At 36.7% G+C, this 122,180-nt stretch overlaps 2 protein-coding genes across 7 annotated transcripts; one reads left to right on the top strand and one right to left on the bottom strand.

Annotated features, from left to right (window-relative positions):
• Window positions 1-5,300: 5,300 nt before the first annotated feature.
• On the bottom strand, window positions 5,301-34,982 carry AP5M1 (adaptor related protein complex 5 subunit mu 1). Of its 6 annotated transcripts, none has more exons than XM_040477249.1 (9): window positions 34,595-34,982; window positions 29,876-30,521; window positions 25,940-26,167; window positions 23,774-23,913; window positions 22,953-23,038; window positions 22,464-22,582; window positions 19,534-19,630; window positions 16,627-16,705; window positions 5,301-5,552 (listed from the first exon to the last, which is right to left on the bottom strand). In XM_040477249.1, the coding sequence occupies exons 1-9, from the start codon at window positions 34,666-34,668 to the stop codon at window positions 5,462-5,464; spliced, it is 1,560 nt and encodes a 519-aa protein (XP_040333183.1). In that variant the 5' UTR covers window positions 34,669-34,982; the 3' UTR covers window positions 5,301-5,461. The 6 variants fall into 6 exon arrangements, 4 of the variants coding, with proteins under 4 accessions (XP_040333183.1, XP_040333184.1, XP_040333185.1 ...); XM_040477250.1 differs by lacking the exon at window positions 5,301-5,552 and adding an exon at window positions 10,031-14,471; XR_005790910.1 differs by lacking the exon at window positions 19,534-19,630 and having other exon boundaries at window positions 5,450-5,552.
• A 159-nt stretch (window positions 34,983-35,141) lies between these two features.
• On the top strand, window positions 35,142-91,056 carry EXOC5 (exocyst complex component 5). The gene is made up of 18 exons (XM_040477248.1): window positions 35,142-35,365; window positions 55,609-55,703; window positions 56,295-56,442; window positions 58,421-58,615; window positions 60,121-60,185; window positions 62,698-62,726; window positions 63,886-63,995; window positions 65,439-65,483; window positions 65,586-65,726; window positions 67,267-67,349; window positions 68,374-68,583; window positions 70,206-70,353; window positions 78,071-78,179; window positions 82,786-82,906; window positions 84,124-84,210; window positions 87,637-87,745; window positions 87,943-88,158; window positions 88,820-91,056. The coding sequence occupies exons 1-18, from the start codon at window positions 35,339-35,341 to the stop codon at window positions 89,006-89,008; spliced, it is 2,127 nt and encodes a 708-aa protein (XP_040333182.1). The 5' UTR covers window positions 35,142-35,338; the 3' UTR covers window positions 89,009-91,056.
• The last annotated feature ends 31,124 nt before the right edge of the window (window positions 91,057-122,180 follow it).

Here is a 122,180-nt window from a genome sequence, read left to right as displayed (position 1 = left end):
AATAATAGAAAGTGATAGGAACCTTAGAGATTATGTAGTCAACGTGCCTTGTTCCTACATTTTTTGAATGAAAAAACTGACAATAAATGATATAGTCATGATTGCATAGCCACCAGCGCTGTCTGTTTTAGTTTTGGGATAGAAAAGTCTTGTGACTTTAGAAAAAGATTTGCAAACCTGTCCTCATCAGGATAGAAGCTCCCCTAAGCTCATGAGCCCTCATGCACCATTTGCAATCTTGAGGTGATGACATGGGCTAAGTCACTGTATCAGGCGGGCCATGGGAGTAAGATGAGCAGAGTGGTTGATGTGGTGTGATCTGATCTGAGAGGTGGTATGGAGGCCCTATAATGCAGGATACAGAACAGTCTCCACGTCAGAAGTTGCACCTTTGGTCTTTGTGCTAAGCTTTACTCACTCTGCAATCCTATTTGAAAAGTGAATCCTCTGAATGGTGGAACACACAAGGTTCCTGATACTTTAGTGGGGACACAAACTTTGAAGTGATCTTAGATTTCTGGGATTTCACAGGAGTACTGAGATTCTAGCATTGGGGAAAGAACAGAGTGGAAACTAGGTTGTGCTCAAAGATGAAACAAACATGCTGAGAGCTCAGAGAACTTAAGGAGTTCTGAGTTGCTTCTCCAGTTAAATGTTTTTTGTTTTTGTTTTTTTTTAAAAAGGCTTTATAGTGTCAATGGTGGGATATGATGCCGAACTAATCATGTTGTATAGTGGCTCTGGGAAGCAGTGACACACAGTTACTTAACAACTGTTAATTTTACTAATTAACCCTTGGTTCTCCTCACTGAGTATTGATGAACGTGTAAAGATCGGTGCAGAGCATCTCTGGATATTTTCTGCAGCTGGTGTACCTGTCACGAAACAAAGCATGTTTTGTGTGTAGAGATGAAATGAAAGTATGCAGTCATGCGTTGAGGGCCAGGTGGTGCCCTCCTGACATTGTCTGTAGAGAAGCTTAAACACAATAGTAAAACTGACCAACCATGGGTTTGCTTTTTATTGTCATATGCCAATAATTGTAAACAATGTTAGTGCCAAAATAGTTCTCTTCCAAACTACCTCTTGTGTGTTTAAATTCTAAACAATTAGTTATTGTAGAGTTGAAATAAAATATATGTAAATTTCAGATTAGCACATTTTGATAATTTATCCTTTAATAAACAATGCATCCTGCATGGAAGTTAATGTGGAGAATTCCCAGTTATACCATCAGCCTACACACACGGACTTGGTTGCATCCATTCCTTTACATAGTAATAGCAGTTGGGGATGTTTTTGGGTTTTGTTTTTAATTTTTTTTAATGTTTGTTTATTTTTGAGAGAGAGAGAGACAGAGTGCAAGCAGGGGAGGGGCAGAGAGAGAGAGGGAGACACAGAATCTGAGACAGGCTCCAGGCTCTGAGCTGTCAGCACAGAGCCTGACGTGGGGGTCCAACCCACGAACTGCGAGATCATGACCTGAGCTGAAGTCAGACACTTAACCTACAGAGTCACCCAGACACCCCAGTTATGGATTGTTAAAGCCTGCTTTGCAGGTAATTTCTATCTACAAACTTTATGGTCCTACATAATCCTATTGAAATTAATAATTTAGCACAGTGATTTTAAAGATAAACAGAACTTGAGTCATCTCAATCCAGTCATTCTGGGAAGTTTTATTACAATAACAAGACAGCATGCTAAACCTGAAGTGTGAACTTTTTGTTTGAGAAGTATAAATCTTATTTCAAACATCAAATCTTTTACTAAATTTGAATAATACTTCTTTTTATTGTTAATCATTTGTTTTCAACTAAACAGTAACTCAAGAAAATGGAAGGCTACATCATGGTGGTATGATTTAGTTGTCTAAACTGTACCTTTTGTAGACATTTTGATTTTATTAAAATTCACATCAGTTACTGTAATGCATTACTGTGACAAGCCAATGTGAAGGTATAAATTCACCTTTTAAAACACATTAATGCAATTTAGGGGCACCTGGGTGGCTCAGTTAGTTAAGTGTCTGACTTGATTTCGGCTCAGGTCATGATCTCATGGTTCATGAGTTAGAGCCCCACATCTGCACATCATCAGCACAGAGCCTGCTTGGGATTCTTGCTCTCTCCCTCTCTCTCTTCCCCTCCCCTGCTCATCTCCCCACCCCCTCTCAAATAAATACATACACATTAAACAAGTACATTAGTGTAATTTAAAAGTATTAGTATTTTTTCTTTACTTATTCTGCACTAAGTATTCCATTTTATTTTTTCCCCCACTGGCATGATTATTATGCCAGTAAAAAGCCCCCAAAATATCTATACATGAATGTTCAATAAAAGACAATTTTCATTTATCTGCACTCCTTTTCTGGCCATCATTCTTATTCCTTTCATGATTATCACTGAAAACCACATGGAGGTGATAGGTATTAAAAATAATCCACTCCAGGTGTCAAATAACCTAGTATGCCACTAATATCTACACTGAGTCTATACTGAGATCTTCAATTAGGATCTCCAGTAACCAGTTGCAGCTTTGCAAGTGGGCTTTGCATTTTGGTTGATTTGCTAGGGATTACTAAGCCAATGAGCTGTATAAGAACAATTTGAGTCCATTTTTAACTTCGTCGGAAGAAAGGAATTCTTATTATTGGAATTACTTTGTCTTTACTGGTTAAATTAACATTCAGCTATTGAGGTTGCTGTGCAACAGACGACATTACTTTACCTACTGTGTGTTCAAAGTAGTCTTGTCACAGAAACAGCATGCTAGCATGAAAAGCCATGGCAAATAGGTAAATACATGTCTCTTGTGAATTAAAAAGGGGTAATTATGTCAGCCTCGCTGCATTTGTGTGTGAACAGCTAAAAATAATAGAAGTAAAAGTGTCAGGTAATATTTAACACTAAATACAAATAATCACAAGATTGTTATAAGGAAAAGGAGGACCTATAAAACATAATTTTCAGTTTCTCTTGAGAGTATCCAAATTAGAATATGAAAACACATGCATGAATACTCGTTTATTTTCCCTTCTTTTTAGGCAGTTCCAGTCCTACACACTACAGATTTGATGGCTGCAATTTTCCTGTCAAAATAGATCTTTGCTCTAAAAGGGCCTCAAATTGTTATTTTTATTGAAAAAATTATCTTTATGCTTTATACAAACAAAACTCAAATAAATCCTGATATTGAAAATATTTTGGTTTCCTAGAAGAAACAAGCAGAATTATGCTGTATGGGGTGTGCTTATGAACGAGATGCATTTAAAAACAAACACACCTAAACTTGCAACAGAGCTCCAAAACTGTCTCTTTGGTTAACTACACACTTATTCCAGTGATTTCTGTCCTCATACCAAATCTTTCTGGAAATCCCTTTTTCTTTGTGATTGGCCTTCAAATCATGTGGCATACTCTTCCAAATATTTGACTTCTTAAAAATTGAATCCTATGAATATAAGATGGTTGATTAAGCTAGATAAAGTGGGTGTTATTTAAAGAGGCAATCATAAAGTTCATTTTTTCTTCTGCAGCGTCTAAATTAGCTTTGAAGGCTTTTGCAAAGAGAAGTCCCCTCATTATTTTTCTAGCTATGATGGATTCACTAGAATCATCTCCAGAGGAGACTAATTTGAAAGACAATATGTATGTGAATACATAAGCTGGTAGAGTTAGTGAAGTGAGTTTCATTTTTAAAAAATGGTCAAACAGATTCTAATGGCTTTTGATGTAAAGTCATGATTGGTGGCATAACTAAGTTCACTGTGTTTTAGCAAGAATGAACTGCTTAAAGTTAGAAGTCACCAGGGGACTGTCTGACATGATCAGTTTCAGGATCATATTAAATTCTCTCTAATCTTTTTCTTTTAAATTTTGCCCAGAACTTTATCAGTTGTAGATTAATAACACTATTTTGGATATAATTATTAAATATAAATAAATATATAATTAAATAATTATATAATTATTCTTAACCTTATTCCAAAAATGACTTGAGGAAACTAAAATAAAGGATATAATAGCAATAAAGATTCATTAATAAAGATCAATATAATAGGATAAGGTAGTATAGTAGAATAAAAATAGATGCATTGAAATAAAAAACAAAATAGTAAAAGGAATACAATACAAAAATAATAACCAAAAATATATTTTAAAAGCTCTGGAAAAGGTCAAATAAGGTCAACATGTCAATTCTTAGTCTTTTTAAATAAATTTTTAATGTTTGTTTATTTTTGAAAGAGAGAAAGACAGAGCATGAGAGGGGGAGGGGCAGAGAGAGAGGGAGACGCAGAATCTGAAGCAGGCTCCAGGCTCTGAGCCGTCAGCACAGAGCCCAATGCGGGGCTGGAACCCATGAACCATGAGATTATAACCTGAGCCGGTCAGAAGTTTAACTGACTGAACCACCCAGGCACCCTCAGCTCTTAACTTTTAGTTACCAAAGCAGAGAGGAAAATTGTGTGTGTTACAAGAATGAGTACGTGTGTAGGTTAACTTACTGTGTGTGTGTGTGAGGAGAAGCAGTGAGGCTGGTTAGCTTCACTAGATGAAAATCTATATCTGACTTTGCCAATAACACAAACTTTTAATTTTTCTGTGCTGCACTAAATGTGGGAATTCAATATATTGCTTTCCTCTATTTTACTAGGACATTCCAAAAAAAAAAAAAAAAAAAGGACTGGAAATAATTGTGACCTACTTCCAGTTCACAAGTCATTAATAAAATAGAAACAGCTCACATTATATGAGGGTGAGTCGAAAGGAACGAATGAGATCACCTATGCACTATCCTCTTTATATGTGTTATGTCATTTAATTCACATACCAATCTTACGAGGTAAGATTCCTATTTTACAAATGAGGACCCCAGGCCCAAGGTTTACTTACATGAAGATGGTATTTGAATTGTGTCTGCCTAACCCAAAAGGCAGAGTATATACTCCGTAGACTACACTGCTTATCAGCCCCTCTGAGGACTTTACTGAAAAACTTTCTCAAGTAGCATAATGAAGAGCTATTCCTATTTTAGATTCCCTAAGTGTCAAACTTTGGTTTTCCAAGAGCTCCTAAATAATTTTTGTGCACTCATCTGTGTCTCCACCTTTCTGTTCACCACTTACCACCTGAACTATTATTTACTCAATATTTTTCTTTATGTGTATTCATTTTTATTTTTTAAATTTAATTTTAATTCCAGTACACTTAATACTGTTATATATTCACTTTTCATTTAAATTTAAGGAGGAGACTTTATATCACTATTAAAAATGTAAAACCCGTGTATTTGCTAGAAATAGAAACAAAAAGAGAAATACCTATGAGAACTGTGGGTTCGAGCAGCCTCTGGGAAGCTCTCAGGCGCCACCAACCGGGCAACCATAGGGAACCCTCCAGCGCAGGACTGGGAATTTAGGAAGCCCCTCCCCTCCATGGGTGTAGGGGCGTGGTCTTCAGCGGGAGTTTCCTGAGGGTCGCATAGGCCTCGATGTTATCTTGTTCCTCACTTTTCCACTTTCAGACAGCAGGCAGAGAGACTCAGACCTTGGGAGGATGAAGGAATATACCCATTGCTATTAGCACTCTGCAGCCGCAGCTTCTTGTATTGTATTCAACAGAGCTAATTTGGGCAAAAGGTCCAGTAAAACAAAACAAAACAAAACAAAATGTTCCTAGTCTGTTGGGAAACAACAAACTATTTTCAACCCTTTTTAGCATTACTAAGATTTAACTGCCTGGTTCTGTAACTTCAGATCTCCAGCTAAATTTGACAACCCAAATGGTGCTTTAACTCAATAAATCAAGCAATTTGACATTAAAAAGAAAAAATTATGTTGTCAACTAAATCAATTTTTTTCTATTATTTATAGGAAAAAGTTTCAAGAAAATCCAAAAGATAACAACTTAGAGCCTTTCTATATCTTAGATTATAAATTCTGGGAAAGCAAGCACTTAATCTTTACATTTTTTCCTATAGCCTAGTACAGTAGGTTACATTAAATATGTGTTTCAGAATATTCTGAATGTATTCGTTTCCTTACCAGACATTAGACTCAGGCTTAATCAGTGGTTCACCTTATGAAGAAATGACTTTCACATGTACCTATTAGTTATGAATGGCACAGACTATATCTTGGATGAGATACAGAAAAGACTTCCAGAATTAAGCTCTATCAATAGTTTGTGCTATTGCTGCATTTGTTCAGTGTTCCTGTGGATAGATTTTATTTTCATTCAGTCTCACTTTTGGCAGATTGCTATTTTTTCAAACTTTATAATATGTAAATTTTGAGTGAATGTCCTTCCAGGAAGAATGACAAATTGTTAAACTTCAGTGAGCTTTATAATACTTACACCCACTCAATTCTACAGCCATTTTATTAATTCCAAGCACCGAGTCAAGCAACGGAATAGGCATTTCTGCAATATAACATAAAGCTGAACATTTAAAACCAAGGCCAAATAGGGGCACCTGGCTGGCATAGTCGATCGAGCAAGCAACTCTTCATCTCGAGGTTGTGAACTCAGGCCCCATGTTGGACATACAGGTTACTTAAAAAACAAAACAAAACAAAACAAAAAAAACAGCAAGGCCAAATGCTGTCCCAAATGGACAACTCATACAATTTGGAGAATCTGAAGGCTTAACTGTCAAACTATGGGCAGAAACAGTGGCATGAAAAGGCCATTCTGAACATTTGCTACAGAAGGGAAAAAGCATTGATTGAATACCCATGCAGAAGACTTGGTATCCTTTAATACTCAAAATAACCCTATGAGGCTAGGAGGAAAGTGAAGATCACAGAAGTTAAGTAATTTATCCAGGACCACCCAGCTTGTAAATAGCAGAGATGGTTTTTGGGATCAGCTGTGTATGACTTCAAAGATCACGTATTTCCTCTACAGCACTTAATTATATGGATATGTTCCATATATGTTAATGGATATGCTCAAGATAATCACTTGGGATTCTTGGATACTAGCAACTCTATTTCATCAGTATAGGGAATCACTGAAAGCTGTGGCTTTATGGGATGAGAGGAGTCATAGCAGATCAGGTCATACTCTATTGAATACAATCAGGATCAACTCTGAATAGTGGGGAACTCACAAAGCCATTGTAGAATGAGTTCCAGAAGGGATTTCTAAGATGGAAATGCCCAGTGCTTTAAGGTTCACTGAAGCAGAACTGCAAAGAATGTGTCCTATGATGGGCAACAACTGCAGGCCTCAGCTGTTGCTGGCCCAACAGGCTGAGCCAAAGCTCTGCACAGTGTGTCTGAAGAAGTGTCATAAATGGTGGCATTTCTTGCAGTAGTGCTACAGATGGCAGTCATGGGGCAGAAATCACCTATGCTGAATATGGACCGAACCACTGTTTGCACAATGAACTTTTTATATACACATGCAAAACCATAATCACTGAAACATCATTGATGTAAGTGGAAAGACAATCTGCTTTATTATATATTTGACATTTTGCTACTTCATTGAAGACTAAGCTTCTTTTGTGGCATGGGGAATACAAAGATGGGAAGATGTCACTGTCCTCAAGAAGTTCAAAATATTGGTGTGGGAAGCAGGGGAAAGGCTTGCAAACTAATACATGAGACCAGTGCTTGAGAACTTGTATTTTTCTTATTTTACTTATACACATATATATGTGTGCATGTATATTTATTCAAATGAAACAAGGCTAAGAATGTGTTCCAAAGGTACCAGTTCTACTACAGGTGAACTAGAGAAATTTTTAGCTTATTAATTGACTATAACATATATTACCATATCAAGTTATATAAATTCTTCACTTATAATTTTCTTTATAATCCTATTTATACATCACCCTATTTCCTTGATATTACAGAGGCAAATCTCAAACTATGGATTCAAAATTATCAAGGAAGGGGAGAAGGGGAAACAAAATAGGGTAATGTATACTTAGTACGTAGAAGTGCTTTCATATATTACGTATGTTAGGGTGGAAGTTAAATATTGCAACAACTGTTTTGCTTAGAAATTTGTATTTATCTCTCCCTCCAAATTTCAGACATTTGGAAGCAAAAAATATTCCTTTACGTGTATACACTTACCACATTAGATGTTCAGGTTTCTGGAATTCTGTTTGTCAGATAGACCTGCACAGATACGATGCTGCCCTTCTGATGCCCTTCTTTGTTTGCCTGGTGAACATCTACTATCACTTCTTTGAACAATTTCTGTATTAATAAACGTATAGAAAGTCTTCCATATTACAATGCTAATACATTGTGGGGGTTATAAGGTATCATTCAAAATCAAATATTATCTGTCTTTGTGTCTAGTTCTCGAGTGGCATCTAATAAGAGTACAATAAAAGTTTAACACTGAATTTTTATTGACCAAATTAAGGTCTCCGTTTCAACCAGATTACTCAGCAGTTTTTAGTTCCAAGTCATACCTTATGTTCAATTGTGTTTAGGCCTTTAATGTTAAATCAAATGACTTGTGCTTTTATGAAGGAAATACATATTATGGATATGAAGCCACTGATAGCCACATCAGTTAAAAAGTCCTCTTGCAGGGTGCCTGGGTGGCTCAGTTGGTTAAGTGTCCAACTTCACCTCAGGTCGTGATCTCAGTTTGTGAGTTCAAGTCCTGCATCAGGCTCTGTGAAACCTGCTTGGGATTCTCTCCCTCTCTCTCTCAAAATAAATAAACTTTAAAAAAAAAAAGTCCTCTTGCCAGTATTAACTAAGCTATACACATTACTAATCACTTTTCCTTGGTTACTTCCTTAGTAAAATCAGCGTTAGAGGCATTTGCTTTTTTTCAGATTAAAAAAAAAATTTTTTTTTAAATATGGACAAAGATAAGTTTTTTAGGAATGTTAAATAAAATTCATTTAAAATATAAACTTAAATATAGCAATTCATAACTTTTAAGTAATATTTATCAATTCTTTCTGGATTTTAAAGTATATGTTGTAGAAATGTAAGTAATAAAATATCTGGCTAAGAGGTTCTCAATAGCCTACAGCATGTGCTAATGATCTTTGCTAATTGTGATAGATATACTTTTTAGGCTGAAATGTAGAAGATTGACAACCTGTCCTATTGGTGAATCTAAGAAAAATGTCTTCAAAAATTAGTCAATCCATAAGAGACTGCGGAATACTGAATTACACTCAACACTTATTAAGAGACCAAGTAAAATATGGTATTTTAATCCCTGTTAAATACTATACTTTTCCTACTTCTAAAATAGAAGTGATTTCAATTGTTCATTTTAGATAGGTGAAAGGCTAAAATTATTTCTGAACTTTTAATTATTAATTTCCCATCTTACCAGTACATACAATACTCCTTAAAATTTTATTGTTTATTTATTTTTGAGAGAGAGACAGAGACACAGAATCTGAAGCAGGCTCCAGGCTCTGAGCTGTCAGCACAAAGCCTGACACAAGGCTTGAACCCAGGAACCATGAGATCATGACCTGAGCCAAACCAGGTGCCCCATTACTTCTTAAATGTTTAAATGTTAGACTGACATGTTATCATTTGCTGTCTTGTCTATTGTCAACTTAGTTTTTATGAAGTAGTTCAAGATAACTGCAACTCACAAAAGCTCTCACAATTATCATGCTCTTTCTCCAATGCACATATTACATATTGTTACACATTCACTTCAATAATTTCACAGCTGTTTTCTTTTTTTCTTTTTTTGGTTTATTTTTAGCTCATTATTTCTTATGCATTGTTGTTTTGGGGAAGAAAATTTTACCAAGCATTTAGAAGTAATTGGAAGGTATATTCAAGCAAATGAGTCTTTTCTTATGGGATACATTTCTTAGATGAAAATCTTCAAAAAAGAAAGTATTAAAGTCTGATACTTAAATATTTTGAAGATAGATCAGAAACAAATTAAGTTAAATGTCAGTTATTTTTCCAAAATGTACACACAGCTCATTTTTATTATGACTCACGCACTAGGCTAGAGAATAATAGCAGGTTGAAGATGCAACAAATATTCTTTGAACACTTCAATAAACACAATGTAAACATTCCCTTTAATAATGTTTCCTTTGTTAATACAAAACTGAGTGCATTTTTCCCTTGCCTCTGGCTAAGCCATGACTAGCTGAGTAGCAACAGCAGAGTGCTGAAAGAATTTTTCAACAGTAATTTGCTTGTTCTAATTTACTTTTCAAGGTTGATGATCAGGAGCATTATGTTGCTTGCAAAAAGATCTATTTCTATTAATTTGATCCAGTCATTCCTGTTCTCATCATATTTAGTTTCCCTGGTAGCATTAAGTGAATCAGAAAGCCACTGGCACTTCAGTTCTATAGTTTATATACAAAATGAACTCCTAGATCTTTAAGAACAGAACTGTTACACCTGTTGAGAAAGTATGGGTACACTGAAATGAGGGACTCAATGAAACCTCCGCAGTTTGCTCTTCCAATAGAAATGATCCTTCTATTTAGCAGACTTATACAATACTGCCACGAAGCATTATCTGTTCAATCCTTTCTTTAAAGAAATTCTAAGAAGCCTTGGTTTTTAACTTGAACACAATCATCACCCATCAATAAGATCAATACATAGAACTCGTATGTAATTTAAAATTTTTACATGGTACATACTGAAAAAGGCTTTACATCAAATGTATAATATTCTAAAATGTAATGGGAAATAATCAAGTTATTCTCCAAATCTCCAACAAATTTGAAAATCGCTAAATGTTTTCCTGATCTCCTTTCTTTGAGGGAATGTGTATGGTTAGTTCCAATGTGTATAGTTCCAACATTTAAAGAGTCCCAGCTAAGTGATTTGGAAAATTCAATGGTAGTATTTTTCACACTACTGGCAAAGAAAAGAAACTCTTTCTTCAATCAATGGCAAATGAAAGAGTTAACAATATAAATAAAATGGATCGCACTTAATCCAGGCTATGCTTCTAAAAGGGAAAAAAATCACAGGGTTTAAATATAGTCATTAATTATCTCTTTATAGCCTGCAGAGGGCACTCAAGTCCTTTGAAAGAAAAAGTAAAAATTTTAAGAGGGATAATAATTTTTTTATTTTTCATTTCTATTATTAGTATGTTAACTAAGCAATATTGTTTTTACAGAAACTGTCATTTAAAAAGAAGACACATAAAGGAAACATACAATTTGACCTCAAACGTTTAGTGGATTATTAAGACATATAAATTTCCACATGTCTTACTGCAAAAAACAATTTAGCAGGTGGTTTCCATCCCAGGGTACCGGACAATCCATAAATACTGTGCATCTTACATTAGCACCACACTGCCAACAATTACACAGATTAGTCAGGGCCTAGAGAAGTCAATCTGGACCTCAGAGTAAACTGATCATACAGAAAAGGCATTCACTTCTCCAGGCTACACATAGACAATATGATCATCTCCATAAAATAGCTGATGAAAAAAATTAGAAACTAGTTGAAAAGGCTTCAGTTCCTAAGAGCTGTAACCATCTTCTAGAGTAATTGCATGAGTTCTTTGGCAATTTTCATTTTAACGAACCTCTCCATCACTATTAATAAATATGTTTAGAGAGAAGATACTTGACTTCAATATTCTTCCTTTGACATGATACACAAATATTTCATAGGGAAAGCCACCAAGTCACACATACTAACATATACATTATACAAATACACACATACATATGTATACGCATGTTTGATATAGTCTTTCTCTGACAGCATATTTCAAAATACATTACATTTTATTAACTAAATATTGACTGCATAGAGTAGTAATTATTAAAAATACTAGTTTCTTAGCAACATAGCCAGGGGATCCTGCCCTTCCATCTTGTCTTTTTCTGCTTTTCAATTTTCCTCTGGTTAAGTAACTTGGTATCAAAAGATATTTCAAAACAGATTGGTTACTAAATTGAAACTAGAGAGACTGATTCGGCACCAACGTGAATTAGATATGCATAAGACATTGTTTCAATTTAGAAACTGGATCACAAAATGTTTGAGCCAAAAAATGTGTAAGAAAGTTATGTATATATGCAACTTACATTGCAAACTGCTACTAGAATAATGAACAATTATTAAGCATTTAAAAAATGCCTTGTCAGTAATAATAAAATTAATAATAATTTAATACTAAAAAACAATTTTGTTACACACCATTGTTTCTTTTTTTAAGAGTCAGTCTTGAAACCTACTTGAAATATACTTGAAAATAAATCTCCAAATTTGGTATCTCGGATGATAAATACTGACATTGAGGTTGATAATAGTTTTAAGTGAACTTCTTGAGAAACCTAGCATAAAACACATCTTAATATTTTATTCTTAAAATATTGTGCAAAATTACATAAAATATTTTAAAGCTTAAAGTTATGGAAGAAGAGGTACTCAATTAAATGAGAAAAAGGCAGAAAAAATAGTGAGCAATACAGTGGAAGGCAGTTATTTTAATAATTTAAAATAATCTGAATTGTTTTTATAATGGCATCATTTGCCTTTCTTCATAGAAAAAAACATCATTCTGAAAAAGAACATGATTATCTTATGATGGCAATGTAACAAGCCTTTTTTCCTCAAGAAAGAACAAAGTTAACAAATAAAGCTTTGAAACCCTAAGTCTTAAGATGAATAATTGTGTATTACATGTTTCCCCCATTGGATTTCTTTACCACATAGCATGACATTTTTTTTAATGGGGGGGAGGGCAAGGAGAAACCATGCAGTTTAATAAAAATAGAAGCATTTTCTCAGCCTAAGTTGTAGCCATTGCTTTGATTTTGGGTTTATCGCAGGGCCAATAAGTATACACTCTAGTACATGAACTAAAACTAGAAGATATACTTAGAATATAGTCTTTGTTTCTTCTTTCTTCAAAGCCTATGTTGCCTAAAATCATTGTTAGTCAAAGCAAAAAGAAATGTTTGTTCTATTACGTCAGAAATAAACTTCATTTGGTATTCAATTGACTTTCTAACTTAGCAGACAGGACTTTACATCTTCAAATACTGAAAATAAATTGCATTCTTGGCCCTTGCTTTAAAAGGTTAGAGAGAATAAACGCACACCCTGGTAGTGTTCTAGTGATCTCCCTAATCTCAGTTGCACTTTGTCAGAACGAGGTAACTGGTAGTTAAGTGAAATACCCTAGATCAAAGGGGGATTAATCACCAACTGAATCCTTGCTGAATAAACCTGTCATTCAAGAAAATTATTTCCACTGAACTTAGCAGAGGATTGAAGGTATTTGCATAACAGGGACCAACGTACTTCAGCCAGGTTAAAAGGTTCAGAATTCATCCCATGTTTAGCTTTTTGCCTCCTTTTCCTTTCAGCAGCTGGGTACAATGGTTTCTAATCTGATAATACAGCTAACTATCTAAATGATGTCAGAACAGGAAAGTATTGCAAAGTTTGGATGAGGGATGGATCAATTTCACTTTCAGTAACTCCTAAATCTGATTTGTTGGAATTTAAGATGTAATCCTAAAAAAGTCCCTTAAACCTGAGGACTGTTTATTAACATCCCTTTTCTGACCTTTGTCTTAGAAACGACCGTTCTGCTATGGCAGCAGTCCCCACAGAGGCTCTGGATGATAACTCGACCTACCTACCTCTCAGGGGTGGTACAGGGGTATATGAATATCTATAAAGCAGCCTGCAATACTATAATACAACATGAAAGAAAATATTAGTTGTTACTGTATATAAAATTGTGCTTTGAAAGATCTTAAATCACACAATGTATAAAAACGACAATAATTTTAACTGAAAAACACTGAGTTGGTGTGAAAAAATTAGTTTATGAGACAGACTATTCTTTAATCAAAAAAGCCTTTTTATATAAATAATTCTCTGAAGAATTCCTGAGAAGGCCATTTACTTCAAACCTGACGTTCACACTGATTATCTAAAAAAGAAAAGTAAAAAGTGCCCACCAGTGTAAAGGTATTAACTTATACTCTAAGAGTACTGCTGGCTTTACAAAGTTTTAAAAATATTGTTTAGTAAAAAAATGAAGAAGGGTTTTATGAAAATCATGAACTATTTTTTTGAGTCCGTTTTCAGAAATTTAACACTTTTTGTACCTTTGGGGTCTACTGAAGAATAATTACCCTTACGACAGACATCAGATTTCATAATCATATTTTGGCACTAAAAGGGAATTTAGCAATTTTGCGTCTAGAGTATGTCTGACACCATCCAAATCTTTAACTGGAAGTAGATGCTCATATTCACCACAAACGCAAAGCATCTTTCAAGTTAAAAAATGCAAAGAATAGTTATCAAAGAAAATGAATAAAATCCATAGTGAGATAATTTTTTAGAAAATGATTGAAGTTTTAACCCAAGAAAGGACTCTTAGAGTGTCTTATAGCTTAGAATAAGAACATGTCAATCACGATTAAGCTTCTGGAATCGGAATCCCTTTGAAATGCAGCTGTTTCTTCTTTAATTGTGGCAGCGGACTCTGAAGAAAAGAAAGGTCCAGCCTTAAAGATGAGTAAGGAATACAAAATAGCTCAGGATTAGTTGTGGAGTTCAAAGGTCGCTAATTACACTAAGGAGTTCCCAGACACAGGGAAAACATTAAACAGGTCACCTACCAAACGGGAAACAGACTTTGTCTTCAGAAATTATCCTGAAGTGACAGGTTTCTAGACAAAATCAAAAGCATCACAGTGTGCCCAGCTGATCTCAACAGGATGAAAACATGAGTTGGTTTTAGTTCTGTAGCATTATGTTAGAATGGAATGGCAACAGATGGCATCAGGTTCCCCTTCGCCCTATACTTTTCCAGGACTCCCTACATTTTCCTCAGGCTTCTAGAAATGTCAAACCAAAGATTCACTGGTTTTTCTCATAGCTTGTAAGGAAAGTTTTCCCTAGGGGATTATTATACTGAATATCTGTGTACTTACTAGATAAATGCCTCTTGCCTATCTTAGTGTACTCTACCCAACATTTATACAATAATCAAGATGTCCAAATGGCTCCATTAATATTAACATAAGTTAAATGTTAAGCTTCCCTTGAGTTTAAGAGAGATCAAATAACTTAAGGGAAATGGCTTTTTCCTTCTTTCAAAAGAAAAGTTTTTACTACTGATTACCTATGATTAAGCTAGAATAATAAGTTAAAGTCCTGGTCAGGCAGTTATTCTATTTTCTTTGTTACTTGGGATAATTTTGAACATGGAACATCCTGCCATGATAATGCCTTGAGAAAATGAGAATTTATAATGAGTGAGATTGACCCTAATTAAAAAATCATATTTTAAATCCTAAATTTATTTGCAATATCCCTTCAAACTATCATAGCTCTTTCAAGGAGTTAGAAGCTTTCTTTAAGCTCTTCCTTAGGAGACTCATTAAGAAATAGAAACCAAGAGATAATTTAATTGAATATTAATCTGTAATGCATATTTTTTATAATGCTTCTAATGCTATTCTGTAAAAAGAAACTTGACATGGATTAAGTTTTAAGGATCTTGAGATTTCATGTTTTCTTGAATGGTCACTTAAAGTCCAACTTGACAATGAACTGCTTTGAAAATAGAATGAGACATATAATTGTAAAGACAGGTAGAGAATAAAGAGTACAGGTTTCCTAAAGAAAATTTCCTAAAGAAATCAAGAGAATGCTAATAAGAAAGCAGGAGTGACAAAATATGCCACATGAGATTGAAATAAGATTAATACTCTCTACTCACAGAACAGCTTTTGAATTTTTACCTGAATTCATTAAGAACTTTCATATAATAAACATGAAAAACAGTATTATTCCTAAACTTATTGTTACAAATTTGCATGCATTAAGTGATCACAAAACACTATGCTCATTTTTTGAAGGTATCCCACTCCTCTTAGTATGCTTACTGACATCCTGAGCAAAATGTTGTTGTGGAAGATTAATAAGTTCACCTGAAAAGTAAAGTAACTCTAGAACAGATAAACAAACACCTTATATAGAATTATGCAGATTCTTTATTAGTCAATAAGATAGTTCTGATTAAGAACAGGTTACTAATTAAACAACATTACTTTGTTTTCATTGACTGTTTTTTTGTTTTTGTTTTTTTTCCAAGAGACTGACAGTGGTTTCTGATGTGGTATCTGGTATTCTGTAACAACACATTGTATTAGGAGCTTACTACTCAGGTTTGAAAGGTTAAAGAGTTTTTTATCTTGCACATCATCTATAATCCATTGGGAATGGCTGCCTGCACCTTTGCAATGAGGAGACTGAGCCCGCATCCAGGAAGGCTCAGTGGAGAAAGAAGCCTGTGACTGATTGGCCATGTCTGCCACAGGGACAGGAAAGAGCATGTATGGTAGAGTGACCAGGACTAGTCTAAAATAAGCCTAAAGTGAATCATGACTGTTTTATGCTCTGAATCTTATTTGAATAAAATCAAAGGGTAACAAAATAGGAGACATTAGCCTTTAAAATGTTCTTTCAAACACTGTCAATCTAAAAACATTAAACAATAACATTTTTATAATTAAATCACTCAATGATTTTTTTTCATTCAAAGTTTATATGCATACACATTAAAAATAAAAGACAAATGATTTGAACTATGTTACCATTATATAAATCCTATTTAAATATGAGATAATTACAGTAATAATGATCCATATGTTACTGGAGCAGGAGCCTTAGAATTCCAGATGTAATAGTCAGAAGAAATTAGTTTCCGGTCTATAGAAAAAGGAAATAAATGGTAAGACTGTATTATCTTAACAAAAATTCAATGAGACAGCAAAGTCATGATATTTTAGAATTGTGGGACACAATTATTTCAAGAAAGGCAACACTCTGAAATATTCATTTTAATTTCACTTTATCAAGGCATTATAATTTTTATAACTTTAAAAATATGGGCTTATTAAATATATAAATCCATCTTTGAGCTTATGCCAAATTTATGCCAATATCCCTTACTCATATTACTTCTATCAATTTTCTCATGGTTTCCCTAAATTGTTTCTTATGGACCATTATGTCAACTACAAAAAAACTAAAAAATTTTTATTGGTTTCCCTTCAGTAACCTCTTTACCATGGTCCTAACTCTGATCTTACTATTCTTTTCCCATTCAAAGTTTCAGAGATAGAAATAAATATCCAACTTTCTAGTAATAGTCTTAAAAAGTTGCTTCGATGGTTTCTTAAAGTTCTGATCAAATTTAAGCTTTTTGTTTTAATACCTTTATAGCTTTGAACAAATGACAACCTCTCTGAACTCTAGTTTTCTGATATGTAAGTTTGACATAATAATGCTCACTTGGAGCTAGATCCATGTAAATTCTAGTTATGACACATATCACTAAATATCTAATTCTGCCTTTTCTACCTTCCTTCTTCATAATGAAGAAGATAAAGGTAGGATGTATTACCTTGTTATTGATTTATCTTTTTCAGTCTGAGAACCTAGTAACATCGAAAGGCAACACAGCATATTGGTTAAGCGGGCTGGCTCCAAAGCCAGCCTGCTTGGTTTGAGTCCCAGTCCTGCCATCTACTACCTATGTGACCCTAACCCCCACGTTCCATTAGCATCCTCATCTGTAAAATGGAGATAATTCTTACATAGGATGCCGTGAGGATTAATGAGTTAACACACATAGAATACTTAGAACTGTGCCTGGCACAAGGTGAGCAATAACTGTTAGCTATTATTATTTAAATAAACATTATTATCGTCGTTAATAGTTTCAGAACTAAGTTATATATTACAAAAATAGATTTTACTGTGAAGATGCACAAAGTGGTAGACATGTTCTGAAACTAACAGAGGAAGGAAATAAAAGACTGGTCATAATTATGCATTTAAAATGATCTTTTATTCAACATAGTAACATTAATTTATATTAAAATATAAATTAATTACATTAAGAAGCAGGTATATTACTGAAATGTCCCATCCTATATTATGTTCCCTGAGAATTACTACAATAATGTTAACATTAATAAGATACTTAAAGTATTTTAGACATTATTAAAGAGACAACATAGACAACCTAAAATATTGTCCCACAGACAGTCTAAAATTTTATGTTTGCATTCAGTATCCCATAGATAGAATCCAAAATATTTGTATTTAGACAAAACCACTGGTTTGTCTAACCTGATATATCTCATATTTTGCCCTCATTAAAAAAAATGCATTATGAAGACTCTTTCATGTTTATGCATTTCTTTAAAATACAACCAAAAGAATGATGAATGAGAACAGAGAAATCCTAGGGAGATAAAGAATATGACTTATTCTGGTTACATTACATAGAATTTATTATTGCCATTCACAATTGCTTAGACTTCTATAGTTCTAAGTTCTGTAATTCTTTTGAAACTTTCAAGTACAAAGTCCTGTCTTATCCTACCTATTTTGGGGACTATAATCCTTAGTTTAAGAACTATATATCTCATTTTAATACCTTTATTCTTCTTAATACATGAGGTAAAGAGGTCTGCTTACATTTAACTAACTTAACCTCATTCTAGCTACTTTTCTGTTCTATGCTATTATAAATATTTGATATGAATCAAATAATTCTGATTCATTTATAAATGAATCATCTTTTTGTCTCCCTGTATTTTCAAATACAGTATATATATTTATTTACAACCAACAAACTCACTGAAGGCTGGAAACTTTCTATTGCACTCCCATTTGTAAAATGCAGAGGATGCTAAATACTGCTCATTGACTACAGCATTTGCTAAAAATATTTAAAAATTTAAGTAATAATCATATCTAACACTTATTGAATCCATACTACAGGCTATAAGCATCATGCTAAGTACTCGGTCAATATAATTTTAACAAAATCTCATAACAATCCTGAGGTAAACAGTACTATTATTTCCATTTTATGGATGAGGAAACTAAAGCTTTGAGAAGTTTACTAACTTGCCCAAAGTTACACTGGTAATAAATTGTCTGAACCAGACTCAAACCTTTGTCTGTCCAACACCAAAGCCCCTGGGAACAACTTCTGAATCAAAGAGAATAATCATAGCAAAACAAATCCAACTTTATACTAAAGCTTGCCTCTATGCCAGTCCTTGCTCATCCAGACCACTGTATAAACAAGAGAAGGCAGAGTGCAATGTAAAGTACACACACTGCTGGGGCGCCTGGGTGGCTCAGTCAGTTAAATGTCCGCCTTCGGCTCAGGTCCTGATCTCCTGGTTTGTGAGTTCTAGCCCCGCATCGGGCTCTGTGCTGACAGCTCAGAGCCTGGAGCCTGCTTTGGACTCTGTGTCTCCCTCTCTATCTGCTCCTCCCCTGTTCATGTTCTGTCTCTCTCTCTCTCTCTCTCTCTCTCAAAAATAAATAAACATTAAAAACAATTAAAAAAACAAAACAAAAAAGTACACACACTATTACACAGGATAGGATCAGGTCAAAATTTTTACAAATTGGCATTATTCTCTAATCTATTTCTGTTAGATTTTATCTTAGGTAGTAATTGCATAGCACCATTTTATTCCCTCAAGTTAATCTGAATCTCTACAACTTACGTGTACTTATTTTTGGTTTTCCTGATGCAAAAACTTGAACTGAATGCTGATCCGCATAACAACCAGTGAGTGTATAATCTAAGATCCTAAAATGAAGCTAGAAAAAGAAGAGAAATATACCAAATTGAGATGATTATTTGGTAAAAGTGATGGCTACCTTTTTTCCCTTGACACAATTTTAGGAATTTACTTCACACAGTTCTCAAAATAAAAATGTGTGTACACACATGCATGCATAAACATATACACTTTTTCCCCCTTTGCATTAAGACCATTTCTTTGTGAAGTTGTCATTAGGAAGTGCTAAATACACACCAGATGCTTCACTAATATGGACACTAATCTATACTGCAAAGCATCCTTATTTTATAAATGAGGCAATGAGGTTCAGAGATGAGAAAGATTAGCATCCCAGAATGTAAGGAGCAGAGCTGGCATTTGAACTCAGACCCAAATGACAACAAAAACTGGTGCTTCTTCCCCTAGGGTGTCTGGTGCCCTGTATGTCCTCTCTAGCTCTAAGGCTATCTTGCTGTGATATATTTCAGATCATAATCCTTTTACAGGCAGAAATGTATGTATACACTTTTCTAGCAAAACCCAACAATGCAATTACTAAAACTGAAACAGTTTATCTGGTGTTTGGAGGGAATGAGATGTTCTGCTTAATTTTCCAGAAAACTGAAATTTAATTTTTATAGAATTAAGCTTAGAAATCATCCTGTCACCTATAAAACCTTTCTAGAATGTAATCCATATTTCTGGAGTTAATTGATAATGTGGCATCATCGGTATAAATGCCAATTATTATATTGTAGAAAGGGCTGTTAGCACCTTCTCTGAAGGCATAGTGGTGGGGTGCCTGAGTCACAATGATATTCAGATGAACTATGAAAGGTATCTATGTCTTATGGAGGGAGCACCAGTCTCCTTTTGCTGTGGTTCTCATATTTGCTGCTCAAAGCTCCCAATTTTGTAATATCCTGATATCTTTTCTATGTTTTTTTTTTTTCTTCTAGCTCCCATCCCTGCAGTTTTCTCCCACTTCCTAAGTTTCTCCTTTTGATTGCCAAACTAACTGATCCACATACATAGAATGTAAATTTTCAAGTCTTCGAAGCAATTTTTTTCCTATTGCATCTCAAACTCTAACAGTAAAGGGCTTTTACTTGTTTGGTATAATTCTGGATGCTGGAAGTTATGCGAAGATTGATTTCCACATAACTAGATATTATAAAAATAAATCTGTTCAGTAAACACAAATATGTATTATGTTTATACATATAACTGAGTAGGGGATGAAAATAAATTACAAAAGTCAGAATCCCTACGTTTGCAAGACCTACAATGTAGTGACATCCCACATTTTTTTCTGAAAACTATCTGGAAATAGGAATTTTTATAATAATCTCTGAAATAAAGCTTGTGGGCATAGCTGAAGTCAAGATGGAAGAAACAAATATCACTAGTGTACTTCAGACTTCATTACCATTTCCTCTATCTTTATATATAGATTTCAATCTCTATTCTTTGATTTCTTTACCATTCTATTTAGATTTTCCTTACTTTTCTGATCACCCCTTCAATTCTTCTCACTGGTTCTTCTAAATCATTCTCTTATTTTCTCTTTTTCTGATCTTATTCATTTCCACTGCCTCAACTATTTTTTCTGCACAGATAACACCTAAGCCATTATAAACTGTTGAGCTCTCTCTTAAGACTCAAGCTTCAGGTTTTTAGCTGCCTACCGGACACTTATACTGAGATATGTTGCTATTACAAGCAACATACATGATATGAAACCCACTCTCTCCCAACTTTCTCCATATTAGTACTTTCTTCTAAATATATTCATCCTTCATCAAATATTTATGTGGTAGAGAATGAACTAGATGTTGGTGATAAAACAATGAATGTATGACACTCACATGGTCTCTGCCCTCTTGGAGTTTCAAGTGTGATTTAAGCCACATTTTTCTTTTTTTAATCTTGGGCTTAAAACCATTTCTTGTTTCTATATTTAATTAGTGACGAATACTTTACCTTTATCACAGCTTGTCCAGCAGTCTCTCTTTCTGTGACCTTCAGCATCATTAACTTACTACCTTTCATCAGGAATACTAATATAGCTAAAAAATAGTTCCTCTCTCTCAAGTTTCATTATTTTTTTCTACCTCCCTTTCACATCCATTCCAGATTGATCTTCTTAAAGTATTGTTTTCTGAAAGACCAACCACTCCCATATTCAAAAAAAGTATAACATTTTCTAACAAAGAATAAAAGTTAGAATGCAAACCCTCCAAAGCTATAATCTAGACCTAAATCACTTATCCAACCTTATGTGTTACTACTGTCTCTAGCACGGCCCCTAAGCATGCTGTTACCATTCATTCCTTTGATTAAGTCATTTATTTACCTATATAAATGTTCATCAATCTTCAAAGCTTCATTTTCATGTTTATCTGGGCCTCAGAGTTTTGCTTAAACTCCATCTCTACTGCAAAACTTTCCTTGACCACTTTGGTCAGAAGTGCTCACTGTTTCCTTCAAATACCAAAAGCAGTTAGCATTGATCAATTATTGACATGTATTGGTGGAAAATCCCAGAGGTCAAGGGCTACATCTTATATTTTTTGTATACAAATGTTGAATGTGATAACTAAGAGCTGGGTAGATAGAACTTGGTTTATTTGATGTGTTAAAGTTATAGTTAAGTGTTTCACCTTAAAATTTGTTACATATGAAGTGAAACAGAAAGTGACTAATACTAAATAGAAATTGCACAAAAAAATCTTAAAAAGGACTTAGCGCAGACAAGAAGTTTCTCCAACAAAAAATGGCTAGAAAATGTTAAAAATCAATTAGATGTATTTAAACTTTAAAAAGAAATGAAAGTTTTCTAATGTGGTGAGCCATATAAATGTATTTACCTTTAAATATGCTGTACCTCCAATGCAAATCTCATCAAATGACTGCTTCTCATGACTCTTGGCTCCAAAAGTTACAGTTCCAGAAAGATTAATTTCCATTGATTTGGGGAACTTCTGTCCTAAGAACACAAATGCACCAACTGACTATTTTATTTTATTATTTATTTATTTTTATTTAGAAAATTGGTTTAATGTTTATTTATTTTTGAAGGAGAGAGAGACAGAGTGTGAGCAGGGGAGGGGCTAAGAGCGAGGGAGACACAGAATTTGAAGCAGGCTCCATCCAGGTTCTCAACTGTCAGCACAGACCTCGATGTGGGGCTCGAACTCACAAACTGTGAGATCATGACCTGGGCTGAAGTCAGATACTTAACTAGTCACTGAGCCACCCAGGTGCCCCTACCAATCAACTATTTTAACTATTTAACAATTTTAACTATTTTATTCTACAACAAATGAATGAAAAAAAGTTAATAAATAGAAGCTTACCAATAATCCAGACCAATGAGCTTTTCTCTCGAAATACTTCAAGCTGGCCAAAACTCACTTTGTATTCCACATGTGTGATTGGACCCCTTTAAAAAAGAAAAGGACATAACTGAAAGAACAAGTGATCGTAAATAGAAAAGTTTTAAGAGATCTAAGTCAAATCTTGCTAGTGTTATTTATTATAACATACAAAGCAGATCTGTATTCAAGTTTGCAGAATAAAGTAGAACAAATAACGAATATTATACCTCAAAAAACACCAGAAACACAATAAACATTTTTGGTGAGGATATGCATTTCATTATTAATTCTAAAAACAACTATAAAATCATATAGCATGTATTAATACAGTTATATAGATTGACATAGCATTAAAACTATGATTTTGGCATCCTGTGAAAAGAACTATACTGTAGAACAAATAAAAACAGAACTGATGACAATGTAATCTTATGATATGATTGGCTTAATTCACCAGGTAGCTGATAGTTGGGTTGACTTGTACGTACAGCACAGAGAAATTGCTAGAAATAAAGCCAGGAGTGAAATAATCCCTAAAGAAGCTACACTGCTTTTAAATTTATATTTACTAGCAAGTTTAGAGATTAAACTAGGTTAATCTCTTAAACAATGTCTTAAACAAGTCTCTTAAAGAGATTATTTATATGACTAAGTTTCGATTCAGAATCAGGATTCATTTGAATAAAATAAAATTTTTAGATCTTAAAAATAAGGTAAAAAACAAAGACAAATAATTTATTGTAGGGCAGTGGGAATGTACTAAGAAAGGCAGAAATCATGGCATCACGTTTTATTCCTACCTATTATAAAAAGGTATATGAGCTTCACAGAACTCAAAATTATTTTTCACACTTTCATGAAGTTTTAAATTAACTGTTATTTTTACTTGTATTTCTTCCTCTTTCATTTGATAAAAACCCAAAATCGGTGGAACAGGGACCTGGAAACAAACATAAACAAATTTTTGTATAATTCCTAGGTTAATGGATCTAAAATACCAACGATTGAGAAAAAGGCCTTGCAGTAGTTATTATATACAGATTACTCCAAACTGTTTTGATAATAGATGATGGAGCTATATTTGTTCTAAAGGTAGGAATTTTTCCTATTTCCAGTGATGAGAAAGGTGCCTTACAAGGTATGCAATACATCGTTTTTCCTCTTACTCATCCAGCTTCCCCTCCTCCAGGTTCTCTATGACCTGCAACATAAGACATGCGCTAGACATATTGCTCACTGATGCCTCCTCACAGCTCCTGCTGTCCTATGACAGCAGGACTTCAACACCCTTTGGCTCAGCAGTAGCTTACTCAGTTGATTACCAACAACCAATTGGAGGAGAAACTATCTGTAGGCTGGATGAGCCAATCATTCTTCTAGTATATTTAAAGTAATAAGTAGACTCTATTTATGTAGTATAACTTAGAGCTATAGGTCATGTGGAAGCAGAGAAATCAGGTTGGAAGAGGAAACTGAGAAGCAGAGATGAGACAGATAGTGTAGACCTTGGTACAGAATGACTTTAATTTTCATTTTCTGGTTCTATTCCTAGTACAGGCTAGGTATGCTTTTTATCCTTGAATGACAAGACTGCTTCTTGCATTATCAAAATAAATTCCTTTTATGTAAGCTAGCTTGAGTAGGGTTTTTTTTTTTTTTTTTTTGGTTGCCTCTACTTTCTTTTTTTAAATTTATTTTATTTTTTATTTTTTTAAATTTATATCCAAATTAGTTAGCATATAGTGCAACAATGATTTCAGGAGTAGATTCCTTAGTGCCCCTTACCCGTTTAGCCCATCCCCCCTCCTACACCTCCTCCAGTAGCCCTCAGTTTGTTCCCCATATTTATAAGTCTCTTCTGTTTTGTCCCCCTCCCTGTTTTTATATTGTTTCCCTTCCCTTATGTTCATCTGTTTTGTCTCATAAAGTCCTCATATGAGTGAAGTCATATGATTTTTGTCTTTCTCTAATTTCACTTAGTGTAATACCCTCCAGTTCCATCCATGTAGTTGCAAATGGCAAGATTTCATTCTTTCTGATTGCCGAGTAATACTCCATTGTCTATATATACCATATCTTCTTGATCCATTCATCCATCGATGGACATTTGGGCTCTTTCCATACTTTGGCTATTATTGATAGTGCTGCTATAAACATTGGGGTGCATGTGTCCCTTCGAAACAGCACACCTGTTTCCTGTGGATAAATGCCTAGTAGTGCAATTGCTTGTTGTAGGTAGGGTAGTTGTAGGGTAGTTCTATTTTTAGTTTTTTGAGGAACCTCCATACTGTTTTCCAGAGTGGCTGCACCAGCTTGCATTCCCAGAGTAGGTTTTTTTAATCTACTGATTCACAATTAGGACAAGAGACAAATGGTATAGTAAAAAGAAGGTTAGGTTTTAGAGTGTGGAAAGTGTGGGTTCAAATCTAAGCTCTGTTATTTACCAGTTATATGACCCTGGGCATGTCATTTAACTTCTCTGAGACTCTCTTCATCTGTAAAATGGGGCTAATAATACCTACGTTAAAGGTTTTAAAAGTACTGGAGAAAACACATGTAACATGCCTAGGACAGTGTCTGGCACAGCAGTTATTCAATAAGCAACCTTTGAAAATAGTATTATGTATTTGTAACGACAGTTGCCTGAGATTACAGGTATTTTATGTTCATGATTCAAATCATGACTACATCATAGTAGGATCTATCTTATGTTCATGGAATCCTTATTAGGAAGCATTAAAAAAAAATAACTCCCATGACTTTGAAAACAATTCAGTGCTGTAACAGACACCAGAGAAAAGAGGCATCCTATTCAAAGAACTGAATCTTCATCTTCATTCATCAATTATTATCTGGTAAATAAATAATCAAAAGTTCTCACGTGGGCCAAAAGTATGAATGATTTGTTTACAATAATTCATAAACATGAAGATTGGCAAAGTCTCAACTTTGCCAAGATTGCTTACCTGGGAAGTATAGTAGCATAAGTTAAATGACTCTAAGGGAGGTGTGAGTGGAAATTTGTAAGGTCCGCTAAATGCAGAATCATCCATTGCATCAATGCTACTAGAAGTCAGAATGGCAGAGTCAAGAGAAGTCACACAAGGATGAACTAGAATATCCTGAAGTGGAGACCCATTGGTGGGGAGACTCAAGCTGATGGTAACATTAGGCATGATTCCTTCTAAGTCACACTGCAATGAAAACAGAAACAGATATTACCAAGATCTTAGAAGCATACGTCTTCTGGGTGAGGCTTTTCTGAGTTTATCTAAGTCATTTCTCACAGCTTAACTCACTTTTCAAGGTATTGCTCTTGCTTTCTGTGTTCTGGTTAGTCGTTCTATCATACTCAGATTCCAAGCCAGAGACTAGGAGAGACTTCCTAAAGGCCTGTAAACCCTTAAAAAGCTATTTTAAGTCCCTAGATTTGCTTTCCTCTAATCAATCCACCCTCCAGAGCTATCTTAACAAAACAGAACTTTAAATATATTGTATCCATGCTCAAGGTGTTTCAATAGTTCCCCCTCAGTTTTGCATTACTTTTAAGTCTTTCATTGTTTGGCTCCCAATCTACCTCTTTAATCATTTTCTACCCTGAAGCTGGGAAGCCAGTGTTTTGGGAAGGTTATGGAAGCCAGATATGACAGCTTCACAGACCTCTCCCTCAGCTCCTGCTTTAAGGCTGTGCTGGCCAGATGTAGCACTTTGCAGTCCTTTCCATGAATTTCTTCAAGGCTGTTAACATGGTGGCATCTCCTGCAAATTTTAACTTCTCCAGACCACAGTCATCAGTGACTATTTCTGGAAGGCTGCAGCCAGAAGATCAGAAACTTTTATTCTCTCAACTCCTCTTCCATCTGGTATGAGCTTCACAGAATTCAAAATCATTTTTCACACTTTCATGATGTTTTAAATTAACTATTATTTTCAGTAAGCCCTAAATCCTATATTAAATACCTTTACTCCCCTAAAACTTGTAATTTTTTTTTTTTTTTTTTTTTGAGAGAGAGAGCGTGTGAGTACATGTGAGGGAGTGCAAGCAGGGGAGGTACAGAAGGAGAGGGAGAGAATCTTAAGCAAGCTCCACGCTCAACGTGGAGCATGATGTAGGGCTTGATCTCAGGACTGTGAGATCACGACCTACGCTGAAATCAAGAGTTGGACGCTTAATTGAATGAGCCACCTAGGTACCCCTAATGGCTCTTTATCTGACCCAACCAGAATGATACACCTTACCTATATGTTCATGGTAATCAGGTTCTTCCTTTCTATCTCAACTCTAACTTGACATTTCCCTCTATTAAAGCCCCCAATTAAAACTAGCCAATTGGGCCATAAAGGCTTATTGATACGTTTTGTTTGGCTAGATATGAACAAGTATTTTAAGAGTCAGTAGAACCCAGCAGGTATAATGCTCAGCTTCAAATGCAAGCAGCTAGTTCTACTATCATATACATAGTCTGCATCATGCAATAACTGCCCACCCCCATAGGTATTTGTGTCCTGTTTGTTTCCCTCTTGAAGCTTTAAGTTCTTTGAAAGCAAAAATTGTTATATCTTTCTTTGTATTTCTAGTGCCTAGCACATTGCTATGTATAAGAGACACTCAAAAAATGCTTACTGATTAGGTATCTTTTTCTAGTTGTGGACCCCACCTTTGTTTTCCATTCTAATATGACATGCTTCACTTTTTTATGCTTTTATCTACTGCTTGACATATGTGTGAATTCAAGAATACATCTGCAATACAATGTAAGCACTTAGAGAGCAGGCAGGCATTATGAACAGTACCACATATAATTAGTACCTCATAAAGGTCTTTTGGTAACAGTTACAATAATGTCTATCACGTTTGGAAAAAAAAAATGCCTAATAATATTACCACAAAACTTAAATATTTTAGTGTTTTGACTTTTAAACCATCTGCTACTTCACTCTCTATATGTGAACTAGCAGGAACCAAAAAAAAAAAAAGTTTTTTTTTGATATTTATGGAGATAATAAAATGAGCAAATATTAATAGCAAATACTATTACAATGTTTAAATATTCAGTTTGTGCTTATTAGTCTAATATCCTAACAATCTAATATTCTTTTTTTTTTAATTTTTTTAAATGTTTATTTTTGAGAGAGAGAGAGCACACGCAGGGGAGTGGCAGAGAGAGATGGAGACAGAATCTGAAGCAGACTCCAGGCTCTGAGCTGTCAGCACAGAGTCTGTTGCAGGGCTTGAACTCACAGGTAGTGAGATCATGACCTGAGTTGAAGTCTGATGCTTAACTGACTGAGCCACCCAGGCACCCCCTAACAGTCTAATATTCTTAAAGGGATTGGAAAATTGCAACCACTACGAAAACCACCAATGGATTATCTGCCACCTAGTCATTTAAAATATCAGATCATCAGTCTTTTACTATTAAATGAGGAAATTCTAGATGAAACGTGAATACTATCTTTTAAACAAACCTGGCATATATAAATTTGAACTTTTATTTATTTATTTATTTTTAAAATTTTTTTTTCAACGTTTATTTATTTTTGGGACAGAGAGAGACAGAGCATGAACGGGGGAGGGGCAGAGAGAGAGGGAGACACAGAATCAGAAACAGGCTCCAGGCTCTGAGCCATCAGCCCAGAGCCCGACGCGGGGCTCAAACTCACAGACCGCGAGATCGTGACCTGGCTGAAGTCGGACGCTTAACCGACTGCGCCACCCAGGCGCCCCAATAAATTTGAACTTTTAATCAGGAATTATAAAACACAGAAGGGACCTAGAACTTACCTGATTTTTTTTTTTTTTTTTTTTTTTGAGACAGCGCACAAGCAAGCACAAGCAGCGGAGGGGCAGAGGGAGAGGGAGAGAGAGAACCTTAACCAGACTCCACGCCCAGTGGTACCCAATATGGGGCTTGATATCATAACTGTGAGATCATGACCTGAGCCAGAATCAACAATTGAGACACTTAACTGGACCGAGCCACCCAGGGATCCCAAAGTGATAATAGTATTATTTCTATTGTCATTTCCTATTTTCTAACCTTAAACCAGAGAACCCTACATTAACCTACCAACTTGTTTAAATAATACAAGAGCCCTTCAAAATGGTTTTAGATATTAAGTCAGAGATTTGTCAATTTCATCCTTTTTAGAGAAAATGGAAAATAGGTATGATGGTTTTAAAATATTTTCACAAATTCTTTGACATTGCTCTTCAAAAGATGGAGCTTAATTCTAGTTGCCTTGAATGTGGACTGGACTTAGTGACCTTTTCCTAATGAACAAAGTGGTGGAAGTAATGTCATCGACCTCAGCTTAGGTAATAAAAAGGATAGCTTCTACCTGCATCTTCTTTCTGTTTCTCTGTCTCCCTCATCTGATCTCTCATTTGATCTATAGGAAGCTAGTTACCAAGTTGTGAGAAGATTTTTAAATAGCCTACTGAGAAGTCCACATGGAAAGGAACAGAACCCTCCCACCAACAATTTGCTAGCCATGTGAGTTAGCCACCTTGCAAGTAGATTTTCCAGCCCCAATCAAACCTTCAGGTGACTATAGCTCTAGCTGCAATCTTGACTGTGATCTCATGATGGACTTCATGCTAGAAGTTCCCATCTAAGCTGTTCCTGAAGTCTTAACCCATAGAACACTATGAGGATAATAAATGTTTATTTGGGGGATAATGAGGCAAATCAATATGCAGCAATATATAACTAATACAATTCATAAGGAATGCAAAAAGGTAATGTTACAAAATTTCACACAAATCTAACATTTAATGACTGCTGTTTATGAGAAAAATCAAGAATGTCATATAACAATGTAAAATAAAGTCAGAAAATTTTACTTTTCTCCGTACGTGTTAAATGGTAAGATAAAACAAGTATGAGAGGAAATCTTACCTTGCAAGTGACAGTTCCAACGACCTGCCATGTATCTGCTATATCCTGTTTATCGTATTGCATGGATTTTACCTTTTCGGTGATAGAAATAGAAACTTGTGGTTTTCCTTTGTATGTTCCAACTTTCCAGGCTGGCTGTTTTTGTGAATGAGTCACAGAAGCAAAATTAATACTATCCAATGAATTCTGTAAATTGGCATCCAACAAAGTTCCAAATGGACAAGCTTGTAGAAGCAAATCAGGTAATTGGTTCAATTTTGTATTTAGCTCAGTGTCATTTTTTTGACTCAAGGAAAGAAAATCCTGTACTCCAAAAAGAAGTTCAAAGCCTTGTGAAATTCCACTAATGCTAATTAACGGTGGATGAGGGGATAAAGTTTGTTCAACTAGTGGAACACAAGCATATATCATGTTATTCTTCAGAAAAGCAACAACTGGCCAGAGTTCTCCACCTCCTATGAGGAGCCCATAGACGGATGTTTTATTGATGTGTGAACAGCTATCACGACTCTCTATGAAGTCCTCATCATCATCCAATAATCTAAGTTCAAAGAGTAGTGCTTTAAGAAAGGGACCATCTTCAGGAATAGGCACATAACTTGCTCCATTGAAGACTTTGGCTCGTTTTTCAACAGTTGGATACCGTCTTTATTGTGGAAACAAAAATATTATGAATGGTTCTTCCAAGGAAAATAAAAATAGAAAAAAAACCCTAAAACACAAGGCTAACCGTAATAACAAAACACACGATAACAAATACATACACATATCCACAAAAACCATAACCAAAAAAATATATTCCATGTTAAATTTCTACTGTAACAACTTTTGTGTAACAGTTATGTAACTGTTCGCATATTATCTCAAATTATAAAGTCATTTATTACTGAACATAGTTCAATTTAATTTTTTAAATAGGCATAGCACACAGTTCTAATTCAAAATTCTAGTCTCTTGGCCACTCAGATTCCTACTTGGTCAGCCAGGTACGCATACTTGCATGCATTTTAGGCATCTATAAGGACTTTTTTTCTGATTCCATCTTAGCAGGTTCAATTTAACCCTCCACAACTTTGGATTCACTAGTTGAGATGATACAAATGTAAAAGGAATGTTCTATTCTACTCAACTAATAGTGAATAGCAAAATACCCTGAGTCTTCTTGCCAACTCCTTAAAACATAAGAACATTTTAGTAATAAAACTGCTTATCTCTATGGCCCTGAAAGATATTATGAGATAATAAAAATAATAAAAACTGAATAATCTTTTATGGTTTGCATGTCCTAGACTTAATAGTAAGTTACTAATTTATCCTTTTGGCAGGAAAAAGACTAGAAGATGCTTTTGTTCATTTGCAGAATGATATGTTACAGTTTAAAAGAAAATGTACTTTTCCTACTCTTTTTCCCTCCACTCTAATGTCCAGAATAAAGTCATTTATTGGCTATTAACTTCTGTGTAAATCACCCACTTTCCTAAATCTATTTTCTTATTTGTAAAATAAAGGGGCAGCTAAAGAATATATAAGCAATTCTCACCAAGATCAAGAACAAACTTAGCCAAAATATTTTTTTGCACGAATACCACTAATAAGTTATTGATGTTTACTAATAATTTTTAAGAAGAAAAATAAGAATGTATTCAAAGTTATTTATATATTAATGAACCTCACTCACTTATATTCTGATGCACTTTTTTGATTGAGAAAGGAAAAGAATTAGCTCTCCAGTAATGGCTTAGAAAGAATGCCCTTTCTTTCTCTGAGTCTCTGGATGAGAAAGGTTGAGAATTTTGAACTAAACTCTAGCCCAGTGTCTTATCCTCTGGTTATCTAGAGGATAATTAAAGTCCTTCTTAAGTGTAAGAATCTCAATATTGAATGTACAGATAAGAAGTTAATCTGGGAGTGTATATAATGCCTTGATATGTGCTCAATAAATATTTTTGTTGGATAACTCAACCTATCATTTCAGATTTATTCTATACCTTTTCTAAAATAGGACTCAGACCTTGGCCCTATAATCATAGAGTACAATAACAACCTAAGCCATACTTAAGCTGATGCCATTACTGTGTATCTGGACAGTAAACTTCTAAATCAGAATTTAGACCAAGTTTTGTTTTGGGAAAAAGTAACCACATACAGGAAAGGTCATCTGCTTTTAAAAATCTTAAATGATAGCCATTATCCTTTGGCATACATATGGGTAATATGCCGGAGCATTTATGTTTACATCAGTTCCAAGGAATCAGAAAACTGAAAATAATAAAACTTACGGCCTCCACAGAGATGTTGAAAAGCCCACCCAAACATATCTGAATTTTTCTTCTGAAATTCCTAAGTACAATGAGAAAAATCTTCTGAAAACAACCATGACTTCTTTAAGGAATTTATTTTTATAAGCATTAAAAAAAAAATCTCATCTCTGTGAGATATTAAGATAAGCTACAAAGCCACAGATATAAATACAGTATGGTACTGGGGCAAGAATAGGCAAATAAAGTAATAGAACTGAAACAAACCAATATTTATATGGGAGACATATCAACTATCAATAATCCCAGAAATCAATGAAAAATATATATATTGAAAAAATATACTAAACATATGCAGGAAAACTGGCCCACACAATAGAGAAAAATATAAGGGGATTCCTCTATTAACACCACACCTGAAGATGGATTAAAGATCTAAACATGACAAGCAAAATGATAAAGTTAAGAGAAGATAATTTAAGAATATAGCTTGTGAAATAAGGGTAGAGAAAAACTTCTACAAAATCCCCAAAGTACTACTGTGATAGTAATAAAATTAGTGGTTTCTATTTAACCAAGGGATAAAGTTGAAAACGACAAAATGAGAGAAAATATCTATCGTAGCTAGAAATGACATAGGCCTAATGTCAAGAATACACAATGAACTCGTGCAAATTAACAGGAAAACAAACAGCAACTCTCAAAGATAAAATGGACAAAGGATATGTACAAGCAATCCACAGAAGAGGAAATCCAAAGGGCTAACAATCATTGCTACACAGTGAAATGCAAATGAAAATAAGATATCCTTTACACCAATATTGGCAAAAACTGGAATAAATGTTGGGATGGAATGGAGATATAGGAACCTTTGCTCACTGCTGATGAGAAGAGTGTTGACTGTTAAAGTATTCCGAGGAGCTAATTATTTGGCAATCTTTAGTCAAAATCAGCAAAGATATGTCCTATGGACCTTTTGAGGCTATCTACTGCATCACTATTCTGGATGGCTGAGTTGGAAGCAACCCAGGGTATCATCATTAAGGGAAGGATACAGGTAAAATATGGAGGATGTAGACCACAGGGTACAACAGAGCAATGGGCTAAATCTGCACTGTCCAAAACAGGAGCCACTAGCCACGTGTGACTATTTAAACTTAAATTAAAATTAAACGAGATTGAGTTCCTCAGTTACAATAGCCACATTTCAAAAGCACAATAGCTACATGTGGCTAGTGGCTACAATATTAAACAGCACAGATTTAGAACACTTCTCATGTCCATTACTGCAGAAAATTCTATTGGGCAGAGCTGCTCTGCATGAACATAAAGTAACATGGACGTTTCTTTAAAATAGTGCTGAGAAGTCTGGCAAATGTAGAGAAAGGAAATGAAGTCTATAGCACACTTAATTGTGTAATTTGAAAAATGCATAGACAAACACAGAAATAAAAGGGTAGCAACAAACATAAGAGAGTTACCTGTGAGGAGGAGGAGAGTGGCAGAAATACGGATACTCAAGGTAATATCTAAGTTCTTGGATAAACCAGTGAGGCTGATTAACCGTACCAATGAATACTATTAAACTCCTTGCTTGAGGTACAGCAACAACAAAGTAAGCCAGGTATATTAGGGGGAAATGGTAAACTATAACTCTGACGCCCTCAGGAACAAAACAAATGTTTAGGTTGCCAGGAGGGAATTTTTCATATCCACGTTGCCAACCACTTTCATTTAAAATCACAAGCATCTTTATCTGCAATTCAGGGCTATGCTACCTCCCTCCAGAGCTTTCCCCAGGGAAGAGTAACAATGTTGGCAAGAAAGAAACGTCCATAGCCACTGAGAATAAAAGGTCATAGGTCACAGAACTGCCACCTATATCTTACAATGAGTTATTGTATAATTCTCATCACAGAGCTCTTTTGATAAAATGTGGCAAATGCTAAAAGTGGGGCCAGATCGGCTCACACCATCTAAGAAAAAGTGAATACGCTTCAATTTTTTGTACTTTCTCAATTTCCATCAACAATCCATCTGAAAATTTCTAAAAATTTCTAAAATAAGTCTTTTAATGATCAGCAAAGAGTTTCCGGAAGAATGAGTTATAATGTCCTTGAATGATCTTTATCAACCAAAGAAAAACGTGAAACCTGTTTAGTGCTCAGTAAGTTTCCTTTCTTTCCTTTGGTCATCTCCATCTCAATCCTAAGCACGTGGAATTATTTTAAGAGAAAGTAATAACAATATTGTAGAACACATAATGCTTAATGTGTGCCAAGCATCAACTCATTTAATTCTCACAACACTATTAAGTAGTAGTATTAAGATTTTCATTTAACAGATGAAACGGAAGTTAAGTAAATTGCCCAAGGTGGCGGACCAAAGACACATCCCCAAACTACAATACATCATCCATTCCTCCGATCCAACACCTCTGAGAATTCAGACCTGCATTTACCTGGAGAATCTGACGGTGCCACAAAATGGAGTTCCCGGCTCGCGGCTTATGAGCCACACTGCCCGCTGGGCCATTAAGCCACTAAAGCATCAGCTGATCCCTAAGGTCTCTACGGAAAAAGGACTGGCTTTCTCAGATGGATGGACTTCTACCAGAAGACCCGGGGCTCACTCAACCTGAGCCACCTTCTGCCTCACCACAAACAGGTCGGGCTCTGCAGAGACGCTGGCTCCTTCTGGTGAAGTGACTAAAACCTCTGAGTCCGTCCTGTCAACACACGCCACGAAAGTTCTGTGACTCCTCACCTAGAATCTCGAGAAACATTCCTCCCCACCAACCCACTGCTTTCTTCCTCTACCGTCCACTTCCGGGACGGTGGCCCGCAAGGATCACACTTCCTCACTCGCCCAGGCGACGAGCCTCTCTGCGGTTCGCCGGCTGCCGGCTTCCCTCGCCGGCCCCTTCCGACAGCCAACCGGGCGCGCGCAGCTCCACTTCCGGCGTATGAGGCGGTGACAATGGGAGCGGCGCGGGCGGCGCCGGGAGGCAGCTGACAGGCGTCTGCGCCTTCGCTTCATGGCCGCCCTCCCGCCCCGCCTGGGCTCTGTGGGGAGTGGGGGAGCCCGCGGCGGCCGGGAGCCAGAGCTGGCGAGCCGAGCAGGGGGCTGTGCGCGGCGCCGCTGAGGCGCAGCATGTGAAGAGGAGACGGCTTCCAGTGCGAGGCGAGCCTCTCAGCCGGCCGGGATGGCTACGACGGCCGAGCTCTTCGAGGTGAGTCTCGGCGGCTCCCCGGGGAGTGGCAGGCCCGGAGTGCGGGCCGCGAGGTGGGCGGGCGGGCGGGCGGAGGCGCGGGCGCGGCCCTGGGAGGAAAGGTGGGAAAGGCGAGGGGTGGGGTGGCGGCTCTGGGGGCCGCGCGGGCGGAGCGTGCAATGGGGGAGGGGTGGCTTGGGGACCTGGGTGGGGAGGTGGGCAGGGAAGGGAGCCCGGAATCGGAAAGGAGGAGGGATGGTTTTGTCCGCGGGGCTGGAGGGGAGCGTCGGAGGTTTGGGCGTTGGAAGATGTACTGGGGATGAGAAGTGGGAAAGGCTGGCTCAGGGCGCGGAGAGAGCAGCCGGGAGCCCCGGGTTGGGCGAGTCTCCCGTCTTGTCGCTTGGATCCTCTGATAACATTCTAAGGGGGCCACCTGAGACTGGGCCGACTGGGGGCTTCTCGCTGTTGAGTCATTAAAATTATTCCATTAGTGAACGTTACGAGTGGCACTCAGGTGCCTGCCAGTTTCCCCTTACCTTACGTTCGAAGAGGCTGAAATGCTTTTTAGGACAATAAAGGCCCACTTAGCCCTTCAGACTGAAGGGGGGCGGGGGGAGCGAAACTAAACATCAGTGTTCGGGTCTCAAGGAATTTAAATGTGTTATAAAACCACCTAACTGCTAGCTAGAGAATCCTTAGTGCCTGAGACAATGAGCATTCTATTGTGTTTTCTTTCCTTGAGCGTTTTCACTCTCTAAAACTTAAAATTTAATTTAGTGAAATCCAATGTAAGAAGCTGTGATGTTTGAGATGAACAGAATAGGAAATTCTAACTGGATCGCCAAACAATGAAACGTTATAAAGGCTCTCCTTTTGTGAAAGAAGTGAAAACAGATGTAACGAAAAAGGAAGGAAAGGCCCTTTTTGTGTGTGCTCGTCTTTCACAGCAAAAGTATAATAATTGCGACGACTGTAGTTGACAATAGAGAATTTCTCCGCAAGTGAAGATTGGATTTTCTGCTTCAGAGTCAGCAGTTTGGGCTTGAAATTTGGCCACAGTTTTTGCAACAATTGGGAACTTTTCATATGTTACTGTTACTATATTTTGGATTTCTTTCAGCTCCTGGATAGATCATGGTTTTGTTGAGAGGAATAACATATATTATTGTTATAATAGCTAATAAATAGTAATTTGTGAGTGAAGAGAGAGAATTACAAGAGAGAATTTGGAAATATTAATTGTATGTTCTCAGATATAAGTGTTGGGAGGTAGATTATATTAACTTCTCAAATTTCATAATTGTGCCATCTGTTTATTGATTGATTCAGGAGCAGGAAGACACTCCTTTGCTAAAAGCTTTTATTGTATGTTCCTGGGCAAGATACTAAATAGTTCTGTAGTTTCGTGTTTTATTTTTCACGTCTCATAAAGGTAGAAAACTGTTCATGAAGTTGAGATCTTTAATATACTTATGAAATACTGTTAACAGAAAACTGTTATTCTGTTACATGATTCATAAGGCATTAACCTGTGACTTAATCCTGCTTGACGTTTCCAGTTGTGTTTTGGACCATCTTATATCTATTTTTCTTTAAATGTTTGACCACATGAGTCCCCTAACTTTAAAATATATTTGATTTCTGCCCTCCTTCCCCTCCTGGGGTAGAGGGGAGGAGGTAGAGAAATACATATATATATATTTGGGGGGGGGGATAGTAAATATTTATATTTGCTTTCTAGGGTCATGCCATTTAGTAAAGTAGTTAAACCAAATTAGGATTTAACTTAACTGAGTGACTCCTTATGTACAGCTGGTAACATTCACTTAACTGATCAGTGATGGCAGACTAGTCCTGTGGCCACAGGGTTCATAGGACAGCCTTACACATGCATAGATCTTAATTCATGTGACTTTCTCTTCTTGCTTCATCAAAATTAAAAGCATATTGTGTTAAAAGTTACAATTAAATGTTAATAGTTATGATTAAGAAATGTATTTATCTTTTCAGCCCTGCAGTGGACTCCACTCTTGAGTAAGCTTTCACCCCTAAGTGAAAAGTTGGTCTCTCTGCTTTTGAGTGAGGAGGAAGACAAAAAACAAACCCCAGTCATCGCTGCCGTTTCCTGTTGCTACTACCATAGGATCTAGATTGTAGGACATGTTAGGGAGGGTCTTTTTCTCTTCCCGTTTTTTAGACATAGCTAGAGAACTGTAGGAAACAGGTCAGGATGTAGTCAGGATATTTTGTTTTTATGCATCCTGGTTTCTGCTTTCATTTTTCCACATTGGAGATGAGGTTAAATCAATACAAAGTTATGCTTTCAATCCATGAAATTTCATAAAGCGTTAACTCTCCTTCTTTTAAAGTCTTATTGTTGATCCTATGAGACTTCCTCTTATCATGTAAACACCCTCATACAACAAAATAAAACTCCAGGATATGATTTAGTAATAGATGTTTCAGTTATTTTAATAACATGTGTCCTGGAAATTGACCAGAATATCTTCATAGTTTCAACCCTTTTTGACAGATTTGCTGAAAAGTTCTATCTCCATGTTTACCTCAGGATGGGCATTGTAAATAAGAATTCCTGTGTGGTTTGGATTAATTATGTCCTCTGCATATAAAAAGTGGCTGAGGTAGTAAATTCTTCTTCTGTTGTCACAGATATTCCTCTCTTACTGCATTACCGAGGACATTGTACTCTTACTGTTTTTCTCTGCTGTCATTCTTGGAGTCTTCTTTTTGGGCAGGCTACCTTTATGGAGGAGTTCTTTGTTAACCAGGGTCCATTACCCATTCATTCAACAAATGTTTGTTGAGTTCCTGTTAAGTTCAAGACAAGATGCCAAGATTAATGAGACTGCATGTCTCAAAAGGAATGCCATAGAAATATTAATCCTATGAGATGTGCTGCAAAATAACCCAAATGGTTTAGAGGCCAAATAAGTTTTGGAAATGGGCATACTTTGTTTCATTACAGGTTTACAACATACCTCCATATATTAAAGATTGTTATATTTTCTACTGCTTGTTAATTTTGTGAATTCCATGGAGCATACTTTGGGAAATGTTTAATTACATATAGAACTTGCCCTTATTATTAAATATGAGGAGAGAATATAGATGCATAACTATGTACACTTGAAACAAAGTTGTAAATGGCGTCAAAGATAAAGTGCTGTAGGAGTTGAGAAGATGGAAAGATTACCTCTAGAAGTGGGAAAGGATTAAGAGGTGGCATTTGAATGATGTATAAAGGATCTGTTAGATTTGAGTTTGTGCAACTGCATGGAGGGGCTTTCTAATAAAGTAGACAATAAAAGCCAACACACAAAGGGAGGCAAGTATAGATCCTTGAGGCAAGGGGAAGAGTTCCACTTTGGCTGGAGTATAGCATGCATGAAGAAGAGGAGTGGAATGTAAGGTAATTTGGGGTTTAATTGTGGAGGTCCTAAATGCCAGGATTAAGAATTTGACTTTTTTCTTTCCTGTGAATGTAGGTATCTTGATAATTGTGTTTGAAGTCAAGTAATTTAAACTATGGTAACAATGTTTGTTTTGACCTCCAGATTAGAATTTAAATAGCCAAGAACACATTTTTGCACACAAACACATTTATGTTTCTTGGATTTTGAAACTAAGTTACAAAAGTTATTTAAATGTAGTAAAAAATCTCTCTTGTTCAATTAACTAGCTAAATATAAGTCAACATGAGATATGCAAGTAAGCACCACTCCTTTACCTTCTCGCTGCTGAAATGCTTCTTGTTTTAGCCATATTAGCTGTTAGATAAGTGTTTGTGGAACCTGGCTACCGATTAATTAATTATCGTGTATCTTATGAAATGTGTTTATTCCCCAAACAATTATTGAGTACTAGGACAGAAGTCATTTCAAGTACTGGAGTTAAAAGACGGTTTGAGTTAAAAACCTACTTGGGGGAATGAAAGGAAAAGAACTCTGTTCTCTCAACACTCTATCACTAGTCTCAATTATTCATTTCTGACCCCAGATGTGTACAGCTTTTACCCACAACAGTGCAGTTTTCCAGCAGACAGTGACTGGGTGTTCTACAGTTCAGTTCAATTCTGACACTGTCTACTTGGAGTTAGCATCAGATCTCACAAGTTAAGGGCTCAGTACCACAGGAATGCCACCACTTCAGATACCAGTGGCAGTCCAGGTTGTTACCTGTGCTTCTAACAAACTAGCTGTAAATTAGAGGTTCTCATGACCACCTCCTCAGATTCGATAATTTGCTAGAACAGCTCACAGAACTCAGGAAAACAGTTTACAAACTAGATTATGAGTTTATTACCAAGGGATGTGACTTGGGAACAACCAGATGGAAGAGATGTATGTGGCAAGGTATAGAGGAAAGAGCATAGCACTTTCATTCCCTCCCTGGGTGCACCACCCTCCCAGCACTTTGATGTATTCAGCAACCTGGAAGTTCTCTGAACCCCATACTTTAGATATTTCTTAAAGATTTTTATAGAGGCTTTATCACTTAGGAATAACCAATTATTAACTCAGTTAATTCAGGAGTAGAGGGGCTTCTAATCATGCTTGATCTTTCTGGCAACCAGCCCCCATCCAGGAGCCCTGTTGCTTCAGTAGAACAAAAGACACCCAGGAAATTCCAAGATTTAGGTGCTCTACGTCAGATGCTCCTATCAACCACATCACTCAAGAAATTACAAGGGTTTTAGGAGCTCTGCATCTGGAACCAGAGCTAAAGACCAAATATTAGAACAAAAGATGCCTCTAGCACATTTTTCACTTAGGAAAAAACAAAGGCTTTAGAAACTATAGTCAGGAGCTAAGTACAAAGACTAAAATGTATATTTCTTAAAATATGTATATTTTAGGGGCGCCTGGGTGGCTCAGTCGGTTGAGTGTCAGACTTCGGTTCAGGTCATGATCTCACAGCTCATGAGTTCGAGCCCCGCATCAGGCTCTGTGCTGACAGCTCAGAGCCTGGAGCCTGCTTCAGATTCTGTGTCTCCCACTCTGCCCCTAACCCACTTGTATTCTGTCTCTGTGTCTCTCAAGAAAAATAAATAAACATTAAAAAAAATTTTTTTAAATATGTATATTTTATATACATATATATGTATTTGTTATATTGCAGTATTACAGGGAGATATATATTGACAGATAATACAGTGTAGTACAAGTACACAATCTCTTCCTGGGATAATTAGGAAAGCTTTCATATAGTATTGACATATAAACTGGGTATTGATAGATGACTAGAAACTTCTCAAGCAGAAGAAGGGGGCATTCCAAGGCAGAGAGAGAAGTGACTAATTTTTAAGGTGAGCTGTGTTCAGGAAAACATTGAGTTGAGAAGAGATTGGGTCTGTGTATGCATGTTTTAGGCATGTGGAATGGTGGTTCATAGCAAGGCATTTGAACCACAGAGGCAGTTTGGGGGAATCTTTGAGAAAGCCTCATAGGCCATGCCTATGGGGGCTGCCATGACTTTTGTTGGAGGCGGGTAGGAGTGGAGAGGCAGATAATTTTAATGTTACTGTGAAGAATGGCCTTCAATGAGGAAGAAATTGTTAGCTGGTAAAATAGAAGTCATACCCTGCCAGGCATAGTTCTTGTCTAGGCAGGTGAAATTCTGACCTAATTCGGTGGGGACAGAGAAAGCAGGAAATTTGGGAAGACATTTTGGAAGAAGAATCAAAAGATTTTGATTACTGAGGAGTTAATTCCAAATTTATGAAGTTAGAAAAGTAGGTGGTTGGTGATTGATTAACTGTGACAGAGAAAATAGGAAGGACCCTTTCAGAGGGAAGGGATCATGTATTCATTGTTTAAATCTATATTTTAAGTTTTTAGTAAGACATCCTGGTGAAGAAGTCCAGAAGGCAGTTGGAAATATGAATTAGTATTTCAGAAAGACACCATAGGTGGAGATAACCACAAATTATTATGGGGATCTTCATCTTTTATGTGTGGCTGTTTAGACCTGGGAATGGATGACATCTCTCAGCTTTATCCCTTACTATTTTATGATATTGGACAAGTTACCTGACCTTTCTGTACCTGTTTTCTTATCTGTAAAATGAGGATAGTAATAGTACCTACCTTAGAGAGTTATCTCTAAGATTAAACAAATTGATGTTTGAACTTCTTAGAAGAATGCCATTAGAAGAGTAGTAGCTTTTGGGGCAGCAGGCTGGCTCAGTCGGTTGGGCATCCGACTTCAGCTCAGGTCATGATCTCACAGTCCGTGGGTTCGAGCCCCATGTTGGGCTCTGTGCTGACAGCTCAGAGCCTGGAGCCTGCTTCAGATTCTGTGTCTCCCTCTCTCTCTGCTCCTCCCCTGCTCATGCTCTGTCTCTCTCTGTCTCAAAAATAAATAAAAACATTAAATTAAAAAAAGAAGATTAGTAGCTTCTTAAAATTAATACTGGTAAGTGGATTGAGAACAGGATTAGATTGAGAATAGGTCAGGGAGAAAAAGCCTTCAAAGGAGACTAAGAAGAAATAATCCTGGAAGTAGGAGATCACACTAGGGGGAGAATTACAAAAAGGTGACATGGAGACTTGTGTTTTCCAGGATGGCCACTATTTGCTATCCTATAATGAGATGTCGACACTCCTCACGTTGAGAGGTAGGGTCCATGTTGCCTTCTTGAATCTAGACAGGACTATAACTATAGAAGTGATGCTATGTGATTTCCAAGGTTAGGTCATAAAAGGCGATACGCTTGACCTTATTTGGATTCCCCCTCTTAGAACCCAGCGACCATACCACATAGTCCAATGAGAAAGCCAAGGCTTTCAGTTCTGACTGAACTCCTAGCCCATAGTCAACATCAACTTGCTAGCTTGAAAGTAGATCTTCTAGTGCCAAGTTGAACTGCTTCAGCAGATGTGACGTGGAACAGAGACAAGATTCCCCTCCTGAGTCCTGCCCAAATAGCAGAATTGTGAAGAAATAATCATCATTGTTATTTTAAGCCACTAATTTATTGGAGTGGTAATTATGCAGCAATAGATGTTTGGAACTGGGGCTGATCAACTCCTTATCTACACCAAGATTTAGTAGGCTTCTGCCACTCTCAGTAGAGAGGTGGAGGTAGAGGCAGATGCTTAAAGAGTAATAATGGTTTTATATTTAAGTATTTTGTAGACTGAATTTTCCAGTCAAGCCAACCTGGTAGTGAACTTTTGGAATGAACAAGCCTTCAAGTGGAGGATCATTTATTGACTGTGTATGTGTAATTAGTGTAAAATATTGAGTCCCTGGTGTGTTCTGGAGCTGAGTGGTATGTAATTTAAAAGTTTTGATTGCTAAAAGTTTATGTATATAAGATATTTTAAAAACTTATACTTTTCTGATTCTGTTTTCTTTCCTTGGAATGGAAATATGAAAATAGTAATAACAATATAGTTAACTATATCATATATATACATTTTTGTTAAGGATATAATGAATCAAAAAAATGAACAATTCCTTGGATCTGCGTGCTTAATTTTATTCCAAAAGTGTTTATTAAGTGCCTGTAATACACTGAATGTGTAAATTGGTAAATGCATTTGATTTGATTTGAAATGCTAATGTAACATTGTTACATACTTCAGGTGATGATTTTCATGGTCTTTGTATAATTTTAAAAGATACTGTAATAGAATGGAAAAATCTCTGGTTAGAACACTGGATTAATACCTTGACAAGGCTTAAATTTCATTGCCTCAGTTACTTATATATAAAAAGGAGTTGAAGGGACTAGGGTAAGATGATATTTAATGACCATTCTAGCTTTAAAATTTTTAAACCTAATTTGTGATTCTTTTGAGACTGGTATAAAAAATGCCGTAATGTTCTGTTACCTTTCTCTTTTGGGCATGGAAATCAGATACTACTTTACTGTCAGAAGTGAGATATACTCTATTCTGAAGAGAGATTTTGTGTAAGAGAAACTAAAATGTTTCATAGGAGTCTAAAGTACCACCATGTAATTGTCTTCAAAACAGTTCTGCTAATAAGATTAATTGGCTCATTTTATCATAGTTTAAAGAGCTGCCATCTCCTTCAAGATGGATATTAAAAATGACTTTAGGGGCGCCTGGGTGGCTCAGTCAGTTAAGCGGCCGACTTCGGCTCAGGTCATGATCTCGCGGTCCGTGAGTTCGAGCCCCGCGTCGGGCTCTGTGCTGACAGCTCAGAGCCTGGAGCCGGTTTCAGATTCTGTGTCTCCCTCTCTCTGACCCTCCCCTGTTCATGCCCTGTCTCTCCCTGTCTCAAAAATAAATAAAAACCGTTAAAAAAATTTTTTTTTAAAAATGACTTTAAAAAACTAAAACTGTTCATCTCAGTGTTGCAGGTAGTTTTCAAATTTAACCTTGTAAAAGTTTGCCTTAGTTGTACTTAGGTGTCCTTTAAAAATTTTTTTAAATGTTTATTTAGTTTTGAGAGAGAGAGAGAGAACAGAAGCGGGGGAGGGACAGAGAGAGGGAGACACAGAATCTGAAGCAGGCTTCAGGCTCTGAACTGTCAGCACAGAGCCCAGTGTGGGGCTTGAACTCATGGAGTGCAAGATCATGACCTGAGCTGAAGTCAGACACCTAACTTACTGAGCCACCCAGGTGCCCCTGTATTTAAGTGTCTTAATGTGCTTTGTCTTCCTACCTTTCCCTAGGTAGAATGAACCCATTTTGTGTGCTTTAAAAAAAAAAAACAACCACCAATACTCAATAAATGTAATCCATTTCTTAATCTGCCATAAAACACATAGTCTCATGAAAACCAAATCAAGTGGGGCTAAAAAAGGAGAGGCAAAATGTAGTAACTCATTTAGTTCCAGTGTTAGAATTGCAAGGGTTCATATTTGGTTTCTGATAAAATTTTGGATTCATACTACCATAGAATGCTTGTTCTTTATTTTTGGCATGTGGGGTGGTAGTACTGCCTTTCTGATTTTGTATGTATGAATCAGGGCTTGATTTTCAAGATCTTCTGCAGGGGATTTGGCCATGGTCCTAACTAGCAAGTGTTTTGATTTATTGTGCATCTGTGGTGCTCAACATTATTCTATTGACCACAGTTGGAAAGCAAGAGAAATGTATGACATTTCAGCAGATGCTGCCTCTGCTTTCAATTTAAGTGTGGGGAAGAGTGAAACTTACAAAAGTTATTGTAAAACAATAAATGATAATAGTATAGTGTTCTGTGTTGAGGTTTGAATTTCTAAGCCTCTTTCGGGTTTAAAGAGTGAAGAAATCAGTGGAGGTCATGTAGGGAAGGAATTCTTCAAGGAGGAAATGGGAATTGAGCCAGGCTTTGAATAATTATATAGAGGTGTTTAAATTGTGGGAGGAGAAAGAGTAGCCTTGTGGGATGAGTTACCTGGCCACATGTAAGGAAGCAGAAGTAGCATGGGTATGAAGAGAAGACTGAAATTGGCTGATGCTAGCTAGTGTGGCTGTTCATTTTGGGGAGCAAAGAAGTTGGGTAGGAAATGTAAGATAAGAATCTAAAAGGGTAAACAGAAGAGTGTGAACTTGATAGTTTAGGAATTGCATAGAGAAGTTTCTGATGAAAAGAAAGCAGTGCCTTTTTTTTTTTATTTTATTTTTTTATGTTTGTTTTTGAGAGAGAGAAAGAATGAACGAACATGGGAGGGCAGAAAGACAGGGAGACACAGAATCGGAAACAGGCTCCAGGCTCTTAGCTATCAGCACAGAGCCTAATGCAGGGCTTGAATTCGCCAACCATGAGATCATGACCTGAACTGAAGTCGGATGCTTAACCAACTGAGCCACCCAGGCACCCCAGAAAGCAGTGTTTTAGAGATTAGTTTGGCATGATATGCACAATAAATTTAAGAAAAATACTTTGTAGGTAGTACTTGAACCCATGGTTTGTTGGCTTAATAGGATACAGAAATACTTCTTTCGGAAATCCTTTGAGCCTTATTTTTTAAATAATTAATTAATACTTATTTATTTATTTTCTTGCATAGGCTAGGGCAAAATATTACAGTTTCTTTGAGTTTCTAGGTGGTTGTAACACATTGTATTGGATCTGTTTTGGGAAAGGATGCTCTAAGAAATATAAAAGTTCACTTTTCTCAAACAGTGTTAAATTAGGGATTCATGTTCCTGTCCAGGGGCTTGATGTCTTAGTTTTTAATAGAAATAACTACAAACTCCATGTTTTTCTTGTCATTGGTAGCATTTGTAAAAAAATATGAAATCAGTTTGACTACAATAATGAGTTACATAAAGCTGAATTTAATATAATAGCATTTTAGTCTATAGTGCATAATTCATAGGTATTTGTTTTTGTTGGGACAATTTTTGCTTTTAATTACTATAGTGAAATAGAAGGTAAAGATATAACTTTGTCAGGTTTGTGAAATTCTGAAAGATTTTTGGGGGGATTATTTACATGTATTTTTGAGAATCCTTTGGGGTGACTTGGTCATTTGGAGGTCTTAAAATCTGTTAATTTGGCTATCTTTCTTATTGTAAATGCCTCTGCAGCAACATTAAGTATTAGAGAGCAAGTTATTGGGATTCATTTGTTTGGTTTTGTTTTTTTGCTTTTTTTGGAACTTTCATTCCACTGGGAGCAGTAGCTGATTTATCTTAAACTCTAGTGATAATTTGCCTCTGAGATAAAACCTGCACTTTGCTTCCAGGACACTCCTTCACTCCTGAGTTTTCTTCCTCCTTCTCTAGTTCCTCCTACTTGGTCTCTTTTGTTGGATCCTTTTCCTTCATTTATCTCTGAATGTTGTTGGCATGCTGTTCTCCTTCCTAAATTTCATCTAGTTCTGAGATTTTAAATAACTCTAATTTTATATCTAGCTCTAGTTTCTTCCCTGTAATACACTTATTTTTCTAATCATGTGCTATTTTCAATTACTGTATATTTAATAAGCCTCCACAACATGTCATATGCAAAACAGAACTCATTTCCTCACTCCCTCTTGCATCTCTTTCCAGTCTCAGTAAATGACACTACCCATCATTCACACAGTTGTTCAGTCTGCGTTCCTCCATGAATAATCATGATTTCCTTTTTAACTTTGTCTCCACATCCAATCCAGCAATTTGTGTGAATATATTCTTTAAAATGTTGTGAATCTGACCATTCTTTAGCATCTTCACCACCGTCACTTCCGTTTGAGCCATTATCATCATCTCTCCATTGGACTACTACAGTGTTGCAAGTTGAGTTCTCTGAAAAGCAGACTTTGAGACAGAGTTTCGTGTGCAGAATATTTTTTAGGAGATACCCTTGGTGTGAATATCTGCGAAGGGACAGAGTAAGGATGCAAGATCGGGCGTATGGAGAAATAGAGTTACAGTGTTGGCCCAGTGAGAGTGTTTTTGGCCCCTGGGGCGAGTTCTGAAACAAAAATAAACTGTCAGAGTTGTCCTGCTTTAGACCAAAATTGTCCCTATCTTAGTCATTTATATAGACCACACTGGGAAAGGTATGATATTGAGTGAATTGATTCTCTGCAGTTGAGGTGATCCCTGAAAATACTGCCAGCTGAAGGCTCTCTACTGACAGCATGGCACTGGTAGCAGCTGGAACAAGTCCCTTCTTGAAGGGAGATCTGGATAATACATCAGCGTGTCTACCACAGACCACTTCTGTGCCACTAGGCTCCACTTTTTCATACGCATTTGGGGAGCAGCTCCTTTGGCATTCCAGTTGGGAGGAAAATTAGAAGAAGGTTAGTGGGATGAACTGTGGTTCCTGCTATTGTGACTGGTTTCAGGTTGCAACTGATAATTCTCTCTTCTATGTTTCCCTTCTCTGTTCTCCATTCTAATACCCCCTTACTTTCAGCTAGTGCCTCCACTACTCTTGGTGGCTTAACTGGTTACCATACCCATCTTAGGCCAGGGTTGCTACACTTGTTTGTGTACTTTCAGAATTGGTCAAAGGAGTACCAAGAGTACTCCACAAATATATCTGTGTGTCACAAATACTGTTACGGTACCTATTGTGTAATAGCAGCCCTGCCTCCTGGTAATCAGAATCTGTTTCCTCTGCCAAGATGGTCACTCCTCTTCTTGCCTTTTATCCTCTGGATATAAGCAGCCAAAGCCCAGGCAGCACTTATAGTTTAATGGGACTCTTACTATATTCTCAGGCAAAGAGATCTTTGCCTCTGGACATCAAGACTCCAGAATTGTGGGAATAGCAAGTACAAATGGAGAGTCATTATAAGCAGGACCACTTCTGCTTTTATACTTTGTTCTCAGACTCTTGTTTTTCCTGTGGGAACACAGCATCATGTAAAGGTTTTATTTTTTTTTTTAAGTTTATTTATTTATTTTGAGAGAGAGAGAGCACAAGTTGGGTAGGGACAAGTTGGGTTGGGTAGAGAGGGGGAGAGAATTCCAAGCAGGCTCCACGCTATCAGCACAGAGCCTGACACGGGGTTTGACCTCATGAACCATGAGATCATGACCTGAGCAGAGATCAAGAGTTGGATGCTTAACCAGCTGAGCCGCTCAGGTGTCCCTCATATAAAGGTTTTAAATTTGGAATATATACCACATCTTGTAGAATAGTGCTCCATCTTTGTTGAGTTATTGTCTCTGAACTGGCGCTTCAGCTATGCCTTCAGCAGACTGTTCCAGTGCCCTATTAGACTGACAGCTTCTGGGTGGTGTGCTTTGTGATATGACCAGTGGATCCATGGTTACCTTGTCTGCTGTAAAATGGGTCCTTTACTCTGATGTGATATGTGGGTTCCAGTGCCACAGGAACAGACACTCCCTCTGAGGAGAGGCATACCCAACTTGAATGCTTTTATTCTTGTCAGAATGAATTACTCATCCAAAATGGAAAGGAACCAGGTAATCAGCTTGCCACCATGTGGTTGGGTTAGTAGTCTTCTTGAAGGATGGGGTGATTTCAGGGGCTCAGAGTTGGTTTCTATCACTGTTAGGCTAGATATTCAGTTTTGACAGTACCTGGATCAGCCATGGTAAGTAGGACCTCATGCTATGGGGGCCATGTTGTCTCTGTACTGTGTTCTTTCTGTTCATGTCCCCAGTGTGCTAATGCTGGGTAAAGGCTGGCTGATGTCAACTGGCAGAATCATTTTGTCTACTTGGTTGTTTGATTTTTCTTCCATGGTGGATGTCCTCTGGCGAGTGTTAACATGTGGCACAATGATCTTCACACTCTGTGCCCACTTTCATGTGACCATGCACATGCCTCTATCCCAGATTTCTCTGTCTTCAATCTTCCAGTCTTTGTCCTCTCATAGTCAGGCCCTTTGCCATTGTCTGTGAGTCCATATATATTCTAAACTAAGGTCAGTTCTCTGTCTACCCAAGATGATGGCCAGATGTCTTTACCAAAACTTTGACTATTGAGAGGATTTTTCTTGCCACTGAATTTTAAGGCTTCCCCTGAATGAAGTTTTAATTACTGCTGCTGTCCATTTTTAGTTGGCACCCACATGCCTAGCCAACTCTCTGCATGAGCCAAGTTCAGGCTGTTTCCTTCTCCATCAGCAGGTTGTAAGAGATGCCCCATAAGGCTATCCATGTAAATTGAAGGAGAGAAGCTAGCACAATAATGGTAGAAGTTTGGCTTCCTGCTTATGCAGTTTGCTTTCTGGTCCTATTCATGTTTGGTTCTGGGTCTACCACATCCATCTAGGTTAAATAGTTTCTCAGTCCGTTGACATAATATCTTGGTGAGTCTTTTAGAACCCAACTCATGCTATGTAGTTCTGGATGCAGGTTCACTTCCTGCTCTGTGGTTAGGTGTGCTGTCTCTACCAGGGTCTAGTAGCACACTGGGAATTATTTCTCAAAAGGTGTGTAATCCTCTGCTGTATATGGCATGATCTTGCTTTATTATCTAGCAATTTGTGTTGTGATTATTCACTGAGGTTTGCCACAACTCCACGTGACATTGTTTCCCAATACTGATACCTTTAATACTTAAATTAAGACTGATTCTTTTAATACCATAGGGTCTGCAAAGTTGTATGGCCCAGACAGCAAGGTTGGTTGTATGGCCCCCACTTCTTCAGAGCCCTTTCTTGCTTTTGTGTCGCTTGGTATACGTGCCAGAGCATGTGTGCCCTGCATGCAGAACCTGGAAAGTCCTATCAGGTATTGTGTGTCTTTCCTTGTGGTGGGATGTGCAAGGTACAATAATTCTCCTTTACTTTGGGTGAGATGTCCTGGAGGGCCCCTGACTACCTTAAAATTTTACTGATTCAGTGTGCCCTGGAATCTTTGTATAGTATATACATGAGTACATGTATCTTACCAAGATTCCACCAATGATGTCAGTTATGTATGATGGATCAGTAAGGTGTTCTGCAGAATGTTCATATGGTACAAATCATGTTATAATAGGAGAGTTCACATAGTCCTGAAGCAAAGCTATAATTGTATACCACTGTCAGTTCTATGTGACTGTAAACTCTCTGATCCTCTTTTTTTTTTTTTTTTTCCCCAATAGGGACAGAAAATAGTGTATTTGCCATAGAAAATAATGTATTTGCCAAATCATTGGCCATATACCATGAGGCTTGGAGAAACTATATCTGGCATGACAGATGTAAAAGGCTACTTTTTTGTTGATTTTGAGATAAACACCTTTCAGGATTTATCTGGTTTTTGTAAAAACCCAGACTGATGAATTAAATTAGAAAATTGTGGGGAATATTGCCCGAACATCCTTTAGATAAGGGGTTGGCAAACGTATAGCCCCTGGGATAGATACCTGTTTTTAAAGTTTCACTGATATACAGCTGTGCCCATCTGTTTATGTATTGTCTATCGCTACATTTGCACTACAGCTATAGAACTGAATGGTGATAAGAAAGATTGTAAAGTACTTACTGTCCAGCTTTTTAAGAAAAAAATTTGCTGATCCTTGCTTTAGAGCCTTAAGAATGGCACTAAATTTTGACATTCCACTTGATTTACTACATTGAGTACAGAGGGGCAATTTCAGAGACTTCTTGGACTTCCCTACTGTGAAAGCTCTTACTCTATAGACCAAGGACCCAATGTGGGAATTATGTCAGCCATCATATGTGCCTGTCCCTCTTACATGTTTGCGGACTGGGAAAATGGCCAGTAGTTGGGCTAATGGACCCATTGGATCAGTGATGAGCTGGATCTTGGCTCTTGTATATCTTCACTCTCTTGAGTGCATGATGCTTGGAGTCCATCAAGTATTGGAATCAACTAGGACTCTGTATACAACAGACCTCAAAATGTTTGAGTATTTCCCTTTACCTTGTGTACAGTTAGTTATTCAAGTAAATGGTTGTACCTCTTTTGGCAGGGGGAAGGAATAGTAGAATCATTACTGCATATACTTGCTAGTATATTGCAGAGCCCTTCATCCTGGGAACCTGCCTTTTCTTCATTCATAGCTGAAAGTGTATCAAAGTGCATCCTACAATCTCTGGGCTCTACTACCTCTTGTACCTTATCTACAACTGTTCTCCCATTCACTCACTCTGCTAGTTACACTGGTCTCTTGTCATTGCTCAAATACTTTTTGTTCTCTGTACTTGGAGCATCCCTTTCCTAGATGGCTTATTCCTTTAGATGTATTCAGGTCTTTGTTCAAAATTTATTTTCTTAGACCTTGTCTGATCACGTTTACCAAAATAACCACTTTAATCCATCACTCTGCATCCTTTTTAATTTTCTTCATAGTTGTTATTTATCATGTATCTGCTCGTTTGTCTGTCATTCCCTTTCATGATATCCATAAGAGCAGAGATTTTCTCCTGCCTTGTTTACTGCTATTTCCTTGGTTTATAGAATAGTCAGTAACATCTAGTAGGCTCTCAATGAATATTTGTTGAATGAGGGAATATTGTATTTTGAGAAAATTGAAATATTTCATATGAAAAATTCTTATTTTTCTCCATGTCAGTAATATTTGTCTGTTGATGTATGAGTTTTGGGGCATATATCATTTGATAAAACTTGTGTATTGAAATTAATGAACAGTGTAACATATTTAATTAGAAATTGCAACTACTATAGGGGCACTTGTACCCCAATGTTTATAGCAGTACTCTCAACAATAGCCAAATTATGGAAAGAGCCTAAATGTCCCATCAACTGATGAATGGATAAAGAAATTGTGGTTTATATACACAATGGAGTACTACGTGGCAATGAGAAAGAATGAAATATGGCCCTTTGTAGCAACATGGATGGAGCTGGAGAGTGTTATGCTAAGTGAAATAAGCCATACAGAGAAAAACAGATAACCATATGGTTTCACTCTTATGTGGATCCTGAGAAACTTAACAGAAACCCATGGGGGAGGGGAAGAAAAAAAAAAAGAGGTTAGAGTGGAAGAGAGCCAAAGCATAAGAGACTCTTTTTTTTAAAAAAATTTTTTTTTCAATGTTTATTTATTTTTGGGACAGAGAGAGACAGAGCATGAACAGGGGAGGGGCAGAGAGAGAGGGAGACACAGAATCGGAAACAGGCTCCAGGCTCCGAGCCATCAGCCCAGAGCCTGATGCGGGGCTCAAACTCATGGACCGCGAGATCGTGACCTGGCTGAAGTCGGACACTTAACCGACTGCGCCACCCAGGCGCCCCATAAGAGACTCTTAAAAACTGAGAACAAACTGAGGGTTGATGGGGGGTGGGGGGGGAGGGGAGGGTGGGTGATGGGTATTAAGGAGGGCACCTTTTGGGATGAGCACTGGGTGTTGTATGGAAACCAATTTGACAATAAACTTCATATATTGAAAAAAAAAGAAATTGCAACTACTGAATAATAAATAAAATTAACAAATGAGAACTATGATTATTAAGTATTTACATAGGTATGCATGTGCAAAAACTGACAGGGAAAAAGAACATTACTGGGTAAAGCTATTTGATGGAAGTATTGTGGAGTTTTGGAAGAGCTGACTACTTCGTAATTAATTTAGCTTTTTTTGAAGAAAAAACTCTGGATTTAACCAAAACTGAAAACTTGGACCTTTGAAATCAGATAAATCTATATGACCTTGGATTAAATAACCTTTTTGTATCACACAATTTCACAGGTGTAAAATGAATGAATATTAATAAAACCTACCTTATAGAGTTGTATTAAATGATACTAAGTATGTAAAGTGTTAGGCACCTAATAAACTCTTAAAAATTAGCTGCTGTCAGCATTTTGTCATTATTTAGGAATAATTCATATGCTTGTCAGATTTCCTGAAGTTTGTAAGTAGCTGAGTTTCTAAAGATCTAAGTATTCGCTCTAAACATAAATTCCTTGATCTTGAGTCAATGTTTCCCAATTTATGTATGTAAATTAAAAATTATTAGACATATGTCAACTTTTGTTTCAACACAAATGAAATTGACTAGAGAGAGGTATGATTATCTAAATGATGATATGTTTGCTAAATGAGTTAATTGTTATTTCAGAGGGTCAAAATTTTTCCTTTGCAGGATATCTAATTCATCATTAGGGTTTAATTCTCAAACATGTCAGCACATGGATAAACTGGTTTATTTTTTAAGTAGTTAACAATATTCTTTATTTTCTATGCCTTCCGCGTTATCAGATAGCTTTCCTATAATGGAAATCTTATGAGAGAAACTGGATTAATATAACTGCTATTTTTTTAGTTATTTGACCACTATAAAAGAGCCTCTTGTAGGTAAAATATAAAAAGTCTTTAAAAAATTTTAATGCCCATTTATATTGTTTTGTGTTCTTACTGTTTAGCGTTTACTTTTTGGGGCGGGGGGCAGTCAGCGGTATTAACGGTCGTAAAAGCTGTATGGTTTTCTTACAAGATATGATCCAGTTTGACAGTTGATATTAGATCTTATGTATAGATAGGCATGTGACAGTTTATCAGTTGTCTGAGAAAATTATTAGTTTACATTATTGATGGGTCATACAATTAGTATGTTTATAAATTTAAGTAGAAATTTCAAAAGACATGATCAGTGATGTGTGTGGGCCTTCATGTGACAGTTTTCTCCTTTTTAGCTTCACCTGTTATCCTTACCACCTAACTTTAGGTACAAGGAGCTACTTGTAGTTTCCCATATTTGCCATTCAGTTTTACCTAGTAATAGAATAGAATGATTTAAATCTCAGCCCAGCTTGTGTTGTCTTGAGTAAGTAATTAACCTCTCTTACTCTCAGTTTCCTCAACATAAAGTGAGGATGAAATAGGACCTCCCTTCTAGGTCTTATGAAGAGAGTAGTAAATGAGGCAATGCGTGTAAACTGTTTACATGAGCTGTTATTCTTGTTGGTACATATTCCTGTTTTGGGCACATATTCCTGTTTTTATGATGATGGTTATCCATAGTCTGACTGAAATTCATCCTCCCATTCCTCCTCTCACATCAGACTCACGTCAGTGAAACCAGTCTCTCGAGTACCAGTGTGATGATAATGATAAAAAGAGCAAACTTCTTATCTGTTGGCGTTAATAGTCACCTCTCTTGTTCCATCCAGATAAGCTCTTTGTGATCTATCCATCTTCTCAGTTCCACAACTAGGTTAAGTTCTATCTTCTTTTTCCCTAATGATCTGGAAAGATATTTGTTCCATTTTTGTCTGGATGATTTTTCTTCTTTCTTTTGGTCTCAGCTTAAGTGTTAAGCTCTCAGAAAGTTTGCCAGTTGTAATTCCTGTGTCTTACCAGTCTTCTATCCCTTAGTGTCTTCCTGTCATCTCTGTTTCTGTTGTATAGTCTTGGATCCAGGACTTTTTTTTTTCCCCTTACATTTATCACAGTTGTAACTAGTTATTTCTGTAATTGTTTAATGTTGGCATCCTTACCTAGAAGATCATTTCTTTGAGGCCTTTCAGGAACCCTGTCTATTGAATTACAATTTGTATTCTCAATACCCACCACTGTGCCCAGCACATAGCAGTTGCTCAGCAAAATTTGCTGAATTAATAAATAACCCCTTTTTTGTTGTCCAACTACCTGTTGAGGTAGCGACTTATTCAGCAGTGTTAATATTAAAGTTTGGGCACAGGTTCTTAATTTTACTTGTCACATACTTTTGCATTCTTTATAATTTCTTCTCTATTAGGTTGTGAGTTTCCTGAGGTTGCAGTTTTTTAATACATCTTTTTATTCCAAAGCCTAACAGCGTGCTTGGCACTGGAAATTTTATTGTTTAATGAATGTTTATGAATGAAAATATGTTTTTAAGATATGATTAACAAATAGGAAATTTTGCAAATAATAAGAATTCAGACTGGAATCACCAGCAAATGGTAGCAGTCTAAGTTACATGCTAAGTGGGAAGCAATACAGGATACCCATTTACGTGAAAGAAGATGGTATGAAAAATATGTACACTAGCGTGTATTAGTCTAAAAAATTCATTGTCAGCTGCTAATGGTAAAGATTTGAGTGTTTATTTTCTTGATTGGATCATCTGCTCTAATTTTCTTTTTTTCATAATAAATGCTTTTTTTCTCAGAAAATTTAGAAAATTTTGTATCCTACTTTTTTCAGTATTATAGATGAACATTTTTTTCTCATTGCATGATTTTTCAGCATGATTTTAATAGGAACATGGTTTTCATCCTGGAAGTTTGTCATAAATTTTCAATAATGATTTCATTAAGTATTTATATGAACAATTTTTCAGTATTGTACATAATACTTAGTGGATGTTCTGTAAAAAATTTTGTGTTCATATCTGCTTTTCCCTTAGAATTTTAAAAGTAGAATTACTAGGTTAAAGGGTATGAGTATTTGTAATACTGTTTATGTTACTAAATCATTATTTATTATCCTTTAAAAATATTGTACATGTTAGATTAGATGAGAGTGTGAATTTCAGTTTACCCTCTCCGATATTGCATATTATAATTACCAAAAACAAAACCAAAACAAAACAAAAAAACCCCACCCACTTTGCCAGAGTGTGAGGTTAAAAACAAAAGTGATAATTTGACCTGATTTGTTTACTAGTGAAGCCACATATATTTCATGTTTCTTGTTTTTCTTCTATAAGTTGTGTCCTTTGCTCATTTTCCCACTGGGATGTTCTAACTAGTCATGATACTGTTCTGATATTTTAATATCCTAATTTTTATTAATTTGATTTTTTTCAATTGAAAAAGCCTTGCACATTTTAATAATGTAGATGTATTTAAATGATAATTTAATTCTATTTTAAGTTCTCACATAGTAGAACCTGTTTAATTTTTGCAAGTAGCATTAAGTTATCTTCTATGAAACTTTTTAAAAGAACACTTATTTTGTATACTAGGAGCCTTTTGTGGCAGATGAGTATATTGAAAGACTTGTGTGGAGAACCCCAGGAGGAGGCTCTAGAGGGGGACCTGAAGCTTTTGATCCCAAAAGGTGAAGTAAAAATGTTTTTTCCCCATAGATCCACCTAGTTCAAGTTTCTGTTTGGAATAGAGGTGACTACTGAAATTCATTTCAACGTTTATGTAAAGGGGTTTTAGTTAACAGTTGGACGATAAAGACACAAGCATTAGAAGTCAGGGATTGATTTATTTTCTTTTATATTTCTTTTAGAGAAGGATTTTAACTGGTATGAGGGGAGGAATTTTATTGTGTTATAAGAATTTAATATTTTCTTCAATTAGTAATAAATCAGAAAAGGTTGGTTCTACCTGTAAAATAAAAACATGTTGAATATGTTGTTTTAAGTGTAGTTATAAATCAGAGGAACAGAAAGTCATTGCCCTGGAATGCACAGTATTATTTTTATATAGCATGTTTATCGTTTTGACTGTTTTCTGTAAAATTGGTTTCTATTCTGGCAGAGATTCTGAGTGAGGTTTTCATTCATGTTAAAGATAATTCCTAAGATGCTATAGAGAAAATTAACATCATTCCTACCTTAAGAAATGCTTATTAATATTCTGTTACAGATGAACTGGTCAGTTCCTAATGATTAATCATACTCTGATTTTCCTCTACTAGGTTATTAGAAGAATTTGTAAATCATATTCAAGAACTCCAGATAATGGATGAAAGGATTCAAAGGAAAGTAGAGAAACTAGAGCAACAGTGTCAGAAAGAAGCCAAGGAATTTGCCAAGAAGGTACAAGAGCTCCAGAAAAGCAATCAGGTAAACACTGATTAAGCAATGAATAGTTTATACAGATTATATTTTTATTCCCTTCCACTATTAAGTTCTTAAAGAACTCTAGTCAAATAATAGTAACCATTGAGGTTTCTCTCCACCGTTTGCATCCCTGGGGAAAAATGTCAATGAATTGTTGTGAGGCACTCTTAGCACAGACTTGCTTTTGATCCATGGTTTGGGATCACAGTATTCCCTTCTTAGGTTGGAGTGGCATCCAGTACAGTCACAGTGCATTCTTTGAAGAATGTCACTTGAGCTGACCTGCATTTTTAGGGGCTCATGATTAGCTTGGATATTTAAGTGTCATTTGCATTCTCATTTAAACATAAAACAAAGCAATAACAGAACAGTATTGCCTGGATCACATTTTTCCCTGATCTGGGAAGTTTTACAGAAGTCACGGAATATGTGTCCCCATGAGAATTGTAGTATAACATGGGGAAAGTGAATGCAGTACTCTTCCTCAATCCATTTTGAAGTAAAATCAAATCACAGCCTGGCCCTGGGGTAAGTAGGCCAAATTTCTTAGCCCTTCTTAGGTCCTACACTGAATCTGGAATCTGTGAACCCCTTTTATGGCCTGGGCCTGATCTGGAACTTGATTGCCCTGTATAAGTGTAGTTCATGGAGCATTGTGTAGTATTGCTGCCTCCCAGGGGCTGTTTGTTCTTTAGTGTTAGGGATTAGCAAACTGATTTCTGCTCAGATTTTATTTAGTTAGATTCCTTCGCTTAAGCATATATGGCTGTGAGAAAACATTTAATAAAGTCAGTAGTTTACATAAGATAGAGGATGTGTTTTTACATAGTCAAAGTGATAGATTCCAAATACTTCCAATGAAGTTTTTTCTTGGTAATAATAATGGTATTATTAGTTAACCTAACAAGCTCTGGAGATAAGTCTGCTCTGCCACTTACTAGCAACTTAACTTCCCTGTGCTTTAGTTTTTTTCATCTATAAAAATAGGTGGTTACAAGGATTAAATAAGTTAATACATATAATATGCTTAGAACAGTGTCTGGCCCAGAGGAAGTCCTTAGTGAATGTTTGCCTCTCCCCCCCCCCTCCCGACCCCCATCTTAACTTAAAGTAAGAGTGAAGTGTCATACTGAATTATCACCAATTTTGTTATTGGCAGTTCTAAGGCATTCATTGTGTATAATTTTCATATACCACAGAACAATCTCTATAGTCAGAAAAGAGGAAAATATGTTAGGAAGTATTGTACCTTTGCTTCATTTAAATAATTGTTATAGTCTTTTCTGTTTTCAAAACTGGGCAAGAACCATCTTACCTTATTTCTAATGTTGGCATTGCTCTTCAAATACTTAAAATATGTGTTAACTACTCTATTTATTTTTGAGAGAGAGAGAGAGAGAAAGCACGAGCAGGAGAGGGGCAAAGAGAGAGGAAGAGAGAGAATCCCAAGCAGGCTCTGTCAGCGCAGAACCAGACATGGGCCTCAATCTCACAGACCATGAGATCATGACCTGAGCCAAAATAAAGAGTTGGACGCTTAACCAAATGCGCCACCCAGGTCTCTCAATATTCTATTTTTAATTAGTGTTTTTCACGTCTGACGTATTTTGACTCCGCGTGATGGCAAGCAAATTGTCCAGATCATGGGTCCCTTTGATACTTAGTTCATTGTTTTCAGCACTAAATGGTACTGGGAATGTTGTTAAACAGGATACTGTTTTGTTTCTAAACAAATGTTGATAAAATGTTTTAATAGTTAAAGGTATAAAAGTGTGCAAGTTTGTTAAAAAGTTTTCAGATCATGTTATGCTGCTAATGGGCATAAGTTGTTTTTGTAGTTTACCTCATATATAACTTCTATATTATCTTTAGTTACCTAAGTTAGAGAGTAGGGATGAGATTGGTGCTCTGGGTTTGATATGAATTAATTTATAAACTGGATTCTCTGATTATATTTTATGCTTGTGTACATTTTTCCTAGGTTGCCTTCCAACATTTCCAAGAACTAGATGAGCACATCAGCTATGTAGCAACCAAGGTCTGTCACCTTGGAGACCAGTTGGAAGGGGTAAACACACCTAGACAACGGGCAGTGGAGGCTCAGAAATTGATGAAATACTTCAATGAGTTTCTAGATGGAGAATTGAAATCTGATGTTTTTACAAATTCTGAAAAGGTGAGCACTATCAGAATGATAAAAGCAAGCTGCATCATTAATAGCAATGCCCTAATTATTACTTTCAAATCACTGAGTAGCTGATTTATTGAAACTTTTTATTGTTCTGAAATGTGTATTAGTACACTTGCCTGCAGATTCCTGATGAAGTGTGTATATTCAGATTTTTAACTACAGGATTATCTTGGCATTTTTGTTTATAGAATTATGTGTGGTTTGGAAATGCTGAGGTAACTATGTTAATAGTTCTTTCCCATAATTGACTTATAATATTAACAGAATTTAATAGTTATATTCTGTTGGGTTTAGGGGGTGGTGTGACCTAAATCATTGATAAGCTGAAATATCTTTCTGCACAAGGAATTCAGAGTTTCTGGTTTCTGTTGCTTAAATAAAGAGCTCTAGTTTGGACCAAAGAGATTGGAAAAATCTGAATTGTTTATGTTAATCCTTTTCATGGCACTAGTCACTTAGTACTGGTCTGAGGGTACACGGTATTGACTGTTCTGCAATCTTGAAAGAAGGTTGTTTAGCTGACTTTCTTCCCCCCCCACTGTATGTCACAGTGACATACAGACAAGGAGAGAAGAGATAACTAAAACCAGAATGCTATGTTCACTATTGTTTGGCAACAGTTTGTTTGGCCCTGCTGTTGTCCACTTTGCTTGCCAGACTTCACATGAGTGCTTGGTTAGAAAGATCTGTGTTAATGTTTTTAGCTCTTGCTTCATGTTTGTAAGAGTCTCTTTATTTTTTAGTGTAAAAGAAAGTGAGTGATCATAAATCAGTTACTGAAGGTGTGCCAAAACTCAGTACTTAATTGAAACTTAAAGAAAAAGAGAATATTGTATAACTCCCCCCACACATTAGTGTAAGTAAGCATGGTCAAATACTTGCATTTCAAGAACTTTCGACCCTTGGCCTGAATCCTTTAGTTCCACCACTTAAAGAAGTACACCTCTGTACCATATTTCATTCAGGAGACTTCATATTCAACTCTATATTTGCTTTTAGAACAAGTTTTATAAATTTATGTGTTTACTAAATGATAGGTATTTTAGCTGTTTTATTTAGTTATATTCATTCAGTTCAGCTTAAAGTTGGATATATGCAGCAATATGATCTGAATTATTTTCATAAATCTTGTTTGTCTTTTTTGGGTTCATAAACCAGAAGAGACACTTAGGCTTTCAGCAAGCAATTATTTTAATTTTTTCAGAGTAAACTTGAACTGCAAGTTTCACTGGGAAGGGATTATGGCATTATAAAATCACAAAATTTCAATACCAGAAAGACAGATGTTTATGTTTTATTGATTCATTTATTGATGATAATGTATTTCTGTTGCTCACAAGGTTTTATTTGTATGGATTTTAAAAGATAATTGTTGGAGTGAGGGTCTATTGGCATACATAGGGGATTATTATTTTTTTCAAATATAAAGATATATTTGGTATGTATAGGGTTTGTTTTTTTAATTATTGCTTTCGTTTATTTTTGAATAGATAAAGGAGGCAGCAGACATCATTCAGAAGTTGCACCTAATTGCCCAAGAGTTACCTTTTGACAGGCAAGTTCATTTCTCAAGAGCTAATTTGCATGTATGCTATAATTTATAAAGTTTCATTTTTCCCTGTATGTTTTTGCTTATTCAACAAGAGTTTATTGAGTACCTCCTTTGTACAAGCATAGTATATAAGAGTTGATTGAAAAAATATAGTTTCTTAATATCTAAATTTAGTGGTATACTTTGAAATACTTTCAACCTTTTGTCTTTTTTTTTTTAAGTTTATTTTATTTTGAGAGAGAGTGCGTGCATGCACAAACGGGTCAGGGGTAGAGAGAGAGGGAGAGAGAGAATCCCAAGCAGTCTCCACACTGCCAGCAGAACCCCAGACACGAGACTTGATCTCATGAACCCATGAACCGTGAGATCATGACCTGAGCCATGATCAAGAGTCAGACACTTAACTGATGGAGTCACCCAGGTGCCCCTCTTTGTCTTTCTTCTGAAAAAAAAATTGCTGAAGAATTTTGAAATTTCCTAAAGTGATGTTTTAAATTTTCATTTTTTGTGGACTCTGATAAGCTGGAATGGAGGGAATGGGGAAAGTTTAAACATGGGGCCATTCAGCTGCTTTTTCTTATATCTAGATGAGAGTCCTTAGACTTTATGGAGTTTTAGACACCTTAAAAGTTGATGAAAGCTAAAAAAGTTTCTTCAGAAAATTCAGATCCACACAGATTGTTATAAGCAACTTCATGGAATTTTAGACTCTTTAGCCTAGCCACAGACTCCTCCTTAGGGACTTCAAAATTGGACCATTTCCTTAAATGGGTAAAATGTGTAGATCACAATAAGTTGCCTGATAATTGTTGGATAATCTCTCCATTCTATTCTGCATATACTCATCTTCTCCTATTTCTCAGTTACATATTTCTCTTACAATTCTGTTTTAGTCTCTGCCAAGCCTTGGAGTTGAATATGTGTCCTAATTAGTTTTAATTCTTTCGCAGAGATCAGTATGGCCTTACATGCATTCTATTCCACCATGACTTTGATACATCAGTTTTGTATAACTCTGCTTTTTTAAAAAAAATTTTTAATGTTTATTTATTTTTGAGAGAGAGGCAGATTGCGAGTGAGGGTGGGTTAGGGGCAGAGAGAGAGGGAGACACAGAATCTGGAGCAGGCTCCGGGCTCCAACCTGTCAGCACAGAGCCCAACGCGGGGTTCGAACTCACGAGCTGTGAGATCATGACCTGAGCCAAAGTCGGATGCTCAACCGACTGAGCCACACAAGCACCCCTGTACAACTCTACATTTTTATCACCTTCTTTATCTGTCTTTGCCATCTCTTTTGCCAACCATCCTCCTCTCTCTCCAAACTGATTACATAGGATCTCTCAACATTACTTTTTCATAACGTACATTCTCCCTTGATATTTAAGATTTTAAAAAATTCTAGTGTAGGGGCGCCTGGGTGGCTCAGTCGGTTGAGCGGCCGACTTCGACTCGGGTCATGATCTCGCTGTCCGTGAGTTCAAGCCCCACGTCAGGCTCTGCGCTGACAGCTCAGAGTCTGGAGCCTTTTCGGATTCTGCGTCTCCATCTCTCTGACCCTCCCCTGTTCATGCTCTGTCTCTCTCTGCCTCAAAAATAAACGTTAAAAAAAAAAAATTAAAAAAAAATTCTAGTGTATGGTACTATGTAATATTTTAGTTTTTGAATTTGCAAAGATTGGATGGTTCGTCTGTAACACACATTGCTGGGTCCTTTTTATGACTTCTATGTTTCGTATACTGTTCTTGTTATTTTTCTTTTAAATAACAGTAATGGAATTTTTTTTTATGAAAAAAATCCCAACAGAAGGGGCAAATAAACAAATAGGAATTTAAAATGTTAGCGAATAGGGCCACCTGGGTGGCTCAGTCGGTTAAACATCCGACTTCGGCTTGGTCATGATCTTAGGTTTCATGAGTTCAAGTTCTGCATTGGGTGAGCTTGAGCCCCTGCTCTGAGCTCCACATTGACAGTGTGGAGCCTGCATGGGAATTTCTCTCCCCCTCTCTCTCTGCTCCTCTCTCACTTGTGCACACTCTCTCTCTCAAAAATAAATAAATTAAAAAAAAAATCTTTTAAAAACTTGTTAGTGAATATAAGCAGAGACAATAGCTCAGTGTTGGGGCTGGTGGGGTTGTTAATGCCTCATATAGGACATCTCCCTCTTTAACAAGTTATTGGTTATTCAGAGTGAATTTCATAAATGAGAACTAGCCGCCCCATCTGAATGGCCCAAATTCAGTTTTGTTACCTGGCATGCTTACTATCAGTACTCTTTCCCTCCTGGTTGGCTGACTAGCTGGTTTGTTTGCTTTCCTTCTTTCCTTCCTCCCCCCCCCCTTCCTTCTTTCCTCTCTTCTTCCCTTTTCCCCTCCCTTCCTTCTTTCCTTGATGATGACCTTTAGTACAAAGGTTTCCCTTTCACTCCCAGACCCCATTTCCCCTTTTATTAACATCTTAGATTACTGTGGTACATTTTTCTCTAGTATGAACCTCATCATTGGTTTTTATTTTCCAGATTTTCAGAAGTAAAATCCAAAATTGCGAGTAAGTGGAGTTTGATTTATTTAGTAGTTGTGAATAGGTGATAAAAATACTTCTGTAAAAGAAAAATAGTAAAAGGAGAGATAGTGGGAACAATGTTACCTTCTCACCTTATCCCTGAGTTTGACTCCTCTTCCTTGAAGCAGTCATTTCCAGTTTCTTAGGTATTCTTCTAGAATATCCTATGGATATACAAGCATAGGACATAAATCACATATACATGTGTAGAATTTATTCCTACTGTCCCTGGTTATTTTTAAATAATTGGTAGCATCCTATACAAATAGCTTTATACCTTGTGTTTTTAATTTAACAGTGTATCTTGGAGGTTGTTTTGTGTCCATGTATCTGTAAAGTAGGTTCTTTGTCTTAAAAGCTAAGAGCTTTTAACTTAAAAGCTCGTGTGAGCATTTCAGTATCTTTATAACTGCTTACATGATTAGTTTTATCCTTTCCAATCTTTGGATTATATTTTAAGCAGATCATTCTGGGTCTCTGGAAAAGCCATTATATTTGCAGGCTCCCATGGTAATTTGAGTCATGTTTGAGAGACCATTGCATAGAAGGTTCAGAGAGCCACCTATTTTCCCAAAAGTGTTACAATAAGAATGACATAGATAGTTGGACTTCTTGGCAACGTTTCTGATTACTGTAGATTAACACAGCATTCAGGTTTTCACACAGAACATTAGTAGCCTCAATAATGTAGTGAATCAGACACCATGTATTATTTGGTGTTAAATCCACGATAGTTCATGGTAAAGACATCTGAATTCTAGTAAAGAGTTCTGTAGTCCTCTTCACCATTTCTACAGCTTTATGTTTAAGATTTTTCCTATCTCATACTATCAGAAATGACATCCAGAGGTTTATCTCAGTCAGCTGCTTTTTTAAGTAACAGTGGTAAGTGGTAGTCAGACCAAGGGAGTTCAGCTGTTTTCCTGGTTGGGAAGATTTCTTTGTCTTTAAAAATATAGATTTATATTATATCATAGTGTATTTTAGGGGCTAGACTCACTGCCTATAATCACATATTGTTTTTATAAGTCTTTCAAAAGAAGGCTAGATCCATAGTCATTATGTTTGTAAATAATTCATGTGCTTGTAAATAACTTGCATACGTTGTCCCGTTGTAGCTGAATTACTTCCTTTTTACTTTTAGGTAAATACCATGATTTAGAATGCCAACTGATTCAGGAGTTTACCAGTGCTCAAAGAAGAGGTGAAATCTCCAGAATGCGAGAAGTAGCAGCAGTTTTGCTTCATTTTAAGGTAAATAGTAATTATTAAAAATGAAGATTAATCTTCAAGATTGTGGAGATTATATAAATTCTGTATATTATAGTCACCGATTATCCTGTTAGTTGTATGACTCTCACAGTGATTATTTTTATTGTTTTGAACAATTTAAATGTATATTTCATATCTCTTCCATAAATTATGTTAAATTTTAGGTATTTAATATTATATTCAATAAAATTTTATCAATGACTTTTTATATTGGTTGACATAGAAAATCATACTGTCTTCTTGTCTTTTTAATTTTTCAGTCAAACATGTTATGAAATAGGTCAAAAGTAAAAAGATTTAGCTTTAAATATCTGGTGGAATGTAGGAGCCAGAGATTAGATGGAATATAATTAGTAAAAGACTTAAATCCAGAAGATCTTAGGTAGTAATACAAAGAAATACTATCTTCTTGGATTTTGAATTAGGGAGAGAATCCCTATAAAGAAATTAAAGAAATAGTGCTTTGCAATTTGTTTCCTTTTTTTTTTTTTTCAGAGAGAGAATGCAAATAGGGTAGGGGGGCAGAGGGAGAGGGAGTGGGAGAGGGAGAGAGAGAAAATGAATCTTAAACAGGCTCAGCACAGAGCCTGATATGGGGCTTGATTCCATGAGCCTGGGATCATGACCCAAGCCAAAATCAAGAGTCGGACTCTCAACCACCTGAGCCACCCAGGTACCCCCGATCTGTTTATATTTGTATCTGAGTAGGAAATAGGAGTTTTTTGTTGGACTTTTCACTTACAAGTAACATACTAAGCATTGAGAATGGCTCTTGACACAATAGTGTACTTTGGCATTGCTTACTTTACTTGTTTTTATGTATGATTTGTTAGTGGACAAAAATCATTATAGAGAGCTTAATATGACACATTATTTTGTTTAAATACATTCTGCTAAAATGGATTTAATTTTAAAAGTAAATTTCCAGAATGCCAGTTAAATACAGCTCTGTTCAGAGTCTTGCAAGGGAACACAAATGCTTTGAATCCAAGAGTGGAAAGAAGGAAATATATATATATATATATATATATATATATATATATATGAAAAACATAATGTATTTATTTATATATATTAATAACCTTTTCTCAAGACTGAATCTGTGTGTGTGTGGGTGCATGCATGCATATACATGTTTTGGAGTTGAAGGAGATTGGCTAGGTGATCATAGGCAAAATGACTACAAAAAACTCATACCAGTTTTCTTCTTTCATTCTAAAATCTTGCAAGGATATGAACCAGGTGATCAATTTCATAAAAAGCAACTGGGAGAATTTCATTTAATCCAACAACTGTTATTATTGGTGATTTATTGGGACATAGACATAGCTTTATTACATATAATAATTTTTATTGAGGTTATTACTGTTGTGATTATTGTTATTAAAACAGAACTGTGATAATGTATTTCTTTCTTTTTTGTAGGGTTATTCCCATTGTGTTGATGTTTATATAAAGCAGTGCCAGGAGGTAACCTAATAGTACAATTTTCTGGATTTTATTTTATGCTAATTTGTATTTTAAAAACCATTTTAAAATTATACATTAACTATGTAAAATGCCTCTGTTTAGGGTGCTTACTTGAGAAATGATATATTTGAAGATGCAGCAATACTCTGTCAACGGGTAAACAAACAAGTTGGAGATATCTTTAGTAATCCAGAAACAGTACTGGCTAAACTTATTCAAAATGTATTTGAAATCAAACTACAGGTAATTTTAAACTATGACTAAGTAATTCTTAAGGCAATAAGTGATTTTTTTCTCTGTTTTGAAAGTTATTTATTTGTTTTTTAATTTTTGGTTTACTCATGTAATGCCCTTTGGAATAGTAATCTCCTTATTCAGTGAATGGGAAAAGAATAACAACGTTATGCTTTTTTAAAAAAATATGGTTCACCAAGAAAAAAGGTGCTAATCACCAAGCATCATCAGAGCACATGTTTAAAATTTGTGTAGCAGCAGTACAAGTCATAAAACGTTGTAGAGGGGTAGCCTCAGATTGTTGTTGTTGTTGTTGTTGTTTTTTGAGAGAGAGAGAGCATGCTAGTAGGGGAAGGGCAGAAAGAGAGGGGGACAGAGGATCCAAAGCAGGTTTTGCACTGACAGCAGAGAGCCCAACGTGGGGCTTGAACTCATGAACCATGAGATCATGACCTGAGCCCAAGTCAGACGCTCGACTGACTGAACCACACAGGTGACCCGGTAGCCTCAGATTTTTATTTTTATTGGGTCCTCACTTTGACCAATGAATGTATTTATGAAATTGAGTAAGAATTTTAAGCACAGTATGTAGAATTTTCATAATATGGTACTAATATGAAAAGAAAAAACATAGTAATTTCTAGGTGTGTAGGATGGTTTAGTGTTGTTTTGGCTGTATTTCATGGACGTGAGACACACAAAAAAGTTCCTTGCTGTTCCGCCATCTTGGCTCCTCCCGAAAACAGTAATTTAATGTACAACCTGGACTCCCATAGCACTATACATTAAGGCAACATTTCCTAAACTATGTTTTCTACTGGATTAAGCAACATAAAAGAAGTTTTTGTTTTTAAAACACAATTCAGAAATTTTTATAGCCTTTAAAGGTACTAACACATATTGTGATTCTCTAGGAGGAATGTAAAGTACAGCATTTCCCAATTTTAGAGTAATGCCTGTTAATCATAGGGGATACTAGTGTTAGCCAGGCCACAGTTTGAGAAATGCTGCTTTAAGGAATTGACTATATCGATACAGCATCAGATTTTGTGGGGTTTTTTGTTTCTTGTTTTTTTTGAATATTTATTTATTTTGAGAGAGAGAGAGAGAGCATGAGCAGGGGAGGGGCAGAGACAGAATCCCAAGCAGGTGCCACTCCATTAGCATAGAGCCTGATGTGGGGCTCAATCCCAGGAACTATGGGATCAGGACCTGAGCCAAAATCAAGAGTTTGATGCTTAACGAACTGAGCCACCTGGGTGTTTCTGGGTTTTGTTTTTTAAATGTACTTTAAAAAGCAAGATAGGCCAGTTTCAAAAGAAATTTTGAAATTCTTAATACTTATTCCCAAGACTGCTATAGATGAACATGTAAATATGAGAAGCATTAAAAATTAAAAGCCTATTATTTTTTTATATTGGTATACTTCTTATGCATTGCCTTTTCCATTGTATTTTAAGTAAGAACAACCCCAGAATGTGGAGTAATTTAGAGAAAAAATATAATGTTTACTTGACATAATGTTGGCCATTTTTTTTTTCCCCTCCAGAGTTTTGTGAAAGACCAGTTAGAAGAATGTAGGAAGTCTGATGCAGAGCAGTATCTCAAAAATCTCTATGATTTATATACAAGGTATGTTTTTAATTACTAGAAAATAGTAACATCGCAGATTTTCTTTCCTTTTTTTTTTTAATAGAAAATGGTGAAGTATTCATGTATTTTTGAGTAAAAGTTTGTTAGTAGTATACCTTTCAGCATTAAATACTTGGTTACGTAGATTACTGTTATAGAAAGAGCAGCATTCTTAGCACATTAACTTAAGGAATCAGATATTCTTTATAGTTATGTACTTTAATGACACTTTGTTTATGTTGTTTAAGACTCAAGAATTTTGTTTTGAATTTTAATTGTAAGCTAGTTCCCTATCATTTTTTTTCTAAGAAGTAGTATGATTATATTTATCTGCAGTTAAATCTTTAGAAATTGAGAAAGTCACAAATTCTTAACAAATGAGTTTCAGCCTTAAGTTTGATATGAAAATTTGCCTTAGGCTTTTGTAAATGAAAGTGTTACACTTAGAAATATTATATCAGAAGCCTCTTAATGGAGTTTTTTTCCAGTCCTATTGTTCTTTGTCAGTGACGTCATTTTGGGAGGAGGGTCTTCAAAAGTAACTATAATCAGGAAGTCCATCCCAATAACGTTTATTGTGAGTCTGTGTTTAACAATGCAAAACAGAAAATTAAAGAAAAGTCCACATGGGCAAAGACAAAAGGGAGAATGAACAGAGAGTAGATCTTTCAGTATTCTGACTTGGGTACTATGTTATGAATGCCATTAGAGTGTAGTTGAAGTCATTCTGCCACTGTTGTCATTTCTAGACTGGTTGGTTGCCTAGATTTTTTCTCTTAAGTCACCTATCCCTAGGAGATTATCCTTAGTCAGTTTGCAAAACCACAGTGTTGTTTGTGATGTCAATCTACTTTATATATAGCACTGTGCAGCTTCTCTCTGTATCCTAAGCACCTTCCCAAGGTTTAAGAAATGGTGGTTTAACATAAGTTATTAAAATTACATTGTAAAAATATGTATTCCTCAGTGTTATTACTATACCTAAAATATACATTCATCTTTTTCTCCCTTTTTCCATGAAAAGAACCACAAATCTTTCCAGCAAGTTGATGGAGTTTAACTTAGGTACTGATAAACAGACTTTCTTGTCTAAGCTTATCAAATCCATTTTCATTTCCTATTTGGAGAACTACATTGAGGTAGAGACTGGATATTTGAAAAGCAGAAGTGCTATGATCCTACAGCGCTATTATGATTCAAAAAACCATCAAAAGAGATCCATTGGCACAGGAGGGTAAGTGTTTTTTTAAATGTTACAGTTAAAACTAAAGATGTTAAGAATTTTATTGTATTTGGACAAACTTGTCAAATATTGACAGTTACTGAAATTTTCTATGAAGAACTCATTTAACCCAGCTTATTTATGACACCACTGATCAAATCCTGTCTCTTGAACCATGTATTGAAATGACCTAACATGATGTAATTAAAATGTAAAGCAGAATACCAGCACTATAAATAGTCGCCTTTTTTTTTTCCTAGACTGAATAAATTATTCCAGGTTATTAACTAGGAAACACATCATTTTTTGTTGTTGCAGGTGTGGAAAAAAAATAGCAAATAGTTTACATTTTAAGTACCCTGAGCTTTTAATGACTCGGGCATAAAATTAATTAATTAATACCTAAAGCCTGGGATTATTCACATACTAGAAGAAAATGATTTGTTCTAAGAATTGGTGGCATCTTAGTTATCCAGATCTCAACTATGTGGAACCCAGTCATTTTTAGTATGAAGCAGAATGACTTATGCAGAGCCATGTAATTAGAGTCCAGAGTATACTCAAATCACTTTCTTGATTCCCAGTTTGGCATATACTACATAATGATCAGGGAGAGGTTATAGTTAGGAATAAGAAGTGACATCTTGGGGGCACCTGGGTGGCTCAGTAGGTTAAGTGTCCAACTGTTGATTTCAGTTCGGGTCATGATCTCATAGTTGTGAGATCAAGCCCTGCGTCGGACTTAGCATGGAATGTAGAGCCTGCTTGGGATTCTCTCTCTGTCCTCTCTCTGCTTCTCTCCTGCTTGTGCTCGTGTGCACGTGTGTGTGCACGTGTGTTCTGTCTCTCTCTCTCAAAATAAATAAACTTAAAAAATGACATCTGAAAGGCAGCAGCAAATAAGGGAAGAAAAAAACTAAAGAACAACCATGAGAATTTAAAAAAAAAAAAAATTAGTTTGGGGCTCCTGGGTGGTTCAGTTGGTGGAACATGCAACTTTTGATCTTAGGGTTGTAAGTTCGAGCCCTCCATTGTGTGTAGAGATTACTTTAAAAAAAAAATAACATCTGAAAAAAAAATGTTCACAATACTCCAGAGTTAGGTATTCTAGGAGCAAAAGAAGTTTAACCTAAAGATACCACCGTATAATAAATGTTCAAAGTGACTGGTTACTCAGTCATTAAGAAAAGCTGTATTATGGTTAATATATCTTATTTAATAATAATGAAGAAATAAGAAGTATGTTAAAATGGTTAAGTGTATTTAAAAAGCATTAAATTCCTAAAGTTTATTTTAAGAAGGACCATTTAGTTATATTAACTAATTTGGAATAGTCCACTTGCTAAGGAAACCAAATAAGGAGCTTTTGGCTATTGAGTCAGAATTATAGAGCTAAAAAAGACTTTAAAAGTCCTAACTCCAAATATACTAATTTTTCAGATGAAAGTCTTCTGTGTAGACATTAAGGTTTGTTTCACTTTATAGAACTAGAGTTTATTGGAATTAGAACTTTTAGGTCTCCTGGCAGTTAGTCCATTTTTCTTTGTTGGTGTATACTAAGTTGAACAGCATTTGAAATTGAAATCTGTGTATAATAAAGTGTTCTCTTTTTATTTGTTGTCATGATCCATTAGTATTCAAGATTTGAAAGAGAGAATTAGACAACGTACTAACTTACCACTGGGGCCAAGTATCGATACTCATGGGGAAACTTTCCTATCTCAAGAAGTGGTGGTTAATCTTTTACAAGAAACCAAACAAGCCTTTGAAAGATGTCATAGGGTAAGAGTAATTGTAAATTTATTTTATTTATATATAGTTGTGTATTTTAATTTTTGCCTTGTAATAAGATATAAATCTGCTATCTGGTTAGGTACAGCTATTTTTTGTAATAAAGATAGAGTTTTTGTTTTGAAGAACAGAATTATTTTTAAAGTTATTTACAAGTATATTTTAATATAATTTTACGAGTTGAATATACCAAATTTTTTTTGTAAGATATTAAATCAATACATGAAAGGTTTAGAACTATCTTATAAAAATATAGAGCATTAGGGAGAGAAGGATGTTTTAAGAACCCAGGTATTAAAGGAAAAGAATGAAAAGTTGACTCTATTAAAATTTAGAATTTCTGTCCAACAAACACACTTTAACAAAGTAAACAGATAAGTCACAGCCTGCAAGAAGTATTTATAGCTAGTATTACTAGCAGAAGATTATGTGAAACAAATAATAGTGGCACATAATTGTATAGCACATACCATGTTCAGAGCACTTTAGGTATACATTACTCATTTAATCATTGTAACCACCTTGTGAGGTTTTTATTCCATTTTACAGATGAAGAAACTGAGATATGTACCTCTTAAGCAGTGGAAATGAGAGTTGAGAGCATCTTAATTTTTTATTTGTATTGATGTGTATATGGTTTATATAATTTATATTGACAGGCGGTAAATCAGTATAAATTACACACATAAATCAATAGGAAATAAAGGCTACACATAAACAAATAGAGAAAATGCAAATTACCAATAAGATTTTCACTCTCACTAATAGGAAAATGAAACGTAAAATAGGGAAAATAGTATCTCATTCAGTCTGCAAAAATTAAGTCTGATGATATCAAATGTTGGTAAGGATGGGGAGCAATAGATATTTTCATACACTGCCATTGGAATAAAAATTGTATCTTTACTTTGGATAGTAACTTGAGAATTCCTTAGAGAAACTAATAGGTATATGTGCCATATTGTTTATAATGGTAAAAAATTAGAAGCAAATTAAGTGTGCCTCAAAAAGAGAATTGATAAACTGACATTGTTGATACACTAGAAAACTATATAACAATTTAAATGACTAGAGTTACATGTATCAACATTAGCAAATCTCAGAAAAACAATGTTGAATACAAGATGGGGAAAAGATATATTCAGTATAATACCTCTATATAAATTTTTAAAAAGTAAAACTATACCTTATATCGTTTAGGGATGTGGACAAGCATAGGCATGATAAATTCAGGATAGTGGTTGCCATGAAGGAGGAGTACCTAAGGGACTGTATCCATATTTATAATGTAGGACCCCTCACCCCCCAGATCTGAAGTACATTTGGAAAAATGTTAAGATATGACACATCTGTGGGTTATGGATATATTTGGTAAATTACTGTGTCTAGTTTTCTGAATGCTGGAAATAGGTTAAAATACTTCTAAAGATCACCGAACTTGAAACTGTCAACATTGTATTGTTTGAGTCACAGTAACTAGCTCTAAATCATGACCTTTGTCTGGAAACTTACAAGATAGAAATTTAGTTCAATTCAGTGCATTCTGATCCAGCAACATTATGTGTTTACTTTGTACCAGCTGTTACAATGTTAGACATTGAGGATATAAATGAAAGACATATACCTTACTTTCGAATAGTGTGGAGAAAGGAGGTAGCATATAAAGAATCAGTGCAAAGTAGGTATATCCTGCTGGGACCAAAGAAGATGCAACCAGCTCTGCCTGGTGAAGAAATTGAAGAAGAGTATTTTTTATAAAAGATTACAAGAAGGGAACTTTTGAGGCCTGAGTCTTGAAAGCTACATAGGATATCTACAATAAGGTAATTCTTGCAGAGAGAATACTACATATAAAAAGACATACATAGGGCTGTCTGGGTGGCTCAGTCAGTTAAGCGTCCAACTTTGGCTTAGGTCATGATCTCACAGTTGATGGCTTCAAGCCCCTTGTTGGGCTCTGTGCTCCAGCTCGGAGCCTGGAGCCTGCTTTGGATTCTGTGTCTCCCTATCTCTCTGCACCCCCTCTGCTTGCACTCTCTCTCTCTCTTTCTCTGTCTCTCAAAAATAAATAAAAATGTTAAATAAAAAAAAAATAAATCCTTGGTGGATGTCAAATGGCTTTCTTCCTGTAAAAAAAAAAAAAAAAGACATACACAAAGATTGGCTGTGCAGCATAAAATGCTTGAAATAAAAATGTACATTGGAGAGTAATAAAAAAGGAAGTTGAAAATGCAGACAGAAACTTTTTGTGTACTCTGCTTAGAAATTTAGACTTGACCTTGTAGTTGATGATGGAAGCTTTAAAGGATAATTAAAAAGGGCAGTGTAACTTTTGCACTGTTGATGGGAATGCAAGCTGGTGCAGCCACTCTGGAGAATGGTATGGAGGTTCCTCAAAAACTTAAAAATAGAGCTACCCTCTAGCCCAGTAATTGTACTACTGGGTATTTATCCAAAGGATACAAAAATGCCCAGTGTTTATAGCAGCACTATCAACAATAGCCAAATTATGAAAAGAGCCCAAGTGTCGACTGATGAGTGGATAAAGAAGATGTGGTATATATACAGTGGAATACTACTAGGCAATCAAAACAATGACATCTTGGCATTTGCAACAGCATGGATGGAACTGGAGAGTATTATGCTAAGCAAAGTAAGTCAGTCAAAGACAAATATATGATTTCACTCATATGTGGAATTTAAGAAACAACAGATGAACCTAGGGGAAAGGATGGAAAAATAAAAGTAGAGACCATAAGAAACTCTTAAAGAGAACAAACGGAGGATTGGTGAAGCTGTGTTGAGTGGGGGAGGGTGGGCTAAGTGGGTGATGGGCATTAAGGAGGGCACTTGTTGGGATGAGCACTGGGTGTTACATGTAAGTAAGGAATCATTAAATTCTACTGAAACCATTGTTACACTCTATGCTAACTTGGATTTAAACAAAATTAAAATATTAAAATTAAAAAGGGCAGTGTAATTGGTCCTTTTTTTTCCTTTTTTAAAAAATAACTTCCAGATATCTTTGGCATTCAGTAAACTGCATGTATTTAAACCACATGATTTGATAACTTTGATAAGTTATATCTACATTTCTGAAGCTATAACTTCAATCAAGATAACAGATCCAGTACCCCAAAAAGTTTCCTTTGTCCTTTTATAATCTCCCTTTCCTCTCCCTCCACTTCTGTTCTCATTTGCATGAGACTGAACAGCTTTATGTCACCGTAGATTCATTTTCAAAAAGAAGTTGACATTTGAGGACTGAGTCTTGAAAGCCAAATAGGATGTCTTCGAGAGGTTGATTAATTTTCTAGAATTTTTTTATAAATGGTATATAGGATATTATAATACAGTATTTTATAAATGGTATATAGAATATATGTACATGTGTTTCTGGCTTTTTCAGCACGATTCTTTAAGAATTCATCCATGTTGTGTATATTATTTACTATGTTCCTTTTTACTGCTGAGTAGTATGTCTTTGCATGAATATACCACAGTTTATGTATTTACCTATTGATAGACATTCAGATTGATTTCATTGTTTGACTATTAATGAATGAAGTTGCTGTGAACATTCATGCATATGTCTTTATGCAGACATAAGCTTTCATTTCTCTTGGATATATACTTAGTAGTAATACAGGTGAGGCATGTGGTATTTCTTTTAAAGAAACTGCCAAACTGTTTTCCAAGGTGGTGGTTTCATTTGACATTCCCACCAGCAATATGTGAAAGTTTCATTTGCTTCCCCATGACCTCCAACATTTGGTATGATCAGTCTTTTTAATTTTAGACAATCTAATGGTGGATAGTGATATCTCATTATGATTTCAGTTTGCATTTTCCTAATGACTAATGATGTTGACTGTCTCCATGTGTTTATTTGCTATTTGTATATATTTGAGGTATTTTTTGTACATTTTAAAAATTGAGTTCTCTTATTTTTTGAGAGTTCTGTGTTCTGGTTACATTTCATTAATCATATATGTGATTTGCAAATGTTTTCAGTCTGTGGCTTGTCTTTTTAATCTCTTAACAGTAGTGTTTCATTTGATGAAATATGGATTATGAGAAGTTCTTAATATTGGTGAAATCCAATTTAACACTTTTCTGTTATGGATGGTGGCAGAATTTTTGGTATCATATATAAGAAATCTTTGCCTAACCCAAGGACACAAAGACTTCCTGTTATGTTTCCTTCTAATAGTTTAATAGTTTAAGATTTTGCATTTAGGTCTTTAACCAGTTTTGAGTTAACTTATGCATGTCATGTGATGCATGGATCAGAGGTGGGTTTTTTTTTTGTTTTGGGTTTTTTTTTGTTGTTGTTGTTGTTTGCATTTAGTATCCAGCTGTTTAAACATTATTTATTGAAAAGCTATCTTCTCTCCACCAAATGCTTGGGAAACTTTGTCAAAAACCATTTGAGAGTTTATATGTTCATCTATTTCTGGACTCTGTTCCATTGACCTACTTGTCTTTGTGCTAAGACTACACTGTTTTGATCACTATAAGTCTTGAGTCAGGTAGTATAAGTCCTCTAATATTTTCATATGCCTTATAATCAGTTTGTCAGTCTCAGGGGAAAAAAGTTTGAAATTTTGATTTTGATTGCATTGGATCTGTAGTTCTGTTTGTGGACAATTAACATCTTAACAATATTGAGTTTTTGGTCTATGAACATCGTATATCTCTCCATTTTTTTAGATCTTCTTTAATTTTCCTTAGCAATGGTTTCTAATTCTTAGCACACAAGGTTTATCCCTGAGTGTTTAGTATTTTTTGTGCTCTTTTAATGTAATGTCAGTAGTATTTTTTTATTTGTATTTTTGATACTCTGTGTTAGTGTATAGAAAAACAGTTGATTTTTATATGGTGATTTTATACCTGCAACCTAACTAAACTCACTTATTAGTTCTAATAGTTTGGTTTTTTTTTCTGTAGATTCCACAGGATTTTCTGAATAGACAATCATGTTGTCTGCCAATAAAGTCAGTTTTACTTATTCCTTTAAAGTATAAAAACCTGTTATTTTGTTCTCTTGCCTCATTGCATTGGTCAGAACCTCCAGTTCAGTGTTAAATAGAAGCAGTTTGAGTAAACACTGTGTACTATTCTTAACCTTAAGAATAAAACACTCAGGGGGCGCCTGGGTGGCTCAGTTGGTGAAGCATCCAACTTCAGCTCAAGTCATGAGCTCATGTTTCATGAGTTCAAGCCCCACATCGGGCTCTGTGCTGCCTGCTCAGAGCCTGGAGCTACTTCGGATTCTGTGTCTCCTTCTGTCTATGCCCTTACCTCCCTCTCTCTCTCTCTCTCTCTCTCACTCAAAAATAAACATTAAAAAAAAAAAAAGAATAAAGCATTCAGTGTTTCGCCCTTAAGTGTGATACTAATTGTAGGTTTTTCACATATGCTCTTAATCAGAATGACAAAATTCTTTAATTTCTAGTTTTCTAAGTAATTTTATAAGATTAGGTGTTGTATTTTGTCAAATGCTTTCTTTTTATTTTGTTAATGTGCTGAATTACATTGATTTCCAAAAGTTAACCTTGCCTTTCTTGGATAAACCCCAATTGTTCACCATGTGTTATCCCATGTATATTTTGTTGGATTAGGTTTGCTGAACTTTTGTCAAGAATTTTTGTGTTTGTGTTCATGAGGGATATTGACTTAATACATATACTTTTTTCTCATAATGTCTTTGTCTAGTTTTGGTTGTCAGGGTAATACTGGCCTTGTAGAATGAGTTGGAAAATAATCCTTCCTCTTCAATTTCCTCGAAGAGTTTGTATAAGATTGGTATTATTTTTTCCTTAAATGTTTGGGAGAATTTACCAGGGAAGTCATTTGGGCCTGTGGTTTTCTTTGTGAGGGTTTTTAACTACAAATTCAACTTCTTGAATAGACTTAGAAATAGGTTATCTGTTTCTTTTTAATTGAACTTTGGTAGTGTCTTTTAAGAATTTGTATATTTTACATAAATTGTTGAGTTTATTGGGATTAAGTTGTTCATGATAGTTCCTTATTGTCCTTTTAATATCTGTAGAATATATAGTGATGTCGCCTTTTCATTCTTGATATTGGTAATTTGTATCTTTTTTTCCTGATCAGTCTAGCTAGAGGTTTATCAGTTTTATTGATTTTCCCAGAGAATCAGCTTTTGGTATCTTTGATTTTTCTCTGTTCTTTTGTGTTTCATCAATTTCCACTCTTTATTCTTTTTTTTGGTACCTAGTTGGGTTTCATTTGCCCTTCTTTGTTTAGTTTTTTAAGGTGGAAACTGAGGTCATTGATTTGAGACCTTTCTAGCTTATAGCTAGTTAAGGGCATCTGTTGAGCATCAGTGAGCAAAGAAGAGAGGTGAAGGTTGTGGTTAGAGTGACTAGTGAAGAATAAACTTTGGGGAGTGGTATTAAGAAGACCAGGAAGGGAATCGAGTAATAGCAAATCAGTATTTATAATAGATCTTTTAAAGTGGGCTATGTATTTCAACTCCCCCCTCTTTATATCAGATGATAATCATTACTCTGAGAAAGGTACATGAATGGAGACTACAAAGAGGCAACAATCAATTGATAAACAATACAGGAAGCAGTTATAAGAAGTTGAGAGGTAATTTTCTAACTTTTTAAATAGAGATTTCATTTTCTCACTGTGACGTTAATAATTCTTTTACTGAGTAATCATCAGCAACATCAACAGCAAAATGAACACTTGGGAGTTTACTGTGTGCCAAACACTGTGCTAAAAATACTTTATGTGCATTTTCGTATTTTATTCTCACCTCTGGACTAGGATATAAGTACTGCTAATAGTATTCCCACCTTACAGATGAGAAAGTGAGGCCTTGTGGGGTTAAATAACATCTTAAGGGTTTACTCAACCAGGGAGTGATGAAGCTGGGATTTGAGCCTGTCATAGTTTAGTGCATCAGCTACTGATTTCCCCATCTCTTCCCCCAGTAGAATAAAGAATCCTTCTTATTTTGAGTTTTGCTAGAATAGCTTTTGTTAAAGTTAGTGGAACTTCTTTCACCACAACCTACAATAAGAAATGGATTTTACAGGGGCACCTGGGTGGCTCAGTTAAAGCATCTGACTTTGGCTTAGGTCATGATCTTGCAGTTGCAGTTCATGAATTTGAGCCCCACATTGGACTCTCTGCTATCAGCATGGATCCTGCTTCGAATCCTCTGTCCCCCTGTCCCCCTGATCCTTCCCCACTCACTCTGTCTCTCTCAAAAATAAATAAACATTTAAAAAAAAAAAAAGGAAATGGATTTTACATGGCAGCCCAGGGGACATTTGTTATATGTATGTTTGTGTATGTGTTATGTTTTGCGTGTATGTGCATCTCATTAAACTATATTTGGTTTTAATATGTACATTGTACTTCATTTTCTATTGATTCTCTCTTCTCTCCTCTCTTTCTTGTCACAATCCACTAATGGATTGCAATCCAGGTGAGAAAAACACTGATCTAGTCTAAGCCAGGAGAATTGTAGACAAATAGGGAGCATTGTAACTATATGTCTATGTATGTGAGAGAGGCATTGGGGGTGGGAATGGGAGTATAAGTTATTTTGATATCTGAACACTGGCTACATCTTAGACAAAATTGATTGCTTAAAAAAAAGTTGCTTTTTTTTTTTTTTTAAAGATAGACTTGAGGAGTAATGTGTTTGGTTTTTCTTTTTAAGCTTTCTGATCCTTCTGATTTACCAAGGAATGCCTTTAGAATTTTTACCATTCTTGTGGAATTTTTATGTATTGAGCATATCGATTATGCTTTGGAAACAGGACTTGCTGGTAAGTATATTTATTTGTCTTATAATTTGCATTAAATTTCTTTAATCATGCTTAGTTCACTGTATGCATAATATTGTTTTATATATATTCAACTTTATACATCAAATTCAGTTCAATGCAATGAATAATGCTTTTTGAGCTTCTTTAATGCAAGGGTTTCCCAGGTGCTGAAAGTTACACAAAGACACAGTTGTCTCATATTTCTTACATCAAGCAGGGCAGGGCAAGCTACATAAGTTACTGCAGCGTATGGGCAGACTGTAGTACAATGCTATAGGTTATAAAATGTCAAGGGAGCAGAAATAAGGATGACAGCAATTCTTGTTGAGGCAATTGAGTAATATAAGGTGTAGAAAGAAAAATATTCCAAAATAAGCCTGGAAAGGAATGAATTCATATTAAAATTTTTTCTTTTGCTTTTGGTCTTTTGGGTTTACTGGTATTCATAGGGTAATAATGACTTCTTCCCTAAATCCCAGTCCCATTAATCCAGTTGCCTCTGAACTTTCCACCTGTCTATTGTGCATCTCAGATATAACATATGCCTAATGAAGCTCTTTATCTTCCATCTAAATCTGTTTGACTCCCATTTTTCTCCATGTGTTTGAAAGGTATTACTATTTATGGGTTGCTCAGGCCCCAAACATAGGAGTTCCCATAATTTTTCCTTTTCATGAATGCTGATAGCCAGTCTATCAGCAAATCCCATTAGTATACTTGCAGACATAACTCAAATTCAACTACTTTTCTCAAGGTCTACTGATGCCACTCTAATGTAAATACCATCATCTCAGGGCACCTGGGTGGCTCAATTAAGCGTCTGACTTCGGCTCAGGTCATGATTTCATGGTTTGTGAGTTCGAGTCCCGCATCAGGCTCTGTGCTGACAGCTCTGAGTCTGGAGCCTGCTTTAGATTCATGTCTCCCTCTCTCTGTGCCCCTCCCTAGCTCGCTCGCTCTCTCAAAAATAAATAAAACATTTAAAATACATACATACATACATATATACATACATACCGTCATCTCTATCTACTCCTAACTGGCCTTTCTGTGTACATTCTCACTTCTGCACAGTACTGACTCCACATAATAGTCAGTTTGATTATTATTTCTTTGTTTAAGACCCGTTAGTATCTTCCTGTTACTTTTAGGGGGAAAATAATAACAGACGTCACAAAAGCATGGCTTTTGATCTGTCCTCCTCTTATGTATTCATCCACATCTCATATTGCACTTCCTCTCACTACCTCAATCGCTCTGGCCTTCATTCTTTTTTCCCACTCAGGCTTGTTGCACTTGGTGTTTCCCTATCCTTCAAATCCTTTTCCTTCAGCTCTTCAATGCCTGGCTTTTCAACCTCTGATCTCAACTAAGAGGTCACCTTCTCAAAGAGTCCTTTGCTGATCACACTAGCCAATGTAGCCCACCTCTCCCAGTCCAGTAACTCATTATTTCATCACTGAATTAATGTTTTTCATAGCACTTCTCGCAATGAAATTTTCATCTGTTAACATCTGCCTCCACTAACCAGAATTGATTAATTCAACACATACCTTTTAAGTGCCTACTCCTGCACTCATGGAGCTTTCAATCTCAGGGAAAGGATAGACAAATGACTAGAAAGTGCAATGTAAAATTGAGTAAGAGTTAATGAGAAGTGTTGGGGAATTGGGATGGGAAATTCAGGAACAGAGGGCTTTTTTTTTTTTTTTTTTTTTTTTTTTTTTTGAGGAAGGTTGGTCAGAGACTGCCTGTCTGAGGAGACATGATCCAGAGAGCTGAATGAGGTGAAGGAGTGAATTGAGAATTTGGAGACAGTATTTTAAGAGAACAGCATGTATGCTCTTGTGGCTAGGAATCTTAATCTGTCTTATTCACCATTATTGTCTGGCATCTAGAAAGCACATAGTAGATGCTCAAAAATGTTTATTGACTGTATGTCACATCATTTCATAAAGGTTTTAACATTGAAGCATACTCACCCATAATTCAGTAACCTTGTGGTTTATTCTTACCCATTTTTTTATTTGCTCTCATGATGTAGATAAACATTTGTAGCCTGCTTTTTTTTTAACTTAAGTACAGCAGACTCTTTTTTTTTTTTTTAAGTTTATTCATTTTCTTAAGTAATCTCTACACCCAACGTAGGGTTCAAACTCATGACCCCAAGATCTAGAGTCACGTGCTTTGTTCCAACTGAGCCAGCCAGGTGCTCTAATTACAGCAGATCTTGACATTGAGTATTTATTTAACATTTGCCACTTGCAAATGACTTAATGTGGCAATTTGTATTGGGTAATAATACCTCAAAGGTATGAAAATTAAAGAAGAAGAGAATGAAAAAAGATAACATGAATTTGAATCCATATGGTATGAAGGATCTGTTATTAAGCTCATATGGAAATCTAGCATCTTCATTTTAATAGTTGTATGTATTCACAATTTGGAAGGGCTTAGGGGTGAGAATGTTTCTTATATTCATAAACTTTCTTCCGGCAGCCATTTAGTTAGTATTTACTGCTGTTATTTTTAATGATAGAATAAAATTCTTTCATGCATATATATAATAAAGTTAAATAAACTTAACTATCCCCTATTTCTTTTTTTTTTTTTAATTTTTTTTTTCAACGTTTATTTATTTTTTGGGGGACAGAGAGAGACAGAGCATGAACGGGGGAGGGGCAGAGAGAGAGGGAGACACAGAATTGGAAACAGGCTCCAGGCTCTGAGCCATCAGCCCAGAGCCTGACGCAGGGCTCGAACTCACGGACCGCGAGATCGTGACCTGGCTGAAGTTGGACGCTTAACCGACTGCGCCACCCAGGCGCCCCGACTATCCCCTATTTCTAGATATCTTGAATCTTTTCAGTAATATAAATAATGCTGCAGTGAACATTGTAGAGCTTAGAGTGTTTTCCTTATTTCGAATTATTTTCTTCGTATGAAATCCCAGAAGTGAAATTAGCAGTTCAGAGTGTGGTACCTGGGGCCCCTGGCTGGCTCAGTTGGTAGGGCATGTGACTCTTGATCTCTGAATTATGAGTTCAAGCCCACGTTGAGGGCAGAGTTTACTTACAAAAACATACACACACACAAAGTGTGTTACCAATTTCAAAATTTCTATACATATACAGTTTTGCAAAAGGGTTTTTTTTTTTGCAGTAATTTACACTGTTATTGACCTTTATGATTGTACTAATTCTTTACATAGTGTTGAATATTTTTTTAGAATAAAGGGATTTTTTTTTTTTTAATTATGTAGAGAGAGCGCACACGTGAGTGAGGGAGAGGGGCAGAGGAAGAGAGAATCTTAAGCAGGCTGCATGCTCAGGACAGAGCCTGAGGCAGGTCTCAGTCCCATACTGCTGGTTCATGATGTGAGATGAAATCAAGAGTCAGATGCTCAACCACTGAGCCACCTAGGTGCCTTTGGATATTCTTTAAAAACCTTTAATTTAATGGTTGAAAACACACATAAATATTACCTTTTGTATCTTCCATTAATAATAAGGATTGGTATTTTCTACATGTGTACTGACTTAATTTTCTTTCTAAGTTTGTGTTGGAGTCTTTAGTTTTCTTACTATTTGGTGATTTTATCGTATCTTCTTTTTTTTTTTTTTTTTTTTTTGAGAAAGAGGAAAGAGTGCAAGCATGTGCACAGGTCGGGGAAGGGCAAAGGGAGAGGAAGAGAAAGAATCATAAGCAGGCTCCATGCAGCCAATGCAGGGCTCTGTCTCACAACCATGAGATCATGACCTTAGGCGAAATCAAGAGTCAGACGCTTAACCAACTGAGCCACCCAGGCACCCCTTTTGTTTTCATTTTTAAAACTTTGAAAAAAAATCATCATCCTGTAAAGAATTCTAGGTATTAAACTTTTATTTTCTCATGTATGAATATTTTCCTTAGCCCATTATGCTTCTTAATTTTAGCTAGAAACATAGACATCTAAGGTTAGAATGTATCTTAGAGTTTATCTATTGCTCTTTTACAAAAAAGATGAATCTGAAATCTGGAGAGGTCAGCTCTCTTTTTTGGAGTCAGCATGTGGAGTCACCTGAATAGCATGCTGAAAAATCAAGAATTTTTTTGTAGACAGCGAGGAGACTTTGAATATTTTTGAAGAAATAATAGAGAGCAAGATGAGTGAAATGTGTAAATTTAAATATATTACTCTGGCAACAATATATTAACAGAAAAGATAAAGTGATTTGAACCCAGGAAAGTAACAAAAAAATTATTTTAATTGAGATAATGAGGCCTTGTTATAAGAAAAATGGTGGAAGTGGTTCATGGCTCATGTGAACCACTGGGCGTGAGAGAGTAGGAAAGAAAAGATACAGACCAAGACGATTCATTTATTGATGTATTTTTTGTTTATCTCAGCAAATAATGAAAACTGAGTAGATGGTGAAACCTTGCATGTAAAAACTTTGGATTAATTTTATTATTAAGCTTAATTTTACTTTTCTGTCCACAAAAATCATTGCTGATTTATTAAAATAGCAGTTGCTTTTATTTATAATATCACATTCATTTTTTCAGTTAGCAAGATGAATTTCTTCAAGTGTGATTCTAATACATACATGCCTTCCAATTTTAGGAATTCCTTCTTCAGATTCTAGGAATGCAAATCTCTATTTTTTGGATGTTGTGCAACAGGCCAATACTATTTTTCATCTTTTTGACAAGCAGTTTAATGATCACCTTATGCCACTAATAAGGTTAGTCAAATTGATTTTTGTTGGTATGTCAGTGAATATTATAATGTTCTCTACATATAAAGACAACAAAAATTTCATGAGATTAATAGGACAGATTTTAATATACGACATTAAATAAGGTTTGGTTTATATTTTCCTATCAGTTTATGTGAACTTTTCAAGCATGTGAGGATTAAATAAGGTGGAGTATATGTGAATATGCCTTATAAAATTATATGTGTACTATTAAAAGATGAACAATATATAAAAGATAATATTTTAAACATTTTATTGTAAACATTGATATGCCAAAAAATTAGTCTAGAAACAGTCTTAAAGATAAGATCACTTGTAGTCCCTAAATCACACTTTGAAAGGAAATGTACTAATTTAAGAACTGTAATGCCACATAGCAAAGAATCCACATAACTGTTAGAGTTGTATATTCCTTAATATTTTGTGTGTTTTTGACATTTAGGTGGCATTCAGAAGGCAAATATGATTGTCAAAATTATTTTTTAGTGTAGGAAAGCTAAATCAACTGGATTGGCTGTAGTCTCCAAACTTTAATTAGTATAATTGATTATATTCTTAAGATAGCCAATGGATTTTTTGTTTTTTATTTTTTGTTTTGTTTTTTACTGTTATTTAATTAAAAAGGAAACAAACACAAAACAACAAAACAAGAAGAAAACGAAACAATCCCAAAATTTCAAAATCACATATATTTATATTCTTGAGGGATGTCTTCTCTGAGATGAAAGTAATGAATCCAAAAAAAAAAAAAAGAGGTTAGAGTGGGAGAGAGCCAAAGCATAAGAGACTCTTAAAAACTGAGAACAAACTGAGGGCTGATGGGGGGTGGGGGGGAGGGTGATGGGTATTGAAGAGGGCATCTTTTGGGATGAGCACTGGGTTTTGTATGGAAACCAATTTGACAATAAATTTCATATATTAAAAAAAAAAGTAATGAATCTAAATCTTCTTCTTCCTTCTCTTCTAAATGGTTAATTTTTCCTAGTGTGACTATTAGGCATAGTAATACTGCATAATTTCCTAGTTTGAATTGGGCACTGTAGTTACTACTTACGTGCTTCTTGGATTTGCAAGCAAATTAAAATAATATATATGTTTGTGTATTTATAAATTTTTATAACAATATGCATATGCATATGAAAAACTTTCAGAGTTATAAGGCTACTAATGTGATTTTTTTTTTCCTTTTAAACATTGAATAGCTCTTCTCCTAAGTTATCTGAATGCCTTCAGAAGAAAAAAGAAATAATTGAACAAATGGAGATGAAATTGGATACTGGCATTGATAGGCAAGTTGTTAGTTTTTTGGTTTTTTTTTTTAAGATTTTGTTATTATTTTTTTAAATGTTTATTTTTGAGAGAGACCATGTGCGAGGTAGGGGAGGGGCAGAGAAAGGGAGACCGGATTGGAAGCAGGCTCTGTGCTGACAGTAGAGAGTCTGACGCAGGGCTCGAATCATGAACCATGAGATCATGACCTGAGCTGAAGTCAGATGCTTAACCAACTAAGCTACCCAGGTGCCCCTAAAGATTTTATTTTAAAATCCACACCCCCGCGTGGGGTTTGGACTCTCAGTCCTCCAAAAGCCACATGCTCCACCCACTGAGCCAGCCAGGCACCCCCCCCCCCCTTGCCTCTTATATTTTTTAAATTGTAAAAACACTAGGGGCGCCTGGGTGGCTCAGTCGGTTAAGTGTCCGACTTTGGCTCAGGTCATGAGCTCACGGTTCGAGAGTTTGAGCCCCACATCGGGCTCCGTGCTGACAGCTCGGAGCCTGGAGCCTGCTTCCGATTCTGTGTCTCCTTCTCTCTCTGCCCCTCCCCTGCCTCACACTCTGTCTCTCTCTCTCAAAAATAAATATTTTTTTAAAAATTTTAAAATTTTTGTAAAAACACTATTATAAATGCAGCATGAAAATGGTTTTTAGTATGTTTAGATTCTTTTAAACTAGATTCAGTTGAAAACTATTCTTGGAAGCCATCGTTTTCTCTTCCTCCTCCTTTCTCCTACTCTTTCAAAACTCCTTAAAAATGGTATGTAACATAGAGGATTTTATTTTCATTTAGAATTTTCAGGGTTATGTCTGAAAGGCTTTAAATAAATATGCTAATTTTCTGTAAGTAAATTTCATTAAGTGAATGCAAACTCTGTGTTCAAAAATTTTTGTAACAGTTTTTGTAGTTAATTATCTGTTTACGGAATAGAGCGGTGGGTCTCTTTTCTTGAGATGATGTGGTGGTCTTATACTTACTAATGATGATGACAGTTACCATTTATCAAGCTTTTGCTGTGTGCCAGGCACAGTGTTAAGGACCTTCACTTGTGTTGTTTATTAGGTAGAAAATACTATTTCTGTTTTACAGATGAGGAAATGGAGGCTTAAAGAAATAAAGTATTTGCTCAAGATTGCACAGTTAGTAGTGGTAGAGCTAGGATTCAAATGCTAAAGCCCTTGCTACTAGGTTTGGGCATATCTTCTTTATATATTATAATTCTGTTCCTTTCTCTTCTATTCAACAAAGCATATTTGAGTGCAAGTTAGTTAACAGTGCTGTTACAAGGATAGCCTGAAATTCACTCTAATTTGTGAAAAAGTAAATAATTTTTACTTTATTAGTAGTATCAAATTTGCAGGTCACCTCCCAATTACCTTTTCACTAAGATCAATATACTGTAGAGTATATGATAATGAGGGAAAGAAAAATAAAGTTAAAGAATAAAACTGGGAAAAGGGCATGTTATAGAATTAATTACTGAGCTTAATTTACTGATTATATGCTTAGAATAATCCTAAAAACTGGCCTCTACCTTTTGCTTTCAGTCAGGACAACAGGAGATTATACATACACAGTATTTCACATAATGTAATATGTTTATATACATTATAATCATCCCTTCAAGAAGTGTGTATTTTCCTAACCTAAATCCCTCATATTAACTTAATTTGTTTCTTCTTGGTTTGCCTCAGAATACCTAAAAATCATACTTGGGATGTGGGGAGGTTGGATACATTAAGCTTTCAGAGGTACAGGAAAGATGTATTTGTTAGGTATCTTCTTAATATCTTTCTATATAAGCTTTAGTCTTGGGCGCCTGGGTGGCTTAGTCAGTTGAGTGTCTGACTTCAGCTCAGGTATGATCTCACGGTTTGTGAGTTCGGGCCCCGCATCGGGCTCTGTGCTGACAAACTCAGAGCCTGGAGCATGCTTTGGATTCTGTCTCCTTCTCTCTCTGCCCCTCCCCACTTGTGCTCTGTCTCTGAAAAATAAATAAATATTAAAAAAATTTTTTAAGCTTTGGTCTCAAAGTCTTTGTACTAGTTGACCAATTGAAAGCACAGTGATCTGTAGTGGTCTCATGAATGTGAACTTCTAATTTTTTTACCCATTTTCCATGAATAATGGGTAAAAGAGGGAAGCAGAGCATCCACCTGATCCCTTCTGGTATTTTCAGACCAGTGCCCACCTGTGGGTATTAGGTCAGAACCTCTTTGCCTTTGAAGCTCACATCATCTTTTCTTATTGCTGTTATCTCTCAGTCATTTACGTTAGTCCCCTGTATTTATTGAGAATTTGGGCAACAGGCTCACAGTTTTTCTTTTAACCTTAGTGTAGGTCATTTCCACTTCCTTGTGTCTGACCCATTCATTTTCTTGATCATCTTCACTTTAGCTACCTACTCTCATATCCTGCTAGACCTTGTTATCATTGGTAACAAAAACCTCAAACTTGAATATCCCACTCATTGCTCATAACCTCTTGTTCTTCCAACTCCACAACCTGCTTTCTGACCTCAGCACGAGCTCTAGCCCTTAATTTATTAATCGTTTGCCAATTACCCTTTTCCTAGCTTTACTTTATTATTATGCTTAGGTTGCTTGACCCAGCTCTTGAATTAGTCCCTTCTAATTCCCCTAAAATATATTTCCATTAACCATAACTATCTTACAGATCCTAAGTTTTGGATCAGTGCAGTCTCTTTTATTACCATAACTGGGTGACTGATTGCTGTTAGAGAATATCACATAACTCAAATGTTATTGGTACCACTACAAACCCATGCTCTCATTTCTCAACTGGGTCTTTAGTACCACTTGTTCAGCCTACTGATTGTCCTTAGAGTGTAAACTCATATGCTTCTCACGTCTTCTTCCAAATGTTGGCCATTCGTCTTAAACCCTCTATCTTCCCCTCTTGTAACCATTCTCTGTATATAACTGTTAACGAAATAAGTTAGTGACAGATTTCTAAGATCTTTAATATTACCTTAAATAAAGTATTGGGCAAGAGCAGGAATCTAAATAAAACCAGAGTTCATTGATAGCAAGACCTAGAATTTATTTTTTCTAAAATCTAAAGTCTACCAACAGTAAATAATTTTACAGAGCTATGAAATTAAATAATTTCAATTTAGTATAAATAATATAAAGTGAATATAAAATAAAGGGATCAAGGGGCTCCTGGGTGGCTCAGTTGGTTAAGTGTCTGACTTCGGCTCAGGTCATGAGCTCACAGTTCTTGAGTTCGAGTCCCACGTCAAGCTCTGTGCTGACAGCTCAGAGCCCAGAGCCTGCTTCAGATTCTGTGTCTCCCTCTCTCTCTGCCCCTCTCCAGCTCACACTGTCTCTTTCTCTCTCTCTCTCAAAAATAAACAAACATTTTAAAAAATTTTTTAAATAAAGGGATCAAATATATGGTGTTCTCAATTCTCTAGGACGTTAAATTGTATGATTGGACAGATGAAGCATATCTTGGCTGCAGAACAAAAGAAAACAGATTTTAAGCCAGAAGATGAAAACAATGTTTTGATTCAATATACTAATGTGAGTAAAATGATTCAATATACTAGTAAGAATATCTGCTTTGCTTAATAATTTCATTAACATTTTCATTGGTGCATCTTACTGTGCTCTAAGTTATTTTCTTTTATACTTAGAAATCAGTGAGACACTATATGTATTTTCTCCTCATCTAAGTTGATATCCATTTCTATGTAATAAGTGTAGAAAAAATTTTACAGGCCTGTGTTAAAGTCTGTGCTTACGTGAGAAAGCAAGTGGAAAAGATTAAAAATTCCATGGATGGGAAGAATGTGGATACAGTTTTGATGGAACTTGGCGTACGTTTTCATCGACTTATTTATGAGCATCTTCAACAATATTCCTACAGTTGTATGGGTGGCATGTTAGCAATTTGTGATGTAGCTGAATATAGGAAGTGTGCCAAAGACTTCAAGGTACGTATTCACAAATCTGAAGCTTGTAAATAGGCTCAGAAACATAAGTCAGACCGTTAAGAATGCATGCTGACTTACTGTCATTACTGAAAAGTTTACAACTTGTTGATATTGTAGCGAGACAGATTTAACATTTTCTAACTGGAAAAGTGTTGTTCCAATCATATTTTCAGTATTAACACATTTTTGCTTTGTGCTTTATTTTAGACAAGGCCATATTTCAGTTCCACAATTCAAATGACATTGTTGACTTTCATAACTAAAGCTGTATATATCACACATCAGGAAAATATGTTCTTTCTTCATGTACATCTCTCTGAAATCGGTTTTCCTTAAGGTTTAAATTATTTAAGAAAAGTGCTAAATTAATGATAACTAATTCTAATCCACAGAAGTATAAATGATTGTTAACTATTGAAGAAAACTGGCATACTATATATCTTTTCAAAAAGATTATACCACGTTTTTGTAATGTCTGAAATATTTGAGTTTTAATACTTTCTGAAGCTTTAAAATTTTTTTAATATATTGAACCTCTCCCACATTAGTGACTCCTGAATAACAGTAAATAAGTGAGAAGGATTAAAAACTAATTGTAAAACTAGAAATCGTTTTGTTTCAATGCTGGTTGTTTTTTTTTTTTTTTTTTTCCTTAATTCAGATCCCACTGGTATTACAGCTTTTTGATACTCTGCATGCACTTTGCAATCTTCTGGTAGTCGCCCCAGATAATTTAAAGCAAGTCTGCTCAGGAGAACAACTTGCTAATCTGGACAAAAACATTCTTCACTCCTTCGTACAACTTCGTGCTGACTATAGATCTGCCCGCCTTGCTCGACATTTCAGCTGAGGTTGAATTTACAAGGGAAACATGTTGTACTTCAGCAGGTCTTGGTTGACTGAAAGCACAGGAGATTTCTTATGACACAGCCAACATTTTATGGAACAATGACTGTTTGGAAAAACAGCAGCCATACTTACCCTTGAGATTTTATTTGAAATTTGGACACTACCCGGCCATATTTTGCTTTTTTCCCCTTAAGTTAAATTTTAATTCCATTCTTGAACTTAACAAATTTCAAATTCTAAATTTCAAATTATGTGAAACTACGTGTCACTCTTTTCATCCTGGAAAATGCTGGTGTCAGAAAACAAATGAGATGTTATCACTGTTCCAGTTCATGTTCTTTGACATATTCCATTGGGAAGTTTCACCATCCTATTTTGCATTGATGGTAAAATACAGCAAAACTGCATTTATTATTTACCAATTTTTAATGACCTTTTCAGCACTTGGTAATTGTTAACCAATTGTTATTTTAGGTTTTCTTAGAGAACTTTTGCCTCTTTCAAAAGGTTAACAACTGAGCATAATTTCTGTAGTTGGTTAATTGGATTTTTCCCTGAGGTACAACAGTAGTATTCCAAGAAAAATGTTATAAACTGAACTAATATGATGAAATGTTTTATGTAGATATTAGGAGTGGATCAGAATACATCTGCTTTCTGGGTAAAAAAAAACTTAAAGTTTACTATTTCTTATTTCATAAACAGATTTTAAGCCAATGCTAGCAAGAAATTAATAAGTCTACCTTATTTTATATTTCACTTAAGGTAAGGTGGAGGACCTTAACTGAAGGACCATATTTATTCATTATTTTAATATTATAAGGGAAGTAAAGTTGAGGTATAGTCTAAATGGTGAATATGAGAAATATTGACAGTGTTTAGCAACAATGCAGCCCTTTAAGATTACTTTCTTAATACTAAACTGGAATAAGATGGGATGGCTGAACACTGGTAATCTATTTTAAGGGGAATCAGTAATTGATAGATAGCATTATATATTCTAAGTCTGGAGACAAGCTTTGTGAAGACTGATTGCTTTTCAGATCTATAGTTTCTGTCATTATCTTTTTCAAGGCATTTCTGAAGCAATTCTTGAATGGAGTTAACTGAATTGGCTTAATATGGTGACATAATAAATCACTTATAAAATTTTAAACGTCAAGTGGAAATTTAGCAAGGCTATTTACAATCTCTCTAAACTTGCTCTGCAAGAATTCATTCTTATCTGTGTGTAGTATTTCAGTTCCCTTTGTGTTGTTCGCAATCTTCTAAGAACAGATAAACTTTAATATTCAGCTCATTCTTGGCATTTTTTTCCTTTAATGTAGGCTTTTTGGCCTAATTTTGGCAAACTACTTTTCTTTTAAGACTATGTTTCTGAATAGTCATCAATCTTACCAAAACTTCCAGATCCAGCACTACCTACTGTTTAAGTTACTATTGACTGAATTTTCTTAATTTTCTGTTTAGCCCAGTGTTATCAAGGTAAGCAAAAGAAGCAAAGTATGCCAACTTTTATCAAAGCATTTTAGAAAATTGTGGCAGCTTTAGAAAGCTATCTAGTTTTCTATTCCCTAGCCAAGGGGAGAGCCAGAACAGATTTTGGATACTAGAGAAAGTCATATGCTTGTACTATTGCCATTTTAGAAAGCTCTGATGTGAATTCAAATTATACCTCTGTTACTTAAAGCCAACAATTTTAAAGCAGTAGTTTTACTGGCCATTTGAACTCTTTGTACAGTGTCAATTTGTATAAAAAAAAAAAAAGAGAGAGAAAGAGAAAACAAAATCTTAAATAAAACACGAGAGAACATTTTAAGACTTCCAAATCAGAGAAGTGCTTCAAATTATTTTGTTTGGATTAATTTTTTTAAATGTAAAACATAAACATGTTGCTTAAATATTTTGTTAATTATTATTTCCATGCTTGAATTTTGTGCAATATTTTCCATTATGTCCATTGACCAAGGCAGTGACAAAGAAAACTCATAAGTGAATACTTAATTTAGAAGTGTTAACATTAATGCTTAATAAACAAATTCCCTGCAATTGTTTTTTTATTTTACTCCATTTTTTACATCTTAAGGATATCCATACTTAATTTTCTAAATTATTGCTATTTAAGTTTTTAAGATGTTCCTTATTTTTTATAGGTCTTCTCACCTCCTTTTTTTTTTAGAAGAAAAATACTTTTTTTCTAAGATTAGAAATTTAACTGATTATCTTTCTTTAAAAAATTTTGTTCTATAAAGCCCTGTGCATTCCTTGCATTCTTTTTATTCCAGTTTTTAAAGCATTTTTTATATTTATGGCCACTATAAAATTTTGCCCACAATTTATGACTCAAAAAAGATGATCAATAAGTAAGATGTTTTTCAAATGCACATGATAAAATTTTAAGTAGCAATAATGGAACTTTGTATATTAGTAACATTAGACAACATTTGATTAAAGAGAATCCTTACAGTTTTCTGCATTTCTACAGGAGCTAACAGACAATATCTATGTAATGTTTTGAAGTGGAAAATATGCTCCAAAACACTGCAAATTATTTTTCTGAAACTTAAGTATATTATGTTTTTGTAATATGGTACAGAAAGTTAAAATACAGGACACAGGTTTTAGCCTCTATAAGTTATGGTATTGAAAATGACAGTCGACCACAGTAGATGAATAGTCCTTATCAAGAATTATAAAATAACAGTTGAATGAATCTTTAGACAGATGACTCATTGACTATTTCAAGACAAGTATTAGCCTCATTTTGAGCATCTCCATGGTTGCAAGTCCCTAGCACCTTCCTTTTTTAAAAAAACTGCTAAATACATTAACTTATGATATATTTAGATGATTTTCTTTCCTCTTTCACTTTAAATTTTCACTATCTGAACATCAGCCTTCTGGCTTACAGTGAAATAATTTTATTATTAGATTGATTCAAAGTGGAGAATGTACTGCTTCCTTAAAATGCCTTTTTCTCATCTAAAATGGTGAATATTTACAGGTATCCAGATAAAGAGATTTTGGTTCCTGAAATGCCACAGAACCTTTTAAGGTGGTCATGTTTATAAGGTAGTGCCTAAAACATGCTTGAACAACTGTTACGTGAGAGTCAGCAAGGTTCACTCTGTGCCTAATTTATTATTAACTTAAAAAGCTCAAATCTGGGATTTAACTTTTTTTTTATCAATACAAAAGTAGGTTTCATATTACCCACATACTATTCATTGACTCAGAAGTGTGAGGTACTTTCTAGAAGTGTACTGAATTCTCCTGATTTCTATTGGAGAATTTGATATCAAAAGCACTTTAAACTTTCATCCAGTTAATTTAACTCTACTCAATTCGGTAGTACTTCTCTCCGCTTGAGAAACTCGGTCCTGAAATATGTTATGTGCTTTCGAGGAAAAGACCAGTTTATATTGTTAGAGTAAATAATTCTACATAAAGTAAAACAACAATTTTTAAATATTGATGCATAATACAGATAATTATAGCTACATTTATTGGTTCAAATTCAATGCACTGTGCTAACCATTTGTATACATGATCTCATTTGATTCCAAAACAGCCTTAAGAGTTGGGTAGTATTATCTCCATTTGACAGATGAAACATCTAAGCCACAAAAAACATTAAGTAGACCTGCTAAAGGTCTGTAGGTAATAAAAGGCTCAGATTGAAACCTAAGTCTTTCTCACTCACTCTTGATGTTCTGTGCACTATTCTCCTTATGTAACATTAAATAGGTCTTTTATTTTGATAGACTCATTAGTTTTCCTTAGTCTAATTTCCTTCTCATTCAATGTTTGGTTCCCACTGTAGTGTTTAGGCTACGAAGTTGATACACAGGATCAGTATTTCATTTACTGTTGGGTTTTTTAATGTTCCCAATGTGTGGTCATACTTTTTAAATTTGGTTTTAAAAATTTTATAAGTGGTCATGAAATTTTAATTTAATATTAAGTTTGTAATTAATAGAAATCTTTCAAAAAGTTCTCTGTAGTATTATTTTACACAATTACAGTACTATATCTGCTTAACTTTTACAGAAGAAAGAGTCCAAGTGTTTTGTAACATAGGAGTAAATCACAACTCTACCTTGGAAAATATGGGCAAATCAGTATTTCTACCTTCAAACACAGACTATTTTAATGTCATACGTTTGCCAATTGTGTTAATTATTTAATGCATTTGGTAGTTTTTAAATGGCTAATGCTGGAGTGAAAATACAGGGGGAAACATGCATGTTTAATCTTTTAAGAGTTAAGACTTTTATTCTTACCACTGATCAGTCCTTTCTCTTTCCAAAGAGAAACTTGAAGAGTTTCTCAAGTGTATATGAGAGAGAAACCTGACATGTTAGAGTGTAAGAATTTTAATTGGTGATTTGGAGCAGTTAGGCTGATAACTCTGGGCTTTAACAAGATTGATATTTTTGAATATTTGGCCCTGTATACTTTAACACTAATATTTGGGTGATAACAGTAAACTTCAGTTCTTGAGATGAATATCACTTGTGGTGGGAGAGAAAAGTAATTAACCATACTTGTTCATTTTTTGAGTGTTTTAGATGGTTGCAGTCTGCCTCACCGTACAAAGCCAATTTAAATATGAATATATCACATCATACTCCAAACAGCAAACAACCTCAGAGGAAAGTCATTTATTCAGAAGGCATAGATTTGTGCTAGACAGCAGTGATGCATTACAAATATATAATTATTTGCACTAATATTTGAGCAGGTGGAATGGATTAGAACATGGTCAACATTATGCTGCTGATAACATGTATTTTTCTATATTAATATGTACTGTGCAACATGTATTAAAATTGTCAATAATTCATTTTAGCCAGGATACTAATATTTATATTACTATGTTGAAGAAACAGTATCCAACTGAGCCACTTTTAATTTAAAAGTCTGAAACTGGAATTAAGTTTACTTTGAAAAACCACTTAAATTTATAATCACTGGAAGGTCAGTAAAACAGAATTATCAGTGACTGGTGACTTAATTGGAAGAAGTGTGGAAGGTTAAGAATAGGTGTAGGAATCTGGAATGAGTAAGTTAAGTTTCATTTATTTATAGCTCAGATGAATGACTTCCTTTTATTTTAACTATTAGCAATCTTAAATGAAGGAAAATATCTTATCCCTTCCAACGTATCTTCGTATTAATACTCTAAGTCTGCAGATTGGATGGAACCACCTCTGAGGAATTCATCTCAAATGGTAGATTTTCAAAATTTTTGGATTAAACTTTGAGAGGTAGGAAGCCTTCTTGGTGCCCCTGTAATCTTAAATAGGCAGGTGCCTTTAAGTGAAACCATCCCTTTTTATCTGCCTATCATATTAATCTTTATACTGTGGGTAGATTTGGTTCCTTTGAACTGTAGTATTTTGTTGTGGCAGTTTTATCAAACCTGCAGCTTTTTGCTATAGAGAATAGTATCCACACAGAATCTAGACACTGCTGACCTAAGAGAACTGTGAAACTACCTCTAAGTATATTGTTTGCAAATGTTATGTGCTATTTAGAGGATCACATGAGTTTATGTGAAAATACTTTAGAAGGAGTAATACTAAGTGCCTGTATATTAGGATTCTTCAGTAAAATGTATTTTCATTTTTTGCCACAAGGGGGAGAAGTTATTTTTATAGTAATACCTACATTTTTGTTTGATTTAAAAAAAAAAATAGAACTCACATTGTTTTTCTCTACTGAACAGCACTTACGAACATTATCACCATCCTAATAGGAGTGAGTGAGTGTGTGTGTGTGTGTGTGTGTGCGCGCGCGCGCGATTCTGAAAGTCATGTGAAAAAAATTTCTGGGTCAATTAATGACAAAACTAAAACCGTTTTGAAGAACCTGTATGTGCACAGCAGACACAGGAATTGGACAAAGTTCATCATAATTAAAATTATGTTTTTTGGAGTTCTATATCTCATTGAATTACTTTATCAGCTCTTTAAGAATGATCTATTGATTAGTTCTCTGCATTCTGCTTTTTAAAGAAAATTTTGAAACAATCTCAAACTTACAGAAAGGTTGTAAATACTGTACAAATAAAATGTTTCTGCTTTGAGAGTAAGCTGCTGTCATGGTGCCCCATCACCCTCCAGTACTTTTACATTTACAAAAAGAAAGAATTCTTCCATATAACCACAATACAACCATCAAAATAAGGAAATTAGCAGAAATTAGCACTGGTGTATTACTTCCTCAGACCCTGCCCAATTTTCACTAATTGGCCCAGTGATGTTTTATGAAGATCCAGTTCAAAGTCACACGTTGTCTTAACGTTGCAGAATCTCTCATTTCTTTGGCTCTGGAGCAGTTCCTCCGTCTTTCCTTGACTTTTGCTACCCTCGACTTACATAGATTACAGGCCAATTATTTTGTAAAATGTCCCTAAATTTGGATTTATCTGTTTCCTTGTGATTAGATTCTAGTTGCATTTCTTTTGCAGGAATATTACTGAACCAATTCTGTCAGATAGTGCACAATTTCATTTTGCCCCATTTCTGATGATGTTCATTTTGATTTTGATCTCTTGCTTACCTATCATGCTTTTCCACTGTAAAGTTACTGGGTTTTTCTTTGTAAATATTTTTTGAGAAAATAGTTGAAGCTATGTATATATCCTGCACCTAATCAAATCTTCACTTTATTAATGTCAGTGTGAATTCATGGTTTTCTTTTTTCTTTTTTAAATGTTTTATTTATCTTTTGAGAGAGCATGAGCAGGGGAGGGGCAGAGAGGGAGGGAGGAACAGAGGATTGAAAGCAGGCTCTATGCTGACAGGCTGACAGCAGTGAGCCCTCTGCGGAGCTCAAACTCCTGAACTGCAAGATCACGACCTGACCCGAAGTTGGATGCTCAACCATCTCAGCCATCTAGGCACACGCATGGTTGTCTAGTCAATAGGTTGTAATCTGTTACTTATTTTGCATCTCAAATTGTCCTATGTTTGGGCACCGTGAGCCCTTTCACATTGGCTCCTATGCCCTTTTGATATGTTGCCATCATTTTTAAAGCACTTTCTTACTTTTAGGCACACAAGTTTTCCAAACTTCTTGTACTGCCTTTGCCCCAGCCTTAGAATCAGCTATTTCTCTACCATTTGGTGGGAATTGGTATTTAGAAGCCATGATTTGTGCGTGAGCTGTGCTTATCATGACTGAGGTGTCGTCGTTACTGCTGCTTCTCAGGGGACAGTGCTGTGGGGCTTTATGTGTGTATATACAGGCACATAATTAAGTTTTTTAAATTTACATACACATACACTCTCCTATGTGACACCCTTCACTTGAGCTCCAGCACCCCATATTGGGTTTCTCCTAGTCAGGAGGAAGCCTTCCTTACCCCATTCAGTTCCCAGAGTTTTGGCTTTCGTATAAAGGGGAATGAAAAATGGTTACTACAGAAAGCATGGAAAGATTCTAAATAAAAATTACTCATAATTTCATCACTCAGAAACAATTATATTTTGGTGTGTTTTCTTTTACTGTAAGCAAATTAGTAAAGCCAAATCGAGAAAGGTTAAAGTGTTTATTCCAAAACATGGCACTTAACATTTTGAAGGAATTAAATTTGAAGTGCATGCATATGCGTATATTTTTCTGTATCTTTTGCTACTATGAGTAGTTGCTAATTACATCAGAGAAACTGCGAATGCAAATTTGACCATTGATGACTGAATACCAATAGGGTATTTTTACTAGTAAAATTCAGAGGGAAAATGATCATACAATTGTCATCTCACAGGCCAAAATAAAAATACACTTAAGTAAGATAGACTTTATGTGAGAAAAGAACAGATATCTGGGATGAATTTAATAGATGTTATAATAAACTTAATGTGAAATGGGAGTCTACATGAACAAATTAGTCAACTCTCAGTTTCCTTGTTAGGTCTCTATGATTACTAAAATTCTATAATTCTAAATATAGGAAGATGCAGGCATTCTATTAAGAGCTTATAGTGATGTCAGAAGTAGATTAGCTCAAGAAGTCACCTCCGAGCCCAACTGAGAATGAATGTATAAGAGCCAAATCCTCCCCTAATGCTACCAGCACGCAATGACCATATACCATTGTGACGAAGAGCTAAGGCTCTTGATCAGACAAATAGCAGATATGAATCTTGGCTTTGTTGCTTACTAATTCTGTGACCTTGTTACAAATGTTGTGAAGTGGGGAGAAACACTTGTGATCATTTTTCATTCTCACCATTTTTATAAGCCTTTTAAAGGGGTTTCTAATCCGTTGGGGGATCACTTCATTCTTCATCGGATGAATATTGAAATTCTGTTTTTTGCCAGGTACTGCATTAGAAGTTAAAGGGAATTAAAAAGATCCTGCCCTCAAGAATCTAGCCTAGTGTGAGAATGTATGCAACCAATCATACTTACTACATCTGTAATAAGTACTGTAATGGTAGCATGGGACCAGGTGCTGCAAGAGCTCAGAGGAGCTGGTGATTAAGTTTGTGGGCCGGTAGGGGTGAGGCAGGTCATTAAAGCTACTAAAGTGACCATTTATTAAATACTAAGTCAAGCAGCTTGCGAACAAGTACATTTGTTATTTCAGTTAATTCTCACACTGCAAGAGTGTTATTATCCCTATTTTACAAAGGGAACTGAGAAGTTCAATAACTTGACCAAGGTTATATATCTAAAAAGTAATAGAGTCACAATTCAAACTGTACCCACAAGCTCCCAGAGCCAATGCCTTAACCACTTTATTTCTTCTAAAAAGGTTTCGCAAAAGAAAGTTAACATTTCAATTGAACTTTGAAAGGCAAGGAACATTTTAGGAAACGGGGCAGGGGAAGGGGCATTCCAGGTAAAAGTGACTCATACTTGGAAGGCTTTAGCACGGGAGTCACTGGTATATTCACTGAATGGGAAGACTTATGCGAGTAGAGCTCAGGGTGTGTGGTCTGTCAAAAGGCAGGTAAAGTTGGAATACCTGGGTCAGGGTTAGCTTATTAAGAATCTTAAATGTTATGCTGATTGTTTAGCTGTATCAGGAAGATGACAAAATCGACCATTAATGATTAGGTGAATGACATGAACAGCTCTAAAAGGATGACAGGAATGCATGCAGTGGTTCCGAGGGGAGAAGAGAGCAGAGGCAAGGCTGTTGCATTAGTCTGGATGGGGAAAGCCTGAACAGTGCAGCACAGGAATGAAGAGGACGCGATGGATTCAGAAAACACTTGGAAGATTAAACGAATAGAGCCTATTTATTGTTGCTTATTGGATGTGGAGGGCAAGGAAGAGAATCAAAGATGATTACAAGATTTTTAGCTTACCTATCTTGGCGAATGCAAACATTGTTAATTTACACAATAATGTATAACGTTGTACACATTAGCAAAAGTAGGTGTGGAGGAGAGTCCAAGCATGCCGGAAGAATATCTTCTTGCACCAGGAGAACTTGGTTAAGGTCATATAAAAAATTCAAAGTTTTCAATCTTCTGCAATTTTTCAGATATACTAGAAGTTGTGGCAGGGAAAAAAATCCATTGGCTTTGAAACATAGGAGAATGTTTTTGAAATTTGAATAATATATTATTTGATGGTTGTATAGTTGTTGAGTTTGGTTTTTACTTTAGGCAAAACAAAACAAAACAAAACAAAACAAAAATATTTAGCATTTTAGTGTATAGATATATTGGGTAGAATTAAATGGAATGACACCTGTCCCCCTTCCTCCCCACTGAAGGCAATCCTTTAGAAAGTTTAAATTGGGAAGTATGTAGATGGCCTCCTATGGTTGGATCACTTACATGTTCAATAATGAATGTCATCTGACCTCAAAAGATAGGCCTACTATAGTAATCCCTTTGTAGATTGATTAAGACAGGTATATATAATAATTTTTCTCTTTTCTCATTTCTAAAATGATGTATATATACTATAAGTACTCCAAACATGACAGAAATATACAGTGTAGTATAACCAGAAATGTATAGTGTAGGGCACTGCTTTACTGGCTTGGCCCACAAAAGGTCAATTTTTTAAAAATATTGAAATTCTAACAATTCCAGTTTAACACCTTGCATTCCTCCCAGACCTAAAGTTATGTTAGTAAAGCTTTTACTGCATGCTTGGGGGATAACCAAAGAACAGCTCCAAAAGTGATTTACTTTGCCATCGGCAGTGATTTTTCTCAGGTTCATGAGCCCCAAATTCAATATCAGGGACCCTGTGGAGTTTCTATCAGGCTCCCAGATGTTGAGGCCAATTTAACGCCCATCAAGAAACTCTCCAAGAACTTTCATGCTCCAAATCCAGACCCAAAGAGGCTCTTTTTGTCCCACTCCCACACTGCTAATTCCAAGGCCCCTTCATTTTTCTGCTTTAAAATGATTGAGAGAGGGAGTAGAAGGTCAGTTACAGTAGAGTGGATTTCTCAAAGCCCAAGTTAGTTCATTTTAAATAGCCACACAGGAGCACTGAGAACCCTCTATCTAAATCTACATATAGGGAAGTATTTCTTCAATGTTTCAGGAGCCCAGCACAGCCAACACCAACCACGTTCAGTTGCTAAACAGAACTAATGATAGCTAACACTCATGGAGCATTACTTTGTACCAAATGTTATTTTAATGAGTTTGCATTCAATCTACACAAAAACTCCGTGAATAGATACTGTTGTCATAATTTCGTAGATGAAAGGGTCAAGGCAAACCCAGTGCAAATTTACCCAGGTAGGGGAAGGTAGAGCAGGAATGAAACATAGTGAGACATTGGTGCCCATACTGTTAATTCTACGATGTCACATTTCTTAGAAAAACAGTCCCTCAGATTATAACATCCAGATTTAGATTTCTGATGACTTCAGAGGTTTCTTCAAGATCAACTGGTGAAGAGTTTATCCTAGATAATTTTCCCCAAACAAAGGGTACATCTCGGATTATAATGGATTTACCTTCTACCAGGAATCCAAACTATCCAGCAACCCCCAAAAGCTAGATCATTTACAAAACTAATGAACCAAAACATTGGAAAAGTGAAAATTCCCAGCAATTCTGCTCTGACCTCAACTCTGTTAATAGTCAAAGCCATGGATTTTGATTGATGTTACTTTTAAAACTTGTTCTTACCCTTAAAAAAATCCATATTTTTCATGGGGCGCCTGGGTGGCGCAGTCGGTTAAGCGTCCGACTTCAGCCAGGTCACGATCTCGCGGTCCGTGAGTTCGAGCCCCGCATCGGGCTCTGGGCTGATGGCTCAGAGCCTGGAGCCTGTTTCCGATTCTGTGTCTCCCTCTCTCTCTGCCCCTCCCCCGTTCATGCTCTGTCTCTCTCTGTCCCAAAAATAAATAAAAAACGTTGAAAAAAAATTAAAAAAAAATCATTTTTCACACTTCAATACGCAGCAGATTGAACATTCATATGGCCCTTCATAGCATGAGCAGAGGTTGGAAATACCTAAACCAACATGAAGAGTTTAGAGAAGGAGCCTTGCCTTTCTTATTTTAAAAAGCCAGAGGGTAAAAATTCATTGTTGATAATGTTGCCTAAATATTGGGCTAGGCCACACCCAGAGCCTTGTCCAGATTCAAAGATGGGCAGTAAAGACAACTTGGGCCCATTTGAAGGATACTTTTACCCAATTAACCAATCTGCAAATAAGCAGCAATACAAGTGTGTGAGTGGAGAGGTTCCAGTGTCTCCTTTGCTCTTTGTGGAAGGGTGCCCAAAGTTCACAAGTTACCAAAGCACATTTCTAGTGAGGAATCATCACAAACTACCTCATAGAGTTTTGTTAGTCTAGGATGGAGACCCTATTAGCACTGAGGATTTATCATTCAACTCAATAACTATTTACCGAGCGCCTACTATATGCAGGGTTCTAAGCACATGGGATACATCAGTGGACAAAACCCCAAATATTGTTGAGCTTACATTCCAACAGCAGAAGCCAATCACTATAATAAATAAGTAAATTCTACAATACATTAGAAGGTGATGAGTGCTTTGGGGAAAAAATTGATCACAGTATAGAGAAAAAAACTTGGCAGGGAAGATTTTCCATTTTAAATATGGACGTCAGGATGGCAGGGTCAGCTTCATATGAGTGCAATCTGCAATTGCACGTGGCCCATGCTCAGAAGGGGCTGAACTTGGTTTGACGTTCTAATGACATCCTGAAAGTCTTAATTTTGTATTTGAATTTCTGTGTGTGTGTGTGTGTGTGTTTAATGTTTATTTAGTTTTGAAAGAGCATGAACAGGGGAGAGGCAGAGAGAGAGGGAGACACAGAATCTGAAGCGGGCTCCAGGCCCGGAGCTGTCAGCACAGAGCCCCACATGAGGCTCAAACTCATGAACCATAAGATCATGACCTGAGCCGAAGTCAGATACTTAACCCAATGGGCCACCCACGTGCCCCTGAACTTAACGTTCTTTAAGTGAAGTCTGATGGAACAAGGGAGTTATGTGTATAAGCAGAGGGGATATGCACAATTTTTGTCTGTTGAGGTTCTACTTGAAAGTGTGGTACATAGGCATATTAATTTAGGGACAATTGATATTTTTAAAATATTAAGCTCTTTCCATTCAAGAAGATGGTATGATTTTCTATCTGGTTTTATGTCCTTCAGTGATATTACATAGGTATTTTCTGTTTAAGGTCAGCACATTTCTTTTTAATTTAATTTAAATTGTATTGGAATTTATTCGCAGGACTTTTCTGGGAGAACAGCAGTTTCAATGCAAGGCACATCTTTTTTTGTATTAAAATCCAGCATTTGGGGGCACCTGACTGGCTCAGTTGGGGCCACTTGTAACTCTTGACCGAGGGGCTGTAAGTTTGAGCCCTATGTTGGGTAATAGAGATTATTTAAATAAGTAAATAAACTTAAAAAAAATTTTTTTTTTACATTTATTTATTTTTGAGAGACAGAGAGAGAGACAGAGCACAAGTGGGGAAGGGACAGAGAGAGAATGAGGCACAGAATCCGAAGCAGGCTCCAGGCTCTGAGCTGTCAGCACAGAGCCCGATGCTGGGCTCGAACTCACAGACCGCGAGATCATGACCTGAGCTGAAGTCGGCCGCTTAACCGACTGAGCCACCCAGGCGCCCCTAAGTAAATGAACTTTTTAAAAAATTCCTGTATTTTGTCCTTTTACTTATAATCATAGGAGAAGAGAGAAAATATTTGGAGAAACATACAACTAGAAACGTGTTTCCTGGCACATTGTATTCCTAGTTGTCCTTTGCTTGCAAGTTTATTATCAAACTTGTTGGAGTTAGATAAATAATCCCTTTCAGGGGAAAACAGAGAGATCAGTAAGTCTGAAAGTTAGAGTAGTCGTGGACAAGACAAAGTCTGTATTGGCCATGAGAACAGACTGCTCTGGGGTTACTTGTTGGGATAGCCATGGTTGTCAGCAAGACCAAGAGAAATAGCCAGAGAGGTCAATGGCCCCATGGCCTTTTGGGTGGGGTCTACACATGCATCGCTGACACCAATGGCCAATGAGGGCTGAATGCAAAGAGCAGCAAAAGCAGGAACCATAGGGGCTGATGTGATGTGTGGTCCAGGCTTGATGTGTGCCAACCAGGTGAAATGGAGCTCATCCCAGATCAATAGGGCTATAAGTCTTACTGTAAACCACAACAGACGTATTGAATCAGCAGCAGTATCTTCACCAGCAGTATAGAACATGCAAATACACAGAGATGGAGTGGCCAGATGTAAAATGAGAGCAAAATCTGAAAAATAGCATCAGGGCAAAAAGAGGTAGATGTTCTAGACTAAAATTAAGTGGACACAGAGGTACTCATAGACTGCTCCAGCCCAGCAGCATACTCCTGGAGACACTGGGATTCTCAGAAGGCAATCAGCCCAGCCAGGACAAGCATGGATCCAAGAGAAGATGAGGCACAGAGAGGAGGAGGTCTAAGACGGGTCTGAGAATGCTTCTTTCTGCTTTGGGCTATACGGGAATACCTAGCCATTAAGAAATTGTGGAGTATAGTGAATCAGTTGTGTCCAAATGAACCACTTTAATGGACATATGCCACCTACTCGTATAGGTATAATTTCTTACCAATTCATATTTCTTTGTTTACAGTGGCCAAGGCAGTCTTCATTCGGGAGTGAGAATAGGAACAAAAGCCTCTTCTGCACCCAGATAAATGTCAAGCGATGATAGTGGTTTCTATCAGGACACTTAACTGTCGGGCCCCAGTTTCACAGGCCACCGCAATTTGCAGCCATGGGAAGGCAGGATGGGAGGCTGTTGTCTGGATCCAGAATGGTAACACCACTCTTAGCCTTCATTTTTCAGCTGAGCATTGTGTGAATCGCAGGCAGGGTAAGAGTTGTGTATGTCAAACTGCATACACAAAATAAGAAAGAGGGAGAAAGAACTGTTACCAGCCTATTTTTAAACAAAAGGCATGAAAATGGAGGCTCTTGTGGGTATGAAAAAAATTTTTCCTTTTCATACATATTGACAGCCAGAGGGGGTTATTATTGAGAATATGGGTAAAGTTACTGCCAGTTTCTGCTGGTACTCATGTTTAAAAAGAAACTATGGAAACCAGGAGAAGGAATATTAATTAAGTTCACATTTGGAATGTCTTTGCCAGGAGTACATGAATGAATTCAATGAAGCAACCTGTTGGGTTGTAATTCAGTGTTTTGTTGGCAATTTAATAGAGCGCTGAACTTTTCATAAATTAACACTTTGTTTTAATCATCTTATTAAAAGGTTATTTTTTTGGTAAGATTAGGCCTGGAATGTGACTTCGTTTTACATTTAAAGAAACTGTATATATATTTTGTCTTCTCACCATTTTAAATAACCTATTAATAAAAAATTTTTAATACAGTGACATATTAAAAATAAAAAGCACAAAAAAATATAGACAAATAAATGTCTTTCCCCCTCTATCAGCCTTTCCCCACCCCTAATTGAAGAAAACTGCTATTAGTGTCTTGTGTATTTCTTTTAGAGAGATTATTTGCACTTCTGTTTCATACACATTCTCGGAATCTGTTGGTTTTTTTAGACCTATTACAATTCTTTTTAAATCTTCCCTATTATATGTAGATATAGATATAGATATAGATATAGATATAGATATAGATATAGATAGATATATCTAAGACCTTTGATGATTACATCTTTGGTGTGGTTATTCATTAAGCACACATGCCTTTTAAAAGAATATTTTCTAACAGTGAAAGCAATATGAATGTCTGGAGCAGGTGAGGCTAATGAGAAAATACAAAATGGGAAAATTATTCACCTGAATAAACCTGGAGAGTTTACAAGTAAAGCTTCACTGGTCACTGCAGGGTTTAAAGTTTCCACTTTACAATGTAAATATGTTGTGGTAGTCTTAGTTCTTGGCCTAATTTGCTTCTTTCTGGTGGGGAGGATAGGAGTGTTGAGAAAGTACTGACTACACTGAAAATCAGCTCCATTTAAATGTGAAGCTACATTCTAAACACAAGCACAGGCTGCTGAAGGGCTCTGCACATTAAGCTGCCTGCCTTGCTTGCTGAGGTTTATTCCAAATAGACAACAGCAGATGGTAACAATGCACTTCTCATAGATGGTAGGAGGGAGGCAGTCTTGTTTCAAGTAATACTATTTCTGGGCGATAATCCAAAATGTGCAGTAGGCAGAAGTTAAAAGGAAGCGCTTGCTTTTAGGTTTTTAAAATATATCCCTTAATCCTGGGTGATGATTGACAATCATGATTTAGAGTACGAGGGGCCTCTCTTTAATCTGGCAAGTTTGATGTTATTTGCGTATCTAGTAGGGCTTTTATTCAACTAAAACTAAGTGGAAGCCTGTGCAATTGATGCCGCATTTCAGAATTGATTCCTGGCCTGGTACTCTATTTACAGATTAGTAAGTACACAGGATCCGTCCTCCTCATCATCTTTTTGAAATTTAAAGGCTCTAAAAGGCACATTTACAATTAAAATGTTTCTTGCTGTGTAAGACTATGACCAGGAGATGACGTTTTTCCCTTGTAATTTAATTTCTTGAGCAAAGAAGCAGTCTGTAAGATTATAGTAATCCTGATTTGATTTTTAAAATATAATATTAGCCATTGGTATTTACAAGTGATTCAAATGTTATCACTATTGACTTCGTGCAGTTTGCTGTAAGTTCTTGGGAGAAATTCTAGTAAGTTACCTCCAAGCCTCCTGCTCCTGTGTAAAGGTTTCCAGTAAAGCCTTTGTAAGGAATGGATCAATTTCAGCTATTGAATTCCTATTGTTTTATCGGTTGTGATCATAAATTGATTTAAGAACACACATTATCAAAATCTAATTAATTAAATAATAAACTCCAAAACAAAATATAACTAAGAAAAGAAGATGCACAAGAATGAAAGACGAATTTTACAACAGCAACAATAGAGTAATTTTCATTTAAGGCCCGTAAGTACTAGCTTTAACGTCTCTGTCACAGTTGCCTTAAACAAAACAAGATGGGCTTATAAGAAGTGAGAGAGAATTGTGTATGAAGCCCAAGTGATTTCGTGTTTAACCTGTGTTCCCGCTATGATGTCTTTAATTATGACTTGGGGAAAATTTTTAAGAAATAAGCCCATTCATTACCCAAAAAAATCAGAAAACACAGAAGAGTTTAAAAAGAAAATAAATCTGGCCCTCAATCCCGGTTTTCAGAGGCAATCACTATCATGTATAGTCTTCTTTCTTTTTTTTTCCTTAGTGAGTTGCAAAGATCCAGATTTAAGGGCTAAAATATACTTCCCAGGAGACATCCTGGCTGCTGGGAGCATGCAGAATTCAGAAAGGGTGCCTGGCAGCCTCTGGAGTGGGGGCGAGCAACAACGTCCTACAGGTCTGGTCTGCGCTTTGTAGCTGTGATCAGCAGAGCTTTCTTCCCATAGAAACCCCGGTGACGGGCTCCTTTGTGTTTAGAATATATTCTAACCTAATAAGTGAATGTTGATAATACCTCTTTTTGTTAACATTTCAAAAGCCTGTTTTTGCTGCAGAATCATGTGTTTGATATTTCAAGTCTAACAAAATAAATCCAAGTGATAGAAAATTCTATGAAAATCATATTGGAATATCCATTGCAAACAGTTATTAAACCCAAATTTCCTTTTTGCCCTTGGTCTTGGGGGTTCTTGCCAGTGAATGATTGAGCGATTGCACAATGAAAACACTACTTGCCCACAGCTTTGCTCAGTGTATTCCTAAGAATTGCATAGGTAACTCATCGAAGCTTAATGAGGATTTTCTGAGAAGTGTGGTAGGTAGACCTAAGTCTACAGGGTCAAAAATCAGATCTCAACTCCTCAGAATGCCATATCCAGGGAAAAGTCAAGGCTCTTTCTCTCTGGTCAGCGATCGATGGCTATCGTCCCAGAAACCTATCTTGTCACACTGCTTTCCCTCTGCCTGGCATCCTCTTCCCCTCCCTACCTCCCACCCACACATCACTGGCTGCACATTTCCTTTGAGATGCTGTTCTGAGGTCTCCTGTGCCATGAACCGTTGCCCGCTGCCCTGGGCAAGGTCGCTGGCCCCTCCCTCTGCACGGCTAGGGTGCTTCACATACACACCTCTGATGCAGCTCTCGTCACTATTTACTTATTGTCTGTTTCCCTTTCCTGTGAGCTCCCACAGCCTAGCACAGCATTAAAAAATGATTTGTTGACTGACTGAATTACTAAATAGATGAATAAACAAATGGATGGGTGAATTTGCTCGTGAGATAAAGGTGTCTCGCACCTAGTCTAGCAGCACAGTTCGTACACATAGTAGCAATAATAAGTCTCTGATGCTTATTACTCTTTGAGAAGAGTTAGCAGACATTATGTTCAGTATTTTAATGAGTTACTCATTATGGTGACGTTATTATCCTATTATACATGGGAGGAAACTCTGATTAGAAGGAGTGAATGACTTGTCCAAAGGCATACAACCTGCAGCTCACAGGGCAGGAACTCAAGTTCAAGCTGTATTATTCCAAAGCCTGTGTACTTACTATTATCAGATACCGCCTTTTTCTGCAACGGGCAGTCGATACTTGTTGAGTGAATGAATGAATCAATGGATGCTACTTTGCCTACGTGCGACTTTGCCTACGTGGGAAGAGTTTTAGTAAGAAGCAAGTTATAGTAATAGTTGAACATTTGTTTAGCGATGTGGGTCGACGCTGGCAAGAATGCTTTTCTTTCTGTTCCTGTTTCTGTTTCTGTTCCTTTCTTTTCATTCTTTTTTCTTTTCCTTTCTGTTTCCTCTCCTCTCCTCTCCTCTCCTCTCCTCTCCTCTCCTCTCCTCCCCTCTTCTCCTCTCCTTTTCTCCATTTTAATTTCTTCTGGAAGGTCTTCTACTTCAGTAGAAATGGAACCATGTTACATTTTGCCCTTCATCTTAGGAGGTATGTATGCAAACCCGAGTTCACTGGCAATATATTCTGTGATATTTTTAACACTTCTGTTATATTGTTACCAGGTGTCTGTCCGGATGGGACACTCCATAATCTGGCTTATATAACGATTGATATTATTATGATAAGTGCCAAAAGGTCGAAGGGATCTATGTGGCTCAGTGATTCTCTCAGCCTTGGTTTTGAGGGTTGTGGTGGACATAATGTGTTTTTAGGAAGCTCAGCCCTGTGGATTAGAATGTGGAGCTTACATTCAGAACTGATGAGACAAAACATATAAAGGCCTCTTCAGTGTCTGCCATATAAATATATACTTCCCTTACCCTGAACTCTCCTAAACAGGACGGCAGACAGAAAAAGGAAGTAGGGGGTTATTTCCAGCCTTGTCTAAGGAAGAGGGGAATCTGTGGATATGCTAATAGTTTAACCTAGTTCAGTGGTTCACAAACTTGGCTTTTCTGGGGGAGTTTAAAAATATAACCTGAGTTCACTGGAGACACATTTCTAAAGTATATTTAGAACCCCCATTATGTTGATGTCCTGGGTTCCCACCCCACAGATACTGACCTAATGGGTCTGGAGTGTGCCTTAGGTAGCAGGAATTTTTTAAAGCTCCCAAGTGATTCTAATGTGCAGAAGAGTTTGAGAACCACTGGTCTGGTTGGAGAGACTACATCAGACATCAGGTAACTGATTGTCTTTGGCAATATCCCTCAACAACAGTGTCCTCTTGGACTGATCCTTCTGCCACTCCCAAAGTCTGATTTCCAGAAAGCACATCTCTACTTCAAAGGCAAGGAGAAAACGAGGAAGTGGGTATGGCTAAATATTTTCTAGAATTTCCAGATGGAATCTCAGGAAGTATGTTGTGGAGGCACTGCTTTGTTATATATTTTTGCTCTGCCTTTATTCTCACTAACGAAGCCCTTGATCTTGATTTAATTTTCTAAGTTAAAGGATAGCCTGGACAATGGGAGTAGTCCATTTAGCAATCAAATATCTCAATAAAAATGAGTCCATTGGGATTATGACTTGTGGGGTAAATTAGTATGAGCCACCTCTTGAAGCTGAATCACTCTCAGGCACAATAATAAAACTGTGGTTCAGAGCCCACAAAGCTGAGAAACAGATCCTACTTTCGCAGTGATCCTACCAAATTGCCACTCTATGAGAATTGTCCAGAAAGTGACGGTCAGCTTTAATTGTTCTCTTTACAGAAAGACCTGGGGTCCATTGCCACAGCATTTACCATGCTTAATAAGCCGGGGCCCCTTATTCCAGACAAATGCTGGAAATCATAGACCGGTATTTGAATCAAGCCTATAAAAGAAAATAATCTGACAACATGGAGGAAAACTAGAGATAACTGAAGGGTCTCTGAGTGTAGGCAACATGAACACCAGTCAGAGGGTGGTGTGTGTGAAAGGCAAACCATGAGATAGAATGACCTTAAGCCAAATACACATGTTTGAAGGACCTTCCAATGACCAGTCCCACAAAGCTCACTGGTGGAGATGACAATCATAGGATACAGGGAGTGACTTCATAGTAACGCTTCTCCTCTCCCTCTGATTCTCCTCTACTCTGCCTTAATCTTAGAGGCTGCATGAAAATACCAACACTAAGGCTGTGCTACTATATGAAATACAAATCTCCAGAAAGACTTCTATAATAAGCCTACCCATTTATGTATAGATAGTGATCCTCAACCATGGCTATGTAGAATCTGTTGGGGTGATTTTTTTTTTTTTTAAATACAAAGCCAGAATTCCATATCAGTAATTCTGATTCAATTAGTCCAGGGTGGAGCTCAGGCACACACACACACGCACACACACACACACACACACACACACACACACACAGTAAAACCTTGCTTTGCGAGCATAATTCCATAATTTGTTCTGGAAACATGCTTGTAATCCAAACCACTCGTATATCAAAGTGAATTTCCCCGTAAGAAATAATGGAAACTCAGATGATTTATTCCCCAACCCAAAAATATTCATATAAAGATGATTACAATACTGTGATATAATACAAAATAACAAAGAAAATATAAAATATGAAGAAAAATAAATTAACCTGCACTTACCTTGGAAAACCGTCATGGCTGGTGTGAGGGAAACTAGAGAGAGGAGGGTTATTGTGTAGGATGACTTTCACTATCACTAACAGAACCACTGCTATCTATTGGCTCAACAGAATCTTTTTCTGCATGGGGGCCACTGTATATGCTCATATGGATGTTGACTACAGTACAGTATTAATAAACTCTTGTCATATACTGTATTTAATGTAACTGGCAATAAGACAGCAGAGGAAAGGGTCTATACAGGCAGGCAGCCTGACCTAGAATGAAGCAAAGCATTCCTCAGCTTACTCTTGGATGGAAAAGCGAAGGACTGTCCATAGGTGCTTTGAAGTGACAAAAAATACACTAGTGCCGGTCGTGGGCATCTTCCAACATTCTGAAAAATCACCGATTTCTGCCAAACACCGTGGCCTGAGACCGAGCATCTGAGCATGGGAGACGATCACCCACAGTCCCACAGCAAGAGAGAGAGAGAGAGAGGAACCATTGGCTCAGTTGTGCTCATGTGATGTTCAGTGTCACCGACTACTGGTATTGCAAGACATCGCTCATTTATCCAGTTAAAATTGATCAGAAGTGTTTCCTTTTCTTTAAAAAAAAATTTTTTTTTCAACGTTTATTTATTTTTGCGACAGAGAGAGAGCATGAATGGGGGAGAGGCAGAGAGAGAGGGAGACACAGAATCGGAAACAGGCTCCAGGCTCTGAGCCATCAGCCCAGAGCCTGACGCGGGGCTCGAACTCCCGGACCACGAGATCGTGACCTGGCTGAAGTCGGACGCTTAACCGACTGCGCCACCCAGGCGCCCCAGAAATGTTTCCTTTTCTTGAGAACACTCATAGAACAAGCTGCTTGCTATCCAAGGTTCTTTTTTTCTTTTTTAATTTTTTGTTAACGTTTATTTATTTTTGAGACAGAGAGAGACAGAGCATGAACGGGGGAGGGGCAGAGAGAGAGGGAGACACAGAATCGGAAGCAGGCTCCAGGCTCTGAGCCATCAGCCCAGAGCCCGACGCGGGGCTCGAACCCACAGACCGTGAGATCGTGACCTGAGCTGAAGTCGGACGCTTAACCGACTGAGCCACCCAGGTGCCCCGCTAGCCAAGGTTTTACTATACGTGACTTTAATGCGCAGCCAAAGTTGAGAACCACTGGTCTAGAACAAATGTGGACATTTTGATCATATCCTTTCTGGAGGGCAGATTCTGATTGGAAAGGAAAGAAAACCGAGTTCTTGGGTGCAGGGAGGTAGGCAGAAGAACCTGGGGTTTTTATAAGAAGATGGAGAGGGTGGAGATTAGGAATGAGGAGATGGTGCTGAAAATAAACTTGTATTTGTCAGTATTGCCTAGGGCTGGCTCTGACCCAGGACGTAAGAGAGATAAGAAGGAAAGAGGGGAATGAGCTCAGGAGAGAAGTGTAACTTCATGAATACATATTTAAAAACTGTGTCGACAAGCATTCTCAACATCACTGGCTCTCAGAAACTGACCGCTTTTAAAAGCAATTTTAGTTCCTGTAGTACTGAGTCTTCCTGGAAAATCCTAAAATAAAAAATCCCACAGAATTTGAGCATTAAATATGTCTACGGGAGCATTGGTGAGTGAGAGATCGGCTTAAGGATCCCTCAGGGATTCATGGAAGAATCTTGAAGTGTACCTTCAGTTAAATCTCTTATTTTGTTCTTGTGAGATCGGTGTATAAATGTCTTTCAAAAGAAAAAACAATCCTATACTATCTGACTTTTATTTGCTTCTCCATCGTTTGCTGGCCAAACAGCTTTCCCCTTGCCTCATTCACTTCTTACTTTGCTTGGTGTGGAGAATTTAAAGTGCTTTGTGTTGGTTGTCCTCCTGGCTTTTGTGTAGCACATTTTCCGGGGCTGCTGCTGTACATCTGTTCATGGCCTCTGAGAGGCAGTGTGGCATCAGGCATCAAGCTTGTGCAGCCTGGGTTTGAATCTCAGGTCTTTGAACTTGAGCACACCTTGCCGATTGCCATTTCCTCATCTGTAAAATGGGAACGATGCTACTATCCTTGCAGGATTATGAAAACTGAATGACAATATATGTGAAAATTGCTTTGTAAACTATAACATGCTGTGCAAGGGATTTCCACCCCCCACCCCTCTTTCTTTAGCCCATCCTACAGGAAATACCTGTTAAACTCTTCAGCATAGCACGAAAGACGGCTGGATTGTTTTGGGGATATATTTTAATGTGTCTGTTCTTGGTTTATGGATCATTTCAGAACAAATGCGCTGAGATCATCCTCTGGTCTGCCTGAAGCCATGTCTTGAGAGTCATTGTCAGCAGCCTCTGGGGATATCACTCATCGGGTGCTCTGCCCTAGAATCTGGCATCAGAAAGATTTGCATGGACTCCTGGATTTGCAGATCTGACCTTGGGCGGGGCTCCAAATTAAGCCACTGTAGCTTGTGATAATCAGTGAGCCATGTACCCTTGAGGATATAGGACCAGAGTTTCCTCTCAAGCTATCTTGGTGGCTTTGGGTCCACCAATATCTCAGCCCTTAAAGGGCCCATTTCTTGGTCTGTAATTCCCTGGGGATGTGAGAGACTCCAAAAACACCAACCCAAGGCAACCTCGGAGCTTGAGCTTCTTTAGTAAGTCTCGTGGTTGTTCATCAATATCGTGTGATGGAATCCGCTCTACAAATACAATTCAATGAAAAATATAAGGTTATGTTTACTCTTTTCCTGTTCTAAGACTGTCATCTTAATCTAGCACAGTGATTCTCAAAGTGTGATTAAGGGAACTTGTTAAAAGTGCACATAAATTGGAGCACCTGGGTGGCTCACTCGGTTAAGCGTATGACTTCGGCTCAGGTCATGATCTCTCGGTTCGTGAGTTCAAGCCCTTCATGGGGCTCTGTGCTGATGGCTCAGAGCCTGGAGCCTGCTTCGGATTCTGTGTCTCCTCCTCTTTCTGCCCCTCCCCTGCTCATGCTCTGCCTCTCTCTGTCTCTCAATAATAAATAAACGTTAAAAAAAATGTACATGAATTATGAGCTCCACCCCAGACTTTCTGATAGAAACTCTGGGAGTGGGCCCGGCAAGCAGTCTATGCTTTAATAAGCCTCACCAACCCCCTCCGCCCCCACCACCCAGTCATTCTGATGCTCACTGAAGTTTGAGAACCACTGGTCTAGAAGTCAGCTATCTAGGAAGCCTTGACAACTGTGTTCTCTCCTGGGCTCGTTAGAAGTAGAAACGATAATCTTCAGGGGCTTCTCTTAAGTCCCCTCATGGTAGTCACCCAGCAAAGGAGCCACTACCAATGACCCTGTGCTCCGAACACAGCCTGACTGGCTGCCATTGGACTCTCCATCCAGCTGGCTGCACTCTCAGAGCTTTGCTTCATCAACTGCCTGGATTCAGCTGCTTTTACTTTCAGGCCTCACAGTTTTGGGAAGAAAGGCCTATGATTTCTCTTCCTGGGTAAATGTGCGTTTTGTTATCTGACCTCAAGAAATAGCATGAAATTAACTTATTTCCCTTACCCTTGGTTAAAAGAAATGTAATTTTGTTCTGTGGCTCTTCACACGTTTGGTAATATCTGACCATAAATAGTTTTAGGACTAGAGAGGGTCAAGCAAATAAAACAGCCTTGCCCATAGGCTGGGGAGAAAAAAATTCTGCCCAACAAATTTAAATTGCCTTTCCTTTGATCATAACGCATATTGGTGGCCTGAAGGAGGATAGTGCCAGTGTGCTGAAGGCTAAAATTTCCATTTCTATCATTTTTTCTTTACCCACTGGAGTGGCTATCTGAGACTTTTGGTCATACTTACTCTCTAAATAGGGTTCTGTGTCAGTTTCGGCTTTCAAAACGTGCTGGAAATCATAGGAGAAATATCTTCCTTGCCTTGTTACTGGTCTTGAGCTCTAAAAAGGTTGTTTCACAGTCCTAATTACAAGGAAAAGAGACATTCAGGGAACTACAAATTCAAAGGCAGTTTCCAACTATCGTTCGACTCTAGGATTCAGTGAGAGAGGTCCCATCCTAAACAAGATCCCCTCTTCATTTGGTCATGAACTCAGGATGCTACTGTGTAGCAATGAGCTCCTCGCCAAAGCTTTAGCAGTAAAGCCAATATGCTAGATGTTTCCATTTCCTCACCACCAAATACTTTAGGAGAGAGCTAGCGATCTTTGGCTTTCACCCCATTTGGGGTCAACTTTTGTCATCATCGGTCATGGGTCAACATTGGCCATGATGTGACAAGTGGGGGCGGAAGAAATAAATTGGCTGGAGTATGAGTGACATTACAAGGAAATGGCCACGAGAGTCGTGTTCAACTAGCTGCTGGGTATTGGGTAAAAATGACCAATTCAAATCTACTCTTTTCCTGGCTTTGGTTGGCCCCACCTGTGTCTGTTTTTCACCCTGGCTTGTATTTCCGTCGGGTAGTTCTGGGTCTTGAGGCTATCTGGGACCGACAAGACAATGACAGCCGTTCCAAAAAGCTCCCGGGTAATTACCCCTGCTTGCCCTGGTCTAATAGTGGGAAATTGGGCTGGGAAGATATGGGATTTGGGGCTCCACGCTCTGCTTCCCTGCTTCCCAGTGTTTCCCCCTAAAGCTTCACCCCCTCCCCACAGAAGGTTAGAATTTGAGAATGAGGGCTACAGGAAGACAGAAGTCAAGTGCCAATCTTGGTACATCCAAACTAATTAGGGTTTTCTGTATTAAGATTGTCAGCACACTCCGGGTAAGAAAAGGCTCAATTTATGTTTGACCAATTGAGTTAAAAATACAGGTAACACACCCCTGGGAGAAAATGCTAATTTTTATTAAAAGTTTAACTTTTAGGGGCGCCTGGGTGGCTTAGTCGGTTAAGCGTCCGACTTCGGCTCAGGTCATGATCTCACGGTCCGTGAGTTCGAGCCCCACGTGGGGCTCTGTGCTGACAGCTCAGAGCCTGGAGCCTGTTTCAGATTCTGTGTCTCCCTCTCTCTCTGCCCCTCCCCTGTTCATGCTCTGTCTTTCTCTGTCTCAAAAATAAATAAAAGTTAAAAAAAAATTTTTTTTAAAAGTTTAACTTTTAAAGATTTATTCTTTATCTTCAACCTCATTTTATTCTTGCAACTTTGCCTTCTGGTAGGTTGGGGCTTCCTCCATGATCTACATTTTTCAGAGGAGGAACCTAGACACAGAGTAGGAAAATGACCTGTCTAGGATCACACAGCTAGAGAGAAGCAGAGATGAGACCCAAATCACTGCTTGTGATTTCCAGCCCAAATCCTTTTCTGCCTCTACCTTAAAGCAATGTCAACTATATAACTGAGAGGCTGCAAACTTTATTCTCTTTTCCCTCAACCGAAAGAGTCATCCAAAAACGGTCTTACATCAATAAAACAGAAGCCCTCTTTGGAAAGGTTAGTAGAATGAACAAAATAAGAATTGGACTCAAAGAGGACACATTTTTATGCGTGTGCCCAGGGTTGTGGAGGTGCTTTTGTTCATAGTCAAGAGCCCGGCACATGCTTCCATAACTTCCCAGGCTCTGCTTTCTTCAACCCCAGCACTGTATGGGCTTGGGAAGCCCCCTTCCATCTCCCTGAAGTTCACAGGTAAAAACATGTTTCATGTTGTTCATTACGGATGTTTTAGAATTATTTTCTGTGGCTAGAAGAGACTTTACAGGGATGGTTTACAAACCTATCTCATTATTACACAGTCAAATGTGAGTGTTTTAAACGAATAATTATTTAAATGAGCTGGGAGCGGTATTTTTTTTCCTCTAAGGAGAAATAAAATTTTGTCACTATTTCTTTCCCTCATTCTTTTCGCTTTACCTCTAAATTTTATATTAACCCTCTGAGTTGCTCTTTTTCTGTTATTCTTCATTATTTAAATCAACCAGGCAAATATGTACTCTTGCTAGTCTGAGACTATGCGAGTAAAGAACGATGATTTTATTTTATAACTTGAGTACCCCGGGGAGAAAAGTAACTGGCAAAAATGTCTTGACGTTAAAGTTCAAGGTTGATTGTTTTTCAAAGATTTGGCTGCGAAGTGTATGAATTAAAAAATCAGCTATTTGCAACAGTGTGTTCTGAATTCTGGACATCAGATGTGGTATGTTTATTAGTCTTTGAGTAGACATACCCAAAAGCTTCTTTTTGGTGGTAAAATCTACGTTACAAGCTATTCATATAAACTCTCCTATATTATTCACCTAGAAGAGGGGGGCTGGTGAACTTCCTCTAAAGGGCCAGATAATAAATTTCTCAGGGCTTAAATGTGTGGAATAATAAGAAACATATTTGATCTTTGTCCAGGTTTCTGGCATAGAACCCCTAAAACCTTTGTCATCTCCTGAGTGATGGGATATTTAGTCTTTGACTCAGGCTCCTAACACAAGAGCTCCTACGACCTTTAGCATCTCTGGAGCGGTAAGAGGGTCTTTTTGTATGCTAATGAGAGGACCGGTGGGCGGTCGGGGGTAGGGGGTTGTGGGGCGAGGAGGACACAGATAGCTTCAGGATGGGCGCTGACCACCAGGAAGACCAAGCCATGTTTAGAAACTTGGAACTTTCAGTGACTCTACCTACCACTCCATCCTCTGGGGCTAGAGACTGAGTTAATAATCCATCATGCCTACATGATGACACGTCCATAAAAATCTCTAAACTACAGGGTTTGGAGAGTTTCTGGGTTGGTGAACACACCCACATACTGAGAGGACAGTGCACCCCAATTCTGTGATGACAGATGCGCCTATGCTTGGGACCCTTCCAGACCTTGCCCTATATGACTCTTCATCTGGCTGTTCACCTGTATCCTTTATTATACCCTTTATATTAAGCTAGTAAAACCTAAGTGTTTCCCTGAGTTCTGTGAGCCATTTTAGCAAATTATTGAACCTGAGGAGGTTATAACCCATTGATCAAAAATACAAGTAACAGTCTGGGGACTTGTGACTGTTCTCTCAACTGGGGGGAGTCTCATGGGGCTAAGCCCTTAACTTAGGGGTGTGCACTAACTCTGGGTAGTTAGTATCAGAATGGAATTGTGGGACAACCCAGGTGGTGTGTGGGGAGTTGGATAATTGGTTGGGGTGGGCAAATACCCACACATTTGTTGTCAGAAGTGTTATGAGTAGAAGGAAGCAGTTTTTCCTTTGGTGGGTTGTACAATCTCTGTTGTAAGTACTCATTTCAGCCATTGTAGTGTGAAAGTAGCTGTAGATAATATGTAAACAAATGAGTGTGGCTACCTTCCAATAAAAGTTTATTTACAAATACAGACAGTAGGCTAGATTTTGGTCCAGGGTCCGCAGTTTGATGACCTCTGATCTAGGCACTTCTTGGAATACATTTGTTATTCTGAACTACAGAAAATCATATCAGATAAAAATTTAAAAATCAACCAATTGTAGGCCAGAAACTTTATGGTTCTAACTCCTACGATTCAGGCTCCAGAACTATACTTTTATTTATTTATTTATTTATTTATTTATTTATCATTTAATGTCCATTTATTTTTTTTGAGAGAGAGAGAGCAGGGGAGGAGCAGAGAGAGGAGAGAGAGAATCCTAAGAAGTCTCCATGCTGTCAATGCAGAGCCTGATGCAGGGTTCGATCCCATGAATCATGAGATCATGACTTGAGCTGAAATCAAGAGTTGGATGCTTAACCAACTGAGACACTCAAGTGCCCTCCGAATTATACTTTTAAAAGAGGGACTTTTTATCCTCTCATCAGGAATTAGGATGAGCAATTAAGAGAACTTAATTTAAGTGCTTCATTTTAGCATACAACTTTTAAATGAGGTATATTACTCATACAGGAAATATATGTATTATATATGTACATGTTTACATATATATTCATATATAGTATCTATATATCTATTTATATTTATATCTAGTATCCTGTGAAATCCTACAATTTTTCAAGCTTTATTTTTGGTAGTGACTTTCACAAAGAATAAGACTGGGTCCCTCCTTGTCCTTCTCTGGACTCCAAGAGAAACAATCATCCCAAACCCACCATATGTCTGTTAGTGATTCCACAGTTGATCTATTCCAGGTGAGGGCTGTCCATGGAGGCAGGCATGGATATCTGAGGCTCTAAGGCTGCCCCAGCCAAAGCGATTGCTTGCCAGATTTTTGATCAAATGGATGGTACAGGGATTGGTAATTAGAGCCCAGGTCATGAAGGCAAAGGTTGGAATTGGCAGATTAGGTAGATGGATAGGAGAGGTTTAACACATGAAAAGGTGACATAGAATAGTCAAGAAGACAGTTTGGAAGCAAATGCTATGAACCCTGGCCATCCGCTGGGACATCCCTTCTCAAGGGCAGCCTGGCCAGTGTTTACAGTGAATAGACTCGGTGGGTTACTTCGTGACCCATTCTAGGGATTTATAGGGTCCTGAAGGATCAATTCACCTTGGATCTCACAGCATGAAATTGACTGGCCAGAATGAAGGCCACAAGCACTGTCATCAAACCAGCACAGAATCTCCTTTCATTGTGTGTTAGTGGTCATTTTCAACATGACTTGGGACTTTAGCTATCCTTCGAGGCAGTCAAGGTTAAAAACCAAGGCTCTGGAGTTCAACTGTCAGGCTTCGCACATCACCTCCACCGCTTACTAGCTACTGTAATGTAATGTAATGGTACTGTGTAAAATAACCTAATCTGTCTCAAATTGTTGACTCTGTAAGATAATCTATTCTTCTTTCTAAAACAGCGCGTGCTTCTGCCTGCCTCTTCTGCTGCCCAAACCCCCATCCCACATATTTTCCTCTAGCTGCCGCAAATGGCTGGATGGCATCATATGAATTCTAAATTACTTTCGAAAGTTGACATTACTTTGCTGTAAGCCAACTACCTCATAAATTGTGTCAGCTAAAGGTCTCCCCACCAGTTAGTCTGAAGAAGTTTTTGCTGTCATATCTGTCCTGTTAATTTAAGCAGAAACTGTAATTAGCTGTAAGTGGTTCTGTTCCCACAGAAATGAATGGCAGCATCTGTAGAGAGACAACTGTTCCAAACCCTTTTGGCTACCAGCGCTCTACAAGTTAGCAGTATGGAGCGAGGCCCAGATCCAGACTTCTGTCGGCCTAATTTTATATCTGTGGATGCACAACACTAAATCCAATATTTCTAATGCCTTGCTGTGATGGGTGCAAAGCCAAGCACATTCCAGACTTTTGTGCTGGCGACTCCTCCTGAGAAGGACACACTGTGTGTGTACAGGGTGTGTTTCTGTTTTCCTCGATCACTTAGCATAGATAGGAAAAAAGAGAGGTTGTATAAGTAGCCATGTGCAAACGGGGGGGGGGGGGGGGGGGGGAAGAGCAGAAAAAGTAGTAAGCTGTGTTTATAACTCAGCAGTGGAATCACACAGATATTTTGACGAAAGATGTTTTGTTCCTTTGTTTACCTCTCTGAGAAAGGAATGAACTTCTTGTATTCTGAAAGGCTGGCCAATAGCAGAGTCAAGCGCCAGAGCCTCCTGTGCATGTGGGGATGTATCTGGGGTTGGAGTATCTATGGCAGACAGGTTTGTATCCAGGCAGTTAAAGAAATCTATATTGAGGCAACGGATACTGTACTAAAGGTTCGATCGTGCAATAGAACTGGTAATTGTTGAATATTTACCCTTCATCCATACCACACTAGACACAGTGAGGTATACAAGAACTATAGAAAACGTGATTTTTCTTCTCTGGGGAACTTGGAATTTGGCTGGGAGTTGAAATATACAAGCTCGTTAGTAACACTACATAACATTGAGTATAATAGTAAGTAGAGTAAAACTAGCCATGATGAGAGACGCATGGCCCAAAAAATTCACTTGCCTAGATCCTGGCATCATATTGCAAAATTAATGAAATGACCAGAGTCAGGCTGCCCAACTAGCCATCTGGGAGTTCCAGGAGTCTGTGCCATCTGAATCAGTCCCGGTCCTGGCCACAGTTTGGTGCCACCTAGTGACAGTTGTCGACTCTAGCCCGAGTGTACATGGAATGATGCTGGCTGGGCCTTGTAGTTGCCCAGAGTTCCAGGAAAGAGGCAGTGATTCCAGGAATCTCCCAGAGAGTTGACACCCATCACATTAGCTCAATCCATGGAAACTGGGGACGTGGAGACCACCCTTGGTTTCCCTGCTTCCTGATACGGTTACCCGAATAGGCTTCTCCTTCCCTTCCAAGCAGCCGGTCTTCCCACCCTCCAGCATCTTTGAGGACAGTGATGGGCAGACAATGGCAGCCAATCATTACTTTTATCATATTCAAATTTGCCTTTTCATGTTTAAAAAAAGGTTTTTAGTTTTTCTTTTCTTTTACAAACTTGGAGAGGAGTCATCCCAGTGTTGGTTGTAGCAGCAAGGGTTTCTTGAAAGAAGTGAGGTTCACACCTCGATGAAATGTGAACTGCAGTTGTCCCAAGGGGTAGGGAAGACATTTCAGGAAACATAAACTTTACAGAAGCAAGTAAGGAATATCTCCTAGCTGATTTTGCAGTATTCTAGAAAACACTCACCTGGTTTAGCATGTATCTGCCCAAATAAAATCCATTTGGGAGACTTTGGAATCTCTTTGGGTGGTAGTAAGGGACAAAAGAGTCTATCACACCTGACGCCATTCTCTGTTTTCAAAATATTTGATGGCCCCTAAGCACTTTTGTCAGTAAAGAAAAAAGCTTCTCTACAGGTAGATATTTAGCTGTACAACACATAACTTAGAACACCATCAGTTGTGACATGATTGAATGTGAGGATCAACACATGACAGAGAGAGAAAGAGACAGGAAGACAAAGACAGACAGGGGGAGAGAGAGAGATAAAAGTCGCCCTAATGCTCACCTAACAATTAAGTTACGTTCAGTTTTTCTAAAGAATGGGCTTGGTGCGCCTCGGTGGCTCAGCTGGTTAAGCGTCCGACTTTGGCTCAGGTCATGATCTCACGGTTTGTGGGTTCGAGCCCCACATGGGGCTCAGTGCTGACAGTTCAGAGCCTGGTGTCTCCCTCTCTCTCTGCCCCTCCCCTGCTTGTGCTCTGCCTCTCTCTGTCTCTCAAAAATAAATAAATGTTACAAATTTTTTTTTTTAAATGGGTTTGCCCGTTAGATAAACACAGCAGCTTTGCCTGGAAATTTGATTTTAGCTAAGTCTCAATCAGGCAAACTACAGATACTCCAGGGATCAAGACAGGAAATTTAAGTTTATATCAATCACGTAGCTCATTTTTAGCGATGGTTTCCCTTCTGGTTGATCCACTTGTTATTACCTCTTCTCTTGGTGATTTTCCTATTCCTCCCCTATGGCTAATGCTTTGCTTTTTTTGTGTAGTGCATTTTAATCTTTAAAGTGCCATGCAGGCAAGAATTAATCTCTGGTGGAATTTTTCCATTTTGTCGATGGAGGAGATAGCAGAGGAGATGTAGATAGTCAGGGACTCCAAAGTGGAATGTTTTCAGAGCTGGGATTTGGTAAGCAGTCCGAGCCCTAGAAATCCTGAGGCAGCGTTAACATATGTTTGTTCCTGGATTGTACATTCTCTCTTTTCTTTTTCTTTTCATATTTTTATTTAGATTCTAGTTAGTTAACAGACACTACAGTATTGGTTTCAGGAGTAGAATCCAGCGATCCATTCAGCGATTACTTACAACACTCAGTGCTCATCACAACAAGCGCCTAGTTGTAGATCCTCTTGAACCACATTTATGACTATATGTTGTGTATCTTCGTGGAGGAAGGGGATGAAAGACGACCAATGGATAGAATTAAATGATATGCTTTCAATTGGACCAATGGTAAAAAACCCACGTGCAAACAGGAAAAATGCTGATGGCCTCAGATATAATAGAAAGAGCTCTGAGCAATTATCTTATCCTTTTGGGGTGCAGTGCCCTTATCTATAAAAAAATAAAGAAAAAAGTATTTGCTGAGCAACTATGCATTACCATATATTCCTGATATTGAATTAGATGTATTCATCATGGTCGCTAAATTTCCCAAAGTCCAGTATCTTAGAGAAAGGAGACCCAGAGAGATGCCATGATTTGTTCATGTTTTGTCGTAGTTCATTTTTTTTAATGCTTATTTACTTATTTTGAGAGGGTGGGGGGAGGGACTGAGAGAGGGAGAGAGACCATCCCAAGCAGACTCTGTGTTGCCAGCACAGAGCCCTACATGGGGCTCGAACTCACCAAACCATGAGATTATGACCTGAGCTGAGATCAAGACTGGGATGCTAACCCAACTGAGCCACCCAGGTGCCCCTGTCATAGTTAATTTAACTGAACAGAACCGTCTAGTCCTGGACCATAGATCCAGTGCTCTTTCTGTCACGTTATTGCTTCCTCAAAAGCAAGGCTAGCTGATCTTGAAGGTCCTGGATGGCTCCAATGTAACATGGTCCCATGATAACTGAGAGGTATAATTCAACGAGTCTGCATGGAAGATAAGAAATGAGTAAAGAGCTGATCCTCACTGTGATGGCTCATTGAGTTGAGAGCAGAGGTTCTCAACCTTGACTTTATATTAGCATCATTTCATGAACTTAAAAATAAATAAATAAACAAACAAATAATAATCCTAATACTTAGGTCTCTCTCCAGGCACATTAAGTTATGACGTCCAGATGTCAGTCTTTTCAAATCATCCCCAGTGAT

Source organism: Herpailurus yagouaroundi, unplaced genomic scaffold, assembly GCF_014898765.1.
Source record: "Herpailurus yagouaroundi ecotype Mexico unplaced genomic scaffold, PumYag 141, whole genome shotgun sequence".
Lineage (NCBI taxonomy): Eukaryota > Metazoa > Chordata > Mammalia > Carnivora > Felidae > Herpailurus > Herpailurus yagouaroundi.
This window is presented reverse-complemented; position numbering and strand designations above follow the sequence as displayed.

Excerpts from the sequence above, each read along its gene's own strand:
- AP5M1 (XM_040477249.1), bottom strand. The coding sequence starts at position 34,668 with ATGGCCCAGCGGGCAGTGTGGCTCATAAGCCGCGAGCCGGGAACTCCA. Across the intron at positions 19,631-22,463 it reads GAGGTACAGCATATTTAAAG|CTTCATTTTAGGATCTTAGA; the intron begins GTAAATACATTT and ends TTCTTTTTCTAG. Across the intron at positions 5,553-16,626 it reads ACATATGGATCATTATTACT|GTCTGAGTCTCTCTGCCTGC; the intron begins GTAATTATCTCA and ends CATCCTCCCAAG.
- EXOC5 (XM_040477248.1), top strand. The coding sequence starts at position 35,339 with ATGGCTACGACGGCCGAGCTCTTCGAG. Across the intron at positions 67,350-68,373 it reads CTCTATGATTTATATACAAG|AACCACAAATCTTTCCAGCA; the intron begins GTATGTTTTTAA and ends TTCCATGAAAAG. Across the intron at positions 88,159-88,819 it reads AGTGTGCCAAAGACTTCAAG|ATCCCACTGGTATTACAGCT; the intron begins GTACGTATTCAC and ends TCCTTAATTCAG.